The sequence below is a fragment of the Sus scrofa genome, chromosome 15, assembly GCF_054392235.1.
Source record: "Sus scrofa isolate SSC_HxYL_T2T_F1_AM1 chromosome 15, Sscrofa_HxYL_maternal_Yorkshire_Landrace_v2.0, whole genome shotgun sequence".
Taxonomy (NCBI): domain Eukaryota; kingdom Metazoa; phylum Chordata; class Mammalia; order Artiodactyla; family Suidae; genus Sus; species Sus scrofa.
The window spans coordinates 96,044,924-96,189,102 of record NC_139397.1 but is presented as its reverse complement, the minus strand read 5'-3'; the positions used below and the strand labels follow the sequence as shown (position 1 = coordinate 96,189,102).

Sequence of the window (144,179 nt, the reverse complement as noted above, 5' to 3'; positions counted from 1 at the left end):
ATAGTATGCGGAAGTTCCCAGGCTAGGGACTGAACCTGAGCCACGGAAGTAACAACACCAGCTTCTTAACCTGTTGAGCCACCAGGGAACTCCAAAAATATTTTTTCTCATAGAAAATATCTGAAGAGCTATACTTTAATCATTTAAAATACATTTATGTACCTTTAAAAATGTTGTGTTTATGGAATCAAAATCTATTAAACATCTGAACCAAACATCTGAATATTTGACAATATGTAATTTATTTATTAGGAAAAACTGAAAAAAAAAAGATGAAATTGCTTTGTTTGCTTTAAGGCGGTATTTATACTAATGCTCTCACGAATAGGGGCAAAGATCTTACTCATAATGTGACGTGGGTGCAGATTATCTCCCGTTCCCTCCACAGGTCTTCTTATTTCCCTGTTAAGCTTAAAGGAAACTCCTTTCTCAAACAACTTAAGGTTAATGAAATATTATGGTTAATTTAATATTCTGAGTAACAAAACAATTGCCACCCATATGAACCCTTAAATCCTGGATCATATATTTCAAGGAAATAATAAAATGTCTTTAACATTCAGTCAAACAGAATTGTCCTGGTTTGTGCTGCAGAAGGCACTTTCATCTTGCAGAGCTGTGGGGCCATCCATAGGAACATAAATTATTGCCCAGGACTACAAAGAATTCTGGTTATTTGGGTCTGGCAAAGTAGGAGCTTATGGTATTTGCTTCAGTTTTCCTTTGACTTCACATAAGTAGAACCTTAAGTGAAGCGGTTTTCAGAACTTTTCTTAATGGTCTTTTTACAGTACAATATATTGCTTTTTATGCTAGATATTTCACAAAATACAGTAATTTATCTCTAGTTGTTAATTTACTTGTGATTTCATGCAGTCTCTTGTTAACTAATACTATAATATTATATATACTACATATATTAAGTCAGAAATAAAATTTTTTAATCTATCAGGAAAATCAGTGTAAAATTGCATTTATAATGTACGTGACAGCATAGTGCCTCCAGTTTAAGAACTAAGTATAATTGGGGGGTCAGTGAGGGAGTATATTCTTTAAACTTTTCAAAATTTTTTTTTTGCCCCACACACATGTGGATGTTCCCTGGGCCAAGATCAGACCTGCTCCACAGCTGGGGTAACACCAGATCCTTACTTAACCTGCTGTGCCACATAGGAACTTCCTCAATTTTTGAAACTATGTATATATGTATATTACCACTTCAAAAAAAAAAAAAAAGAAAAGAAGACAATTAACATTTTATTAGGTTAGGATGCGGCGGTAACATTCTATTGTCTTAGCACAGGTAAAATGCCTTATTTTAAAAAGTGTCTTGTACAGTCAGAATTATAATTTTACTCAGTTCTCGCTCATTGCGTTGCTCTGGTACTGCTCTCTGACTTTGAACTGCCAAGTATGGCTATTTCTTTAGAAAGATTAAAGTAGTCAAAATCATTCATCTCATGAAAACATTGTGACTAAGATTAGAGAACCCTGAAAAAGTCCTTTAATGTTTTTAAAAAAACATGTATCGTGTTTTAAAAAAAGCGTTATTATATTGAGTTTAGAAAAAAGTATTTAGAGGCCGGTTTCACAGTGGTTCTTTCCAGAGAGTTGACGTTTCTACATTGGAATATGTGGAAAACAGGTGGATGGCTGCAGGGGATTTTATTTTCCCAGCTGACCCAATAAAACCACATATATCCAATTATGCTTTTTTCATGGGAAGACACAGGACATGTATGTTATGTTATTGTTTATTTAACTTAGAAGAATTTAGGACAAAAGTTCGAACCCAAAAATCTGGTGTTTCTATGGAATTATGAAGGCAAAATAATATGAAATACTTGATTTTTGTGCCAGAAGTTGAGATTTGGAAACTGATGACAGCTCATCAATTTTTTTTAATTGACCACCAGGCAACATAAGTAATGGCGGTCACATAATTCTCATCAGGTTTTGTCTCCAAATTTATGAGTGGTTTTTAATAAAAATATTTTATAGACTCCACTAATGAAATGACTTTGGAAGATAATTCCTTATCTTTCTACCAAGATTGCTTGCTTCCAAATGTTTAGGTGAATATGTATCATAGCAATAGCTCATTTTTATTGAGTGCTTACCATGTGCAAAATGGTTTACATGAGTTATCCCATTTAATCTTCACAAATCCTCATAATGTCAGCATTATTATTATTTGTACTTTTTAGTAATGAAACTGAGACTCAGAGATGCTAAGAAACTTGCCCAAGAACCTGTTCCTGAACATCAGAAGTGGAATTAATTTAGGTCTGTCTGACTCTAAAACCTGAGCTCTTTCTATTATACCATCACTCTCCAGACCTTAAGTTCTTAACCGACTACATAGTTAGGCAATATTTTGTTAAAAACACATAACTGTATTATTAAACACCTCTAAGTGCTCTGACAAATTGTCTGTAATTCACTGCATGAACTAATGGGCTGAGGGAAAGTTTTGTTCCTGTATATATTACTCATTCAGTTTTATGATCTATCATTTCTTTTATATTTTCCCAAACTGGATTCTAATCTGTACTGTGATGTTCCAGATCTTTTAAAGTGACTTACAAAATAAACTATTTTCACGTTTCTAGTTTCTTGATGATTTGGGGAGTTATCATCTTTACATCATTACACAAGATGCCCAATTTTATTCTTATATCCTTCTGTGGTAAGGAACTACATGCTAGGAAATGCTTCTGTCTCTGAGATATCATTTATTTAAAAAGAATTAAAATCTGAATTTGCTTTCACAATAAAATGATCAGTAAGGCAGAGAAAACTCTTGTGAAGAGGGAAGTAAATAAAGGTAATAAAACACCAACTAAAGTTTATGGAATTGTAATTTGCTCTATTTTACATGCCCTGGGTACTTCCCCTTATAATTTCTACTGCATTATTTTGCACTTACTCATCTGTCATTTTACACTCCTCTTTGGTCATCTCAGCTACTTTATAATTTCACTGGAATAGGACCTCATCTTCCAGTTTTTTTGTTTTTGTTTTTTAGATTATGATCCTGAAGACCGAAGTATTATGAATAAATCAGCACTTGATAAGTGACCACTAAAAGAATACTTAGTCATTTATGTGTGAAGGGAAGAATTAACTCCATTAAATAAGAAATGAGCTTTATTTATTTCAGAGTCAAAGAAACAAGATGGAATTAAATACCTTTTTACAATTCTAAAATCAGTGTACTTTAAAAAATATGTGCCTCATTAAGGGCAAGTTATCAACAGACTTAGCATTTTCATGGAAAAATCATGAGGAAGAAAAATGCTTATTAAATTTTACAATGGTGAAGTCTTAGGCCACGGGCGGTGAGTGTATCAAGACTCTCCATTGCAGGTTTTTAAAATGGAAATGAAAGAGCATAGAAATCTTACAGTCTTTGGGTACAAGAACATCTTATTCTTCCTGAGAAGGTGCTAGAGTTTTGGTTTGTGGGTGTGTTACCCCGGCTACTAGTCCTTCATTAGTCCTAGGAACATTTATTTTAGTAAGTAGTTTGTCTTTCTGTATTAAATTTCATTGTGATTATTGCCAACTACTGTAGATGCATATTAGGGGATCTAGACAAGCTGGACTAAACTTTTTTCTGGGAGAGGAAGTGAAGGTATAGAAAGAGTGAGTGATTTCTCAGAGCAATTTTCTACATAAATCTCATCTTTTCCCATCTTGGCCTGGTTTGGGGGTACAAAATAAATACCAGGTGAAGCCAGCAAAAAAATTTACCTCTATAGACCCCAGAGAAGATGCATGTGTTCTATTGGTATGTGTTTGATTTGTACTTTAGACGTAATTTTTTGTTTTGGATGATGATTGAAGTAAGGTCATCTACGAAGGGCCCAGGATATTGCTGACTCGTACAGCTGTTCCCCCCCCCGCAACCTCTTCCAAAGTACTTGCTGAATTTCCTAAAGCTGGGGCAGCAATTAGACTCATAAAAATGAAGTCCGTTAATGAAAACTAATTGAAAATTAATTCACCACGACTCCAGGGAAGAGCTTGCATTTAAAATGTTGTGTTGTTAGCGAGTGAGTCTCTAATCATCAGAGCATGGCAAAATACTTCAGAATGACACATAGGTTAATGAGGTGGTGAAGCATCAGAAGAACAAAGTCTTGTAATATTAAAATAGCCACCACGCATAAAACGGCTGTCTTGCCCCTCCCTCTGACTTCCCTGTCTGCCTCATTCCACTTTCCTGTTTCATTGTCACCAGACAGAGCAGAGCCCATGTGGTTAGCCCTTCTCCCAACAAGTCTTTCTTAGGGAAGAAATTCACCGGAATCCCCAAGTTTTGATTACTAAATATGAATTTTGCAAATGCCACTTTATCTATTCTGCACACCCGAAGGGATACACTTTTTTGTTTTTTAAAAAAATATTATGGAAAATTTCAAACCTACACAAAAAGTGAATGCTAAAATGAAAGCCCTTCATGCAGCTTCACAGGTTTTCTGTCAAGAACCTATATTCAGCCATATTTTAGTGAACTTGAAAGAGCAAATGTTTAGATTTACAGTATTTTTTTCCTCACAAAATAGATATTATGCCATAACAGGCAAGCTTTTCTACTTTTTCTCTCATTCATCTAAAAAATATTTGTTGAAGATATTGTATGTGCAAGATGAAACTAAGTGGGATGGGACATTTATTCTTTTATTTCTTCTAAAAAATCATATAGGATCCTCTTGAAGCATCTCTACATGCAGATAATTTCTAATTTTATGTTTATATTTATGGATATTTTTCTCTGTTAAGTCTCACGTCTCATTTCCATTTTACTGTGTTTTTTGGTCACTCTGAGTGGAATTGTTCTCCATGAAAACATCTTCACCTGTATTTTCATTTTGTTCTTAACACAAATTCATAGTTATGCTGATATTAAAAATATTGGTAAACTAGTATGTGAAAGAATCTGATGAATGCCTTTCCTCTCTGTAGTATTATTTTATTACTTTTGAAAATGATGAATTAAGGGAAGAATTTTGAAGGTAAATTCCTTTTCTCCATTTGGTTGTTACTAGAGTCAATTTGTATTTCCTTTATCGTCTGTCCTTTCAGGAAATCTCATCTCTCAACTTGTCCAAAATTTATTATTCAAGTATTCCAGCTTCGGCCTCAATCCAAAGAAGATAATAAATACAATCTCTTTGTTATATCTTTTAGAAAGTTTTAAAGAAAGCTATTCAAAACTATCCAACTATTCTGGAAATCTTTAGTACATTCTTTCAAAGTATGGAGTTTATACATACTTTCACAGTAGAGCAGGGCCCTCTTAAAATCCTCTTTTTTCTTCACATGTTCCTGTGTCTATGAGTTTAACACTTCGCTTCTTACAAGTCATTTCAGAACAATTCTGCTTTAGTGTCTTCTTTTTGAATTTCTTTTTTAAAAGGATATTTCCTCCCACAACACATCCTTCTGATTTTTCCAATGCAATGGTTTAGGCAAATATATATTTATAGTATGGCTGTACTGTTATAATGTTTTGAAATAGGAAATTTTAAATTGGAGAAAAGGAAATTTGACAGAGTAACAAGTTAAACAGCCTAGGAAAACCCCTAGCACTGTCCTAGGTAGTAGCCTAAGAGATTGGTGTTGGGCTCTGTGATTTCATTATTTATTTATTTCTTTGTGAAGAAAAGTTTCTTGCGTAATTCAGTTTTTAAAAGAAGGCTTGATGTAACACCAGCATCCACAACCTTATTAGTACAAGACCCAATTTCAGTGGGAAAAACGGAGACACGAAAAAGACTCTCCCAGTTATCCCAGTTTGCATATGTCTCTTTAGTTTATCTGATATATTTGGTCAGATATTTCCCTCCTTTGACTGATTTCTTCTGCATTTTACAGTTATTGGTTGAAAGGAATATTACGTAGTCTGTTTGGGGGTCCCTTTCTTGCCCTCCTGTACAAGATTACTACGCTCAGTACAGAACGACGTGATGAGTTAACAGGAGTCATGGAACAGGAAAGGAAATGGGCTGTTTAACGGAGGGATCCATTATGAGAAAGGAGCCCAAGACTGGATGCAAGAAGCAGCACATAAAGTTGTCTTCTCCTTCACAGAAATACGAGCTTACCCGCTGCACGTGTATTAAAGGAAACACATGCGCACAGCATTTCTTGAATTTCTGCACTGGTCTTTAGTTCCTGAAAGTCATGCTCATTTTCTGTGCATCAAGTTCCTTGGCAGTGACCAATGAGGGGAATTTTAGGATGTGAGCAAAGTATTTGAATGACAGTATCAAAGAAAATTTGGCTGCTTTCCTTTATTAACAACCAGTCAATTAAATATCTCTAATTTTCCTTAGATAACTTACAATGGAACTTATAGCTGAGACTTAATCTTGTAAAATTTTTTTAACTGTAAAACAATAACAACAATGAGAAAAAAAACCCTTGGTTTAATTTGAATTTGAGCATTTCAAAGCTGGCATTTGCAAATGCAGAAAAAAGAGCTTTTCATTAATCCATGATTTTGGAAACAGTTACTCTAACCCACAACCACATACAAATACAAAAATCCTAATGGGACTATTTTCTTACTAAGCCTGTAACAGTTTACATTCACCTAATGGCCTGGGGTTATGAGCAAACTACTCAATTAGAGAATTTAGGCTGGTTGCCCACATATTTTAGAGCAAATTATCCCTTCACAAATGCAGAACCCCCTATATAAAACGCCTAACCAGTATTTCCTGTAAAAAAATACTATTCCCTAAATTCCCACCTTGAACCTACTAAGAATTTCCCTTTTTGCTAGGGCAAAGATTTTATGGAAATATTTGTTTTTATATCACATACCTTACTGTTGGTCTTCCTGTGGGCTTGTGTTTTGACCTTAAAGCAGCTAAAAACTTATCAAGACACTTCTAAATAAGCTATTTCTTTTCTTAGTACTTTTGCTAAGTACTTAAGCTAAGAACCTAAAGTTGGAAGGTGTAGAGTCCTGCCAATTCTTTGATAACAGATCTTCTGCTTGGGGGGTTAAATGAATTTCATGGTTATCCTTAACACTTCTTCTTAGGCCTCTTTCATTTAAAAGGGGGTCGGTGCTTCCAATCTATAAACACCTATTAAAAGTTCTCCACCCTTTTATACTTGGCTGCTGGTCTTAATTGTCTGCAGATGGGTGGATCACTGCATTTTTATTTCAAAGGTAGAGATTTGCAAAATGTAAACTAGCCTATTAAAAGTTCTAAATCAAGACTCTCAACATCCATTAAAGGGATCCATGTGTAAACGGGGATAGACTCAATCTGAAAGTGTCTTTGCTGTAACAAACGTTTTCACCCACATCTAAGTAAAAGTGCATCCCACCACCAATGCATTGCACATGTATTCAGCACAAATAGTGCATCGCTAGAGGGGTATCTAAAAATTTCAGGCAAAACTTGGAACTAAGGAAAATATATGTTGGCAAAACATTTTTTCCTTGTATACTGGTTGATAGATAAGAGATGCCACATAACTTATCCTACATTATATGTTTTCACTGGGTTGAAAAGAAACAAAAGAATTTTTTGTATTTTGTAAGATAAAGTAACAGCAAAATAAAAAATTAATACCCTGTAGACCTATAGTATTAGCAAATGTTTCATTGCACTTAATACAAAAGCTTAAAATGTGACTCTTTGTAGTTCACCTACTAAATTATTATTTTCTGTCCTGGTAAAATTCCTTTTTAAAAACTGAACCTCAACTGGCAGTGTTGTTTGTGACTGAGAACTGAAATTCGAGCTAGTTGTTCTTGGCACTGTGGTGTTCTGGCTTATCTTGCCCTAAGGGACTGACAGTTTATCTCAGATTCTACAGTTTCTTCCATCCTTCTTTCACTAGCATTTCCCTTAGTCTTGCTTTTCATTAGCCCACCCTGATGGCCCACCACTTCTAATCTATAATATTAAACAGAAGGACAACACAATAGTGCGCTTCTTTTATCTCTGGAAATCAAACCTATCACAAAGACAGAATTCAGTCTGAGTTCTTCAGGTCTAAAATAAAATATTCCAAGTAGCACAAAATGTTGCTAGAATACCTGCTCTTAAAAGCCAGCTTAATATACTCACCTTGCAATGAAGAATGCAGTGGAATTGCTTCAGACTATTTACTTTGGCTTTGAGCCCCATAATCGGTACCCAGTAGTCAAATCAAGGTTTGAACGTCTGACAACTACATTTCCTTCATCCTTTCTCTAAATGCAGTGCACAACTTATTTAATTTTAGGGGAACGGTGTTTTCCAATTTTAATATACAGATTATAGGGACCATATTCCAGAGATGATCCAACCTTTGAAATTGCATTTTCCTTTCTTAATTTTTCTGTGTGACAAAAGAGAGGCAGAAGTCGGGTATCTAAATAGAAACAAAAAACAATTTAAATTATTCTCCTTCAGCTTGCAAAAATACGTTTACAATCTCGCAACAAAATTTTACTTTTAAAAGCCATTTTAATATTTGTTATCTTTGTCTGAGTAAAATAAGCTGATGCTTTTACATGTGGATCTTGTTATGTGAAAAGCTAAGCCTGCTATTGAACATAATCGTATGAATTACGAACTGTGACTTTATTTCTTTTATAATCTTTGTAGTTCTTGCCATTACTTTTACATGTCTATGTCTGGCATTATGTAGCTTTGAAACTATGCCAAAAATATTTATTGTCGTATATCTGGCATTCTCATACTATGTGGCTGAGTTTGGTTTCCAAGCTGGGTAAAACTTATTAGCAGATATAGTTCTTGGCATTTGTTGCAAAAAAAAAATCATATGTAATTTTAGTACCCTCCTCACCCTCTCCCATAATACAACCTTTTGCACTCTTTGAAACATGCATAGAGCTGAAATTCCAATGCTTGAACTGTCTCTTTTTCCAATTTTGAGTAATTCTTCAGTTATAAAGCACATAAAATAGAACAAAATAACAACAACAAAAGAAAATAGAAAATAAAAGAAGGAATTTAACTGCTCTGGGACATTTTGAAATATCTGTATGGATGGTCTGTGCAAAATATTTCCCTAGTATACAAATCCCAGGAAGCTGGGCAAGGGTCTGAATGATCCAGTGTAGTGATAGTGCTGATTGTGATTACATGAATTAATAATGTGCTAAAAAGCAAAATATGTATGAAAAATTCTTCTAGTAATCTTTTTGCTGCCTAACTAGTAAAATTCTTTAAGAAGTGTATTCAGTTCCTGCTCTTGTTTCTTATGTTCAGGCATAGCACAGTGCTCATGTAGTTCATTCTCAATATATTTTTCTGTACATGCATGAACTATTAGCATGATTTAAGGTGTCTTTGAAGCATTAAAGCATATTTTCTAAAAGAAGGTAAAATCATGACATACAAATATAAAGTAAACATATCAAATCTTTTATTTAATATATCAATTAATGAGGGTATCAATAGACTGTTATAAGTAATTCATAGAATCACCTACACATGGGCGATATGGAAAGCTAAAATACATTTGTAAATGATGCAAAAATGATCTATGCATAGAGCAGTAATCAACTGCATTCTATTAGATATAATTTATTTGTATTTTTATGGAAAGAATCATTTGTATTATCCATTTTCTATAATTTACAGAGTAATATATAAGAAGGCTTATACCATGTACTTTAGATGGTAAAGATGCTATTACTTGAAATTTAATATAAATTATTCTGTATTTATATACTCATTATTTTTTGGGGGGGTCAACAAAAAGTTTTTTTGAATGCCTTTTATGTGTTAGGCATTGCATTTGAGTCTGGAGATACAAGGTCATCAAAAGCAGCCCTCATAGATCTATAGTGTGGGAGACAGACATTAATCAAATAAGCACAAAATAAATGTGTAGTTGTAATGGTGAGCAAAGCCACGAGGTCTCAGAGGAGTCTGCAGGGCTCCAAGAGGGTAAAATTTGTAGAATAGTCATCTCAATATAAATTAATTTTACTTTAAGGACAATCTATGTTTCCTGATTTTTGTGTTTATCAAAGGTGATACTTTAACTTAGAAACCTATCTTTAGGAGTTCCTGTCGTGGAGCAGTGGTTGACGAATCCGACTAGGAACCATGAGGTTGTGGGTTCTGTCCCTGCCCTTGCTCAGTGGGTTAACGATCCGGCGTTGCCGTGAGCTGTGGTGTAGGTTGCATTCGCGGCTCGGATCCTGCGTTGCTGTGGCTCTGGTGTAGGCCAGCAGCTACAGCTCCGATTGGACCCCTAGCCTGGGAACCTCCATATGCCGCAGGAGCGGCCCAAAGAAATAGAAAAAAGACAAAAAAAAAAAAAAAAAAAAAAAAAAAAAAAGAAACCTATCTTTAAAAAATTTAATCTTGCTAGGTCAGTTATTCACACAAAACCTAGTAATTCTGCAACACGCAAATAAGTCTAATATTTACATACCTCAATATTATTGTAAAAAAATACTATGTAACATAAACATCTGTGTTAATTTGTTAATTAGGATCTTAGATGGTTACAATTAGTAAAGTCAAAACTAAATCAGCTACTCTTTCACCAGTTGCTCCTTCTGCACCCTTCTTTCCCACACCCCAGCCCCCACACCGTTTTTCCTATGGTGCAGCAGCCAGTACCCTTGTTCAAGACAATTATGTGCAATGTATTTGGCCCCCCAAAAAGATGTCACTCTTCAGTGCTTCAGAATCCATGACATCCTGTACCAGAAACATTCTAAGTCCCTGAGGATTATCCAGGGCTGAGGTGTCCCTGAGCAATTTTGTTGCACATTCTCTCTATTCCTTTAAAGGTATTCCCTTTATCTTCAAAGATCCAATTAGAAGATTGCTTTTATGAAGCTTGATTTGATAATATACAGTAAGACACAGATGTTTTCACTTTTTTTTACTTTTTTATTACTCAAATGAATTTATCACATCTGTAGTTGTATAATGATCATAACAATCTGATTTCACAGGATTTCCATCCCACAGCCCAAGCACACCCCCCCACCCCCCAAACTGTCTCCTCTGGAGACCATAAGTTTTTCAATGTCTGTGAGTCAGCATCTGTTCTGCAAAGAAGTTCAGTCTGTCCTTTCTTCAGATTCCACATGCCAGTGAAAGCATTTGATGTTGGTGTCTCATTGTATGGCTGACTTCACTTAGCATGATAGTTTCTAGGTCCATCCATGTTGCTAAGAATGCCAGTATTTCTTTCTTTTTAATGGCTGAGTAATATTCCATTGTGTATATGTACCACATCTTCTGGATCCACTCCTCTGTTGATGGACATTTAGGTTGTTTCCATGTCTTGGCTATTGTAAATAGTGCTGCAATGAACATCGGAGTACATGTGTCTTTGCGAGTCGTGGTTTTCTCTGGATAGATGCCCAGGAGTGGGATTGCTGGATCAAATGGTAGTTCTATGTTTAGTTTTATGAGGAATCTCCATACTGCTTTCCACAGTGGTTGCACCAATTTGCAATTCCACCAACAGTGTACTAGGGTTCCTTTTTCTCCGCACCCTCTCCAGCACTTATTGTTTGTAGACTTTTGGATGATGGCCATTCTGGCTGGTGTAAGGTGGTACCTCACAGTGGTTTTAATTTGCATTTCTGTTTTCACATTTTGAACAGGTTGTAGATATCTACATCACAAAATCTAAATTTATGTGTATGAATGTGTCCCTAGCAACAGAAATACACATTTCATTTTTTTTTCCACCCATAGTAGTGGTGGTCACTGCGAGTTAAGTCATTCATACTTGTCCAAGTACACCTTTTGATCTTACATGTACGGCCGCTAAAAATCATCCTTTACCTTGGTGTCTTAGGTTAGGTTTCCTAGAAGCAGCCCATCAAATGAGGACTCAAGTGTGAGTGATTTATTAAGAAAGTACTCCTGGGGGAAACCAAGAAGGGGATGTGAAAAGCGGGACAGGAAAGAGACTTCTGAGCAAGAATGAATCTCAGGCCAGTTCCCATGGAGAGTAGCTTCAGCCTGTGCTTGCATGGGAACTCTGAAATTTAAGTTATACCTCAGAATCATCCTGACCACAGGGGGCAAGAGGGCTTTCATATTCCTGCACCCATTAATTCCCTTTGGGTGAGATAGAGTAGGGGAAGTAAACTCTTAGGACTTTCCAGTGTCCCCAGAGCGTCTTCTGAAAAACAGCCTGGTGTTTCATATTGGAAGCAAAAACATATAAAGAGGTAAAATGGATCTTAGGATATTGGGGAAAAACAGTGATAGTGTTTGCAGCACCCTATCTACCCCCCCCCCCCGCCCCCGCCCTCATCCATTCTTCTCTTCTTCCTGGGCATATTTCCTGGTCTCCCTTGGCAGGTATTACCTTGTAACTGTGTTCTCTTCAGTGGAATGGTGTGCAAGTGATGTGTGCTACTTCTGGGTCTAGGATACCTTCATCCATACTGTCTTTCTCCTGTTTGCTGGCTGGAACTCTGGTTGAACCAACTCTAAAGATAATGACAGTGACCTAAGCTGTGATGGTGTAACATGATGGGGGGACTAGGGTTTCTGAATGGAACAGAACTGCTTGATGATCCAGAGAAGTCAGGGTGGACTATTAGGTAGGAAAGAACCTCTTTTCAAACTACTGCATTATTGTCAAGTCTCTATCATAGCAGCCTAGCTTTTTTCTAATTAATACAAGGTGCTTTATTATTATCATAACATTAGATCCATTTTAAGTGCTTATTCTTGATTTCCTCTATTAGAATATATATTAAATGAGAGCAGGAAATTTGCCTATATTTTTCTTGCTGGCCCAAGATACTAAGAACTTATTTAGTGAATAAACAAAAGTGTGGTTACCTTGTCCTACAATAATTAAAAATTTAAAAACCACACTACAATTGAAAAATTTACTATAATGCTAAATTAGGAGTGATATAGAGAAAATGGAAAGGGTTTAATGAAAAGTAATCCAAATGATTAATGAGATAAAATATTGACAGATAAAATATTGATATATTAAAAATAGATAGAAGATAAATTATGTAAGCTTAAAAAAACAAGGCTGAAGGGCACCTTGGTAACTGTCTTTATGTATTGGAAAGGTGATTATAAAGAGGTTGCTGACCAACTGTTTTCCACGTCTGCAGAGGAAAAACTAGCAGGAAAGAGCTTAAACTGACCTGACAGTAATAGTGATTAAACATTAGAAAAAGCTCCAGAGTAATATTGTAGAATCTCTGTCCCTGGTGAATTTTAAGGACAAACCATCTGTCTTAGACATTTCAGGCAGAGTCTTGCAGGAAGAGAGAGGTCTGGATTAAATGACTCCTTGAGCTGGCTCCCTTTCAATTCCAGGAGTCTGTGCTTCTACACAGGGTATCAGGGGATCTGGTGGTGACATCTTTCACTCTAGTGACCAGCCAGATTGATTAATTGGCATCTCTTATCTGTAACTTGAGGGAGCTATTTCTCAGGATGAAGATGATGGGGGTAGGTGGAAAGTAGGGAGTAGGAAGTCTGATTCCCCCCCCAATATTAAAAAATACAGTTTGTAACTACAACTCGAAGACACTAAGTAATCTCCATACTATCAATACAAACTAACTAGAAAAGTTCCAAGATTTTTGATACATTTCAGGTGCTAGGTTTTTATTTAGTAAGACAACTTCTGTAACAATGATTGAAAGATAATGATTTAATGCCAATAGTGACATGACCCAGAACACAGGGAAATATTACCATTGATATTCGTTTATAATATATTCATTTATATATTGGTGTTGCAACAGTAGGATCAATGTAAGAATGTTATTTGTGGATACTGCATTAAAATTTATACTATACTTAATAGTACTTAATAATCATGTTAGAATTTCCCTAAAGACAAGATTTTATTAGAAAAGGGATTTTCTAAGTCTTAGAAGTTCATTTTTTTGTTATTGAAACATATCTCAGCTATTGTTTTGAAGGCAAACTTTTTTTGATATATACATAGTTTTGTATTTTGGCACAGAAATGTGAAAGAAATTCAAATTGAGCATTTATATATTATGGGGATTTCCAACTTCAGTAGTAGATAGTCTTAACGAAATTTCACATGTTTCTTACAATCCAAAGATAAACTTTTGAATTCTTCCAGAAAAGGTGGAAAAACTCTGCTTTTATATTCTAAGGTGTTGTAGTGATTTATTTGTTTGTTTGTTTGTTTTAATGGTAACTGTTATAAAGTTATAACTCAGTAGGAAGTTTTTTATCATTGAAGGGGACAAAATCTAGTCAAATTTGGAAGGAAATATCGACTATTCTTTATGAAATGAGTCTTGAAAATAAATGTTGCTCTTGAACACATATAGTGATGTTCCACATTTCTAATCAGAAAAATACAAAACTATAAAGACATACCACTTTCAAAAATTGACTATCATATTGTCAAAAATTAAAAAAAAAATGTGATCATATACTCTTTTCCAGGGTGGGGAAGAAGGCATTTCTGGTAGGAATGTAATTTAGTACCACCTCTATGGAGAGTAATTCGGCAATAATTATTGAAATTATAGTTGGATATATCCTTTAACCCAGAAATTCTACTTTGAGAAATTCTTTCTTGAGATGTATATTGACATAGAAATAAATGGCATATGCAAAATGGGTATAGACTTTTTGCGTTGCCTGTGACTGTCAAAGATCAGAAACAACCTGTGTTGATGACGAGGAATGCTACATTCTTCTGACTGAATATAACACAGCCACTAAACACTTATAAGGAATTCTTAGGATGTATGCAGAATAGTGTATAGAGTGAAGTATTTTTTGTGAAAAAAAAAAAAAGAGAAAAGGAGAGAGAGAGCAAAATATACACACATAGTGACAAAATACATATGAGGAGCTAACTAAGAACTGGCAACAGGAGTTCCCGTCGTGGCGCAGTGTGGTTAACGAATCCGACTAGGAACCATGAGGTTGCGGGTTCGGTCCCTGCCCTTGCTCAGTGGGTTAACGATCTGGCGTTGCCATGAGCTGTGGTGTAGGTTGCAGACGCGGCTTGGATCCCGAGCTGCTGTGTCTCTGGCGTAGGCCAGCGGCTACAGCTCCGATTGGACCCCTAGCCTGGGAACCTCCATATGCCGCAGGAGCGGCCCCAAGAAATAGCAAAAGAAGACAAAAAAAAAAAAAAAAAAAAAAAAAAAGAGCTGGCAACAGTGGTTGCCTCCAGGGAAAGGAAGTATGAGTCCTAAGAACAGGGTGGAGGAGAAACTTTCACTGTATGTCCTTTTGTAATTTTTGAATTTTGTATCATATGTATGTATTAACTAATCAAAAATACACAAAATAATTAAAAATGAAATATTATGAATAGTATGATAATTCTTTTTTTCTGAGTTTGAGGATTTATTTACATTTAACACAAAATTATCTTTAATTTCAAAGTATAGAATTAAGGCAATTTCAAAAAATTTTAGACTCTACTTATACTTTCTATGTGGGTTATAATCATGGGTTATAATTAATATTTATGATGTGAAAACATACCACAAAATAGTTTTAAAATCTTGCCCTATGTAAAGACCATAAGCTGTCATCTTTTTCTCCTTCACTCTTACAGTATGAAGTCCCAAGCCAGGGACTCTATACTCTTTCACCTAGAAGGATAGAATGAGAAAAAATTACTTTTTTTGGTCTTTTTGCCTTTTCTAGGGCTGCACCCGTGGCATATGGAGGTTCCCAGGCTAGGGGTCTAATCAGAGCTGCAGCCACCAGCCTACGCCAGAGCCACAGCAACACCAGATCTGAGCTGCGTCTGCGACCTACACCAAGAGCTCACGACAACATTGGATCCTTAACCCACTGAGCAAGGCCAGGGATCGAACCTGCAACCTTATGGTTCCTAGTCAGATTCGTTAACCACTGCACCACAATGGGAACTCCAGAAAAAATTACTTTTAAAAAATTACTTTTTAATTATAAAAGTAATATGTGCCATGCATATTTCAAATTTGGTGGTTATTTAAAAATTGACCTTAAGCAAGTACCGGTTTAAACTTTCACCAAAAGCATGTGAGAGTACACATTACAGAGCATATCTCAAGTAGAATATTTGAAGTATTTTACTCTATTATCTCAGAGAAATCATCATAAATAAATTTGACTAAATAATTTAGGTGGAAAATAAGAGCAACTTTCTGGTATGTAGGTAGAATTCCTAAAAGAAGCTTAAGACCTATGAAGTACTCTGAAATGGGTCATTTTGCAAAAGGTTGAGAGTGAAATTTAAATAGCTCCAGTGTGGAGTTCCCGTCATGGCTCAGCAGAAATGAACCTGACTAGTATCCATGAGGATGTGGGTAGATCCCTGGCCTTGCTCAGTGGATTAAGGATCCGGCATTGCTGTGAGCTGTAGTGTAGCTCGCAGATGTGGCTTGGATCTAGTGTTGCTGTGGCTGTGGTGTAGGATGGCAGCTTACAGCTCCAATTTGACCCCTACCCTGGGAACTTCCATATGCCGCAAAGTGCAGCCCTAAAAAGACAAAATAAATAAATAGACAAATAGCTTCAGTGTAGGAAAAAATGGAGTAGATCATTCTAGAGTGAAGTAATCTCTAATAGAAATAGATTTCCAAAACAGTAAGCTATTTTTCAATAGCACAAACAACATTTCAAGGTAAAACAAAAAATAATTTGCTCATAATCATCTATTGCAGAGGGTCAAAGTTTAATGCTAGAAAAATTAATATTGGAGGTGTTGCAAGATGGTATCTATAAAAATAATATTTAAATATACTATGAATAGTTATAAAAAGAAATAATAGTCCAAATTCTCCCATCGAGTTTTTTTGTTTTTTTTCTTTTTTTAGGGCCACACCTGTGACATATGGAAGTTCCCAGGCTAGGGGTCAAATGGGAGCTGCAGCTCCTGGTCTACGCCACAGCCACAGTAACTTGGGATCTGAGCTGCATCTGCGACCTACACCATAGCTCATGGCAATGCGGGATCCTTAACCCACTGAGTGAGGCCAGGATCGAACCTACATCCTATGGATACTAACTTGCTGAGACACAACGGGGAACTCCCGTCCTATCAAATTTTTATCATCAGTCCCAATGGGAGATGTACTGAAGTCTAAGGCAAAGGAAAAATCAGTATCACTGATACTATCCTTTAAAAAAAATTTTTTAGGGGTTCCCGTTGTGGTTCAGCAGAAACAAATCAGACTAGGAACCATAAGGTTGTGGGTTCAATCCCTGGCCTCGCTCAGTGGGTTAAGGATCTGGTGTTGCCATGAGCTGTGGTGTAGGTCGCAGATGCAGCTTGGATCTGGTGTTGCTGTGGCTGGCAGCTGTAGCTCTGATTGGACCCCTAGCCTGGGAACCTCCATATGCCATGGGTGTGGCCCTAAATAAGATAAAAATTTTTTTTTTTTTAGTATTTTGTTCATTATGGATTTTTTTGCATTGATTTTTAAAAAATATTGAATTAAAATATTATTGATAATGATTATTGAGTTTTTTGATACTCCCTATACTTTGGACCTGAGGCAAATGCCTCACTCCACTTTCTTTTCATCACTTAAAAAAGAAAATAGTGTTAGAAGAAGAGAAATAAATAATTGAAAGTCTCTCTTAAGCATCATTTTCTCAATGTTCCTAGCATTTTATGGAGAGGTATTAAAATGAGAAAAAATAGAACTTATGAAATGAAATAAACTCAAAATGGCTGAAAGACTTATATATATGCAAACTCCTAGAAGAAAACATAGGCAAAACACTCTCTGACATCAACATCATGAATATTTTCTCAGGTCAGTCTCCCAAAGCAATAGAAATTAGAGCAAAAATAAACCCATGGGAGCTCATCAAACTGAAAAGCTTTTGCACAGCAAAGGAAACCCAAAAGAAAACAAAAAGACAGCTTACAGAATGGGAGAAAATAGTTTCAAATGATGCAGCTGACAAGGGCATAATCTCTAGAATATATAAACAACTTATACAGCCAAACAGCAAAAAAGCCAATCAATCAATGGAAAAATGGGCAAAAGACCTGAATAGACATTTCTCCAAAGAAGATATACAGGTGGCCAACAAACACATGAAAAAATGCTCAACATCATTGATCATAAGAGAAATGCAAATCAAAACAACTATGAGATACCACCTCACACCAGTCAGAATGGCCATCATTAATAAATCCACAAATAACAAGTGCTGGAGGGGTTGTGGAGAAAAGGGAACCCTCCTGCACTGTTGGTGGGAATGTTAACTGGTACAGCCACTATGGAGAACAGTTTGGAGATACCTTAGAAATCTATACATAGAACTTCCATACGACCCCACAATCCCACTCTTGGGCTTATATCCGGACAAAACTCTACTTAAAAGAGACACATGCACGCGCATGTTCATTGAAGCACTATTCACAATAGCCAGGACATGGAAACAACCCAAATGTCCATCCACAGATGATTGGATTCGGAAGAGGTGGTATATATACACAATGGAATACTACTCAGCCATAAAAAAGAATGACATCATGCCATCTGCAGCAACATGGATGGAACTAGAGAATCTCATCCTGAGTGAAATGAGTCAGAGAAAGACAAAGACAAACACCATATGATATCACTTATAACTAGAATCTAATATCCAGCACAAATGAACATCTCCTCAGAAAAGAAAACCATGGACTTGGAGAAAAGACTTGTGGCTGCCTGATGGGAGGGGGAGGGGATGGGAGGGATCTGGAGCTTGGGCTTATCAGACACAATTTAGAATAGATTTACAAGGAGATCATGCTGAGTAGCATTGAGAACTTTGTCTAGATACTCATGTTGCAACAGAACAAAGGGTGGGGAAAAAAATGTAATTGTAATGTATACATGTAAGGATAACTTGATCCCCTTGCTGTACAGTGGGAAGATAAAAAAAAAAAAAAAAAGGAAAAAAAAAAAAGAAAGAAAAAAGGGCCCAAAGAAATTCTTCAAAATTAAAAAAAAAAAGAATTTATGAAATGCTAGATTTTAAAAAATTCTTACAAGTCATCAAGGCATATATATTTTTTACCCGTATTTAATTTATTTATTTGCTTTTTAGGGCCGCACCTGAGGCATATGGAAGTTCCCAGGCAAGGGGTTGCATCAGAGCTACAGGTGCCAGCCTATGCCACAACCACAACAATGCGGAATCCAAGCCATGTCTTCGAACTACACCACAGCTCACATTAACGCTGGATCCTTAACCCACTTATCGAGGCCAGGGATCAAACCCGAAACCTCGTGGTTACTAGTTGGATTCATTTCTGCTGTGCCACAATGGGCATTTCTATCTGTATTTTATATATAAAGAAACTGAGGCTCAAAGAATTTAGTACTTTGCTTGTGACACACAAAGAACATGTGGCCCAGCCAGGCTTGAAACCCTCTACCTGTCTTATCAAAGCCCAAATTCTTCCGAGTACTCGAGTTCTTTCTCAGGGAATTATTGACATTTGCATTAAGCCCTGAGAGAGAAGTAGGGATTTTCCAGGAGAACAAAAAGGGATAAGATATTCCAGGCAGTAGGGGAAATTGTGGATAAAGCCTGGAAGTAATGTCCAGAGGCAGATTTACCATGAAGTTAAGGAGGCTAATGTGTCACAACTCCTTGGAAGACACTTTTAACAAAGCTTTTTGACCGGGACTCTGATAATGTATTCCCAAGATTGTATATTTTTGAAAAATTTGCCCAAATAAGATATTTTCACTCCAATCAGTGGGGATCACTATGTCTTTCCCTTCTGACTTTCCCTCCATCACACTTTCCCTTCTGTTAGGTGGCTTTGCAATTGCTTCAGCATTTTGGGGATCCAGGTTAGGGGCAGTTGACTTGGAGATACGCTGTTTTAGGTTTGTGAGATGTATTTACATAGTTTATAGCCACTCCTGGGGTTGTTGCTAGACATCTCAGGGTAAGATTAGTTCTTAGCATACTTCAGTTGCCCTTTGTGCTGACTTACTTGGCATGGTGATATGAAGGTGCAAGGCAGAGGCTACTACAAATCAGTTGTACTTGGATAGTGGGAATAGGTTGTCATGGAGCAGAAACAAGGTTTGCAATGTATGGAGCTAGAAGCTAGTCTGTGGAAAATTCTTTCAGTCATCAGATGAGTAAAATTATAAGTGGAAAACACTTATTAATAAAGTATCTTTTTGGAAGCCAAAAATTTAAACTGAAGATTTACAAAAGATTCAAAATATCAAAAACTTTCTTATTAATTTGGAATGTATGCTAAATGTGCCAAAATCTTGAAGAAAAGAAAGCATTCATTAGAGCCAAGAAAATATAGGTGATTAAAATGACAGCAGAAGACATAAAGATTATGAGAATCAAGGCACTCCCAAAGAGAAAATTAAAAAAAAAAAAAAAAAAAAGCAGGAGAAATAGAAAATAGTCAAGCAAAATACATTTTGGATAGTTAACATAGGTTGGAAAAAACTTCATGCTGATGACCTCATTGACTTTGATGAGGACTGTGGTCTTTGATTATAGCCTTTCACAAAAAGTAATAATGTTATTCAATACTTTAAAGACAACTTTTTCTTCCAAAATTGTGCTTCCAACAATATTTATATAGAATCAAACAGAATGTAAAATAAGCAAAAGAGATGTTTCTCAAAAAAGATATTTTGAAAAAACAACTTTAAATGGTCATACTGTTATGTGATTCCAGCTGTTTTTTCCCCAGGCAAAAACAAAGGTCATAAATATTGTTTGTAAATTATTTTCAACAAGACACTGGATGAGTTTTCAGACTAAATGAATATATTAAAAGCCCTCAAAATCTGTGACTATTTTATCGAGCACAAGACAGCTATTTTTTCCTTAGGCTATCCAGAAATAAGAAAACAACTAAATAACAGTCCATGTGATTTTGAAGAGCTAAAAGGAGTAGCCAAGGTTGTTGCATTTTTTTTTTTCTCTCTCTTTTTTTTTTAGGGCCGCACCTTCTAGGCATATGGAGGTACCCAGGCTAGGGGTCCAATTGGAGCTACAGCTGCCAGCCCATACCATAGCCACAGCAATGCACTATCCGAGCTGCGTCTGCGAACTACACCACAGCTCACAGCAATGCCAGATCCTTTACCCACTGAGCAAGGCCAGGGATCCAACCGCAACCTCATGGTTCCTAGTTGGATTCGTTTCTGCTGCGTCATAATGCGAACTCCGAGGTTACCGCATTTTTAAGAGACCCTTCAGAGGTCATGATGAAATAATGATCATGAATCAAGTAACAAAAATTTAATGGGAATCCTAGAAATAATTGTTAAGTTTAACTCATTTTTGCATGAGAATTTGGAAAAATGCCCCAAATGGGGGAAAAGTAACAGTTTATGAAGAATGAATAGAAATAATGGGAAAATATTTATATAATGAAAGTGTTAACAGATAAATAAACCAAAACCCAAATACTGTTCCATTTTTGTAGATTCTAGGCTGGATGTGTTTGACTCTGATTAGCTGGCCATTATTATCCTCTACTGCTATGATTGAAAAACTATGTATATTGTTAAACTTTTCCAACTGAAAACCAGCTTGTGTCTTTATTCAACGATGTGAAATAGCTTTTGGAAATGGTAATGTGTGGCTGAAAACATTCATGGAGTATTGTCCAACAACGTGGCAGCTATGAAAGGTGAAGAAAAGGGCTCCTAGCACTTTTTGAAGATATTAACAAGTGCAGGATGTACAGCATGTGCAGCTCATTCCTTTAATCTGGTAAGAGAAAAAGCTGCTTCAACAGTTGTTAATCACAGCTGTTATTGTGATTTGGCATTTTATGACAGTTATTTTCATTTACAATTGGCATTTTACGACAGTTATTTTCATTTCCGGTTCCTCTCATAAATGGAGTGTTTTACATACACATCAACTTAGATTAAAAAAAGTGTAATATAATGGTTATGTTCAAGCTTTGCAACATGGGTCAAGGACATTTTATGGACTCTAAAATACATTTTTCAAAGATTGAAAGAAAAATTCCAACACACACAAAAACCAAAAAGCTTATTAAAAAAATTGACAGCAAGCAGATAGATCATTAAAACTGCAAAATAGGAAGACACTTTGAAATGTTTCTATATTTAAGAAATTTTCATCACTTTATTTGAATTACATAAAGGGGACCATCTTTTGTCATCTTTAAATCCATTTATAAAGAACTGAGAAAAAATTCAGATTAAAAATTAATGGACTATTTGTGGCTGTGGCTGTGAAGTAGGCCAGCAGCTATAGCTCTGATTCGACCTCTAGCCTGGGAATCTCCTTGTGCTGCAGGTGTGGCCCTAAAAAGACCTAAAAAAAAAAAAAAAAAAAAAAAAAAATTAATGGACTATGAACCAAAAGTGGAAAAGGAAAGCAATTAAGTTAATAGAAATTATTCTGATATCAACAAGTATTTGTGGAGTTCCCGTCCTGGCTCAGCGGAAATGAAGCTGTCTAGGAACCATGAGTTTGCGGGTTTGATCCTTGGCCTCGCTCAGTGTGTTAAGGATCTGGTGTTGCCATGAGCTGTGGTGTAGGTTGCAGATGAGGATTGGATCTGATGTTGCTGTGACTCTGGTGTAGGCCAGCAACTGTAGCTCCAACTGGACCCCTAGCCTTGGAACCTCCATATGCCCCAGGTGTGGCCTTAAAAAAAAAAGTATTTGTAACAAAAACGACTTCAAATCATCATAAAAAGCAGGAATTCACTAGATGGAGAGATACATGTCAAATACAAGTGATGAATAGGCTCTTGGGTTGTTTGATAATGCAATTAATGAGAGGAAGGAATCATATGAACACACTAAAAGGAGTTAAAGCTGTTTCTGATTTGACACATACATGACTACTTTGAAAAAAGTAATATAAAACTCATAATATGCCATTACAACAAGGACATTAAAAATGAGTAGTAACTCTTATTGATTCAAAGAATATTCTTTTCTTTTCCTTTTTAGGACCATGCCAATGGCATACAGAAATTTTCAGACTAGGAGTCAAATCAGTCTATGCCACAGCAATGTGGGATCCAAGCCACGTCTGCAACCTACACCACAGCTCACAGAAAGGCCCGATCCTTAATCCACTGAGCAAGGCCAGGGATCAAACCGAGTCCTCGAGGATACTAGTCTGGTTTGTAATCCACTAAGCCACAACGGGAACTCTTAATTGAAAGAATATTTTTGATTTATTACTGCACAAAGAAACTTGAAAACCCTGACATCTTACTGTGCCTATCTGAAAAAACTAACAACCTTAAAGCACTTTCCCCAAACTTGACAACCATTCTTAAAATTTACATGATATTAACACAAAGTTGTTATATTTTCCTAAACTGTCAATAATGCAAAAAATTTTAATCAACCAAAAGATTGAATTATCTTTCTATTCTTTATAGAAAATGATATTACAAAGTCATTGTCACATGAAGAGGTAGTTAAAAAGTAGCAGATTGAACTCCTGATGTGGCCACAACGTGAGCCCACTAAGGCCTTCTTCTGCTGATTACAACTGAAAATGCTAGACAGCATGCAAAGAGAAACTATCTGAAGACTTTGAAAATTAAAGAAAAGCAAAAGATTGGAGAAAGGAGTCAAAACCCGACTGAAGTGAGTTGTGTGGGGGTAAGTTTCCTACTTTTTCCCTTTTTTTGGGTCATGGTCTTAAGCTCAGTGTGGGCTCCTGGCACAGCAGAGGCATCCACACTGTAGACAGCGACAACTTAGAGAAATCCCATCTGTGTGTCCAGAAGACCAGGAATGGGGATCCCTATGGGCCAAAGAGTGTGAGGGTAATATTCTCCTGTTTTACTTCCTTTTGTCTATGTTTGTGGCTTACAGAGCTCTGGCCTATAGTGGAACTGAAGCTGTGGGTTTCCTGCCTTTCTCTCCAGAGAGAAGTTGAGAAAGGGGAGCTCAGGGCCAGAGAAGGTAGGGAGAATCCCTGTTTGTTCATGTTTTTTTTAAGCCTTCCTTTTTTTTCTCTCCGCCTTGCCCCATGGGTGGCCCCAATTGTGGGAACTATGCAGCAGCATGAGCATCTAGAAATCCAAAAGGAATCCCATTTTTCTCGCCAGAGGAAAAAGGGCTCCTGTGGGCAGGACAGTGTGGGAGAAATCCCTGAGGGGAGAGACTTGGAAAAGATGACCCCCACCCCCGCCCCCAGACCCATCACTGAGTTGCACCTGTGTGGGTGAACTGTTTTAACTCACAACACTTCTGACACCAATTTTTTTTTTTTCTTACACCAACCAATTTTCCAACTCTGTGGACATCAACTGGGTGTTCACCAATCACTTCAGTTCTGACACTAATTACCAGAAATTAGCATCAGACACTACAGGTTTAAAGTGCTAGGTCCTGGAAGATGTCCGTCACTTCAGATGCCAGTCACAAGGATTGGGTCCCCAGGTTACAAATCAGGGGTTCCTAAAACCCTCCTCCCTCAGGTTCAGTGATTTGCTCAAAAACAGCTCATAGAACTAAGGAAAATAGTTTAGTTACCAGTGCTAGTTTATCATAAAGGATACAACTCAGGAACAGCCAAGAAATGGCAAAAAGACAAAACAAAAAAAAAGTACCAAAAAATCATGAAATATTTAGATGTAAATCTAACAAAAATATGCAGGATCTGTATGTCAAAAACTACAAAATAATGATGAAAGAAATCAAAGAAGTTCTGTTTTTTTTTTGGTCTTTTTGCCTTTCGAAGGCTGCTCCCATGGCATGTGGAGTTTCCCAGGCTAGGGGTCGAATTGGAGCTGTAGTTGCCGGCCTACACCACAGCCACAGCAACGCAGGATCTTAGCCACATCTGGAACCTACACCACAGCTCATGGCAACGCCGGATCCTTAACCCACTGAGCAAGGCCAGGGATCAAACCTGCAACCTCATGGTTCCTAGTCGGATTCGTTAACCACTGAGCCACGACGGGAATTCTTCAAAGAAGTTCTAAATAGATGGAGAGAAATACTCTGTTCTTGGACTGGAAGACTCAATATTGTTAATAGGCCAAATTTCCTCAAACTAATTCATATATTCAATGCAATTCCAATAAAAATCATAGAAATTTTTTCCCTAGGAATTTATAACTGTATTTAACTTCCATATAGAACTAGAATAGCCAAAACAATTTTTTAAAAGAACAAAGTTGAAGGAGTCGCACTATCTCATTTAATTACTGTAAAGTTATAGTAGTTAAGATGGTGTGGCAAATGGCAAAAATATAGAACATTGGATCAATGGAAAGAAAGGGAAGAAAGAGGAGGGCCAGAAATAGATCCACAGATACATAGTAAACTGATTCTTGACAAAATGCAAAGACAAATCAATAGAAAAATGGTAAGCTTTTGAACAGTTGCTGCTGAAACAATTTGACATTTATATGCAAAAAAACTAAGAAACTGAACTGCAACTCATACCTCACACCTTAGAGAAAATTAACTCATAATGAATCGTAGACCTAAAAGCAAAATCTTAAAGCATAAAACATGTAGATGAAAACTTAGGAAAAAGTCTTTGTGATCTTGTGTTAAATAAAGATTTCTTAGATATGACATTAAAGGCACAACCCATAAAAGAAAAAATGATAAATTATCTGCATTAAAATTAAGAATATATAGAGCTTCCTAGTGGCACAGCTGTGGTGTGAATTTCATCCCTGGCCCAAGAACTTCTGTATGCCATGGGCAAGGCCAAGAAAAAAAAGAAAGAAATTAAAAAAAAGAATTTATGCTCTTTGCCTAATGTACAGCACAGATAACTATATCCAATATCTGTGATAAACCATAATGGAAAAGAATATGAATATATTCCTTTATATATTTATAAAGGAATCACTTTGTATTAATTTTATAGAAATTAAAATAGCTTTGTAAATCATCTAGACTTCAATAAGATAAATTTAAAAAAGAATTTGTTCTTTTTTTTTTTTTTTTTTTTTGGCTTTTTAGGGCCACACCTGAGGCATATGGAGGTTCCCAGGCTAGGGGTCCAATAGGAGCTGTAGCTGCCGGCCTATGCCACAGTCACAGCAACATGGGATCCGAGCAGCATCTATGACCTACACCACAGCTCACAGCAACATTGGATCCTTAACCCACTGAGTGAGGTCAGGGATCAAACCCACAACCTCATTGTTCCTGGTCGGATTTGTTTCTGCTGCGCCACGATGGGAATTCCAATTTATGCTCTTTGAAAGACACTTAAGTGAATGAATAGACAAGGCACAGATGGGGGAAATATCTGAAAGTTGCACATATCATTTTTAATGATTAAACTAATATCTAGAATTTATAAAGAATTTTCAAACTCATTAATAAAAAGACAGATAATATAATTTAAAAATGGGCAATTTTTTGAAGAGATAATTCCCTGAGTATGACCTATTTGGGGAATAAAGAGAAAACTGTACAGCTGGTGTGTCCACAAAGGTAGCACCTAGAGATGGTTTGGGCCCTGAATACACTATCCAGGAAGTTGGTCTTTAATTTGTAAATAAGTATCGGGTCTGATTTCAGTATTGCCATAGCATGGGGCCTTTTCTAGAATCATGTACATATACAGAAAACTAGTGCTTTTGAATACGTCTTCTAAAGTGAAGTTCCTTTTACACTTTGGCTCAAAAGTATTCTTAAAGCTTTTTTTTTTTTTTGTCTTTTTGCTATTTCTCGGGCTGCTCCTGTGGCATATGGAGGTTCCCAGGCTAGGGGTCGAATAGGAGCTATAGCCGCCAGCCTAAGCCAGAGTCACAGCAACTCGGGATCCGAGCTGCATCTGCAACCTACACCACAGCTCACGGCAACGCTGGATCGTTAACCCACTGAGCAAGGCCAGGGATTGAACCCGCAACCTCATGGTTCCTAGTCGGATTCGTTAACCACTGAGCCACGACTGGAACTCCTTCTTAAAGCTTTTTAACTTGTTCACAATTCAGCTGCATACAGAACCATATGGAATTTTATTTATATATATGCTTATTACAGATGGAATGATATAGCTTGGATTAGAAGTTTGGTTTAGTGTCTACTGTTTGGGAAAACTAGTTCTTAAGATTTATAAGAAATGAGTTGTTTAGTTAGGATTTCCTGTTGCCTAATTTTAGAGGTTTCTCAAACAAATCAGTCCTACACTTTTTCTCATGTATTGGGTTCATGCCTCAAAGCAGCAAGTCTTTTCCTTTATCCTTATCTTTAGTTTTTCTTCTTTCCTCATTTCTTAGAACTTCGTCTTTAATTTTTCACATCTCTTTTTCTTTCTTCCTTCAAGCTTTTGCAGTCTTTTTCAAATCCCTGGCATTTCTCAGTTCTGTTTTTATAAGACATTTTTCTTTTATACCCACTCTTCCATTGGTGATCACTTGTAAATCACCATGACAATATTTTTTCCTGTTAGCTACTGCCTGCACATGTTTTACTAAGCTCCTCAGGGCAGAAAATTTGTCTTCCATATTTTATGCTTTGTAAAGTGCCATGTACTCTTATGACTTCTATTAACAATAAATCTAAGTATGAATTAGCTACATCTTCCTTGTTTTATGTGTAAGCTTTACATGCATACAAGAGAAGACAAGTTTCACCAGCTCCCTGATTTTGTCATGTGTATCATTATTTTTTAGGTAGCATTAGAATGCCATCTTTTGGAATTACTGGGCAGCAAGCCAATAATTTATTGTAACCTACTTATTTCACATATGTATTTTCCAGAACAAGCAAATTATTTTTTTCATTTTAAGAAGGAAATGTTTTTTCAGTAAACTAGATTGAGCTCACATGGAATTGTCTACATGTCAGGATACATTCTGCTCTAATTTTATTTTCTTTATTTAAAAAAAATTTGGCCACACAGCATATGGAAGTTCCCTAGCCAGGGATTGAATCTAAGCCATAGCTGCGACCTGCACCATAGCTGTGGCAACACCCGATCCTTAACCCACTGTGCTGGGCTGGGGATTGAACCCACGCCTCTGCAGCAACCAGAGCTACTGCAGCTGGATCCTTAACCCACTGTACCACAGCGGAAACTCCTTGTGTTTTATTTATTTATTTAAATTTTTGGCTGCCATTGCAGCCCATGGATTTCCTGGGCCAAGGATCAGATGTGATCCACAGTTGTGACCATGTTTCAGCTGTGGCAGTGCTGTATTCCTAACCCACTGTGTTGGCCAGGGATTGAACTTGACATCCCAGCATCATTGTGCCACAGTGGTAACTCTCTATTTTATTTTATTTTATTTTATTTTTTGGGTTGGAGGGCCCCACCTGCAGCACATGGAAATTCCCAGGCTGGAGTTAAATCAGAGCCGCAGCTGCCATCCCATGTCACAACCACAGCAATGTGGGATCTGAGCCATGACTTTGACCTACACCACATCTCATGGCAATGCTGGATTGTCAACCCACTGAGCAAGACCAGGGATTGAACCCACATCCTCATGGATACTAGTTGGGTTCATAACCCAGTAAGTCACAATGGGAACTCCCATGTTCTAATTTTAAATCATGCCTTTCAGACACAAATGGTCCCTGAACTTATGCATTGTATATAATCTAGGAAACTTTAATGTTAGACTTGATGAATGTCAGTATCAAAATACATGGATATTTTCAGTTATTTCATAGCAGTCTAGACTTTATTTCTTCACTTAATAAAGTGAGGAAATAAATTTTTTATTATTATTAAAGTACAGTTGATTTACAACATTTTTTCAAGTTCTTTTGTACAGCAGAGTGATCCAATCACACACATTTCCTTCGCTGTACAGTAGGATCCCATTGCCTGTCTATTCTATTGCATCCAAAACCCCCCAAAATGCCCATCAATCCCACTCCCTCCCCTTTTACCTTGGGAACTGAAAGTCTGCTCTTCTTGGCCATGATCTGTTTGTTTTTTGTTTCTTTGTTTCTTATTTTTAGATAGGATCATCTGTTCCATATTTTAGATTCCACAAATTTGTGATATCATATGGTATTTGTCTTTTTCTTTCTGACTTACTTCACTTAGTATGAGAGTCTCTAGATCCATCCATGTTGCTGTATATGGCATTAGCTTGTTTTTTTTATGGCTAGGTAATATTCTATTGTATATATGTACCACTTCTTCTTAATCTGTTCATCTGTTGATGGACATTTAGGTTGTTTCCATGTCTTGGCTATTGTGAATAGTGCTGCTATGAAAATAGGGGTGCATGTATCTTTTTCAATGAAAGTTTTGTCTGGATATATGGCCAGCAGTGGAATTGCTGGATTATATGGTAGCCTCTATATTTAGTTTCCTGAGGTACTTCCATACTGTTTTCCACAGTGGTTTTACCAATTTACATTCTCACCAACAGTGGAGGAGGGTACCTTTTTCTCCACACCCTCTTTAGCATTTGACTTGTTAATGATGGCCATCCTGACTGGTGTGAGGTGGTACCTCACTGTAGTTTTGATTTGCATTTCTCTGATAATTAGTGATATTGAGCATTTTTTCATATGCCTGTTGGCCATCCGTATGTCTTCTTCAGAGTAATGTCCATTTTGGTCTTCTGCCCATTTTTCAATTGGGTTGTTTGTTTTTTGTTGTTTCTTTTCTGTTGTTGAGTTGCATCAGTTCTTCGTATATTTTGGAGATTAGGCCCTTGTCTGCTGCATCATTTGCAAAGATTTTCTCCCATTCTCTGGGTTGTCTTTTCATTTTTTTTTTTTTTTTTTGTGGTTTCCTTTGCTGTGTAAAAGCTTTTGAGTTTGATTAGGTCCCATTGGTTTATTTGTGTCTTTATCGTCATTATTCTGGGAGGTAGATCAAACAAGATATTACTGTGATTTAAGTCAAAGAGCATTTTGCCTATGTTTTCTTGCAGGAGTTTTACAGTGTCTGGCCTTATATTTAGGTCTTTAATCAATTTTGAGTTTATTTTTGTATATGGTGTTAGTGTTCTATTTTCATTCTTTTACATGTAGCTTTCCAGTTTTCCCAGCACCATTTATTGAAGAGGCTATTTTTCTTCCACTGTATGTTCTGTCCTTCTTTGTCATAGATTAGTGGACCATAGGTACTTGGGTTTATATCTGGGCTTTCTATCCTGTTCCAATTGTCTATATTTCTGTTTTTGTGCCCCTCACTTTTTGTTTTATGGGAATGTGGGAACTACATTTAGCTCACATTTGCCTCTAGAGCATGGGATGGATGAGCCTCAAAGTGAAGTGAGCAAATTTCTGCAGCAAAAGCTCTTGGCTTTTGATGCTGTGCTTTTTCCAATTTGTTGTCCCTCTCCTCCCAAGCACTATCTGTCTATCTACAAAACCCTTCAGAGACAGCTGAGAGTAACCTCAAGTGCCATCTTCCTTAGATATAAAATTTTAGAAGACAAGAGAATGTTTTAGTGATCTTAGGGTAAAAGATCTCTTAAACAGGAAACAGATACCACTGATTATAAAGGAAAAGAGTGATATACTGAACTCAATTAAGAATTTATTTTTGTCAAAAGACATTATAGAGTGAAAAGGCAAACCAAAGAGTGGAAAAAATACTTGTAGCACATATAATCAACCAAAGACTTGTTTCCACATTATATAATCAATTAATACAAATCAATAGAAAAAGTTAACCCAAAATAAAAATGGGCAAACACCTGAACAATGAACAATGCTCATATGAAAAGATGCTGTTCTTTATTAATAATCAGGGAAATGCAAAACAGTGCCACAATAAGTGGCATTACATATCCATTAGATTGGCAAAAATTAAAATGTTAGATAATTCAAGTATTGGTGAGGATGTAGAGCAACAGGAACTTTTATTTTTTTAATTAAAAATTTTTTAAAATTAAATTTTATTGGGTTATAGCTGATTTACAATAGTGTGTTAGTTTTAGGTGTATAGCAAAGTGAATCAGTTATATGGAAATTTTGTATGTTATTGTTGATTATATAAGTCGGCACAATCCTTTTGAAAAATTTTGGCATAGTCCTATAAAGCTGAACGTAAACATACCCTATGAACCAGAAATTCTATACCAACATAAAGACTCTACAGAAATCTATGTTTATATGCTTCAGAACACACACACACACACACACACACATTCGTAACGGCGCTGTTTATAATTATCCCAAAGCTGGAAATAAACTGTAGGTCCACCAACAGTAGAATAGATAAATAAATTATGGTATATCAATGCAATATATTATCCTACAGCAATGACAAAGAATAAATTACAGCTACATCCACATGGATGAATCTTTTTTTTTTTGGGCCATGCCTGTGGCTTGCGGAAGTTCCCAGGCTGGGGATCGGACCCACGGCATAGCAGCGACCCAAGCTGAAGCTGCAGTGACAATGCTGGATCCTTAGCCCACTGTACCACAAGAGAACTTCACATGGCTGAATCTTAGAGACATAACTTTGGTTAAAAAAGTCCAAGATGTGAAAAAAAAAACCTTACTGTATGATTCCATTTACATAGAGTTTAAAAACAGGCAGAAGCCATATTGTTTAAGAGTGAGTAATTAGGCAATAAAACTCTAAGGGAAAGCAAGAAAGTGAATATGTTACTAAGTGGTTATCCTTAGGTACTTGAGGGTTATAAGGGAAGGGGTACTTTGAGGCTTTGTGGTGTTGGTAATGTTCTACTTTTTGAGCCAGTGAAGGTTACATGAGTGTTTGGGTTATAGTAGTACACTTTAAGTAGTACACTTCTGTTTAATGAGCTTTTCTGTGTGTTTGCTATATTTCCCATCACAAAAATAATTGTAATCTTTTCTGCCCATATTTTCTGATTCTTCCTCTACATCTATAGTGCCTCATAGAGAAATAGAGTTGTTACAACAAGACTACGTAGAAAACAAACAATTCGGTCTTGAAAAACAAAATGCTTACCAAGAGTAAAAAAAAGCTTTGCTGAGAGTGAAACACAGCATTTAAACCAACTTCTCTCCCAACCCTAGCCAAATTAGCTAAAAACAAACAAACCCTGAACTGGAGCCTAACACTGAAGAATACTGGGGTGGCGGGGGGGCGCAGGGAGGGAAGGATGAGGATGATGGCAGTGGTGGAAAAAGCGAGCTTCAGAGTAGGCTGAGCACCATTTCAGAGGACAGGGTGGGAGCCCTGGGCTAGGGGCCAGGAAAGCTGTTACCACAGCAGCCTGTGAAGGCTTCCTGCTGCTTACGTTTGCATAGTACAACAGGAGACACCAGCTTCCCTCTGAACTGCTGGGTAGAGAGCCTAGGACACCTCTGTCAAAGGTGGGGGGGTGAAATCTTGGGCCACTTGGTTGCTATACCTTCTCCATTTCTTCAGTCCTCCCATCCCTCCTATCCCGAGAGATTTTAGTTTGCAGGGCCCAAGAGTACCCCCCTATATATATACATATGTATATATATATATAATTTTTTTTTTTTCTTTGTAGGACCACACCTGTAGCAAAAGGAAATTCCCACACTAGGATCGAATTGGAGCTGCAGCTGCTGGCCTATGTCACAGCCACAGCAACACTAGATCCAAGCCACATTTGTTACCTAGGAGGCAGCTTGCAGCAATGTCAGATCCTTAACTCACTGAGGGAGGCCAGGGATTGAACTGGCATCTTTACAGACACTATGTCGGATTCATAACCTACTAAGCCACAATGGTAACTGCAGAGTTTATGTTTTAATAAGCACTTCGGATAATTCATGCAGATGGCCTCTGGCACTGGGGTATTGTTGCCCAGAGGAACTCCTTGATAAGAAGGTAAGAATCACCAGTGGCACTTGGTGGCAATTTTTAAATCCAAATTTCTGGGCCCCATACCAGACTTATACAATCAGAATCTTAGGGTGGAAGACTGAGAATTTTTTTTGTTTTCTTTTGGCCACGCCCATAGCATGTGGAAGTTCCCAGGCCAGGGATAGAACTTGAGCTACAGCAATGACCTGAGCTGCTGTAGTGACAACACTGTATCCTTAACTTGTTTGGCCACAAGGGAACTTCAAGAATTTGTTTTTTCAGGAGTTCCTATTATGGTGCAGCGGAAATGAATCCGACTGGTAACCATGAGGTTGCAGGTTCAATCACTGGCCTTGCTCAGTGGGTTAAGGATCTGGTGTTGCCATGAGCTGTGGTGTAGTTTGCAGACATGGCTTGGATCCAGTGTTGCTGCAGCTGTGGTGCAGGCCAGCAGCTGTAGCTCCAATTCAACTCCTAGCCTGGGAACCTCCATATGCCGCAAGTGCGGCCCTAAAAAAGAAAAAAAGCAAAAAACCCCTCAATTTGTTTTTTCAATGAAGGCCCCAGGCAATTTTAAATTCTGGGGAACTTCTCTAAAGACTTCCACTTTTTCTTTCATTTTCCGCAATATATTTAAAAACGTTTATAATAAGATATTTTCATTTTGAAAAAAATAAGTACCTTGTGGAAAAGAACCTATTACAAACTGTAAACTGCTTTTTTTGGTCCAGCCCAGACTTCTCCTTAAGTGTTGCAGACCCAGAGATCTATTTACATTTCTTCTTGAGGTCACAAAAACATGAGACTCAACATGTTCAAAATGAAATCTCCATTTTCCCCCAAACCTGACACTCTTTCAGTGTTCCCCACACTTCAGTGAGCATTGCTATTCACCCACTGGGCCTGCTAGAAATCCTGTCATTTTTGTTTGTTTGTTTGTTTGTTTGCTTTTTAGGACCACACCCACAGCAAATGGAAGTTCTCAGCCTAGGGGTTCAATTAGAGCTGCAGCTGCCAGCCTACACCACAGCCACAGGAACTCAGGATCCTAGCCATGTTTGCCCACATCCTCATGGATACTAGTCAGTTTTGTTAACTGCTGAGCCACAATGGGAACTCCTGAGGTCCTGCCACTTCTGGCTTCTTCCTCTCCTTCAATCCCCATTCATTCCACTCCACCATATCTAAATTAATTCCTAAGACCTCCCATTTTACTTCCTAAATTGTTCCATTTTCCCTTGTGCCCATCCCAGTCCACTTGAGCCACTTACCACCAACACCAACCATGACCCATAGATCCTAACTGATCCAAGGCTGGCCCTGTTCAGGTTCCTAACTGCAACTGGAATGATCTTTTCAAAACACAGATCTGATCAGGTCAAATCCCTTCCCCCAAACTTCTCTCAAGAAAAAGATGAAGGTTCTCAGTATGGCCAATCAAGTCCTGCTTAGTCTGTTCTTTAGCTAACTATTCTCTAGCCACAGTGGCCTCCTTTGAGTCTGAAGCTTGCACTCTTTCCTCCTGACAAAAGGCCTTTGCGCATGTTCCCTCTGTTTTCTCTTCTCCTTTCTTTAGATTCTCATCCTTTAGACCTCTATTCCAGTGGGACCTCCTCAAGGATGGCTCACCTTTTCTGACAAGATCAGTGAATGACCCTAATGTAAGCTCTCATAGTACCTATCTCTTGCAATTTTCATTTATCTAATGTGACTCACTTATTTGTTGGATTAGACCTTTTCAAATTCCTTTTCCCAGAATAGTTTCCTTGCTCATCTTCTTTGTTCTTTAGATTTCACTTCCTGAACCTATCCCAGAACTATTTAGGATTAATAGGGGATAACTCTACAATATTGGGACTCAGTTAAAGCATCACCTTCATTGGCTTTCCCACATCCCTTCTGGATGCTTATCATTAACATTAGCCTGTACTACAACATTTATTTACCTTATATTGCATTTTTTGTTTTCTTGCAGGTTTCTCTCAGTAGTGTCAGCTGCTTTAGGACAATTGTTTCATTTATCTCTGTATCCTTAGCATTTAACACAGGGTCTTATCCTCAATAAATATTTGGAATGACCCTTATGGTGCACATGCTTATTTCTGTTTCTAATGTCTCTTCTCACTGTATCTGACAAAGTCTTATCATTTAATATAAAGGAAGAAGTATTATAGTATTACCTTCAACAATATATTGTATAATTTTTCTACTTTTCAGTTGATTCAATTGAAAACTGACACCTTAAAAGGTTGTTGGGAGGACTAAGAGAGTTGATGATTCCATTATTTCTCCCCTTGTCAATCAAAACTTCTCATCTTCTAGATCAATTACCTAGGGAATTTTTGTCTCAGGAATAGGTTTTTTGGAATCTATTGCACCCAGCTAGCTCTTCTCTTCTCCCCTTCTATTTTTGTCCCATTTACATTAGATCTTGACAGTTCAATTAAAACTACAAAACAAATTATTAGCGAGTAGAAAATAATTCCTTATTCTCTTAGGAAGAGATCATCCTGAGGTGGGGAGATGTATTTGCATAACTGCACAGGCCTTTTTTTAAACAAACAAAACTTTGAATTGCAAAGGATGAAAAACAAAATGGTTAAATTTTCATGCCCAAATAGATAAAATGTTTTCTTCTCATTTTCTTTTAGATTTGTAAAGTGACCCAGATTACACAAGAAGAAACTTTGGTTCCCTTCCCCTCACATTTACAAGGCTGGAACTAAAGATTTTAGCAGTTAAGGAACTCCACAGTGAGTCATCTGATAGCTTCCAGTATAATAAATTATTCTTACCAAGTAGATACTATGCTCACTTTCTTTTACTTAACCTGTTTGGTGTCAAGGTTTAAACATAGCATATTAAAATGATTATACTCTTTAAAAATAATGGACACTTTAAAAATTATTTTAAAATGTGTATGTAACTAAATAGAAAAATCCCATGAAAAGTATCTGTACACAGGGGTTAAACATGACAAAAGCTTTTGCTGAAGTTTCTCTACGCCCACACAACTTAGTGCGGTTCAAGTACCATTTGTTATTTACACCTGTCATTCCCAGTTGACTAGGAAATTTAATGCTTTTTAGCCACTGTTTTAAAACTGAGGCAAATAAAACCTGGGTGGTTTATTTGCGGGCCTAGTACCAGCACCTGTGACAGGAGTGTTCTTGGCTAAGAGTTTTAAGATAGAAAAATCAGCTTATGTTGTTATCCACAGGCTTTAAATCAATATCATTGTGCCTTTGACGCTAACCACACACTGGTGAGGTAAGCATCCAGTCACAAAAGATCCTTTTTGACGTCCAGAAGTCATAAAAGCCTCAAGCACTCCTGGAGTCTAGGCTGAATTTCTCCGCTGGCATGTTTGGGAACTGGTCTCTCCCAAGCTGTGTAGTATTAACTTGCTCTTCTGGCGGCTGGACGACAGCTGATTGGTGACTCTTCGGGGCGGACTCATCTCCACCCCCAAGCCCGCTCTTCTATCTCTCGGTCTAGGACCATCAGGACTAATTTTGGGGTTTTCTTTAGCCGGTGAGACTTGGCAGAACAGGCTGTAAAAGAAAACGAAGCAGAGGAGGAGCAAGAAGTAACCCCTTTGGTAAGAGTCATAATAAATGGCAATCCACCTCTGAGATGCGACGATGAGCACCCTACTTGGCCACGGAAACCACAGGGACAACTGCCCTGGGGCCAACTGTCCGCCGCGCCCCCAACTGCCCGCCCGGTCACGATCACGTGACGGGGGAGCGGCGCGCGCTGGCCGCGGCTCCGATTGGCCGGCGGCGGGAGCGCGGGGTTTGATGGGAAGGTGTTGGCCGGGCCTCCAGCTCTGTCAGTGGTGGCTGCTGCCTGCTCTGGAGGCGAGCTCCGTGGTGGCCGCCGAAGGTGGCAGAGGTGGACGCTAGCGCCGGGCTTTGCCCGCTTCTTGTTGAAGGTAGAGGGCTCAAAATGAAGGCCGGTGGGAGAGTTCGGCAGTGGGGAGGCGCTCTGAGCTTTTTCCTGGGAAATACTCTGCTGGTCCCCACGCTTGCTTCTCCCAGGCGCCTCCGCCCCACGCGGAGTGGCCTAGGAGCTCTGTGGCGGCGGCTAGTCGAACTCCTGCCCGGCTGCTCGTTCACCCAGTCTCGCCGCCGGATCCCCTTATTGTCCCAGCACAGTGGCAAGGGTGGCCCTGGAGTGCTGGAGACCCCTTTCTGTCTCCCAATGGGGAATTGGTTCCCCAGCCTTTTCTCGGAGATTTCGGGGTTGGGTGGGGCGGTGACTGGGACGAGCTGAGCATTGACTCTTTGGCCCACTTCTGTGTTTGAGCGAAAGGTCAGAAGGTTTTACACTAAGCTATTGCTTTGAGTGGGTTCTTACCCATGTGGTCTTTTTCTGAGTTGTGCGGCGGTGCCGAGAGTTGGAAAGATCGTGAGGGACCGAAAACTGTTAGTGTCATGCTGCTCGGCCCATCCTTGTGGGCGTGGATTGTGCGCCAGCTACTTAGAGAAGCCTCTGTACCTCTGTTGTCCTTATTTGAGCGACGGTGGGCGGTGTAAGGGGTGGAGGGAAGGGCGAGGTTTCGTGTGTGTCATGGACGAGGCAGAAGGGGAAGAACAAGAATTAAAACAACAGTAGTTTTAATTCTTGAACACTGCGTATGGGATTTGAGAGAGAGCTGGGATTAGCGAACTCAGTTTTGCTGATGGTGCTCTCACTGTACTAAGTAAAATCTGAGTCACAGAATTTTCCACGTTCCGCTTTTCCCAGTAGGCTTCTGTTTTGTGGCACCTAGTGTCGATTGTTTTCTCTTTTCCCTGTGGCCTGGGTGTCACCATTGGCAAAATTGTCGTCACAAAATTCAACAGCAGTTTGTATGGATGTGAGTAAGCTTGGTTTCAGGCATATGTTCAAACTGGCAGGGAATGCTAATCTCTTGTTCTCATCGACTCTCATATTTTCATTTTAGAACGAAGTCGATTTTGAACAATTTTCTCCTTTTTTTTGGAACACATTTTTTAAAAAACGAGTGACGCTTTTGAAATTAGAATTTCAAGTTTTCTCTGTCATCTACTGGGATCAGCCCAATGCTGTTAAAAACTTAGTGTTTATATATATTATTAACTTGAAAAAAATGTAAGAAAAGGAAGAAATTATATGGCTTACTACAGGTATGATTTATTACAGAAATCTTTTAATCAAAGAGTCATTTTTTGTAGTATTTAATTCAGAATGAACATTGACTTACCATGAAGACTAGAACTTAATCATTATATAATAAAAGTGCTTTTAGAGCTGTATTTCTTTTCAGTGATTTTAGTTTTGAGTGATAAATGTGGTTTGGGATATTTCAGAATTGTCTTTCAGTTAGGATATTTGGAAGTTAGTGTTCTAGAATAGACACTTTTAATCTCAAGTTGAATAGTAAAATGCGTTGTAGTGGTGGTGTTGATGGTGACTGAATAGTTTCTACTTAAGTTTGGAACTTGATAAACATAAAAGTAAACTTCCTTTGCTGTTAAAGGCCTACGAAGTTATTTTTAATGAAGAGTCTTCAGATTATTTTGCTTTATTTTTCATACTGGAGAAAATGAGAACAATACAATTTCAGTTAAAATGCAAACTAATTTTATTTTCCAGTTTTAAAATTATGAAATAGGTCCTTTATAAGAAGTTAGAAATGTGTTCCATATGAGAAGTATTGCTGTACTACATGTGTTTTCTGGCAATAGTAATAATAATGACTATAATTTATTATGCACTTATTTGTTGGGCACTGTGCCAAGTGATAATGTAATTTCTTGTAATTCATAGAACAATTCTGTGAAGTGTACATATTTTCACCACTTTACAGACGCTGAAACTGAGGCTTAGAGAGTTTAGTTTACTGAAGATCACATAGCTAGTATGTGGTTGAGTCATATTTTGATTCCAGGCCTTTTTTATTCCACTATTTCGAAATGACTTGAAGTAAGCTGAAGATTTAAGAATAACATGTCCGAGATTCTGACACCTAAACCTGAATGTGAATAGCAGTTAGTAGAAAACATACAGATAATATGGTGAGCTTTATTACTTATTGAAAAACACGTTAGATGCATCCAGCTCCAAAGGTCATGTGAAGTCCCACTGTAATACCAGAGTGGAATCACTTGAGATTGAACCATCTGTCCACTCAAGGGCAAGCAAGTTGATTTATGCTTCAGAAAGAAATGCTAGTTATTTGATTCCCATGTATTTTCCATGTTTTGAAAGGAAGCAGAAATGGACTAGAAAACAGCAACAGCCACAACAGTAAAAACAATTTGTATCAAGAAATTAGTATGTCACCGGCTGTTGTAAATACTTTAGAATGCATTATGTCACTTAAAATTTTCAACATTTAAGAGGGCTGTTAACTATCACTCTTTTGCATATGAAGATAATAAATAACTGAGAGATTAGGTACCTTATTTACCCAAGGTTTCATAGTAATGGGCCGTAGGAATTGGAGTTAAGATGTTTGAGTGGCGAAGTGTTTGAAAATAGAAGAGGTATGAAATCAAAGGAATAGAGAAAATAATGAATTTATTTAATTTTGTTAGGCTTTCATATTTGTTGGAAAGTACTACGTTTACATGTGCATTATAGTAAGTCAAGCTTCTTTAACAAACGCTGGAATCTATAGAAAAATTTCTGGAACAATGAGGGTTGATTGGCTCTTTGATTATGAATATGGCATTGACTATTACCATGGTTGTTGTTCTAGAGGGCAAATTTAGAAGCACAATTCCCTCCTTCAGGGATCTTAAAGAGCAAGGCATAGTTTGTTTCATTAACAGCAAAACAATTCTCCAAGCAAATAATCAATGTCAAAGTTGCTATTAATTACAATATATGTATACATTTCCTATTATATGTATTTTAAAAGTGATATGCAGTAAACAAGTAGAGGCAGTGCTTGCAGACTTCTAGTACCAGTTCTGCCCTTAGTTGGAGCTGCATGGTTTTAGCACGTCATTTAGCTTTTCTTCCATGCAGATTTAAGCATTCAGATTTAATCAGATGAAGGCTTTGGGCTACATACTAACCCTTTCTCAGTAACTGTTTACCAGCTATTTGAGAATGTCTGAGGTTCTTTTATATATTTTATATATAAATATTCCAATCTAATCTATAGAAAGACTTTATTTCTGCTTTGAGTTATTAGAAATAGCTTGCTGCTTTTTTTGCCTTTTTAATTGAGTGTGGTTGATTTACAGTATCATAAAGTTTCAGGTGTACAACATAGTGACTTACAGTTTTTAAAAATTATACCCCATTTAGAGTTGTAAAATATTGGCTATATTTTCTGTGCTATACAATATATCCTTGTAACTTATTTTTTCTTTTTAATACGTAGTAGTTTGTACCTCTTTATCCTCCTACCCCTATCTTGTTGCTTTTTACAAAATCAAAACCTAAAATATATCTGGCTCCACTACTTAGTATCTTTGGGAACTTAGTGAAATTCTTCACTTCCATAGCCTCAGTTTTTTCATTTGTAAAATGGAATGATAGTAGTATCTAAATGATAAAATTCATGTAAAGCATTTGTTTTAGGGCCTCCTAGATTAAGTACTCACCAAGGTTCTAAATCATATTATTGTTGTCATTACTTTCAAATATTAAAAATCCTGATTTGTGATGGCTACAGACTTAACTGGGGGACAAATAACTGTTTCAAACCAAAATGTGTAGGTCAGTTGTATATAAAACACTGTGCTGTACACCATACATGTACGGTGTAATATATACTTTGAAAATACACAAGTTAAGGGGCTCGTCTGAATCTTCCCTCCTTAACCACCTTTCTTGGTGATTTTTAGCATCTTAAAGTTTTAAGATCTATTTAATGTCCTAACTCAGAAATTTATACTTTTGTTCACTAAAGTTTCTGGATTTCCTACAACCACATATTAGAAATTTGAATACTGGAGTTCCCGTCGTGGCGCAGTGGTTAACGAATCCGACTAGGAACCATGAGGTTGTGGGTTCGGTCCCTGCCCTTGCTCAGTGGGTTAACGATCCGGCGTTGCCGTGAGCTGTGGTGTAGGTTGCAGACGTGGCTCGGATCCCGCGTTGCTGTGGCTCTGGTGTAGGCCGGTGGCTACAGCTCCGATTGGACCCCTAGCCTGGGAACCTCCATATGCCGCGGGAGCGGCCCAAGAAATAGCAACAACAACAACAACAACAAAAAAGAGAAAAAAAAAAAAAAAAAGAAATTTGAATACTGAGTTATTACTGAAGGATTGAGTTACTATTGAAGGATTAATATTCATATTTAGATTGCAACTTGAATGTCGCTTATAACATTCTTTATATTTATAAACTTCAAAAAAATTCAGGACTGATTATAGGTATTTTTGTCCCTAAAAATCACTTTGTAAGTGCATTTCATTATTGAGCTTTTCGTTACTTCTTTAACCAGGAAAGTCCACGGTTGGCATGCCTTATGCTAATTCCAACCTATAAATAGTGTTGGAGAGTGAATGTACTTACTTGACATTGGCATTATTTTGTGATTAGACTTACGGGTTAAAAAAATTAAGATTTACAGCTTAACTTTTTGTGGGTTGAAATGAAGCAGTTTTATACATTGATACAGTTATAACTGTAACCTAGTAAACGTAGGTAAGTTTGAAAATATACTTTCATTATTTCAACTTAAAAGAATAAAAATTTATGTAATTATTTACTGGTAAATTGATTTAGGGTATAATATTGCTGATGCATTTTTATACATCCATTTTTATTTTTATTTTTATTTTTTTGCTTTTTAGGGCCACACCCACAGCATATGGAGATTCCCAGGCTAGGGGTCTAATTGGAGCTATGGCTGCCAGCCTACACCACAGTCACAGCAACACCAGATCTGAGCCACATCTGTGAACTACACCACGGCCCATGGCAACGCCGGATCCTTAACCCACTGAGCGAGGCCAAGGATCAAACCCACAACCTCATGGTTCCTAGATGGACTCGTTTCTACTTCACCACAACAGGAACTCCTATACATACATTTTTAAACATAAATTGTGATATTTAATTCATTTGAGTTATAGAAAAACAACTAAAAGAAGGGGATATGATTGCTGACATGACATTTAACTAACTTGAGAGACTTACACATTTTCAGAGAGAAGTGTTTATTTGGGTGTCGAAAGGTAGTGAACAGACCAGAAGTCTGAAGATAGAGTGGCTTTGGGTAGTGTTTCTTCTGAGCTATTTGGCAAATCACTAAACTTTTTTCCACTTAGTTTTCTTATCTGTAAAATGGTAATAGTGAAGGCTATCTTGTGTAAAGTGGTAGCATTATTAACAGAAAATAAAATTATGGCCCACAGACATTAAAGGATAAGCCTCGCAGGTAGCTTTAATAACCCTTATTTTCTTACTCATAATCCAGTTGACTTTCTATTCTTATTTGTAAGGTGATGTTATTCTAAACATTGTGGAGTACCCCAAATTCCAAATAACTCATTTATTTGGGAGACTGCTAAATGATAGAAATGGCTATATTTAAGAACTTTTCTTATAACAGCAACATAGGGAACATACTTTAATGGACAGAAAATTGCAAAGTGGTAGGAATATACACTTTTAAAATGCCTTTTCAGTTAAAAAGCCTTTCCAGCTTTGTTTTCACTTTTAAATATTTCCTGGCTTAGAAGGAAGGATTTTTAAAAGGTGGACTGTTTATCAAGACTGTCTGAATTAAAATTCCACATAAGTGGAGTCCAAAAAAATAATATTTTGTAATATTTGGGGAAAGTATTGCAATATCTAACTTTTATGGTAGGTGTGCTGTGTGTTTCACTTAAAGTTTAAAAATACTTGCTTTATTTCTAGCTGTGAATTCGTTTGGACAATTGATGATATTTATCATTGTGCCCAGTTTCTACAAATAAAAAATGGGTGGATTATTTTCTCGTTGGAGGGTAAGTTACTTTTTTTTTCAGCCAGTTCTTAGTCTAATATAAAAGCGTCACATAGAGAGTTCACTGGTGGTCTAGTGGTTAGGACTTGGTACTTTGAATGCTCCGGCCTTGGTTCAGTCCCTGATGTGGGAAATGAGATCCTGAATCAAACTACTGCACACAGTGCTCCCCCACCCTGCAAAGTGTCATACAAAGCTATTTGTAAAGCTTTCCTTTGTGGTGTAGACTTGAGTAATAGTTTAATATTATCCCCAACTCTGTTTAATTTTAATTTTTTTCTTTCTTCTTTTATAAAGTTTTTTATTTGGACTTTAATGGTTCTACTAGCTATATAGGTGTCTGATGTCTCTGTTTAACAGAATTATTTCACTTTGACTTATGAATTATTTTTATTTCTCTATTTATACATTCATGTACAAATGGTTATCTTTCCTTGTTTTCTTTTTTTGGTCTCACCTGTGGCATAAGTTCCCAGGCCAGGGATCAAACCTGCACCATAGCAGTGGCCTGAGCCCCAGCAATGACAACTCTGGATCCTTAACCTGCTGAGCCACCAGAGAACTCCTTGTTTTCTTTTCATACTGCCTAAATTTCAATTGTATTTGAAAGATAGTTTAAATTAAGTATTCTATATAGTACTTATGTGTTTTTTAAAAAATTTATTGGAATATAATTGGCTTGCAAAGTAATGTTAATTTCAGATGTACAGCAAAGTAAATCAGTTATACATATAGAAATACCCATTCCTTTTCAGATTCTTTTCTCATATAGGTTATCACACAGTACTGAGTAAATTTCCCTGTGCTATACAAATACTTATGTTTTTAGAGGCTATATCTTTTTTCTTAAAGCTTGTCACAAATATTTGCTGAAGTCACACTAGATATACTTTTAAGAATTAATAGGTTAAACAAAATTAAAAATGTGGTTTGATTTTATTGGCTAAGTCTTTAGAGGAAGCAGCTTAAATTTAGAGCTATAAAATGTAAAATGTATTTGTAAATGCTCTTCTCCAGTGTAAGAGGAGGTAATATAGTCTGTGACAAATAATTTGCTTTACTTTTTGACTCCTTTTTTTGCCGTAATAATGGAGTCTAGCAATACTTGGTATATAGTTTAGTTTTTGGACTATTTGTCTATTCATCCTTTGTCTTTCTTGTTAGGTTGAACCATATGAAATTACAGATCTTCAACAGTTTGGACTATATAAACAGCAGTTTCATGAGGTTCAGCCTAATATTAACAACTCCTGTGGGAGCTAAAAATAATTGATAATTATTTACCCTCTTAGATTGTTGAGTATATAATTGGTAATTATTTTTTAAGTATTGTATGAGCCATTTTGGCTGATTTTTCTTCTAGGTTATATCAAAAATATCTTTGACATGGAGTCCCCATTGTGGCATAGCAGAAATGAATACGACTAGGAACCGTGAGGTTGCAGGTTCAATCCCTGGCCTCACTCAGTGGGTGAAGGATCTGGTGTTGCCATGAGCTGTGGTGTAAGTTGCAGACATAGCTTGAATCTGGTGCTGCCGTGACTGTGGTGTAGGCTGGCAGCTGTATATCTGATTGGACCCCTAGCCTGGGAATCTCCATATGCTGTAGATCTGGCCCTAAAAAGCAAAAACAAACAAACAAAACAAAAAAACAAAAAACAAAACAAAAAACAAACAAATAAAACAAAAAGCTTTGACAAACAAGCTGTGCTCTAATGAAGTAGTCTTAGATACCCTTTAAAAATCTGATGTTCAGAAAAGTACTTTAGGAATTTAGAATGAAGGTAGCCTATTGATTTTTGACCCCCAGAGTCTTAAGTGAACTTTTAGCAATAATTAATCATACCATCTTTAGTTTTGAAATTTTTAATATGTGAATTCTATTGAATAATCATATCTAAGAAAATTTTCCTTGGAGGAAAATTTGTTTCTCTCAGAGAAGTATATGTTCTATTGGGGTTAAGGATGGAAAATTGAACTATCAGTTGAAAGTACTTCTAGGACTAAAAATAAATAGGAACACCTTATTTCATATTTCTTTAATCTTATGTAATTCTGTTATAATTATTATTTAAATCTATCATTTGTAAATAGGATTACATATTATTGATAACATTGAAAAAACTTAATTTTGTTTTAAAATATTCTTTTATAATTATATAAGTCAAAGTGTTTCCAGTTTTGCAATAACAAGTTTTAATGCTGTTTCTTATTTCTATTTCTATAACAGACAAAACCTTCAACTGTAGAAGTTCTGGAAAATATAGATAAGGTATGTTCTTTGGCTCTGGGGTGTTTTCAATTAATTTTAGGTGTTATGTAAATATTATTTTAGTATATATTATTTTGGAGACCAGATCTAATATGGGAATTTAGAAGTGATATAGTAAGCCTGAGAACTTTAATATTAGGTGATCTCAAAAAAAAAAAAAAAATCCAGAGTCTATCAGTGACTTTAGAAGTCTGGGTCAAGTAATAGTGACTGTTAGAATGAAATCAGATCTCCAACAGTGTATAAATCAATGTTACAGATAGAATAAAGTAGACTATAAAATAGTCTACAGGCGGAAGTATCAAGACGGTGGAGGAGTAAGACGCTCACCTTCTCCCACAAACACAAAATAGTCTGCAACTATTTGTATCAGTTTGCAAACTTCACAGCTTATTATACTTTTGTCATTATAAAAATTGGTTATTCCTTGATGAATAGATTGGAAGAATCTAGTATGGTCACTGTTTCAATTTTTATTAATTCTTTTTATAGCTAGATTTTTTTTAAGGCCTTATGCAGGGAGAATTATTACTTGTTTCCTTTAACAAATACTATCTATTGATGCCAATTGCATACCTCTGATCTTTGCTAACTTGATAGGTTAAAAAAGAATCTTAATTTTGCATTTAAAAAAAGATTTGTCAAATCACAACTGGCATTTTTCATATATTATTAACTTCATTTTTAGTTTTTTTTATATTGTTTTAAAATACTACGGTGTTATAAATTCATTGAATTTTAAGAGTTCTTTCTCTTTAACCTTTCTATTACATTAAAAATTTTTAACATTTGAATTTCTTTATGAATTCGAGATTTAATAATATAAAATAACTTTCTCCTAACAGGAAATTCAAGCATTGGAAGAATTTAGGGAAAAAAATCAGAGATTACAAAAATTATGGGTTGGAAGATTAATTCTCTACTCCTCAATTCTCTATCTGTTTACGTGTTTAATTGTATACTTATGGTATCTCCCCGATGAACTTACAGCAAGACTTGCCATGACACTCCCATTTTTTGCTTTCCCGTTGATGTAAGTAAAATGTTCTTTTTGTTGACCTTTCCTCTTTCTGACCAGATAGTTTTAATATAGTCAGTTTCTGTTATGAAACAGTAATGTTGTAGATGGAATAAATTTGCCCTTTTTTTGCAGTTTAAAAACTATTTCTTTAAGAAAGTGGAATAATATTTTTAAATCTTTACTTACAATCCAACATACTTGAAGAATATGACCCACTGGACATTGGTAATAATGACTCTATGTGGTAATCTTTTGTGATTTTCTAATAGAGGATCATGCTTCCTGAAGAGCATTGGGTATGGAATGGGAATTGAGATTGTGGGTAATGGCAAATGAAGGATGGCTTGTAAAACAAAAAGAACAACTGCCCCAATGATTCTGAGTGTATTCCATTCATCTGACCCTTCCCCTCTTCTTAGTAACTGCTTTAAAGCAATTGACCCTTACTATAGAAATATTTTATAATACAGCACTTTACAGGAGGTGTGTCATGATTGAGAATTTTGTGAGACAGTTGAATGAAAAATTTGTTCATTCAATCAAATTTTTATAGGTACAGTTGTGTATCATGATGTGTAGTACACAAAAATACAAAACCTTTGATGGTAGATCTTAGACTGTTTACATAAATTAGGTATGATTAATATTTATGAGAGAGAAATGCCAAATACTTTGGGATCATTAAACAGAGTCCCCAACACTGTCTGGAGTGGAGGTGGGGTCAGGGAAGGGCCTTTGTAATCTCTTTCTGCCACAAATTTAGTGACTTAAAGCAACACCCATTTATTATAACACAATTGTGTACGTCAGTAGTCCAGTTGGTTTGACATTCTTTGCTTAGGGTCTTGCAGGCCTAAACCAAAGTTATCAGTTGAGGGGAGAATCTGCTTCCAGGCTCAAACACAGTGTTGACTGACTTCTTTCTACTGCACCTCTCTGACGTCCTTTTCTGCCCTTGGCTAGGAGAAACCTCTGCTCTTAAGGGGTTAACTAATTCATTAGACCTACCAGGGTAATCCAGGTTCATCTCCCTATTTTAAAGTCAACTAAGTAATACATAATTATATCTGCAAAATACCTTCATAGCAGTACCTAGATTACTATTTGATTGTACAACCAGAGGATGGAAATCTTGGAAAGAGAGAGGAGGATATCTTTAGAATTCTGCCTACTACAGTCTCCCTGAGATAGTGGGATTGAGACATGAGGGATGAGTATGTGTAGCAAGGGTGGTGCGACATGGTACGTAGTGTTTTAGGCAGAAGGAACAGCATATTTGAAGGCCCTAAGGGAGGATAGAGCATAGTAGCTTTAAAGAATTGAAAGGCCAAAAACTAGATTATAGAGGAAAGACTGGATAGTTTGGCAAAGGATATTTTTTTGTGGGCTTTATAGTCCATGATAAGAATTCTAGGTTTTAATCTGAGAGTAATGGGAAGCCATTGGAGATTTTTAAGGAGGAGTATGACGTGATCATACTGTTACCTTGAAAATACCACTGAGGCTACTGCATGGAGAATAAATTAGAAGGGAGTAGGAATGGATCTGGAGTAGCAAGTTAGAAGATTATTGTAGTTATCTAGAGGAGGAATGATTAATAGTGATTTCACTATCAATCAAGTGGTGATTTCACCATTTGAGTGGTGGTAGCAGTGTTGAAGAGAAGCCGATGGGTGGAATGAAGTGGATGGGTTGAAGTGATTTAGGAGGTAGAATTGAGGTAATATGGAAAGGTTCTTAGTCATTGGTTGGATGTTGGGTAAAGGGGAAGAATTGCATCAAGGATAAAATTCAAATTCATGGCTTGGGAAATTTGATTGATGGTAGGTAGTATCATTCATCTAAATAGGGAACAATGTGAGGAGGGGTAGGTTGGTGACCCACTAAGGTATTTTGGTGACAAAATAGCTGTGTTCTATCCAGATAGAGCTGCCAAATGGGATGATTAAGTATTAGTGTGGAGCTCAGGAGAGAAATTTGAGTGGGAAATATAAATTTAGGATTTGGCAACTTATCAATATTAGTCAAGTCATCATCTCTTCATTCAGTAAATGTTGGGCACCTTTAATGTATTAGGTGTTGGGCCAACCCTTAGTGATTAAGAAAGTAGTGACAAGATCTCTGTCCTAATGGAGCTTACATTCCATTGGGGTTGCACAGACAAAAACTGAGAGACAAATGAACATAGTTAATTTAGAGAGAAGTGCAATGAAGAAAATAAACAGTGATGTGATAACGAGTTATAGGCTACTTTTGGATGGTCCTGGAAGGCCTCTTTTGAGGAGGTGGTATTTGGGCTGAGAACTAAAGTATGAGAAAGAACCAGTATGGGAATAATTGGAATATATGGAAAATTATTTATACATATACAGTATATAGTAGCACATACATCCATAGAGAGATGTAGGAAAGGATTATCCTCAAAATATTAATGGTAATTTTCTCTAGGTGGTAGAATTTTAAATAGTTATATTTTTCTACATATTTTGGTATTGTTCATTTTTTTTTTTTTTTTTTTACATCAGGGTGTTCTTCAAATAAAAAAAAAATTCCAAGATCTTTCCATGAAGAAAGAACGGAAAATGCAAAGGCTGTGAAGTAGGAGAGCGCATGACTTATTCAAATAGGGGGTCAAATAGGTATTTCTAGAAAGTATGATGGAGAGGAAGAGTGATATAAGGTGAGCTTGCACAATCAGGCAGGATCTGGGTCCTGGAGAGGAGACTGAATTTCATTTTGGGTGAAATGGGAAGCTTGTAAAGGTTTTAGTGGAAAAATGACATGATGAGATCTAAGTTAAGATCATATGTGCTATCTTGTGGAGATGGAGTAAGTGGAGGATAGGAATAGAAACAGGGAAGTCAGCTTGGAGGCTGTTACAGAAGTTTAATCTAAAATTGAAGATGGATTGGACTGCCCAGTGGGAGTAGAGATGAAGAGATGATTTGGAAATATTTTTTAGGTGAAACTGTGGCAGTTTGATGGGAGGAAATGGAAGATAAGAGAAAAAAGGAACCAGTATATTTAGGTTTTTTTGGCTTGACATTGGTAGGGCGGGATCTTTTTCTTTGGGACTACTATAGTAAACAGTTTTTGCTTAGTCTTTAGTGCAGGGTGTATTTTCAGACTGGAACTCCTGGAGCTGATACAATTTTAACTTTGTATGTAGATAAAAGAGCCAAAAACTTAGTGCATGCATATTACAAAATAATCGTCTCTGCCATTTAAAATTTTTTCGTCCTCTTTTGAAATCTTTTGGAATGCTTCTTATCCCAGGTGTAGTCACAGATTTCATAAGCCCCTTTCCCTTGTTTCCTTTTTTTTTTTTTAAATGAAAAGAAGGGAGAAAAATTAGAATAAGTGTGATTCAGTTGATTGAAGTGTCTTTAAAAACTTAAAAAACTTTGACATCCATTTCCATGTAAAATTGATTTTCTGATTATAAAAGATTTGTATCTAGTTGCAAATGAATGTCTGATAGGGAACTCTACGGAGCTAATAATTCTAATACCTATTCACAAGTTATGATCAGCTAATAAGACTAAGAAGACTTTTTGTGTGTGCTTGAAAATAAATCATATACTAATTGTTTTTAAAAGTAAAACTTCATTTCTTTAAAAATGTATGTTATTTCTTCAGTATGGTCTCTCTACTGTTTTGAGTATGAAGCTTTGCTATTCTTACTATGTCCTGCCTTTTCTGCCTCTCTTGCATCTAGTGTTTCTTGGCTTGTTAAGCATCAGAGCCATTTCTCACTTTGTCTCATTCACGTCTGTGACCTGGTTCTCAACTGCTGCAGCTTCTATTTCAGTGAGCTCTTCACTTTTGGAAACATAAGTCAGTTATCCAACAAAGAATAGAATTGTCCTTCTGATTGATGACAATCAAAAGTGACCACTGTTTCTGCATTCCAAGTTTCCCAAATGCTTTTACTGGCAGAGAGGTCATGGATTCAGGACTGAGCATATATTGTCTAATCATAACTATTCTAAAAAATTTTTTTTTTTTGTCTTTTTTTTGCTATTTCTTTGGGCCGCTCTCGTGGCGTATGGGGTTCCCAGGCTAGGGGTCGAATCGGAGCTGTAGCCACTGGCCTACGCCAGAGCCACAGCAACCCGGGATCTGAGCCGCGTCTGCAACCTACACCACAGCTCATGTCAACGCCAGATCCTTAACCCACTGAGCAAGGGCAGGGACCGAACCCGCAACCTCATGGTTCCTAGTCGGATTCGTTAACCACTGCACCACGACGGGAACTCCTCTGTCTCTATTCTTAACTAACTCTACAAGCATCTTACAAACTTTTAGTCCTAGGTACCTTATTCTAACAAATTATAATTATCTGGAAATTCCATTCTCTATCAGGTCATTTCAGAGACCAATTAGCATAAAATGTTGACATTCCCAGAGGATTTAGCCATATTTTCTTTGCTTTTCTCTGTGTGTGTGTGTGTGTGTGTGTGTTTTCCTCTTAAAATGAGATTATTGAGGGAAAATTTAAGCGAAAGAACTGAGGAAGGTAGTCTTGACCCATTTCTCATGTTTTCGAGTTTTTCTGTTTTTGGTCTTTTTTTTAGGGCCGCACCTGTGGCATATGGAGGTTCCCAGGCCAGGGATCCAGTAGGAGTTGTAGCGGCCGGCCTACACCACAGCCACAGCAACACAGGATCTGAGCCATGTCTGTGACCTGCACCACAGCTCATGGCAGCGCCAGATCCTTAACCCACTGAGCAAGGCCAGGGGTCGAACTTGCGTCCTCATTGATGCTAATTGTGTTTGTTAACTGCTGAGCCATGACAGGAACTCCTGTTTTCTTATTTTTTCTACTTAAATTGAAAGCCATTTGAGTTTGGAGCTTTAATCTTATACAATTTTTATGCCTCCTTCCCACTTTTCCTCCTTTCAACCAGTTTGTAATAGATATTTCCTCCATCCAGCTAGACAGCTGACAAAAGTAATTTGTAACCTTTTGAGGAAAGTTAGCCAGTTGTTTCAGACACCTTAATAATACAAAGTATCTCTTATCAGCTGTAGTTGGCTCTGAAAGGAGAACATCTTAATACTTACTCAAGAAGAATATATTTACTCTTAATTTTTGTAGAAAAGAAAATCAGGGAGTTCCCACCGTGGTGCAGTGGAAACAAATCCGACCAAGAACCGTGAAGTTGTGGGTTCGATTCCTGGCCTTGCTCAGTGGGTTAAGGATCTGGCGCTGCCATGAGCTGTGGTGCAGGTCACAGACATGGCTCAGATCCTGTGTTGCTGTGGCTGTGGTGTAGGCCGACAGCTATAGCTCCAATTTAACCCCTAGCCTGGGAACCTCCACATGCTGCGGGTACAGCCCTAAAAACAAAAACAAAAACAAAAACGAATCATACTGCAAGCCTCCCTTTTATAATATTGATAGATTTTTACTTGATGTAATTTTTACTTAAAGAATTATGTAGTAAGACGTAAGAGACAGATCCAATTCTTGGATGGGAAGACTGAGTATTTTGATTAGATTGGTTCTCCCTAAGTTAATCTGAAAATGTGTGAGCACAGTAAAAATACCAATAATACTTTAAAAATCTTGGCACACTTATTTCATAATTTTTAATGGAAAAATAAGCACTTAAGTATAGTCTTGAAAATTCTAGAAAGGAACAGAATGAGAAGCAGAGGTCTGCCAGGCATCAAATGCATTATAAAACTTCATTAATTAAAAGTTTGGTAGAATGTCTGATTAGAGATGCAGACCAAAGAAGGAAACATGAGCATCTAGAAAAAAATCTTCAAAGGAATTTTTATTTTCATTTTATTTTATGGCTACACCTGCAGCATATGAAAGTTCTTGGGTTAGGGGTTGAATCCGAGCCAGAGCTGTGGCCTATGCCAACACTGGGGTAATGCTGGATCCTTTAACTCACTGAGCCAGGCCTGGGATTGAACCTTCACCTCCACAGTGACCTAAGCAACTGCAGTGGGATTCTTAATCCACTGTGCCATGGTGGGAACTCCATATATGTTTGTTTTTTTTTTTTATAATTTTTTTTATTTTTCCACTGTACAGCAAGGGGGTCAGGTTATCCTTACATGTATACATTACAATTACATTTTTCCCCCACCCTTTCTTCTGTTGCAACATGAGTATCTAGGCAAAGTTCTCAATGCTATTCAGCAGGATCTCCTTGTAAATCTATTCTAAATTGTGTCTGATAAGCCCAAGCTCCAGATCCCTCCCACCCCCTCCCCCTCCCATCAGGCAGCCACAAGTCTTTTCTCCAAGTCTATGATTTTCTTTTCTGAGGAGATGTTCATTTGTGCTGGATATTAGATTCTAGTTATAAGTGATATCATATGGTATTTGTCTTTCTCTGACTCATTTCACTCAGTATGAGAGTCTCTAGTTCCATCCATGTTGCTGCAAATGGCATGATGTCATTCTTTTTTATGGCTGAGTAGTATTCCATTGTATATATATACCACATCTTCCGAATCCAATCATCTGTCGATGGACATTTGGGTTGTTTCCATGTCCTGGCTATTGTGCATAGTGCTTCAATGAACATGCGGGTGCACCTGTCTCTTTTAAGTAGAGTTTTGTCCGGATAGATGCCCAAGAGTGGGATTGCGGGGTCATGTGGAAGTTCTTTGTATAGATTGCTAAGGTATCTCCAAACTGTTCTCCACAGTGGCTGTACCAGTTAACATTCCCACCAACAGTGCAGGAGGGTTCCCTTTTCTCCACAGCCCCTCCAGCACTTGTTCATATATGTTTTTTAATATATGATAAAGGTAGCATTTCACATCGTTGGGGGAAAATGGTGTTGAGTTATATCTCTTCCCCTGCCCCCAAATAATAAAATAGAATAAAAAAATAATGCTTTTTACTTATGCCAAAATAAGTCATTATTATTTGTCTCAATGTGAAGGTAATTCTTGCTAAAGCCTTTGATGGTTAAATAAACTGGCAAAATAGTCAACATTGTTATAAATATTGAGACTTGTGTTTTTTCATTTTTAGCTTTATGTATTGCTAAGTTTCATCTTAAAAACATTTCAGTAAACTGGATAGGACTTGTGTGGTTGGAAAGAAAGCACTTAAATTTTACAGAAAGGATGAAATAGGTGAAAATTTCTTTTATATGATGGTTGAAAAATCATCAGAGGTTTATGGATATATATATAATAAATTAGATATAAAAATATATATTAATATATATTTATACACTTTTAGTAAAGTGTATAAAGTACATATTTATACACTTTAGTAAAAGTATGGAAATATATATTATATACATAAATATATGTAATATATATGTTATAAATATATATATAAAAATTAGATTTGTATTAATTGAATTTTAAGTATTCTGCTATATTTTAGCTTTGAGCATTTTAAATTTTAGTACACTGTGGCTCCGTGGGTTAAGAACCTGACACAGTCTCTCTGAGGATACAGATTTGATCCCTGGCCTTGCTCAGTAGGTTAAAGATCCAGTGTTGCCCTGAGCTGCAGCTTAGGTCTCAGGTGTGGCTCAGATCTGGTATTGCTGTGCCTGTGGTACAGGCCTGCAGCTATAGCTCCGACTTGACCCCTAGCCTGGGAAGTTCCATATGCTGCAGGTGAGGCCCTAAAAAGGAAATTTTTTTTTTGTACACTAAAACAATGAATGTTAAGGATTTTAAATGTTTATTGAATCTAAAGTGTGATTCTGTTATATTGAGGCTCCATAGTCCTATTAGAACTCCTTTATTCTTTTATAGTGTGAGTCACTGGATGATATTTTACAGAAGTTCATGCTATACTTATGTTTCAAATAACATCAGTTTCACTCAGAAAAGAAATGGAATGATTTCATGAATGTGAATTAAGAAAGGGTTTTTGATATGTCTTAGAACCAATTGTATATATGAACTTACTGCTTTTCTATACTAATTTTGTATTCAACAATAATTATCTTATTGTTTTTAACAAGTTTTTTGGTTGATTCTTTGAGAGTTTTCAACTGTATATTATTTGTAAATAGCAATTAATTTTCTACCTCCTTTCAGATTTTTTTTTTCCCTCTTGGCTAATTGTATTGGCTAATAACACTTTCAGGACAGTGTTTAGTTTCAGAGAAAATAGTGAACATTCTTGACTTGTTCCTTGAGAATGCTTCTAATGTTTCCACATTGGTCATTATCCTGACTTTTGAATTGAGACAGATATATTTTATGTTAAAGAAATTTCTAGCTATTTATATTTTATTTAGTTTTCCTTTAAATCAAGAAAGATTCTTAAATTTTGTTAAATGCTGTTCCATCATCTATGGAGATAGCCATATGATTGCATCTTATATCTCTTGATATGATAGATTATATTAAATATTTAAATCTTAAATTCTAGGAATATTTCTACTTTCATAGTTGTAATCATTTTATTAAAACATCAGAAAACTTTTCTTTCTTTTTTAATGCTCTGGAACAGTTTAAATAGTACTGGCATAATATCTATCCTTTACAGGTTTAGTAGTATTTCATTTGAAATCTTTGGAGCTTGGTGTTTCTTTATGGAAGGTAGCTCTTACCAACTTTTAAAATTCAATAGTAGTTAATTTTATAGGCTTTCTGTCTGTTCCAAGGTGAGTTTTGTTAAAAATTATATGTCTCTCCATTCTACAATTTTAAGATGTATTTGCATAGAATTGTAATAGTAGTAGTCATCAGTCATCGCTGTCTCTTAGGGATTTTCTTCCTCCCCTCCTCCCTTCCTCCTGGTGATCTAGGAGTTATTTCCAGGTGGCAAATGTGTCTTTGTTTTTTTGGCTTGGTTACTACTTCTAGGTTTATAGTATTGCTTTAGGAGAATGTTGTTTAATAGTATTTCTACTTTGCTTTTATTGAGACTTTTTTGGTGGTATGCTGTTTGGTCACTTGCTGTATTTCATGAATACTCGAAGATATATTCCACCCCCCCCAGTCACACAGAGTATAGTATTATTAATGAAAGCTACCTTACTATATTATATAGGTCTTCTGCATCCTAATAACAATATATTTCTACTTCTCCCTATATTCTCTTTAGTTTTGCTTTATGAATGTTGATGCTTTTCTATTTTATGAATAGATATTCCTGTTATTTCTTCATTGTCAGCACATCTCTTAAAAATACCTTTATTCTGAAATAATTATAGATTCACAGGAAAAAAGATACAGATTTATTGGAAAAAACAGATGTGCGGACAAGTCCTATGTACCCTTCACCTAACCTTCCCCAGTGGTAACATCTTGCATGATTATAATTAAATATCACAATGGGAAACTGACATTGGTTTAATTCACAGAGCCTATTGAGATTTTACTAGTTTTACATACTCTCATTTTTTAATGTATGTGTTTTATGCAATCTTATCATATGTGTACCTTCATGTAATTACCTCACAGTTCAGATCAAAAACTGTTCATACATAGAGTTCCTTTTTGCTGTCCCTTTGTAGTCATACCAACCTTCCTCCACCTGCCCTATTCCTACCCCCCTCACCCACTAATCTATATTCCATCTCCATAATTTTATTTCAAGAATGTTATAAATTGGAATCACATAGTGTGTAACCTTTTGAAATTAGCTTTTTATTTTTATTTTATTTTTGCTTTTTAGAGAGGCACCTTCAGCATATGGAAGTTCCCAGCCTAGGGGTCGAATTGGAGCTGCAGCTGTTGGCCTACATGATAGCAATTCCAGATCCATGCCGCATCTGCAAGCTAAGGAACTGCAGCAATGCTGGATCTTTAACCCACTGAGCAAGGTCAGGGATTGAACCTGAATCGTCATGGATACTAGTCAGGTTCTTAACCTGCTGAGCCACGATGGGCACTCCCTGAAATTAGGTTTTTACACTCAGCATATTCTTGAGAGCCATTCAATATGTTAAGTGTATTACTAGTTCCTTTTTACTGTTGAGTAGTATTCTATGGCATTAATGTCATGGCTTGTTTAGCCATATGCTTGTTGAAGGACAGTTGGATGGTTCCAGTATGGGACTCTAACAAATGAGGCTGCTATTTGTGTTCAAGTTTTTGTCTGAACATAAGTTTTCATTTCTCTGGGGTATACGCCCAAGAGAGTAATTTCTTAGGTGCATGTAAGTACATGTTTACTTTTATAAGAAACTGTTAAACATTTTTTCAGAGTAGAAGTACCATTTTATATTTTTACTAGTTATGTTTGAATGATATAGTTTCTCTGCATCCTTGCCAGTGCTTGGTATTATCACTATTTTCTCATTTACCGTTCCGATGGTTGTGTAGAGAGGTAGCTCATTGTGGTTTTAATTTGCATTTCCCTGATTGCTGTGATGTTGAACATCTTTTCATGTGTTTGCTATATGTATCTTCTCTTCAGTGAAATGTCTTTTCATGTCTGCTGTCTAATTTTCTAATTGGGTTATTTGTCTTTTTGTTATTAAGTTTTGAGAGCTCTTTATACATTGTAGATACAAGTTCTTTGTTGAATATGTGGTTTGCAGCTATTTTTTCCCAGTCTTTAGTTTGTCTTTTCATCCTTATAATAGTTCTTTTTTTTTTTTCAGAACCAAATTTATTATTTAAAACCTTTCCTTTTGTGGGTATTCTTTTGTGGCACAGTGGATTAAGGATCCAGTGTTTTCACTGCAGTGGTCAGGTCACTGCTGTGGCGCAGGTTTGATTCCTGGCCTAGGAACTTCTGCAAACCAAAATTTTTCTTTTCTTTTTTTTTGTCTTTTTGCCATTTCTTGGGCCACTCCTGCGGCATATGGAGGTTCCTGGGCTAGGGGTCGAATCGGAGCTGCAGCTGCCAGCCTACGCCAGAACCACAGCAACTCGGGATCTGAGCCGCGTCTGCGACCTACACCACAGCTCACGGCAACGCCGGAACCTTGACCCACTGAGCAAGGGCAGGGACTGAACCCTCAACCTCATGGTTCCTAGTCGGATTCGTTAACCACTGCGCCACGACGGGAACTCCCCAAATTTTTCTTTTTCCTTTTGTACATTGTGCTTTTGTTGTTAAGAACTGACCCCTCTGTAGCTATAGATCCTGACAGTTTTCTTCTTTTTTCTTTGCTTTTTTTCTTCTAACACTTTACATTTAGGTTCATAATCTGTTTTGAGCTAATTTTTAATGTAAGGTCTGAGGTTTACATTGAAATTCTTTGTTCCTTCCTCCTTTCCTCCCTTCACCTGTGGATGCCCAGTTGCTCTAGCACTATTTGTTGGAAAGTAACTGAATTCTTTTTAATGCTATTAAAATGACCTTCTTTTTCCAGTTGAAAGCCTTTTTGGGGGGGAGGAATCTTGAATTCAATCTTGTGACATATTAAGATTACAACCCTTATTTTGTTCGTATTTGCCTTGTATATTTTTTGCCCATTGCTTTATTTTCAACCTTCAAAAACACCTAATTTTATTTTATTTTTTTGTCTTTTGTCTTTGTTAGGGCTGCACCTGCGGCATATGAAAGTTCCCAGGCTAGGGGTTGAATTGGAGCCATAGCCACTGGCCTTCGCCACAGTAACAACAATGCCAGAACTGAGCCACGTCTTCAGCCTACACCACAGCTCATGGCAACGTCAGATCCTTAACACACTGAGTGAGGCCAGGGATTGAACCTGCATCCTCATGGATGCTAGTCAGATTTGTTTCCACTGAGCCATGACGGGAATTCCTAAAAACACTTAATTTTAGATGTCAGTTTACATTATAGCATTGGTTTTTGTTTCATGATCCAGTCTGAAAGTCTTTATCTTTTGCTGTGGTGAGTTTGGCTTATTTACATTTATTGAGATGAAAGACATTGGTTTATGTTTTGAACTGTAATTTTGTATTTTGCTTTTGCTTTTATAACTTAAGAAAAACTCTAGCTATGCAGTATGCTTACTTTACTTTGGCCTGGTTTTTTGAAAGAGGTTTATGTGAGAGTATTGAGGCATGTCTTCCTAAATTTAGGCTATCGAGGCTTTTCCTTATGATCCAAGATTTAGTGTGTTAGTTTGTTTAGCCTTTATCTTTCTCCATAGACTAGTGTTAGGCAGCTGTGTATTTTTTTTTATAATATAAAAGTTTTCTCCCCTGCTGCCATAGGAATAGAAGAGTCTTTGTAAATAGGGCATACCTGAGTGATTTCTTTTTAGGTCCTGCCTTTTCTGTTTTATTGTTGGAACCAAACTGAGGAGTTTCTACCTGTAGCTTGTATTTCTTATTCTCACTGTAATAAACATGAGTTTAGGCTTTACACTTCAAGAAGTTTATCTTCCTACCTTTTAGTGAGATAAGTAGTTTTCCTACTCTGCTTTTACTCTTTTGAACTCCTGTGTGATCTCCATTGCTTTTGAGAGTCCTTCTATGTATTTCAAGGGTTGGGTTTTAGCTTATCTTAATTTTATCAGAAAAGGAATTTGTGTTTTTGTTTTTGTCTCCTTTCTATTTGGATGATTTCTCAGAAGAGAAGAGAGAAGTGGATATTATGACGTTATTCTCAAAGTGGAAGTCAATAATATCCACAAAACACATTGCTATAGTCTCATAAATTATAATTATTAGGAGAGCAAAATCTTTGTTGGAATAACTAGAATATATATTCCTGAAATACTTTAATTTTTTCCCTAAATTTTATTTTAAAGAATTCTTTAAAATAATTTCATTTAATTTAGCCTTAAATAATAACTAACTCTGTTATATTCTACCTTTTCAAATGTAAAGACTTGACATTTGGACATGTGTATTATTTGATAGCTCATTTTCTTCACCAGTAGTTCTGATAAAAACCAAAAGAAGAATTTGTTGTCTTCAAAGTGAGATTAGTGAGTTTTATTTTGAAGTAAGGGAGTATATTTCCATTCTTTTAGTTTTTACACTTTGGAAATTACCCATACTTTCTTAAAAGTATCTATCTTATGAGAAAATTTGCTGACTTTGCACAGAATTTTAGTCATTATTTCTGCAATTCCTTCTCTTGTGTCCTCTGCTTTCTTTCCCTATACTTTTTTCCTATATCATTGCTCTTAACTTGCCACTTTTTCATTGGGTTTGCAATGGGTAAATATTATTATGGGACTTTTCTACTGTTATATGATCCTTGAGAGTTATGAGCAGTATGTTTAATCTCTCTCATCTCCTTTCCCTTGATAAGGACAATGCTCAGTGTCTCTTTTTAGTGTCCAAATACCATGTGGGAACCTAGTGCTATTAATTTTGGTGTTTACATATCACAAAAATAAATTATCACAATATAAAAAACAGGTATTGGAGTTCCCGTCGTGGCACAGTGGTTAATGAATCTGACTAGGAACCATGAGGTTGCAGGTTTGATCCCTGGCCTTGCTCAGTGGGTTAAGGATCCAGCGTTGCCGTGAGCTGTGGTGTAGGTCACAGACATGGCTCAGATCCTGCATTGCTGTGGCTTTGGTGTAGGTCGTCGGCTACAGCTCCAATTGACTCCTAGCCTGGGAACCTCCACATGCCGCAGGAGTGGCCCAAGAAATGGCAAAAAGAAAAGACAAACAAACAAACAAACAAAAACCAGGTATTAGTTATCTATTGGTGTGCAGCAAATTGCCCCAGGATTTAGTAGCTTAAAACAACAAATGTTTATTATCTCTCACAGTTCTTGAGGGGCAGGAATATGGCAGCAGCTTTGTTGAATGGTTCTGCCCTAGGGTGTTTTTTCTTTTCTTTCTTTTTTTTTTTTTTTTTGCCTTTTCTAAGGCGGTTCCTGCGGCATATGGAGGTTCCCAGGCTAGGGGTCTAATCGGAGCTGTAGCTGCCAGCCTACGCCAGAGCCACAGCAACGAGGGATCCAAACCGCGTCTGCGACCTACACCACAGCTCACGGCAATGCCAGATCCTTAACCCACTGAGCAAAGCCAGGGATTGAACCCGCAACCTCATGGTTCCTAGTCAGATTCATTAACCACTGGGCCATGATGGGAACTCCAGGGTCTTTTTTCATATAGAAATTGCAGTGAAGCCACTGGCTGGGGTTACAGTTATCTCAAGACTTTAAGTCTGGAGAATTTACTTCTAAGCTCATACATGTAGTTGTCAGCAGGCCTCAACTCCTCGCTGGCTGTTTGTCAGAGACCTCTGTCCCTCACCAAATGGGCTTTTCTATAGTTACCTGAATGTCCTCATGTCATAGTGGCTGGCTTCTCTCAGGGCAAGTAATCCAAGAGAGAGAAAGATAGCAAGCACAAGAGGCCTGAGATGGAAGTTCAGTCTTTTATAACCTAATCTTGAAGTGACATCCTATTATTACTTCTATCATATGGACCAACACTGGTGAGAGAGGGCTACACAAAGCTGTAAATATCAGGAGATAGGGTTCATTGGTGATGACCTCCCAAGGATAAGGATGATTTCAGAGTGAAGAACTAATTTTCATTCTTATTATCTGAATTTATATTTAGATCAATGTTTTTTTTTAATGAAGGGCTAGATAACATTCGTATACTTATTTGCCATGTTCTATGGAGAAAGAAATTTTGCTTTAATTATATTGAATTTAAGAGATGACCTGGATCATTCTTTGGTTTTCTTTCTTTTTCTTTTTTTGTCTTTTCAGGCCACACCCATGGCACATGGACGTTCCCAGGCTAGGGGTCAAATCCGAGGTGTAGTTGCTGGCCTACACCATAGCCACAGCAACGCCAGATCTGAGCTGTGTCTGCAACCTACACTACAGCTCATGGCAACGCCGGATCCTTAACCCACTGAGCAAGGCCAGGGATCGAACCTGCATCCTCATGGAAGCTAGTCGTATTCATTTACCACTGAGCCACAACAGGAACTTCTGATTTTCTTTTAATTCTTTTTATATTATTTGATGTCTTATTAATGCAAGGCCTAGAGAGTTATCCTGATAAAATCTTTGAAAGGAGAGGTTTAGCTAAATTTACTTAATCAATTATTTATTTGAAGATAAGATTTTAGTTTTTCTTCAGATAGTTTATCTTATTTAGTAGAGAAGATCCCTCTAATATTTAATAACAGGTACTGGATTAAATGCTCTGGATTATACGAATAATCGTGTTTTCCCCTAGCACATGCAAATAGATAAATTTTTGGAGTTGATGCCTATCTGGTAAGAAGGAATTTTATAATTTGTTTTTAATCTTTTGGGGGATTCATAGACCTCTTTGAGAATGATGAGGGCAGTGGGCTCCCCACTTGGCTCTTTCCAGTGCCTATGATGAAATGTACTTATGCACATAAAGGCAATTTTTCAATTCAGGGGGACCCTCAGGAGATCCATAGATTTTAGATTGAAAACTCCTCCTTTGAAAGCACAGATTCTGGTGGCTTCTGAAAAAAAGGAGTGCTTTTTGATTTTCAGAAAATCCGCTGTGGTACAAAGGAATGGGTAGTGTTTCTTCAGCACTGGCACGTAGGTTTGATCCCCGGCCAGACACAGTGGGTTAAGGATGCAGCTGTGGTGTAAGTCACAACAGCGGCTTGAATCTGATCTCTGGACCAGAAATTCCATATGCCATGGGGAGGCCAAAAAATAAAAAATAAAATAAAAAAAGAAGGGAAACAAGGTACCTAACTCTAATTGGAAATGTATGTATATTTGTTTTCATCTTATGTGGCTTCTATTTCATGTATCCTAATTCTGATTTTTGTTTCTGAATTTTGCTTCCTCTGTAGCATCTGGAGCATAAGAACAGTGCTTATTTTCTTCTTTTCCAAGAGAACAGAAAGAAATAGTAAGTTTAATTTCTAAGTTTTTATAAATACATTAAAAAAACCCATCTTTTGGTACATTGGTTTGTAATTGAATGATAGGTTATAAAGTGGTATATTGAAATGACAGTATGGTAAATGTTGAAGAGTTGTTTATTGTAAAGCATAAGAAAGGTTATGAATGATTAGTCTGGTTCTGTTTTTCATGTGTTATTTCCGTCTTGTCCATTTATAATTTTTTACACTAAACAATTCATTTCTTTAAATGAAGATAAATTATATTTATTAAATTATCTTCATGGAAATTGCATTATAATGGAGTAAAATATAGTTAAACATCTTTTGATTTATTCTATTAATTGCATCATCCTCTTCAGTCTCACAGCCCCTAGGCTGTTGTTTTTATTGAAATATGTAAATTATGAGAAAAACTCCTACTGGTTTTGTTCTGTATATGTACAGATTTTAAAGATACTCAGGTCTTAAAACTATGAGTTATAATTAACCAAAGATATGCACATTTCATTTTAAATGAACTTTACATGTGACTTTTTTCTTGTTTTAACTTTTTATTATAGAATATTTCAGACATCTGTAAAAGTAGATTGACAAGTATAATGAACTCATATTGCCTATCACATGGCCTAAACAGTCACCAGCTTGTCATCAATCTTACTTCATTTTTCCTCCACCCACTTCTCTATCTCTTATTTTGAAGTGTATCCCAGCTATATCTATCCAAAACATGCTTAAAATATATGTATATAAACATAATACATTATACCTCAAAATGAATTCTTAAAATTATACAATATTAAATATAAAAATAGGAGTTCCTGTTATGGCTCAGCAGAAACAAAACTGATTAGTATCCATGAGGACACAGTTCAATCTCTGGCCTCACTCGGCGTGTTAAGGATCTGGTGTTGCCATGAGCTGTGGTGTAGGTCGCAGATGTGGCTTGGATTTGGCATTGCTGGGGGTGTGGCATAGGCCAGCGGCTACAGCTCCTCTTCAATCCCTAGCCTGGGAACCTTCATATGCCTCAGGTGCGGCCCTAAAAAAGGATAAATAAATATAAAAATAATAAATTTCCAATTATCTTACAAATGTCATTTGCTTTAAAAAATATTTTGTTTGACTCAGGATCCAAGTAAGATTCACATAGATATATGACTTCCAGATTGCCTTTCTCACTTAGGACTTTTCTTTGACCCAGTAAGGTTCTGCAGTCCAGTCCATTGGCCATCCCTTGTAGATACTCATCACTCCTTTGGCCTGCTTTCCTATCCTACTTGTCTGGGAAACTGTGCCTTGTTCAAATACAGTTATATGCTTAATCCATGACTGCATCAGGAAAGCTAAATTTTTTTTTGTCTTTTGTCTTTTTTTGTTGTTGTTGCTATTTCTTGGGCCGCTTCCGCGGCATATGGAGGTTCCCAGGCTAGGGGTCGAATTGGAGCTGTAGCCACCGGCCTACGCCAGAGCCACAGCAACGCAGGATCCGAGCCGCGTCTGCAACCTACACCACAGCTCACGGCAACGCCGGATCGTTAACCCACTGAGCAAGGGCAGGGATCGAACCCGCAACCTCATGGTTCCTAGTCGGATTCGTTAACCACTGCGCCACGACGGGAACTCCGGGAAAGCTAAATTTTTTAGAGGAAATTCATATAACATGATGACTAGACTCACTTTAAATCAATGATTGCAAATATCAAATGTACATTCAACACTGCTATATAATCCTATTTTATAGTTACCTAGTAAATTCAACTTTTTCCTTTATGAGAGCATTATTTGACATTCTCCTGAAATCACTAATACCTGCTGCTGTACCAAAACCCCAAAACCAAACCAAAATAAAACCAACCAACCAAATAAAAATTTGGAAGCCACAGATAAAGGAAACTTCATAAAATCTATCTGGCCCTTCTCACCTGGTAGTCTCACTCTATGAAGAAAAGAGATGTAAAACAGATGAGAGCTATCTTTTTTTTTTTTTGACATTTCTTGCGCCGCTCCCACGGCATATGGAGGTTCCCAGGCTAGGGGTCGAATCGGAGCTGTAGCCACCAGCCTAAGCCAGAGCCACAGCAACGCAGGATCCGAGCCGCGTCTGCAACCTACACCACAGCTCACGGCAACGCTGGATTGTTAACCCACTGAGCAAGGGCAGGGATTGAACCCGCAACCTCATGGTTCCTAGTCAGATTCGTTAACCACTGCGCCACGACGGGAACTCCTCTTTACTGCCTAATACATAAAGTTAACTCCATCTGTTACTCAGTATGTTGTCATCTATCATGGTAATTTGGACGACTGACCTGATCCTATTTATGGGCAAGCCTTCCGTTGATACTCTGGATTCTGGATACTCTGGCCATCTCATGAATTTTGCTCTTGTTATTATCCCTACCTGCATCTCTTCTGCATTATCTGTTTGTATTGCATTGTTTATACTGGCATATAATCCTGCCTCAGTACACTCATCTGGGGGAAAAACCCTATCCTGACTCCATATTCTCTTTAATTTACAATGCATTTCTCTCTCCCCTTCAAAGTTCTCTCATCTTTACCTCCAAAATTATCTTGATTATAACCATTTATAACTTTCTTTACTACTACTACAATTCTAATTCTAATCATCATCTCTTTCTTGCACTACTGTAGTGGCTTCCTAACTAGTCTGTTTTTATTGTACATATCAGGTATTGTATCTTTTCTATTTAAATTCCTCTAGTGGCATACTCATGTAAAAACAAGAAAAAATTGGACTTTGGCTGTTTCATGTTTAGGGCACAGTGGAGTATGGATTATTATGCAATGATGTCATAAATATACTAAAAGAATACAAATACACATTGACATTTTCATGCTAAGTACTCATCATGATATTCTCAATGCACAGAAAAGCAACAGTTGAAAAATTAGAACATTTAAAATGGATTTCTCATAGCAGAATTTCTTTATAAAATAAGAAGTGAAAATGAAGCTTTAAAGTTTCTGAGTGGCTTATTTGCGAAGCAAAGAAAGCCATTTAGCAATGATTAATAAATTGTGTAATTGCCACAGCTGAAGAAAAGTGCTTAGACAAAATATTTGCTTGGCAAGGAGCCTTTTTGGCAAGAATAATTGCTTGAAGAATTAAGAACATAAGCAACAGAGTTAATTTAAAAACAAGTCATGAGAGGCGGAGCAAGATGGCAGAGGAGTAAGAGGTCAAGCTCACCTTCTTCCACAAACACATCAAAAAAATACATCTACATGTAGAACGACTTGCACAGAACAGTGAATGCTGGCAGAAGAACTTAAACCTCCAAAAAGGGCCGAAACTCTTGACATAACTGGGTGGAACAAAAGAAAAAAAGAGAGAGAAAAGGAATCAGGATGAAACTAGCATTCCCGAGAGGGAGCTGTGAAGGTGAAAAGGAACCCACATCGTGGGAAGCCACCCAACTGACGGAAAGATCAGCTGCGTCGGTGGGACCTCAAAGTCACTGAGAAAAGTGCAGCAGCTGGACTGAGAACAGCAAAAGAGTGAGAGCCTCATAGATCATCTGAAGCACCGGCCTGGGCACCACAGGCTGAGACGCTCGGGCAGGGGCTGGGCTCTGAGCGCTGAGACTCAGGCTCTGGAGGTCAGTCCTGGGGAGAGGACTGGGGCTGGCTGTGTGGGGACAGCCTAAGGGGCTAAGGAGCAGTGTGCCATGGGTGGGGGAATGGTATGCCATGGGCTGGGGAGTGGAACACCACAGCAGAGGGAACACCAGAGAAGGTCCAGATCCGCAGGAGAGGCAGGGTGCCATTGTTGGAGAGGGCAAGGGGAGGAGGGGTGGACCACCATAGGAAACTCCCTGCACCAGAGCATGCGCATGCCCGTGGGCTTAGAGGGTGGGGCAGCTCTGGCGCAGGCTATGGGGTGGCGAGAAGCCTCTTGCTCGTTTAGGGGAGACTGGGCACTTCTTGTGCAGGCTACTGGTGGCCAGGCACCTCTTGTGTGGGCTAAGAGCATCAGGGGGCTAAGTGTGATGTGATGTCTTTTGCACGATCTACAGGTGGCAGGGACAGACTGCGGTGGTCATCTCAGAGGCCAGAGGGAGGCGTGGCTTGCCACCACTGGGGTCCTGTGAGTGGGCTCCCCCTGTAACCCCAGTCACCTCAGGGGTTGGCAAAAAAGAATAAAAGGGGGCATTGCAACCAAGCAGCATAAGCTGTTGCTCTCACTCCCCTGGGAACACACCCGCCCTGCAACTGCCACTGCCAAATGCTCTGGGCAGCGCACAGACACTTGGTCACTGTCCTTTCCTAAGACTCTACAACTAGGAGCATCTGGTACAGCACCTCCTGCTTGGGCTAAGTGGGACAGGGTGCTTCTTGCATGGTCTGCAGGAAGTGGGGGCAAACCGCCACAGTTATCCCTGATTTCAGAGGTGGGTGTGGTCCACTGCCGTTGGAGATACTGGAACAAAAATCACTTGCAGCCCCATTCACTTCAAGGGCACCACAGAGGAGGGCATTATGACCGAACACCACCTGTTGGTGCTCTCGCACCCCTGGGACTACACTCGCCCTGCTGCTGCCACTGCCAAATGTTCCAGGCAGTACCCACACACCTGATCTCTGTCACTTCCCAGGATCTGCAACTAGGAGCAACCTGTACAGCACCTCCTATGTGAGCTAAGTGAGACAGGTTGCTTCATGCATGGTCTACACATGGTGGGGGCAAACTACTGCAGTTATCGCTGACTCTAGAGACGGTCATGGCCTGCTCCCAATAGGGGTCCCTGAACAGGCACCACTTGCAGTTCCAACACCTCAGAGGAGGGCATTGCAATAGAACACAAGTTGTTGTTGCTCTCACTCTCCTGGGAACTCATGCACCCTGCTGCTGCTACTGCCAAATGATCTGGTCACCTTGAAGATCTGCCTGGAGGTTTTACCATTTCCCAGGGCCCTGCAACTACAAGTAGCCTGTGCCACCTTCCTGCAGATCCTTGCTTCTGTTGAGAGCCCAACAACCAGGCATTGACTGCTGGCCCTGCCTATTGCCCCCTTCACTCTGAAACGAGCATCCTGGGAATAACAGCCTGCTCACACTTAAGAAAGAGACAGCAAATATTCAAACTCCCACACCACAAATAAATAAATAGTAACCCCCCCAAAAAATACAAAGGGGTATTCTTGCATAGAAGTAGCCTTACAAGACTACAGTTTGGCTTCCCTAAATTCACAGAAAAAGAAAAACACAAGATAAAGAAGCTCAGAAACCATTCCCAGTTAAAGGAACAGGAGAATTCACCTAAAGCAGTCAACAATGAAACAGACCTCTGCAGTCTGACAGACATTTAGTTCAAAAGGGAGACAGTACAAATACTGAAGGAATTAAGAGGGTATGAACAATAATGCAGATTCCTTTAGAAAGGAACTAGAAAATATAAGGAGGAGCCAAGAAAAACTAGAAAATTCATTTTTGCAGAGATACAAACTGAGCTAAAGGCAATAAAGAGTAGAATGAATAATGCAGAGGAATGAACTAGTGATGTGGAAGATAAAATAATGGAAATCACCCAATCAGAACAGCAGACAGAAAACCAAATGAAAAAACGTGAAAGCAATGTAAGAGACCTGTGGGATAATATAGAGCAGGCCAATCTGCGTATAATAGGAATTCCAGAACAAGAAGAAAAAGAAAAGGGGATTGAAAATATATTTGAAGAAATTATGGCTGAAAAATTTCCAAATCTAAAGGATACTGATATCAAGATACAGAAAGCACAGAGGGCCCCAAACAAGTTGAACCCAAACAGGCCCACACCAAGATATATTATAATAAAAATGGCAAAAGTTGAATGTAAAGAGAGGCTTCTAAAGGCAGCAAGAGAAAAGCAAAGCACTAATGATAAGGGAACCTCCATAAGGCTATCAGCTGATTTCTCTACAGAAACGCTACAGGCCGGAAGGGAGTGCCAAGATATATTTAAAGTGCTGAAAGGAAAAAAATTTGCAACCTAGAATACCTATCCAGCAAGAATATCATTTGAAATAGAAGGGGGAATAAAGAATTTCTCCAGCAAACAAACAAAAGCTAAAAGAGTACAGCAATACTAAACCCATTCTAAAAGAAATACTGAAAGAGCTTCTCTAAATTAAAAAAAAAAAAAAAAACAGAAAAAAAGAATTAGGATGGAGGAAACCATAATTGGAAAGCAGTCACTTAAATAAGCCAACATACAGATCTAAACATGAAGATGTTAAAAAAAATACATCAAAATCATACAGTGTGGGGAAGGAAAGTAAGAAAATATAGATTCTTTTTTAATTTTAATGATGTGTTTGAGCCTATATGACTATCAGGCAAAAGCAAGCAGATATAGGAAGGGGTTAACATATTTAAAAAACAGGGCAACCACAAATCAAAACCAAACATTACATTCACCAAAACTGAAAAGTTCTCAAGCATAAAATAAATGGAAACCATCCAACCAAAAAAAGAAAAAAGAAAAGTAGAAAAGGGAAACATAGAATCAACTGGAAAACAAGGTTTAAAATAGCTATAAATACATACCTATCAATAATCATCTTAAATGTCAATGGACTGAATGCTCCAATCAAAATACACAGAGTGGCAGATTGGATAAAAAAGCAAAAAAGCTTCAAACTGCTGTCTATAAGAAACTCACCTTAGAGCAAAGGACACATAAATTGAAAGTGGGGGGATGGGAAAAGGTATTTCATGCCAATGGAAAAGACAGGAAAGTAGGACTTGCAATCCTCATCTCAGACAAAATAGACTCTAAAACAAAGGCCATAAAGAAAGACAAAGAAGGACACTATGTAATGGTTAAAGGATCCACTCAAGAAGATGATATTACAATCGTCAATATATATGCCCCTGATATAGGAGCACCCAGATACCTCCAACAAATGCTAACAGACATAAAAGGAGAAGTTGATGGGAATACAATCATAGAAATTGATGGGAGTACACTCATATCAATGGACAGATCCTCTATACAGAAAATAAGGCAACAGAGATCCTAAAGGACACAATAGAAAAGTTAGACTTAATATGACATTTTCAAGACATTACATCCAAAAAACTCAGAATATATATTCTTCTCAAGTGCACATGGAACATTCTCAAGAATTGATCACATACTGGGGCATAAAGCTAACCTCAGCAAATTTAAGTATATGGAAATTATTTCAAGTATCTTCTCTGACCACAATGGCATGAAACGAGAAATCAACCACAGGAAAAGAAATGAGAAAAAACTAACTACATGGAGACTAAACAACATGCTAGTAAAAAACCAATGGGTCAATGAGGAAATCAAGAAGGAAATTAAAAAATAACTCAAGACAAATGATAATGAAGACACAACCAGTCGAAAGCAGTGCTCAGAGGGAAATTCATTTCCTCAAAAAGGAAGAAAAACCTCAAATTGACAACTTAACCCACTACCTAAATTAATTAGAAAAGAAGAACAAACAAAACCTAAGGTCAGCAGAAGGAAGGAACTCATAAAGATCGAAGAGGACATCAGTAAAATAGAGATTAAAAAAACAATAGAAAAAATCAATAAAACCAAGAGCTGGTTCTTTGAAAAGGTAAACAAAATTGACAAACCTCTGGCTAGACTCACCAAGAAGAAGAGAGAAAAAAACCAAATAAAATAAATGAAAAAGAAGTCACAACTGATACTGTAGGAATACAAAAAACCATGAGAGAATACTGTGAACAATTGTATGCCAACAAATTTGACAGCCTAGAAGAAATGGACAACTTCCTAGAGACTTACAGCCTGCCAAAACTGAATCAAAAAGAAACAGATCAACTGAACAGACCAATCACTAGAAATGAGTATGTCATAAAAACACTCCCTACAAATAAAAGTCCAGGACCAGATGGCTTCACAGATGAATTCAACCAAACATACAAAGAGGAACTTATACCCATCCTCCTTAAACTTTTTCAAAAGGTTGAAGAAGGAACACTCCCAAAGACATTCTATGACACCACCATCACCCTAATTCCAAAACCAGACAAAGATACCACCAAAAAACACTATAGGCCAATATCTTTGATGAATATTTGGTGAATATAGGTGAAAAAATTCTCAACAAAATCTTAGGAAACCGAATCCAACAACATATAAAAAAGATCATACACCACGACCAGGTGGGATTCATCCCAGGTTAACAAGTATGGTTCAACATATGCAAATCAATCAACGTCATACACTACATTAACAGAAGAAAAGTCAAAAACCACATGATCATCTGAATAGACGTAGAGAAAGCATTTGACAAAGTATAACATCTATTAATGATCAAATGTCTTACCAAAGTGTGTATAGAAGGAACATAACCTTAACATAATCAAAGCCATTTATGACAAACCTACAGCAAATATAATACTTAATGGAGAAAAGCTGAAAGCTTTCCCACTAAAATCTGGAACAAGACAATTATGCCCACTCTCACCACTGTTATTCAACATAGTACTGGAAGTCCTAGCCACAGCAATCAGACAAACAAAAGAAATAAAAGGCATCCAAATAGGAAGAGAAGAGGTAAAACTGTCACTGTATACAGATGACATGATACTATATACAGAAAACCCTAAGGACTCAACCCAAAAACTGCTCTAACTGATCAACAAATTTGGCAAAGGAGCAGGATACAAGATCAACGTTCAGAAATTGGTCACATTTCTGTATACTAACAATGAAGTATTAGAAAATGAATACAAAAATACAATACCTTTTAAAATTGCACCCCAAAAAATCAAATACCTGGGAATATACCTGACCAAGGAGGTAAAGGCCTTATATGCTGAGAACTATAAAACATAATCAAGGAAATTAAAGAAGATACAAAGAAATGGAAAGATATTCCATGCTTCTGGGTTGGAAAAATTAACATTGTAAAAATGGCCATAGTACCCAAAGCAATCTATAGATTCAATGCAATCTCTATCAAATTACTCGTGACATTTGTCATAGAACTAGAACAAACAATCCAAACATTTATATGGAACCACAAAAGACCCAGAATTGCCAAAGCAATTCTGAGGAACAAAAACCAAGCAGGAGGCATAACTCTCAGACTTCAGACAATATTACAAAGCCACAGTTATCAAGACAGTGTGGTACTGGTACCAAAACAGACAAACAGACCAATGGAACAGAATAGAAAACACAGAAATAAAACCAGACACCTATGGTAATTAATCTTTGACAAAGGAGGTAAGAACATAAAATGGGAAAAAGACAGTCTTTTCAGCAAGTATTGCTGGGAAACCTGGACAGCTGCATGCAAAGCAATGAAACTAGAACACACCCTCACACCATGCATAAAAATAAACTCAAAATGGCTGAAAGACTTAAATATACGACGGGACACCATCAAACTCCTGGAAGAGAACATAGGCAAAACATTCTCTGACATCAACCTTATGAATATTTTCTCAGGTCAGTCTCCCAAAGCAACAGAAATAAAAGCAAAAATAAACCAATGGGACCTAATCAAACTGACAAGCTTTTGCACAGCAAAGGAAACCAAAAAGAAAACAAAAAGACAACTTACAGAATGGGAGAAAATACTTTCAAATGATGCAACTGGCAAGGGCTTAATCTCTAAAATATGCAAACAACTCATAACTCAACAGCAAAAAAGCCAACAACCCAATTGAAAAATGGGCAAAAGATCTGAATAAACATTTCTTCAAGGAAGATACACAGATGGCCAAGAAGCACATGAAAAAATGCTCAACATCACTGATTATTGGAGAAATGCAAATCAAAACTACCATGAGATACCCCCTCCCACCAGTCAGAATGGCCATCATTAATAAGTCCACAAATAACAAATGCTGGAGGGGGTGTGGAGAAAAGGGAACCCTCCTGCACTGTTGGTGGAATATAAGCTGGTACAACCACTATGGAGATCAGTATGAAGATACTTTAGAGATCTATACATAGAACTACCATGTGACCCAGCAATCCCACTCTTGGGCATATATCCGGACAAAACTTTCCTTAAAAAAGACACATGCACCCTTATGTTCATTGCAGCACTATTCACAATAGCCAGGACATGGAAACAACCCAAATGTCCATCAACAGATGATTGGATTCGGAAGAGGTGGTATATATATACACAATGGAATACTACTCAGTCATAAAAAAGAACAAAATAATGCCATTTGCAGTAACATGGATGGAACTAGAGACTCTCATCCTGAGTGAAGTAAGTCAGAAAGAGAAAGACAAATGCCATGTGATATCACTTACACCTGGAATCTAATATATGGCACAAATGAACCTTTCCACAGAAAAGAAACTCATGGACTTGGAGAATAGACTTGTGGTTGCCAAGGCGGGGGGGAGGGAGTGGGGTGGATTGGGAATTTGGGCTTAATAGATGCAAACTATTGCCTTTGGAATGGATTAGCAATGAGATCCTGCTGTGTAACCCTGAGAACTATGTCTAGTCACTTATGACGGAACATGATAATGTGAGGAAATAGAATGTATACATGTATGTGCAACTGGGTCACTATGCTGTACAGTAGATAAAAAAATTGTATTGGGGAAATAACAAAAAAATAAAATCAGGAGTTCCCATCGTGGCGCAGTGATTAACAAATCCTACTAGGAACCATGAGGTTGTGTGTTCGATCCCTGGCCTTGCTTAGTGGTTTGAGGATCCGGCTTGCTGTGAGCTGTGGTGTAGGTCGCAGACGCAGCTCAGATCCTGCATTGCTGTGTGGTATAGGCCGACCGCTATAGCTCCAATTAGACCCCTAGCCTGGGAACCTCCATATGCCATGGGAGCGACTCTAGAAAAGGCAAAAAGACAAAGAAAAAAAAGACAAAACACTGTATAATTCTACTTATATGGGGTACTCAGTGTAGTCAAACTCATAGAGACAGAAAAATCAAAGTCAACTGAAAAAAATTAAAAAGACTCAGAAAAAAAAATCATGATTTCAGGTGATTGTCATTGGTTCTTGATGAGTTGCCAGATATTACTGATACATTCCAATTATAGTTTATTTAAGGGGTCAATACTGAACTTGAAGTGACTGAAGAATTACCCTCTGTGAACAGTTTTGTAGAACACTCTGAGAGAATATTTTTAAAGAAATTGAATAAACACTAATTCAGTAAAACCTGAAGTGGAATCTGCTAAGATGTATTTATAGCTATTGGTGGTAAAAATATGTGTGAAGCAGGAAAAGGCTTAGTTGGATTGATTTACAAAGCTCATGAAATTGTTAGGTGTTTACATTCTGTGGTTATCCACTGTTATTCAACAGCAGGTACTTGCAGAACATATTTGAACCTATCATGTGTTATTGAACTAGTAGTGTCAATGGGGAACTTCATTTGCTCTCATGAACTTAATCATCATCAGTTATGTGAACTTTTATCAGAAATATAAGCTGAGTATCTTGACCCACACAGCAATTGGATGGAGTAGTGGTAGCAGTGTAATTTATTGATGTTTTGAGCTCAGGGGCCAGATTGAAATATTTCTGAATGAGAAGAACCAACTTCAATCACTGTGATTGAACTGGCTTTGAAAATTAAATGTTTTTGCTGCAGACTTGATGTAATGAATTCAACCTAAGATCACAAGACAAAACAGTCCTTATATGTAAAACCAATACTGCTGTAAAGTGATTTAGAAAACAAATAGCATTGTGATGACAAAAAGTAACTCTTTTTTTTGGCTGTGCTGGCAGCACCCAGAAGTTCCTAGGCCAGGGATTGAACCAGCGCCACAGAAGTGACCCCGAGCCACTGCAGTGACAGCACTGGATCCTTAAGCCGCTGCACCCCACGGGAACTTTAAAAAGTAATGTTAAAAAAATGCTCTGAAAAGTTAGGAAGCAAGATCTTCATTCCCACACAGATTTGCCGCAGATACATTATCTGAGCACAAACTACAGTTCCAGCAGTATTTTTTAGACCTCATGCAAGTAAAAAGGGAATTTCCATATTTCAAAATTCATTTAACTGGAGGTGATTAATTTGCAATGACATGACAAAAGGCAGATATTAAGAGAAGAATCCAAAGATTTTTATACATACCTTTTACACAATGAATATGCTCAGTTAAAATCATGTATTGTATATTGATTTCAATATTCAGCAGCACCTATCTGTGGGAAAAAAACATTTTCAAAAATATAATGTGTGAAATCTTATTACAGATGAATTACCAGGTTAACATTTTGCAAACAATTTTGATGATAGGGAACACTATTTGAATCTCAAGTGAAATGTCATCCCTCACCCCAAGGAAGATCATTCCATTCTTTTAATTGGTAGACCTATATTACAAAAAATTGAACTCAATTAATAGTGTATTTGAATTTTATCAATAAAGTTTTATGGAAATTTGTTGACTCTTTTGCTTTAAAAGTACAGACTCAATTTTTGTCTTTTGGCCCATAAAGCCTAAAATATTTACTGTTTGGCTCTTTTACAGAAAAAGTTTGCTGATCTCTGCACTAAAGGATAGCTATTTGGCTTGGTCTTATCCAACTTCTCTTTAAAAATGTCTGCAGACTTTTTTCTTTCTTTCAGTAATAAGTCTGAAATTACAGACGTTAAGTTACAGACTAAATACATTTTAGAAAAAATGTAGTTAAATCTTCTTTTTATAAGTTTGTATATTTTTGGATTTTTACATAAATAATATGCTTTGAATTGGGTATTCAGATGTTTGCTACTCCAGAGCTTTAATGAAGAGATAATAATTTTATTTATAAAATTTAATTAAATATTAATTTAATTAAATATTTAATTAAATATTAATTTAATTAATATTAATAGGACTTAATTATTTAAGTCCTATTTGGTAAAATGTTTAAATCAAGCTGTGAGTCTTTCTTCTTTCCACCTGGAATAGTATTCCTATTTATAATAGTTAAATATTTCTAAAGAAAAATTAGAAACCTAAAATAAATTTGTAAAGCAGATATGGGCATTCATAAATCTTAGCCTTTGAAGTGATTCTTCATGTCCCACCAGTGCAGCCTAACAAAGCAGGCAAATCTTGGAAAAGTTTGAAAAGTAGTTAGTATTCTTTTCCCTTCCAAGTCTCTCCTCAGGTATAATATAATAGATTTTCAAAGGTTTCCTTTATTAGTGGTCAATATCTTGGAAGTTGGATAACTTAATAAAATACTTCTTTCCTTATAAACAAAGTACAACATTTTTATTACCAATGTATAAAAAGATTTGGTTTTAATTTTATAAATTAATGTGGGTGGGATGTTGAAAGGAAGGAGAAAGAATAAAACTACTTCTGAAAACATTTAAAAATATATCTTTTTAAATTTGGAAAGCTATTTTAATCTATTTAGAGTCCATTTTTTCCTCTACTGAGCTTGTAATATATAGGCAAATATATGAAATATATATTCGTAAAGATTTAGATAACTTTTGTCTGTACTCATCAGTGAGAAATCCTAAAATGAGGATGTTTTCTTGGCCCTGCTTAATTAACGTCCATCATTCAACATTTTTTTTTCTTGTATCTAAGTATTTTAATATCTGATTTATTTTGGTTTAAATCTTGTTTTCTAGATGAAGCATTGGATGATTTAAAATCCCAGAAGAAAAAAATAGTAAGTTAATTTTTATTTAAAGTTAATTTATATAAAACTAATAAATTAAGAACTGAATAATGTTTATATGTTCTAAGTAATGACTCTTCAAGGAACAAGTGTGTTTTTAGATAGCAATTTAATGGTTAAGTTAAATTATGAATATTTTTGCTAGTTAATAATGATTGACAAGAAGATGGACTTTTGAGATTCTGAGAGTACATCAGCTATAAGCTAAGAAGTAAGTAAATGAATAATTATATTGGAGGACTACCTGAGTCCGAGGGGTAAGAAGGTGGTTATCCAGATTGATTATTAGGACCAGAAAAGGACCAAACATCATGTGTCAGTTCTTAGATTTTCTTGACATGATAAAGCTAGGAGAGAGGGAATCAAAATTGGTTGTAAAAGACAAATTTAACATGAAAAAAAAAAAAAAGACCAAAGAAAGGGAGAGAGGAGAGAGAGAATATTTTTTCTTTGGTTTCTTCCATTTTCTGTCAGCAATTCTGATCACATGGGCATCTATTGTAGGGCCAGTTAAGTGCATCCTTCAGATGTGTTGGAGAACGAAAGGCCAAAACTAAGAGAGGGAAAAGGGCTCTAGATATTTAGAAGTTGATATGTAATAATTTTTAATAAGTAAGTTAAGTTTGACTTTAATTTACTTATACTTTTTTCATATAATTATTTTTGAAGTATAAAAATGATAATCGATGGTAGTATCATGTTATATGGAAACTTATTTAATGAAATTCAGTCAGATGCAAAATCAATTCAATGTATTTTAGTTTAACCTGTAATAAGTAACAATTATGTCAGGAACTAATAAAAATTATTAAGGTTGAGATTAATGTTAGAAGTCGTTCTGTGAATTGGTAAGAAAAGGCATTGGGGAGTTCCCGTCGTGGCGCAGTGGTTAACGAATCCGACTAGGAACCATGAGGTTGCGGGTTTGGTCCCTGCCCTTGCTCAGTGGGTTAACGATCCGGCGTTGCCGTGAGCTGTGGTGTAGGTTGCAGACGCGGCTCGGATCCCGCGTTGCTGTGGCTCTGGCGTAGGCCGGTAGCTGCAGCTCCGATTGGACCCCTAGCCTGGGAACCTCCATATGCCGCAGGAGCGGCCCAAGAAATAGCAAAAAAAAAGACAAAAAAAAAAAAAAAAAAAAAAAAAGAAAGAAAAGGCATTGGTCTTGAGGGATTTACGTACCTTAAAAAATAAAGAAACTTTTTTTTTTTTTCATTTTTAAAGGTTTTATTGTAGTTGATTTACAATGATGTGATAAGAAACTTTAATTCTGAAAGGATTCCTTGTATTTTTTGTTTGATGCCTTGGCAAAATTGCATTGACATTTTTTGATGGTCCTAAATAGAAGTATTCCCAATATATCTTGCTTTATTTCTGGAATTCTGCAAATTATGGTACAGCCAGAAATTCAAAATGAGGAAATATTGATAGTTCTCAGTAATACACAGATTGTGATATGATTGGTTTGGTTTGCTGATGTGATAAAAAGGAGAGCTGATAGTATTGATCAGAGCCAAGTCCTACTTGTACCAAAATAAAGAAATATAGATTAAAATAGACAAGGAGGAAAACAAAAGAAAAAAGGGGAAAAAAAGAAGAATAAAAATTTCTAAATAAGATGCTGATTCAATGTCCGTGGCATCATGTGACCAGAGAGCAGAATCTTAGAGAACATATGATTGGGGGGAAACTTTCAGAGAGAACTTGGAATATTCTGTGAGAGGGCACACTAAGCTATTTACTTCTTTAATAGCCCTTGAGGGAATCACAGCATAAAAGATGCTCCATCTAGGTCTGACAGTTGGGAAATTCAATTCAAGGTCCAATAGTTTTGTATATCTAATGGTTCATGAGGCATCAATATTACAGAATAGTTCAGTATGGCATTTCTCTTGCAGTAAGATTAAAGAAAAACAAATTGGCTGCTCTAACTCATTTTATTATTTAGAGAACACAATATTCATTGACTTGTTGATTATAGTACTGTTGCTGTTGGGAACTAGTCCCTGGCCTTTATTGCCCAACTCCTTAACAGAGCTGCTTTGTTTGAGAAACTTTACACTTTATTTAGAACAATAGGTGTTAAGGGTGAATTTGAAGGAGCACAGTGCTAGCTAATGATTGTACTGGTGAAAAAAAAAAAAAGACATTAATTTTTGAGCAAAAGCAAAATGTCATCAAAACTGATCTTGTTCATAAATGTTGAAATTTAACTCTATTATAGCTTCAAAAATGCTGGCAGGAAAAATAACTATTAGTTTAAAATCATCCAACTCCTAACCTTTCTTTTTTACTAAAAAATGAATATAAATTGTATTTACTACTTTATGTTTTATTAAAGGTGGTTTTCTCAGGGATGCTTTTCTTTCTTTTTTTAATGTCCCCATCTGTGGCATATGGAAGTTCCTGGGCTAGGGACTGAATCTCAGCCGCAGCTGTGCTGCAGCTATGGCAACATCGGATCCTTTAACCCACTGTTCTGGGTCAGGGATCGAACCCGCACTTCTGCAGCAACCCAAGCCACTGTGGTCAGATTCTTAATCCACTGTGCCACAGTGGTAACTCCAAGGATGCATTTCTTTAATCTGGATGGATTTATAATGTAATTTTTAATTTGTGAAAATGGAATTTATAACAATAAATATGAATTATAAATTGATTAAAAGGTTAAATTACTTAGGAAAATGAGTAACAACATTTTAAATCTAAGCACTTAATATAACTATTTACTTGTTAAAATAAAACTAGGAATTAATCTTTACCTAAAAAACCTCTCAAGTTTTTGTACATTTTGCCTCTCACATGTTTTGCGGTCCTTAAAAAAAAAACTTTTAATTTAAAAAATATCACTGTTCAATGGCCTAGTGGGTAAGGATCTGGTGTGGTCATTGCCGTGGTGCTGGTTCAATTCCTGGCCCAGGAACTTCTGCATGCATGGGCGTGGCCAAAAATCACTATTCAAGAGATAATTTACAAAAAAACCACTATTCAAAATCAAAATTCCTCAAAACATAAATCAAAATGACCTCTTTAAGTGGCTTCATGAAAATACTATACTTTTTCAGATAAGTACAGGTATTTCTATGTGATAATTCCTTTCTGGCATTTCTCAGGAAATTTATGTTTTTTCCAAGTCCTGAGAAAAATTTGTTGAGAAATTGGGAGCATGGGAACAAGTGTTATAATTTTCTGAGAGTTAAAGCTTAACAGTCACTGCAGATGTTACTGGTTCAAAGGAATCCACTAATGTCAGTTGAAAGCAAGAGCAGGAAATGCTGACATGCTGGGCTAGAGGTTAATGTGGACATTTTAGGGAACAGGACAGAAGCACATAGAAAAGAAGTGGCACATCCTAATTAGTCAGTCATTCTTGCTTTTGTGGCTATGCTATGAGTATGTTTTTATGGGCCCTGTGTTAATGGTGAGTTATTCTTACAAATAAATACTAGTTAAGTTTATATACATAGTATATACTATACAAAATCCTTGTGATAGTCCATGAAATAAATTTTGGAGGCAAGAAAATCCTTAATTTGGCAATATTAGCATGTGATTCTGTGTTAACCTCACTATAAGTTTCAAATGTTATATTTTCATATTACCTAATTAGTTTGCTGGCATTTTCCAGTGTTTGGATATTCACTATAGGCTGTCAATCTTTGTAAATACTTTAACAGAAGAAATATAGAGAGGGATGTTACTGTTATTGTGAAATACTCCTGTATGAAATCATAAAGTAATTTAGACTCTGAATTAGTAAAAACAATATTGATTTCAATAGCAAAACCAAAACTTGGGTAAGAAGACTATTTTCATCATTGTAAAAATATGAGTTTAAATGATGCCACATGAACCCTAGTGCTGTGAATTGAAGATGCTTTTGGGCATACTCTTAATAGTTTGACCAAAGTCAGTGCAAAATGAAAGAAAATTTTCTACATCTGGAATATTTGTTATGAAGCAAGGATCAAGAATGTTGGATAGGGCAGTTAATAGCACTTTGCATGTTTTAAAACTTTATTTCAAGAATTTTAATTTAAATATAGAATTATCTTTTCAAAATAAAAAAATTGACATTTATTTTGTGTTAGTGTTCCCTTCATTTAGTGTCCTTTCAATGAAATTCTCAATCAAGTAGAAATAATTTTTGTATGTTCTTAAAATATATAATCTCACCAAAATGATGTTGATTCATAATAAATAAGCAACAACATGTTGAGTATACTCTTTTTTAAATTAAAAAAACTCTGAAGCTTTTAGTATAACCATATCACAGAAAAACAATTTACTCCTTGTTATAGCATTCATTTTTTAAAATGTATAAAGTATTGTGAAGAATACAGAGTAACTTATAAGTTAGGGAATTCTAAGAATTCAGTTTCTCATTCCTGAATCCTGATATTGATATGTTGGATATTTGAAAACACTGCTTGTTTCAGACCCATTCTGAATAATTGAGGTATCATTGAAGGTTATGTGTTTCTGTATTAGGTACTATTGTAGATTCTCCTACATTATTTAAATTGCACAGCAATGGTATGAGAAAGTATTAGTGTTTCTGCTCTACAAAAGGAGAAACTGAGGCTGACAAACTTGCTCAGTCTTTCTACAGCTAATTAAGAGTAGAGATGTGATATTCTTCCCACTGATCAGATGTCTATTTATAAAACAGATTATTCACTTAAAGTATTGTGGGATAAATGTATTAATTAAGCTGTTATGTGGGAAAAAAAGCAAGTGCAAAAGAAAAAGAGAATGGATTTGTGTATTTTGCTTTTTACAATGATTTTATTTAAGATAGTTTACATGCACATAGACATAAACACGAATACTTGCTGAATGATTTACTAGAAATGGCATTTGTTTGGTAAAGTCGCATTTTGGTTTTGAGTTTTGTGTATTGTTTTAAAGATCACAGTTGTATTGGAATTCTTGTCATGGTTCAGCAGAAGTAAATCCGACTGGCATCCATGAGAATGCAGGTTCAATCCCTGGCCTTGCTCAGTGGATTAAGGATGCAGCATTGTCTTAAGCTGTGGTGTAGGTCGCAGATGTGGCTCGGATTCTGCATTACTGTGGCTATGGTGTAGGTCAGCAGCTACAGCTCTGATTAGATCCCTAGCCTGGGAACCTCCATATGCAGTGGTTGCAGCCCTAAAAAGATGGAAAAAAAAAAAATCACAGTTGTATCTGATCTTCTTTTTAAGCCTAGCAGTGGTCTCACTTTAGAATTGTGCTGTCCAAATCAGTAGCCCCTAGCCCCATGTAGCTTTTTAAATTTACATTATGTGGAGTGGAATAAAAGTAGCTACAATTCAGTTCCTCAGTTGCACAAGCAATATTTTAAGTCATCACATATGGCATTGTAGCTACTGTATTGTGCAGATATAAATCACTTCCATCATTACATAAAATTCTATTGTTAAAACACTGTTCTAGGAGTTCCCGTCGTGGCGCAGTGGTTAACGAATCCGACTAGGAACCACGAGGTTGCGGGTTTGGTCCCTGCCCTTGCTCAGTGGGTTAACGATCCGGCGTTGCCGTGAGCTGTGGTGTAGGTTGCAGACGCGGCTCGGATCCCGCATTGCTGTGGCTCTGCGTAGGCCGGTGGCTACAGCTCCGATTGGACCCCTAGCCTGGGAACCTCCATATGCCGCGGGAGTGGCCCAAGAAATAGCAACAACAACAACAACAACAACAAAAGACAAAAGACAAAAAAAACCAAAAAACAAAACACTGTTCTAGACAATCAAAAATTTGTAGAAATCAAGGATTTAGTTCTTTGCTATTTTATGTAGATTATGTTGATTTGGGGATACGACCTATCTTACCCACTCTCTATCCCCATCCCCAGTTTTTCACCAACTCTAAAGTGATGTTACATTTTCTTTACATCAGAAAATTGCACTTGTTTTGAGACTCTATCATTATTTCGAAATAATTAGAAAAATGCTTTAGTTTCACTTAATGAGAAATCTATTAACTACTATTGTAGCAGCATATTTTAAACTATTTAAACTTGTTAAATGTGCTCTGCTTTGCATTCTAAAACAAATATTCTTTGGAATAAACATGGCATTTAATGAATCTAAGTGGCTGTCGGTGGTCACTGAAAAGATCCTTTTCCAAGTTTTGCAAAAGCATTTTCTATACATCAGCTGTTTATTCATAACTATGACTGTCTTGTACTAAAGTTAAACTTTTTCTGATATTGGGCTATAACTGCTAAAATGATACTTTACTAGTGTTTACTTTTTAAATTAAACCCATATATTAAGCCATAAAGTGACTTGAGTGCATTGTAAACAAAATGCTGTAATAATGAAGTGCTTTATTTACAGTCCCTAATATGAGCATAGAATTCAGTAAAATTTTTTCTTCTTATTATGTACAGTTTTTTCCCTCTAAAGTTGTTTGAATCTAAGTTAAAAAAGGGGAGCTTCAGCTTTTAAAGTCATTTGAGCAAACTCCATGAGAGAGCATGGCTGTTCTCCCAGTTAGTGGGTTTTCACTGCATTTCTCAGCAAGCTAATTGCTCCTGCTAATAAATAATCTAAAATCGATGCTGACAGCAGTTAATTGGCACAGAGATTTTATTTTGTAAAGCTCTTGGCTAACGACCTTCTTTAAATTAATAGCATTAAGTGCTATGAGGAAATAAATCTGAGGAATTGCCTGTCATTTGCTTGTCATGTCTAATAACTTCCAATAATGATGGCTGATAGATTTTTGCACATTCCATTATTGAAGTTGGTGCATGTAATTATTCTCCTCATTATACATAAACAATTAGCAATATTTGGTATTTCCTTGCAGTAAAGCTGTTAAATGCAAGTAACATATTAGCAGTTAGAAGCTATTTTAAAATCTGGATTTTAATTATTTGAATATAGGAAGTCTTTCATGCTACCTGTATATAATATGTGCTATTTATTTTAAGCCTTGTGCTTGAATACTTTTTGAATAGGACTTATAATGTATGTGTGTTTTAACATGTAACAATTTATGGAACTTTGTATTTGCAGCTTGAAGAAGTCATGGAAAAAGAAACTTATAAAACGGCTAAATTAATTCTTGAAAGGTTTGATCCAGATTCAAAGAAAGCAAAGGTAAGGCTGTGATATCACTACTGTTTTATTATAAATTGCATATTGTTGTAGGTCACTGTAATAACATTATTGTATTTGACAGGAGTTTGAGCCGCCATCTGCTGGAGTAGCTGTAACTCCAAGGCCTGGACAAGGTAAATAACTTTGTAGAAACTGCTGCTGCTGTTGGAAAGATCCATATTTACCCAAGTGAGTTCAAAGGTGTGATAGAGGTGTGTAAAAACTTATGTAGACTGCTTTTATGCTAATTTCTATTTGGTAATTTGGGATATGACTTGAAGTAGATGGCAATATATTTCATTTTGATTTTATAGGAATATGTTGATAAGTAAAGATGTTATCCATTGAGGTTAAATATATAATTAGTTTTAATCTTTTGAAGTTAAGTGATTTCACCAGTATTTTGTAAGGCTTTTTTTTTTTTTTTTTTTTTTCCCTATTGAAGTAAGAATCTGCTGGAATATTCACTATTATGAAAATTCTTAAATTTTTATGATTTTTGAAGTAATGAAGATTTTTGTCAGATTTGAGTTTCTTCTAAAATAGCACCTTTAATTAGGAAGAGAAGAAAATAATTGAGAAATGAGAAAAAAAATTGAATTACTGCTATATAATAACATTGTCTTTCTTTTTGAGATTATATCGCTAGATTACTAGTGAAACCATTACTATGATATCATTAAATAGTACATTATTTAAAAAATATTATTTTAAGTAGTTACATAAAGCATTCCCAAGACTGGCATGTGAGAAGATATTTTTGAGTTTGCATTGGCTTCCCTCTTTGTTCGCTTCTCTGGAATATAATAATATACAGGCATACCTCAAAGATATTGCAGGTTTGGTTCCAGACCAGCCCAATGAAGTGAATTTAGCAATAAAGTGAGTCACAGGAGTTTTTTGGTTTCTCAGTGTGTATAAAAGTTATATTTACACTATACTGTGGTCTATTAAGTGTGCAATAGCACTGTGTCTCAAAAAACAATGTACGTACCTTGATTAAAAATAGTTTATTGCTAAAAAATGCTAACCATCATCTGACAATGCTGGGTTGCCATAAACTTTCAATTTGTAAAAATTCATTTTGTAAAAAACCTCAGTAATTCTGAAGCACAAGAAAATGAAGCACAATAAAACGAGGTATGCCTGTAGTTTGTAAGGCTTTTGTTGCAATATACAATGTACTTTAAAAAATGTAACTTCTAGTCTTATAAATAAACAGAATTGGAGCCTGGTTTATAAAGTTAGGGTGACATTTAGACCTTTGAGAAGTCAGTCCTTTTGTAAATATCCACAAAGATTGTGGGTACTAAATAAGCCATAATAGTTTTAGGTTTTCTAATTGGTGGAGCTATGTGGGAAGAATCCCACCCCCTCCTATCTTTCATAAATAGGATTCCAGTTTACAGAAATATTAGCCTCCTCTTTTGATAAATGTAGAAGTTTATCAAAAGTTATATAAAAGTTTAAATATGTTAAAACAAATTAGGCATAGATACTTGCAGTGAAACATCTACTTTCATAATCAGTTTAAATTTTTTTACAATTTGTACTTCTTTCCAATAATTGTAAACAAATTTTTGGCCTGTAGGCCAGGTTAATATAATTTCTACAGCATTTTGTATAACTGGTATTAACTTTTCAAAAATACTTTTAAAATAACCTTAGTGAATATATGTCTAAAATGTGATATTTCGCAGAAAGCTGTTGCTGTTACTTTTTTTTCTTTTTGTCTTTTTAGGGTGGCACCCACAGCATAAGGAAATTCCCAGGCTAGGGGGCGAATTGGAACTGTAGATGCCGGCTTACAGGCTTACACCACAGCCGCAGCAGTGCAGGTTCCTTAACCCACTTCCTGATCAAGGCCAGGGATGGAGCCTGAGTCCTCATGGATACTAGTCAAGTTTGTTACTGCTGAGTCATGATGGGAAGTCCTGTTGCTGTTACTTTTTTAAAAATTTGTTTTCTCATTAAAAAAGAATAGATGGGAGTTCCCGTCGTGGCGCAGCGGTTAACGAATCCGACTAGGAACCATGAGGTTGCGGGTTCGGTCCCTGCCCTTGCTCAGTGGGTTGACGATCCGGCGTTGCCGTGAGCTGTGGTGTAGGTTGCAGACGCGGCTCGGATCCCGCTTTGCTGTGGTTCTGGCGTAGGCCGGTGGCTACAGCTCCGATTCAACCCCTAGCCTGGGAACCTCCATATGCCGCGGGAGCGGCCCAAGAAATAGCAACAACAACAACAATAATGCCGAGGGAGCGGCCCAAGAAATAGCAACAACAATAACAACAACAACAAAAGACAAAAAAAAAAAAAAAAAAAAAAAGAATAGATGTGTGATTCCCTTTATTGACATTCTTAAGCATTTATTAATATTTAGGCAGTAAATACCTTTAAGAATCTAAACTTATTTTTCCTTAGAAACTTGAGACCCCAATTTTTTCTTCCTGATGTCATAATTATAGAAAAACCATTGCTGGTTTCTCTGGTTTGGCTTCCTGCAGCACTACTTTTAGATATTCTTCTGGAGAGAATTAACATTAGCTCTAATATAAAGGAATCATGCACTGAAAAGAATGTATTAAGTAACTCTTATGTGTAAACATCAGGAGGAATAAAGCCATGAATGTAATGTGGTTTTTGACCTTACAAAGCTTGTAACATATTTAAAAACTTTTTTTTTTTTTCCTTCTGGGGTATACTATTCTAGTATTCCTACCTTTTCTAGGTCTGTAGTTATTAATTGCTCTTTGGAATTTTTTCCCTATTTAGAAAGATCATAAACTATATCTCAACTTTATTTTACTCTTGAGAATTATAATTTCGTTTTCTTGTTTAATTTGATCTTGTTACTGTCATTTTTATAGGTGACTTCATTGTATACTTCATTTAAATTTTGTTTCTGTGAGTTTACTATCAAGTCTTTATTTTTAGCTTTGAACCATTGTTAGTTCCTTCCTTCCACTTCTCCTTCCTTCCCTACTCTTTCACTTCTTCTCTTCCTCCCCCTTTCCTTTCTTTTACCTATTTAAGAACTTAAATAATAGAAAATGGAAAAAAGTATTAAAGGATGTATGTATGTACATATTTGGCACATGAGTAGATCTGCTCTCCAAAATGAATCTTTTTTTTTTTTTTTTCCTAAGTTCTTTTCCTTCATTCCATTCTCTCTCTCTGGATTCCTAATCTGAGAAGAATCTATTTCCTGTGACTATTCTCATGTCACTTTATTCTTTCATCTTTTTTAAAAAGAATATATTTTATTCAAATTGAATCTTAATTATGATGCTCTCATTTTACCTGCTCTCTTATATGATTGCTGAACCAGAATTTTGATTAATGTGCAGTAGATAGCTTTCTTTTATTTTTTTGAGGTATTATATGTAATGATATATGATTACAAAATTTAATTTGATTAGGTTTAGCACTAAAAGGAATATATTTGCTGAATATAATACTAACCTGGCCGCCAGCCTCCTCTCTCTCTCCCTTTTATCTCTTATGTTTTTCTTTATTTATTAAAAATTTTATTGAGGTATAATTGACATACAGTATTGGTTTCAGGTGAACAACATAGTGATTCAACATTTATATACATTACAAAATGATCTCCACGTTAGGCATAGTAACCATCTGTCACCATGTAAAGGTATATTCCCTATGCTATACAGTATATTATATCCCCATAACTTATCTATTGTATGACTGAAAGTTTGTACTTTTAAATCCCTTTCACCTGATTCTTCCATTCCCCAACTCTCCTTACCTCTGGCAACTACCAGTTTGTTTTCTGTAACTGTGAGTCTTTTTCTATTTTGTTTTGTTCGTTCCTTTGTTTTGGTGTTTAGATTCCACATAAAAGTGAAATATTTGGTTTTTGTCTTTCTTTGTCTGACTTATTTCACTTGGCAAAATACCCTCTAGGCCCATCCCTGTTGTTGTTGTATATGGCAAGATTTTATTCTGTTTTATGGCTGAGTAATATTCCATTGTGTGTATGTATATATATATATATATATATATATATATACCACATCTTTATCCATTCCTTTATGGATGGACACTTAGGTTGCTTCCATATCTTGGCTATTGTGAATAATACTGCAGTGAACATAGGGTTGCATATATCTTTTCAAATTAGTATTTTTGTTTTCTTCAGGTAAAAACCCAGGAATGAATTGCTGGCTCTTCTAGTTGTTCTGTTTTTATTGTTTGAGCAAACGCTATACTGTTTTCCACAGTGACTGCACCCAATTGCATTCCCACCAACAATGTATGAGGGTTTCCTTTTGCCCTGGCCAGCACTTGCTATTTGTTGTCTTCTTGGTAATAGCCATTCTGATAGGTTCAAGGTGATAGCTCATTGTGATTTTGATTTGCATTTCCCTGATAATTAGTGATTTTGAGTATTTTTTCATGAGTCTGTTGGTCATTTGCATGTCAACTTTGGAAAAATGTTCAGGCTTTCTGCCCGTTTTTTTTTTTTTTTTTTTTTTTTATATTGAGTTGTGTAAGTTCTTTGTATATTTTAGCTATTAACCCCTTATTGGATATTTCATTCACAAATATCTTTTCCCATTCAATAGGTTGTGTTTTTGTTTTGTTGTTGGCTTCCTTTGTTGTGGTTTTGTTCTGCTTCTTTCAAATTTTTCATTTGATTAGACCTATTTGTTTATTCTTTCTTTTTTTTTTCTTGCCCGAGGAGAGAGATCCAGAAAGACATTGCTAAGACCAATGTCAAGACTTTATTGGCTATGTTTTCTTCTAGGGGTTTTATAATTTTAGGTTTTACATTTAAATCTTTAATCCATTTTGAGGTTATTTTTGTATATGTGTAGGAAAGTGGTCTAGTTTGTTTATTTTGTATGTAACTGTCCAATTTCCCCAACACAATTAATTGAAGAAACTGTTTTCTCCACTGCATATTCTTGCCTCCTTTGTCATCAGTTACTTGATTGTAAGGATAGGCGTACTTCTGGGCTCTCTATTCTGTTTCATTGATCTATATGACTGGTTTTGTGCCAGTATCATACTGTTTTGATATGATAGCTTTGTAGCATAGTTTGAAATCACAGAGGGTGATAACTCTGGCTTTGTTCTTCTTTCTCAAGATTGTTTTTGCTATTTGGGTTCTTTTATGGTTCCATACAAATTTTAGGATTGTTTTAGTTCTGTGAAAAATGCTATTGGTATTTTGATAGGGATTGCATTGAATTTGTAGTATGGAGATTTTAACAGTATTAATTTTTCCAATCCATGGACATAGTATATCTTTCCATTTATTTGTGTTGTTATCAATTTCTTTCATCAATGTATTGCAGTTTTCAGCGTACAGGTGTCTCACTTCCTTGGCATTGTTTTTGATGCAATTATAAATGGGATTTTTTTCCTAGCTCATGTTTTTGATGCAATTATAAATGGGATTTTTTTGAATTTCTATAGCTTTTATTCAGTATCTATCATGTGCCTACAAGGTGCAAGGCATGATTCTAGGTACTAGGGACATCTCTCAGAAACTCTGGAAGACAGGCAATAAACTTGAGAATAAGGAAGTTACGATAATAATATTAGATGCTAAAGATGGAGCAGTGAACAAAACAGAAATAAAATCCTTATCTTTGCAAACTTCCATTACAGTACCTTATATTTAAGTTTGTTCAATTATGCTGGCTTGTTATTGGTAGCATATAACTTAGATTTCCTTCTAGAGTTTCTGCTTTAATCAGCAGACTGGGTGCCTTAATTCAAAGATTTAGAAGTTAGTTGGCAACTTAAAAAATTATCTTTTTTCATTCTCTCTTAGGCATTAATAGATTTTTCCCATAGTAGCAGTGCAAATAACAGTGAACTTTCTGTGTGTTTGCTGTCTATTGATGACTTAGTCACAATTTATTTATTTATTTATTTTTGGTCTTTTTGCTATTTCTTGGGCCGCTCCCGCGGCATATGGAGGTTCCCAGGCTAGGGGTTGAATCGGAGCTGCAGCCACCAGCCTACGCCAGAGCCACAGCAACGCAGGATCCCAGCCGCGTCTGCAACCTACACCACAGCTCACGGCAACGCCGGATCGTTAACCCACTGAGCAAGGGCAGGGACCAAACCCGCAACCTCATGGTTCCTAGTCGGATTCGTTAACCACTGCGCCACGACGGGAACTCCTAGTCACAATTTAAGACTTAGCTATACTTAATATATTAGAATTATAATTTTGAAATTTACAGAGTTCCTGCTGTGGTGCAGTGGGTTAATGATCAAGCTTGTCTCTGTGGAGGCACTGGTTTGATCCCTGGCCCAGCACAGTAGGTTAAGGATCTGGCATTGCTGCAGCTGTGGTATAGGTTGCAGCTCTAGCTCAGAGTCCATCCCTGGCTTAGGAACTTCCAAATGATGTGCGGGTGGCTGAAAAAGAATAAAAAATGTTTATTTTGTAATATCTTCTGAATTCTTTATTTATAATTTGGTAATTTCCGTTTTCTTTTTTATTTTTACATTTTTTAAAATGTAGTTGATTTACAATGTTGTGCCAATAGCTGCTGTATGGCAAAGTGATGCAGTTATATGACTTTTCTTGTATTATCTTTCTTTTATCTTCCATCATGGACTATCCCAAGAGATTGGATATAGTTCCCTGTGCTGAACATTAGTACCTCATTGCTTATCCATTGTAAATGTAATGTTTGCATCCACTAATGCCAAGCTCCCAGCCCATCCCTCTCACTCCTTCCTTCCCCTTAGAAACCACAAGTTTGTTCTCTGTATCTATGAATCTGTTTCTATTTTGTGGATAGGTTCGTTTGTGCCATATTTTAGATTCCACATGTGCAATATCATATGGTATTTGTTTTTTCTTTCTGTCATACTTCACTTAGTATGATAATCTTTAGTTGTATCCATGTTGCTTCAAATGGCATTGTTTTGTTCTTTTTTATGGCTGAGTAATATTCCATTATATATATGCACCATATCTTCTTAATCCATACAATCTGTTGATGGACATTTAAGTTGTTTCTACATCTTAGCTATTGTGAATAGTGCTGTGGTGAACATAGAGGTGCATGTATCTTTTAGAATTAATAGTTTTGTCCAGATATATGTCCAGGAGTAGGAGTGTTGGATCATATGGTAGTTCTATATTTAGTTTTCTGAGGTATCTCCATATGTTTTACATAGTGGATGTACCAGTTTACATTCCCACCAACAGTGTAGGAGGATTCCCTTTTCTCCATACCCTCTCCAGCATTTGTTATTTGTAGACTTATTACTGGTGGTCATTCTGGCTGGTGTGAAGTGGTACCTCATTGTAGTTTTGATTTGTATTTCTCTAATAATCACTGATGTTGAGCATTTTTTCATGTACCTACTGGCCATCTGTATGTCTTCTTTGGAGAAATGTCTGTTTAGGTCTTCTGCCCATCTTTTAATTGGGTTCTTGTTGTTGTTATTGAGTTGTGTGAGTTGTTTGTATATTTTAGAGATAAGCCCTTGCTAGTTGCATCATTTGCAACCATTTTCTCCCATTGTGTTGTTTGTCCTTTTTTTTTTTTTTTATGGTTTCTTTTGCTGTGCAAAAGCTTGTGAGTTTGATTAGGTCCCAATAAATGGGATTATTTTCTTAATTTCTTTCTGTTAGCTCAGTACTGTATAGGAACAAATACTAATTAATATTAACAAATGCTAATTAACATTAGCAAACGTTAATACTGTAATACTGATTTTGTATCTTTCAACTTTACCAAGTTTATTAATTAGTTCTAAAAGATTTTTAGTGATATTTTTAGACTTTCCTATATGTAATATTACATTATCTGAAAATAGTAACATTTTTGCTTCTTCCTGTTTGAATGCCTTTTATTTCTTTTTCTTGTCTAATTGCTGTGATTAAGACTTCCAATACTACTTGAATAAATGTGGCAAGATTGGGCATTTTTATCTTATTCCTGATCTTAGAGGAAAAGCTTTCAACTTTCTCTGTTGAGTCTGCTGTTAGCTGTGCGTTTGTTATCTGTGGCCTATTTTATGTTGCAGTATGTTCCCACTGTACTCACTTTATTGAGAGCTTTTTCTTTTTTTACTCATATGTGGATATTGGGTTTTGTTTAATGCTTTTTTGTGTTTGTTGAGATGCTTATGATTTTTATCTTTTGTTAATGTGTTGTATCACATTAATTGATTTGTGGACATTGAACCATCCTTGTATCCTTGGGGATAAATCCCACTTGATCATGGTTTATGATCCTTTTAATATATTGTTCAGTTTGGTTTACTATGGTTTGAGGATTTATTCATCTATATTAGTGTCCTGTAATTTTCTTTTTTAATAGTGTCTTTGTCTGGTCTTGGTATCAAGATAATAGTGACCTTATGGAATGAATTTGGGAGTGATCCTTTTTTTTTTTTATAATGACTTTTATTTTTTACAATATAGCTGGTTTACAGTGTTCTGTCAATTTTCTACTGTACAGCAAGGTGACCCAGTTATACATACATGTATACATTCTTTTTTCTCAAATTATCATGCTCCATCATAAATGACTAGATACAGTTCCCAGTGCTATACAGCAGGATCTCATTGCTTACACATCCCAAAGGCAATAGTTTGCATCTAGTAACCCCAGACTCCCAGTCTATCCCACTCCTTCCCCCTTGGCAACCACAAGTCTGTTCTCCAGGTCCATCAATTTCTTGTCTGTGGAAAGGTTCATTTTTGCTATATGTTAGATTCCAGATATAAGTGATATCATATGATATTTGTCTTTATCTTTCTGACTTACTTCACTTAGTATGAGAGTCTCTAGTTCCATCCATATTGCTGTAAACGGCATTGTTTTGTTCTTTTTTATGGCTGAGTAGTATTCTATTTTGTGTATATACCACATCTTCTTAATCCAGTCATCTGTCAATGGACATTTAGGTTGTTTCCATGTCTTGGCTATTGTGAATAGTTCTGCAATGAACATGCAGGTGCATGTGTCTTTTTTAAGGAAAGTTTTGTCTGGATATATGCCCAAGAGTGGGATTGCTGGGTCATATGGTAGTTCTAAATTTAGTTTTCTAAGGTACCTCCATACTGTTTCCATATTGGTTGTATCAATTTACATTCCCACCAACAGTGTAGGAAGGTTACCTTTTCTTCACACCCTCTCCAGCATTTGTTATTTGTGGATTGGGAGTGATCCTTATTCAGTATTTTTGGAATAGTTTGAAGAGGATAGGCATTAACTCTTCTTTAAATGTTTGGTACATTCATCTGGAGTTTTGTTTTTTGTTTTGTTTTGTTTTTTATGTGTGTGTGTCTTGGTTGCTTTGTTCTTTTTACAAATTATAGATATGTATAGCTGAGAACTCGGGATTTCTAGCCAATAACCACAGAGTTAACACCATCTTACAAATTAAAAAAAGAAAATGCCAGAGACATCTTTAAATGCCTTTTCACACCAACAGCAAAGTGCACAGGGTGAGGAGACCCTTTTTTTTTTTTTTTTTAATGTTTGGAAATACGTACAACTTTGATACAGGTTCTGGGTGCTCCAAACACCCATGGACATTTCATGTAAACCACTGACAATTTCTAGAGACTTTGATATGATCATGATCCAATTGGGTATTTAAATCTAATGAGGGCAAGAGACACAGCTCAGGTAAGAGGTGTGTCCACCATGGCACTCCCTACTCTAAGGTATTCACAAGGAGACAGAGCAAACAGTTTTTTTATTCATCCTCCTCCTCCTCCTCCTCATCCTCTTCGTTGTCTTCATCATCCTGTTCCATATTTTTTTCTGGGCAACTTTGGCAGGCCCCTTGATGCCTTGAACTTCTGTTTAGACTTATAGTCTGCCACATCCTTCTCATACTTCTCCTTCACCTTCACCACTTTGTTGATGTGCAGCTGCTTCTTGCTGTCACTTAAGTTATTCCACATCTCACCCAGCTTCTTGGCCATGTCTCTGATGGAGATGCCAGGATTGGTATGTTTAATCTTGGGGCGGAATTCTGAGCAGAACAGGAAAAATCCAGACGAGAGCCTCTTGGGGGCATAAGGGTTCTTCTTCCTGTCTCCCTTGGCTGGTCCATAATCCTTCTTTTCCCAATCATAGTGCACCTTATCTGCCTTCACCATTTCATCAAATTTAGACTGCTCCTTCCCAGACATGGTCTTCCACCTCTCAGAGCACTTCTTGGAAAATTCAGCAAAGTTGACAGGGATCTCAGGGTTTTTCTTCTTATGTTCCTCCCTGCATGTCTGCACAAAGAAGACATAAGCCGACATCTTGCCTTTTGGTTTCTTGGGATCATCTTATCTATCTTGACTGTATTGTTTGCTAGTCTGGGCAGCACAGGCATGATGCGCAGCTCAGCTGGTATTTTTTTTTATTATTAAAAAATGTATTAAAATATAGTTGATTTACAGTGTTCCTTCAATTTCTACTATACAGCAAAGTGACGCAGTCATACATATATGTACATTCTTCCCTCTTTTTTTTAAAAATACATAGTTCCCTGTGCTCTACAGTAGGACCCCATTGCTTATCCATCCCACATGTAACAGTATGCATCTATCAACCCCAGACTCCCAGTCCATCCCACTCCCTTCCCCGTGGCAGCCACAAGTCTGCTCTCCATGTCTATGATCTGTCTCTCATTTGTAGATAGGTAATTTGTCCGTATTTGCTATTTCTTTATAATTTAGTCTTGGAAGATTGTACATTTCTATGAATTTAACCGTGTCTTATAGGTTCTGCATTTTATTGGCTTATGATTGTTCATAGTAATCTATGATCCTTTGTATTTCTGTGGTCTTGCTTGTAACTTCTTTTATTCCTGATTTTATTTATTTGGGTTCTCTCTTTTTTTTTCTTGTTGAGTCCGGCTAAAAGTTTATCATCTTATGTTTTCAAAGAACCAGCTTTTAGTTACATTGATTTTCTTTCTATTGCTTTTTTTTTTTTTTTCAGTCTCTTTCATTTGCTTTTGGATCTGTTGAGTGGGAGTTTAATCCAGGTGGTAGGCATTTAATTATTTAACTTGGAGCTTAGAAAGAAGGTTGAGGTTATAGATACAAACTAGGAGTCATTGGGAAGTATAGGTGATATTTATTGAAACCATGGAATTGAATGAAATTGCCCAAGGAGAGACAATACAGTAAGAGGACCTGTGGCAGAACACCAGGGAACATTAACATTTAAGGGTAGATAGATAAAGAGGAGCCTAGGAAAAGGCAGAAGAAGTGGTCAGAGTTAAAAGCAGAACTAAACTGACATCTAGAAAGTTGAAATGTAAGTAGGGATGATATCCACTATCATACTCTGCAAAGGGTCAAGTAACCAGAAGACAAATGAAGCCATTGAATCTGACAGGCTATATAACAGACTGAGGGCATCATTGTCATACAAACTTGGTCTGAATTCTGGCTCCATCTCTTAACTTTACTGTGAGAATTTTGGCACGTTACTTGGCTTCTGAGCTTTGGTTTCTTCTTCTGGAAACTGAGAATAGGAGTTATCTCAAAAAGTTGGTCTAAATATTAGGTGAAATTAGTAACCTCATTTAAAATGTGTAGAGCAGTTCCTAGAAGATAGTAGGGATTTCGTAAAGAATAGCTATAATAATTATAATAGTAATGGTGATGTTATAATTTGGTAACCAAAGCAATAGTACTTTCAGTGGTGGGTGATACTCTGGTAGCTAAGGAGGACCAGAAATCAGATTGTGTTGGACTGAGGAGTAAAATGTTAGGGAATTTTTTCTTTCTTTCTTTTTGTTCCTAAAAAACTTTGCCTTAGGGAAGAAAGGGGTTATGGCATCACTTTTGTTAATAAAAAGTCGCTGACCTATTGAGAAAATGATTTCGGTAGAGAAGTCAGGCAGAAGTAGAATTTTTTTAAAAAATTCTTTTTGGGGCTGTACCTTTGGCATTTGGAAGTTCCCAGGCTAGGAGTCAAATCAGAGCTGCAGCTCTTGGCCTATACCACAAGCACAGCAACACGGGATCTGAGCCACATCTGCGAACTACAGTGCAGCTTGCTGCAACTCCAGATCCTTAACCCAATGAGTGAGTCCAGGGATTGAATCCGCATCCTCATGGATACTGGTCAGGTTCTTAACTTGCTGAGCCACAACGGGAACTCCTTGAAGGTGCTTGGTATGAGTAGGATGTGAAGAAGATGATATAGTGAATGTAGACTTTAGAAAATTTTCAAAGTGAAAGGAAGAGATAGCAGATATATGATCTTTATTATTTTGATTATTTAAGGGAATCAGTTAAATATAAACAAGAGACCTGAATTTATATGAATTCAAAAATAGAAACTCTCCTGAAGGTATATCTCTATGTTCTATCTAACCACATCTCATAATCACATAAAGAACTAAATTCACCGTAAATTTGAGAGTGTCCACATCTGCATATGTGAGTTATTCATAGGCTTAAAGATTTTTTTCCATGAATTACTAAAATCCTAGTTATTGAAATTTTTTCTTATGAGGCTTAGAGTTCAGAATGCCTTTACCTAGTGTTAGGGGAACTATGAGAATTGTCTTTGTAATTCTGCCAACACTAAAGAAATTTGAAACCCAAATTGGATGAAAGACTTTGCAGCTCACAAGAGGAACTGGTGGTATCAGCTAGGATGTAAATTCAGGCCTCCTAACTGCTGTATGGTGATCTTCCTGCTACAGCTTAATACCAAAACAAAGGCAAAACCAGTATATAAATAAGCAGTATTTAAAAATCTGATAAATTAAGAGATAATTATTGGTATTACAGAACATTCATCTCGAGTTAATAGCAAGCTAGAGTAATAGATTTAAGTTTTTACATAAATTGTCAATATGCATTTTTAAACAAGTTCACAAATAACTTCAGGAAAACATTTAATTTGTAATTTAATATCTATTTTATTTTAATAATTACTTTAGAAATTCTAGGTAGTTTAGTGTTAAATTTACTGTAATCTCTGGACCCTTTAGATGTATACTACTTCTTAGTTGATGGTTATTAAGTATTTTTCTTGTGCTCTCGATAAATTCTTTGTGTTGATTATCTCATTTATTCTTTACAACAACCGTAAGAAGTAAATGTTCTCATTATGAGGAAGCTGAACTGAGAGACAGTCGGTGTCCACTTGGAAAAGGCTTCATGCACATCTGAGAGACAGGGTGAAACTAAAATTGAAATGAGGACAGTTTGATTACAGAGTCTGTGCTTTCAACAACTATCCTATTTTATCATTATTTTCAATTTTATTTTCTTCCTTTTATTATGAAATAGTAGCTTTTATTCCATTTTGATTCTCTTTGCTTAATTTTGAATTTAAAACTATGGACGTGTTCTCATTCTTGGTGAGTGTGATTTTTATTGAATTATTGATCAATCATTGATAAGGATGTTAAACATCCTCTCATCAGAAATTGTTTTTATGGAGCATTCCTTATATTTTACCAGACTGATGTGGGTTGCTTGGTAAATCTTGTTGGAAGATCATATTTTGTGTTTAAATGTAGAAAATTTTCAGTATAACCAATATGACTACTTTATTGAGTACTAGAAACTTTTTAAGAGAATTATAACACAAAGCATTTGTAAATGGCATGTAGCTAAAAGTAGGTAAGTCTTAGATATTTTATTTTTGTCTTTTTAGGTTTGCACACGTGGCAGATGGAAGTTCCCAGGCTAGGGATCTAATAACAGCTGGAACTGCAGGCCTACATCACAGACACAGCGACTTGGGATCCAAGCCATGTCTGTGACCTACACCACAGTTCATGGCAATGCTGGATCCTTAACCCACTGAGTGAGGCTGGAGATCAAATCCGTGGATTGAATCGGTGTCCTCATGGTTACCAGTTGGGTTTGTTATTGCTGAGCCACCTCAGGAACTCCCATAAACCTTACACATATATTTTTTTTTCCTTTTTTTTTGTTTTTAGGGCCGCACCCATGGCATATGGAAGTTCCCAGGCTAGGGGATGAATCAGAGCTACAGCTGCTGGCCTACACCATAGCCATAGCAATGCCGGATCCGAGCTGCATCTGCAACCTACACCATAGCTTGTGGCAACACTGGATCCCCAACCCACTGAACAAGACCAGGGATCAAACCTGCGTCCTCATGGACACCAGTCGGGTTTGTCATTGCTAGGCCATGACGGGAACTTCTTAGATATTTTAAATTGAGACTACCAGAACATTTCATAACACTTTACCAGATACGGATTTGGTATTGTATTATTGCTAGCTATTTTCAACCATTGTCATTGTAAACTCTTTGTTACCTGCATTTCCTATGGAAACATTGAAACTGTGTTTCTTCCCTTTTCTGACTTTTCTGTATCATTGTCCCCTTTTATCTACCTAATTTTAGATTTAGAAATTATTAACCCCAAATATCTTTTATGGCATGCTAGACATGGTGTCTTTTGTTAAATAATTAGTTATAGACCATTCCTATCAGCACATAAGTGATGTTAAGAGTGCTTTTATTCCTTTTCACAAGGGTAAGAGTACACTCAGAGGAAGCAGTCTCAAGTCTTTGTTCAAGAAGTGAAAGGATATTAGTGACTTTTAACATAGTCTAATGTTAAGCTTTTGTTTATCTGGAAGATAAATGTCATTTTTTTGAGTTATATTTCACCTGAAAATCTGCTAAAGAAATGATTTACAATATTTGATGCCTTTTAAAAAATTGATTTAAATGACCAAATATTCTTATGATTTCCTTGATCTCAGTACCTTTTGCAGCATTTAAAGGCTTTCCTAATGTATAACCATCTTTTAACATGTTCTTTGTGCATTAAAGATAATTAAGTGACCAGCTAATTTGCAGGAGATATTAGGATACAATTAGTGTAGGTAAAATCTGACATTTTCTATGAACTGTAAGTAGCCAAATATAGGGGCAGTTCCATTTATATACTGATGACATGCTTTTAATTTATTATTGCAGTGGCTGGGTTGGTGACTAAATTAAGAAGCAATGGAGGAGTTCCTGTTGTGGTGCAATGGAAACGAATCCGATTAGGAACCATGAGGTTTCGGGTTCGATCCCTGGCCTTGCTCAGTGGGTTAAGGATCTGGCATTGCCGTGAGCTGTGATGTAGGTTGCAGACGTGGCTCGGATCTGGCATTGCTATGGCTGTGGCGTAGGCCAGCAGCAACAGCTCCTATTGGACCCCTAGCCTGGGAACCTCCATATGCCACAAGTGTGGCCCTAAAAAGACAAAAAAAAAAAAAAAAAAAAAAGAAGCAATGGAAAATTAATTGGTCCAAATAATGGTGATTTGAAAATACTTAGTTGTATGAAAACACTGTCATCTGAAATATATATTCAATAAATACGAGCTATCAATTTACAGACACTATCTTATTTGTCACAACAATTCTGAGTTAGGATATTATTATCCTAATTTTATAGATAAGGAGACAGAGGCTTAGCAAAGTTAACCCATCTGAGGTCGTGTAGCTATAGCCAGGATTCTAACCAGACTTCTTTGACTGACTACAGGGCCCAGTTTCTTAACTAGTAAACTGAAATCTGATGTTCAAGCTGCACTCTTGACTGCAATGAACTTTTCATGAAAATCTTTAACTGTAAAATAGGGTCTAAATCTAAAGTATTTTGCTTCTGGAAGTATGCATTTTTTTACCAATTGTGTCAGTTAAAATTTAACTTCTTTAGTTTTAGCGTATACTTTCAGTATTTGTAATAATTTAAGGTGATATGTAGAATTAAAAAACTAGAAATGCTTCTTTATTTAAAATCTTACCATTGACATTCAAGTAAGTTATTGGTATAATGTGATATAATTGAATTTTATGTGATTGGGGGGGGGTGTCATGAAACTTTCTGTAAAGGACCAGATAGTAAATATAGTAAATGGCTTTGAGAGCCATATGGTCTCTGTTGTAACTACTCAACTCTTCTAAAGCAGCCAGAGACAATATGTAAACAAGAGCATTATTGTGTTTCAATAAAACTACAAAAAGAGGTGGCAGCCTAGAGGTTGCCAACCCCTGTGGCAGAAAATCTTGTCATTTTTGCAACTTAATTTATGATAATGCATTGTTTATGTAAAGTGGAAGCTTTTCTTTATTAAATGTATTGGCAAAAAAAGTTTATCCCAAAAGATAGCAATAGTATAAAGGAGAATGGGAATGGTACCTAATAGTAAAGAATACTTTTTCAAGGAGTTCCCATCGTGGCTCTGTGGAAAGGAATCTGACTAGTATCCATGAGGGTGCAGGTTCAATCCCTTGCCTTGCTTAGCGAGCTAAGGATCTGGTGTTTCCATGAGCTGTGGTGTAGGTCACAGACAAGGCTCGGATCTGGAGTTGCTGTGGCTGTGTGTAGGCTGGCAGCAATTTGACCCCCAGCCTGGGAACCTCCATATGCCATGGGTGGGGCCCCAAAAAAAACAAAAATACAAAAAACTTTTTCAGCATTTCTATGATTGCTTAGATTACTTACCTCATAAGTTATTCTATAATTCCAGAATATACTTACTCCCTCATTTCTTAGCATTATCATTTTTTTATCTTGAAAAAACAATTCTGCAGTTTTCACGGGATTTTTCACTAATTCTAATACTATTTTTCAAAATAAATTCAAATAAAATACCCAGTTATGCATCATATAGCTTTATAATAATCCTCACCAGGTTATGATAATATCTTTCAGTTGTTACTTGAATATTTATCAGAATTAGTGAAAACTCCAAGGCTTGTTGTGTAAATGTATATATGCAGTTGAATTGTAGGTTCAGAAATGTAATACTCTATTTATACTGTTTTCAATGTCACATTTTATAAATTTCTTATTACAAACAGTTTTGAGCCTATAGATGCTTTCTAGTGCTACAAAACTTTATTAAATGCAAATTGTTTGTGTTATTAGCTTATGGTGATGTATTGGATATTGAACCTATATATATACACACACACACACACACACACATACATACTTTTTATTCTTATTCTCAGAGATTCGTCAGCGAACTGCAGCTCAAAGAAACCTTTCTCCAACAACAGCGGACTCTAGCCAGGGCCCTCCTCCACAAGTTCCAGTATCTCCTGGACTACCAAAGGACACTTCAGCCCCTGGTGGACCCCCAGAAAGAGCTGTTACTCCAGCCCTATCGTCAAATGTGTTACCAAGACGTCTTGGATCCCCTGCTACTTCAGTGCCTGGAATGGGTAAACAGAGCACTTAATGTTATTTACAGTTTATATTGTTTTCTCTGGTTACCAATAAAACAGGCCATTTTCAGACAGTATGGAAATGGCATTTCATTTGGAAATAGCAGAGCAGTTATCTGATTAAGCAGGAGTTCCATATTCAATTAGCCATAACTCTTTACAGCTGGCACCTTGTGATACTGAAGCCTATTTCTTGAGCTCATTTAACTGTTATGGCTTCTTTGTTTAAATGGCAATAAAACTTTGTAGTATTCTGTAGTCAACAGTATAGCACATCTTTTTATATTCAGCTTTAGAATGGCTCCAGATTTATATAAAATGAGGATAGAAGAGAACACTTTTATAATATATTCATGCTTTTTGCTAAGCCCTTCGTATATATTTTTAAATATGACAGTTACTTAACCTGTTTCAGGAAGAATATTCATGTGCCGTGGTATACAGTTTTACTAATATTAATGCGGGCTTGGTAGATTTCTCTTTTTTTAAGCCCTAGAACCTTAGTATTTTCCAACAGATACTTTAACCTATTGAATTAAAATCCTACCTTTATTACTATTTCGTTTCTTTGGATTCTCTTTTTTTTCAGTGTGGTAGATCTCTAGGGGAAGATCCCATTTTTGGAGTATTATAGATTATATTACTTGGTAGCTTTCTTTTGGAGTGTGATCGATTTATGGAAGTCACTACTTCATACTTCAGTAGATCACATTATCTTATGTAGATTTCCATATTTTATGTAGATTCTTGACTATGATAGTTAATTATTTATCTTATTTTAGGATATTTAATTTTAATTTAGATTACTTTGATATTTCATTACAAATTACTCACATAATTTATAATGATTTTGAAGCTAGTCAGTAGTTGATATCAGGTATTCAGGACACTTATGTAATAAAATCAGTAAGCAATCTAAATGTTACTAATACAGTATTTTTTTCCCTGCTTTTTCTTTAAAAAAAACAAGGTAAGGAGTTCCCTTGTGATGTAGCAGGTTAAGGATCTTGTGTTGTCACTGCAGCAACTTGGGTTGCTGCTATGGTATGGGTTCGATCCCTGGCCCTGAAACTTCCACATGCTGTGGGTGTGGCCAAAAAAAAAAGGCTGGGTAAGATTTTAGAAAATTATTAAATTTTAAATATGTTAAGAGATAGCTACAAATGAAATGAATACAAATAATAACTTTCAATTATTTTTTATTGAAAAAATACTTTTAAACTTGATGTAATGGTTATCCTCAAGGCAGCTGTGTATTTTTGTGAAATTGAATAGATTAAATTGATGAAATGTTATTCATCTTTCAGTTGTTATCTGGTTGATTTGAGATGCTCATGATTTGTTAGCTTTTTAGTTATTTAACGAAAAGAACATTTTCATGAGACTGTATGAATTATCTACATTTGTATATTTAACTAGTTTTAAAGAAATGAAAGTTTAGTAACTTATATAAAGTAATAAAAACTATATTATAGCCCATGTAAGAATAGGGTTATAGCAGGAACAATGGCCTACCATTTCATGTTCATGTAAATATTACATATTTTACTAAAATTTTAATTAGTTTCTATGTAAAAGGCTCTATTTAAGGTTGTACATTGCCAAAAATATGAATATGAGTTAAATGATTTCTTATAGAGGCGATTAATAATTCATTTTTTCATTATGCCCTATTTGTGGAAGACAATCAATTTAATGTGTATTACCACAGGGCTCCCATATGTTTGGAAATTAATAACCAGCAGGTACTTGATAATTTGCCAAGCTGTGTAAAAATGACCAGTATTCCTACAATGATTGCTCTTGGTGTTTGTATTAATTACTGTTGTACCTAACAGCATGGATACTAAGATGTGTTATTTTAAAAGTTACTAGCATGCAAAGGTGATAGGATATTTTTATGAAATCTGTTGTTTTATGTATCCAGATTCTTTTATGGGCATTTTCATTTTATTTCTATTTATTTATTTATTTATTTTTGGTCTTTTTGTCTTTTTAGGGCCGTACCCGTGGCATATGGAGGTTCCCAGGCTAGGGGTCGAATAGAAGCTGTTGCTGGCCTACGCCACAGCCACAGCAGTGCCAGATCCGAGCCGCGTCTTCGACCTACACCACAGCTCATGGCAACACCGGATCCTTAACCCACTGTGCAAGGCCAGGGACTGAACCCGTAACCTCATGGTTCCTAGTTGGATTCATTTCTGCTGTGCCACGACGAGAACTCCCCGCCATTTCCATTTTATACGTTTAGAAGTAAAATACTCCAGCAAAAGTTAAGTAGGCTTAAATGCTTTCAAGGTCTATTTGATAATGAGGGATGACACTTAATGTCTGCATTCACGTTTATTTTTTGATGATAATGATTGAATGTTATTAGTACAAATATACCAATATCTGATGAAATCTGAAAAATATACTTGATTTACTTAATTTGTAATACTGAGAACTTATTCTAGAACCAAAATGTCATCATTTGCTAGCTGTAATTCTACATCTTTTACCCTTTTTAAGAGAGTAACAGCTTTCAGATTTATGATTATTTACAAAGCACATCTCTTTCTTATCTTTAAAAAATATTGCTTCCCTAAAGCTGTTTTTGAATGCTTTAAAAGTTTTTGTTTTTGTCACAGTCATTTTGAAAACCTTTTATCCTTGTATTGCAGGGCTTTTTCCAAGACCTCATTTTATTTCAAAGTCTTCTACAAGGTCTCTACGTAAACCTCCATTGCTGCCTAGCTCACTCTTATCTAGCTTTGTTTTACAAGGGCAAACATCATATTTTATTCTCTCATTTTCTTCTCAATGCCATTTCTGTGTTGTCTTTCAGTTCAGAGAACCTCCTGCAAATAGTCTCTTGGAGTTTTCAGAGATTGTGTTCTAATTCATAAAGTTTGAATGTGTAACACTTTAATTTTTGTCACTATTTTTATATGATATAATCATTAGCTAAATTCCATGTTATTCCTCCACTCCCCACTCTTCATTCATCTGCTCTGATACTGCCTAACTTATTACATGAGCATAATATATGCTCTGCTTATTCAGATCTTCTCTAGTTTCTCTCACTGGTGTTTTACAGTGTTCATCATATAGGTCTTTTATCTTTTTTGGTTAAATGTACATCTAATTATGTCATATTTCTGATCCTATTGTAGGTGATATTTTACTAACTTTCCAGTTGGTCCTTGCTAATATATATATATATATATAGAAAGGTTGATTTTTGAATATTGATCTCATGTCCTGTAATATTGCTAAACTCACTTGTTAGTTATAGCTTTTTTATAGATTCCATAGTATTTTCTACACAGGCTATCACATTATCTGTGAATAAAGAGAATTCTACTTCTTCCTTTAAAATCTGGATTCTTTTCATGTTTTTTTCTTGCCTTATTACACTAGCTAGAACCTATTTAGCAGTGTTAAATAGAGGGGCTAAGAGCAGACATCCTTGCTTTATTGCTGATCTTAGGAGGGAAGCATTTTACTTTTTCACCAGGCTGATGTAAGCTATAGAGGTTTTGTTTTTGTTTTTGTTTTTTTTTGGGTACCCTTTATCAGATGGAGAAGTGCCCTTCTATTCCTAGTTAGCTGAAGGCTTTTTTTTTTCTTAAATCAGTAGTAGATGATGGATTTTTTCAAATGCTTTTTCTGTATCTATTGAGAAGCTCATGTAGGGCTTTAGTTTTTTTTTTTTTTTAACATTTGTTCATGTGGTGAAATATATAATTGATATTCTAACATTGATTTTTAGATGTTAAACCACCTTACTTTCCTGAGTAAATCTCACTTGGTTGTGACATTTTATTTTTTATATATGTTGTTGGGTTCAGTTTGCTGAAATTTGGTTAGGAATATTTATATAAATTTTCCTTAGGGATATTGGTTTGTGCTTTTGTTTTTATTTTTTTCTTATAATGTTTTGTATCGTTTTGGTATCAGAGTAATGCTGGCCTCAGTATGAGAAAGTATTTTCTCATCTTCAGTTTTACAGACAAGTTTGTGTAGAATTGATATTATTTCTTTCTTAAATGTTATAGATTGAATTTACTGGGCCTGGTGTTTTCTTTGTGGCAGTGGTTTCTTTTAAATAAAAATTCAATTTTTTAAAAGGAAAAACTACAGATTAATATCGCTCATGAATATAGATGCGAAAATTCTTAACAAAATTTTAGCAAATTTGCATAGTTACCTATTTCTTGTTTAGTGAGTTGTAGTAGTTTGGTAGTCTTTCAAGGAATTTGTCTGTTTCATCTAACTTACAGAATTTATTGGCACAAAGTTATTCATAACATACCCTTATTATTCAGTTAATATCTTTACTATCTGGATTTATGCCATTTCTCTTATTCTTAATGTTAGTATTTTGTATCTTCCTTTTTTTCCCCTGATTAATCTGTTGGGAGGTTTATCATTTTTTACTGATCTTTTCAAAGAACCAGCTTTTCTCTATTTTTTTTTTTTTTGGTGTTTTCTCTTTCATTAATTCCCTCTCTGATCTTTTTTAATTTCTTTTATTCTGTTTACCTTGGATTTCATTTGCTCTTTCCTTTGAGGTTCTTAAGGTGAGAGCTGAATTTATGGATTTTAGACCTATCCTCTTTGTAGTTCTAACGTTATAGGTGGTTAATGGTATAAAATTTCTTCTAAGTATTGCTTTAACTACATATCATAAATTTGATATGTTATTTTAAAAAATTTTCATTCACTTCCTAATTTTTTGGAGTTTTCTTTAAACTTTGGATTATTTAGATGTATATTATTTAGTCTCCAAATATTTGGGTAGGTTCCTGATGTCTTTTTGTTGCTGATTTCTAATTTAATTCTGTTGTCAGAAAACATACTTTGTATTATTGGAATATTCATAAATGTATTGAGACTTGTTTTATGTCTCAAACATCATTTGTCTTGGTATATGTTTTATGTTCACTTGGAAAGAATATATATCTATTCCTGTTGGGTAGAATGGCTATAAATGTCAATTAGGTCAAGTTGGTAGTAGATGGTGTTGTGTATCATTAATGATTTTCTGTCTGTTTATTCTGTCAATTATTGAGAGAATGTTATTGAAATCTCCAATCTATAATTGTGTATTTGTTTCTTTTTGTAGTTCTATTAGTTTTTGCTTCATTTGTCTTGAAGCTCTGTAATGATACACATGTATGTTTAGGATTATTATGTCTTTGTGATAACTTGACTCCTTGTCATTATGATAGTACTCTTTTTATTCTTTGCTCCAGAATCTACTCGTGATTGCTATTAATACAGGTGCTCCAGACTTCTTTTGATTGGTGTTAGTATATTTATATATTTTCCCCTGTCATTTACTTTTAACCTGTTTGTGTCTTTATATTTTAAAATGGGTTTTTTGGTAAGCAGCATCTATTGGGTCTTGTTTTTTTATCTGTTATGACAATCCTTGCCTTATAGTGAGGATGTTCAGGCCACATATATTTAATGTAGCAATTGCTATGTTTAGGTTTGAGTTTAAATTTTTTACTGTTTTTTTTTTCTTTTTCTGTTTGTTGCATCTTTTGCCTTTCTCCTGCTTTCTTGTGTGTTGAATATCTTTTATAATTCTGTTTTGTCTTTTTTGTTGCCTTTTTAGCTTTATTGCTTTTTGTTATTTTTGCAGTTACTTTGGGGTTTGCGGTGTATATCTTTAATTTGTCACAGTTCATTGCAAGTGATATGATATCAGTTTATGTATAATTTAAGAATCAAACCATAATATACTTACATATGTCTCCTCCCGGCCTTTGTGCTATATTTGTCATACATTTTACTTATACATGTGTTATAAAGCCCATAAGGAATTACAGATAAGCCCTGCTTTTTGAAAGTTCACTTTCCACCACTTTGCTTTTAAGAAAGACCTATGTTAATACCTGTTTGCCCTAACTGAAAGAAATTGGAAGAGGGTTTTCGCTTTTGCAAAAAAGGGTGAAAAGCGAAAATAGCATTCAGCATTTGTTTTGCAGCAAGTCGTTAATAGAGGCAGCGCACATCCTGAGCAGCAAGAATGGCACCACCAAGCTCCTTCCCTGGGAACTACACTCAGCATCTCAGCGTCAAGCCGCCATAGCTTTGAACTTTGTCTGTGGGCATCTGTGCTTTATCTCAATTTATTTTGTGCATCCATTAGCAAGATGTGTGCTAAGGTAATTGCTTCTTCAGTTTATGCCATTTTGGCTTACAAAAGCTTTCATAGATACTTTTTGATAGCAAAGGAAACTTGTATTACTTTTTCTTTAAACCATCTATTATTTTTAAAGCAATTTAAATAATAGGTTTTATGTATTTACCCATATGGTAACCATTTCAGGTACTCCTCTTTCTTTTGTGTAGATCCAGCTTTCTGTCTGATATAATGTTCCTTCTGCCTAAAAGACTTAACATTTCTTGTGGCACATTTCTGCTAGTGTTGAATTCTCTCACTTTTGTATGTCATTGAAAAAAATCTTCATTTTGCCATCATTTTAAAAAGATATTTTCATTAATACACAATTCTAATTTTATAGTTTTTCTTTCAGAACTTTAAAGATACTGTTTCACTGTCTTCTGGCTTGCTTATTTTCTGATGAGAAATCTGTTATTCTTGTCTGTTTCTTTCTACGTAATGTATCTTTTTCTGATTGATTTTCAGATTTTTTTTTCATCACTGGTTTTAAGCAATTTGATTATGCTGTGCCTTGGTGCAAAATTATGTTTTTTGTGCCTAGGATTTGTTGGGTCTGTGGGTTTAGTTTTCATTAGATTTGGAAAATTTTTGTGCACTATTTCTTCAAATATATTTTTCTTTCCCTCTCTCTCCTCTTCTGAAATTCAGTTATATGTATACTAGGCTGCATGAGGTTGTTCCACAGCTCACTGATGATTTGTTCATTTAAAATCTTTTTAGTTTTTGTGTTTCATTTTTTATGGTTTCTATTGCTGTCTTCAAGTTTACTAATATTTTTTTTCTGTGGTGTCCAAACTGCTATTCATTTCACCTGTGGATTTTTTTAATCCAAGGCATTGTACATTTCATCTGTAGAAGTTCACTTTGGGTCTTTAAAATTTTTTCCTTGCTCTATTTAACGTGTTGAATCTTTCCTCTGGATTCTTGAGCATATGGAATATAGTAGTAATAAATGCTTTAGTGTATTTGTCTATTAATGCTATCATTTCTGTCATTTCTAGGTCACTTTTGATTGATTTCTCATTATGGGTTGTGTTTTCCTGCTAATATGCTTGTCTAATAATGTCTTATCTAATGCCAGACATTGTAAATTTTACCGTATTGGGTACTGGATATTTTTATATTCTTAAACAAAGCTTCTCTGAATACTTAACCCAATGACCTGTGGGTTATGAAAGTTTTCACCCTGGCTAGTGGGAACATGTGATATTTTGGGCTCCATGTGAGCACAAATACCTTTAGTATTTGGGGGCAGTTCTTTCTCTGTCCTTAGGTAGTTTCCTCACATGCATCCTCTGCAGATCTTTTGTGTTCTTGCTCCATGCATTTTCTCGCTTCTCGTACTATTTCCAGTGAACTCAACCTGCGTTGGCCTACCCAGAGTTCCTGCTTTATCTCCTCAACTCAGGGAGTCTAATGTATTTCACCTGGATTTAACCTGCCTGAGCTGCTACCTAGAAACTCTCTAGGCAGTAAGCTGGGGCCATTGAAGGGCTCATTTTATTTACTTTTTGTCTCTCAGGGATCTTATCTTAATCCTACACTGCCTGATATCTAGTGTCTTTAAAATGATTGCATCATATATTTTACAGAGTATTTTAGCTGTTTTAGGTGGAAAGGTTAAATCTGATCCTGGTTACTCTCTTATGGTCCAAAGTGAGAGTCCCCTGGTTTATTATTACATAAGCTTTTAAGAGACTAGGCATTTAAAAAGTTAATTTATACAGAACTCAACATAGTTTTATTCCTTAATAGATTACGTTGCTGGTTCTAATATAGCACATATGTAAATATATTTTTTTGTAGTGCGGTATTTTTTAATGAAAAATTGAATACAGAGATTAATAATAATATTTTTGTTTTGTTGAAAATCATTTAAAAGTTCTGACGAGCAGAGGTAGTTCTTGGTAGCTGAATTAAAGTTTAAATGTGTTTTATACATAGGAAGTTTATATTTATTTATTTACTAGGTCTTCATCCTCCTGGTCCACCTTTAGCAAGACCCATTCTGCCCCGAGAACGAGGTGCTCTGGATAGAATTGTTGAATATTTAGTTGGTGATGGTCCACAGAACAGGTGATGTTTATTTACTAGATAAATGAAAATGAAGAAAAGTTTATTGGGGTGTGTGTGTGTGAGTGCACACGTGTGCGTGCATGCATGCATACACTAAATGCTCTAAAATTTTGTAGCTCTTGTTTCCTGATTTTAGACCATATGGAGTATTTTTGTAGCCCTGTAAAGAGTACATATGCAATTATTTTTCAGTAGTAGTTTGGATGAAGTATTTAGATAAAATATTTTAAAATAGATTATATATAACAAAAAATATGTAACTCTGTTATGTTATAACCCTACTGTAAGATTATTTTTAGAGAAATCTAATAATTTCATTGAATCTTTTAAAGTTGAACAGGCAAATAGTGAAAAATTAATAGATTGTAAGAAACAGCGTTTTATAGTGTACTGGGCTTAATAATGGTGATAATTTTAATAACAGTGTGGACAGTTTCATATATTTGGTACTTAAAGTTCCAAATGCATTTCCAGTTATCTTACTTGATCTTTATAATAACTCTAGGAAGACAGGTATGATGTGAGCAGAGCAATTCTCATAGTATGTAGGCTTTTAAATAATTCGTAGGATACTAGAGTAGATATTTGACAAAGTTATTGGTTAATATCATTTTAATAAAGGGATTATAATTTAATGTTAATGTAAAAATTGTTTGTTATTCAAAACAGAATTATTTGATAGGGTCAAGTATTTGTTAAGTATGTACACAGAGAAAAGAGAGGGTTATATAAACAGAAAATAAGGAAGATGTTTAAGTGTAACTGTGATAGATATAAGAATCATGATATACAGAAATTAATTTTTAGACTGGACTAAAAATTAAATTCATTTCTTTACTACAAGACTTCTCAGAGGTTTCAGTAATATTCGTTGTGAATCTCTAAGAGGTTTCATCTTTTCCAGTATATCTGACCACAGATTTGAGGTCTGTCAACTTCAGGGATATATATATAGGAAACATTGATGTTTAAGTGTTCTGTTATCAAATATATTTCTGCTTAATTAGTAAGAATATTTTCATTTGACTGTTGCTTATTTTTAATTTGATGTATAAAGGATATTTTAAAATAGGTGAAATGTTGGCTGTTGTCATGTTTGAAGAGTATTTATTGTTTATTAAGTAACATCTAATCTATTATGACACATTTAGCTATGTTAAAGTATAAATTAGCTGGATGGCTAAAGTAGCCTTTCCCATGGGCTTTGTCTGCATTTATAACTAAAATGTTCATTTTTCCTTTTGGTGTAGGTATGCCCTGATATGTCAACAGTGTTTTTCTCACAATGGCATGGCTTTGAAAGAAGAATTTGAATATATTGGTAAGAATTATTGAGGTTAGATTTAAATATTTTGCTCTTAAGTGTTTCATTCTGTGCCAGCTCCCATGTAATGTCATTTTATTTTATGTACTGTACATATTGTTCAGGCATATTTTAGAACTCAGGACAAAGCAGGAAAGACAACCTAGGTTTTTTTCTTCAGACAATATACAGCCTCTAGGCCAGTTGTTCTCAAACTCATTCTGTATCAGGATCACCTGAGGAGCTTTTAGAAATTATGGTGCCCACATCCCACCTACAAATAATCTGCTTTAATTGATCTGGGTTGGGGCCCAGGCATCAGCCCATTTTTTTTAAGGCTCCTCAGAATGTTTTCATGTTCAGTTACTATTTAAAAATATTGTATCTGGAGTTGAATTTCTATAATGCATTTAGATCATTATTAATATTGTTTTTGCTATTAGTTAACCTATGTGACTTACCATCTTTTCTTCTTTAAAAATGATATTATAATTCTAATAATAATTAGAAAGTATGCTTTAAAGTAAACTTTGATGAGAACATCTGCCATAATATTATTAAAACCACATGTAATGTCACAAGGGATAAAGAACTTTTGAAGAGTTCTTTGGCTATTTGTAAAAGTAATCTTGAGAGTTACCTGATTGGTCCTTAAAATTTCTTTGGTTTCTGGTTTTATTTATTTATTTTTTAATTCCCGACAGCTTTTCGTTGTGCCTACTGTTTTTTCTTGAATCCTGCAAGAAAAACTAGACCTCAGGCTCCAAGACTTCCAGAGTTTAGTTTTGAGAAGAGGCAGGCACTGGAAGCCTCAAGTACAGTTGGTTCCTTGCCCTCGGGAAGTGTGATTTCATCAGAGAATCAGATCAGTGAAGGTATGAATATTTTGTCTCTTAATAATTATTTTGTCTCTTAATAATGTTTGCTCTTTAGCAATAAAAGCATAATACTTTTAGACAAGAATGGGTCAGATTTTTCAGCATGCATATATCAGCTGTTGCTCTGATACTGTGGCCTTCTATGCAACTAGTATGATGTGTTTCAGTTTTAAAATGCAGGTTATATTGTGTTAAGCAGCATCTAGAAACAGCTAGGTAAATAATGTTTATGGAGGTGCCTCTTTTAATCACTACTGGGAGATTTAACTAGTAATGTTTTCATGGGATTGTTCTTTAATTTAGGTGAAGCAGATTATGAGAATTATGAAACTACTCATAAGGATAAATTTCTTATAGGATTTGTAATTCATGTTGATAAAAAATAGGTTTGTGCCTACCATTTGAATGAACAGAAGTTACTTGAGGGCAGGAAACTTTGGAATTGGAAAGTCATCCTTACATGCTTTGGATGACTGTTGATAGGACTGGTGTTCCTTTAAAACAATATATCGAGGTCTACAGGATTAACACTGCTGATGAATGTCTTTGTTATAAAACAGCCTTATTTTAGAGAAACAATTTATTAGCAGGTTTCATTGGGTTTTAGAACTTATTTATCAATTCTGTTTTAGGAATTCTTGAAGTTTCATGGAAAAAAATGGAAAAGATGAGATGGAAGGTCTATTAATTGCCAGCTACTTCTTGCCATTAATATTGGGTGAGGAGCTGTTAGCAGCTCTGAATTATGAAGATTGCTAAAATTATGACCCAGGCCCTGACATTTTGGTGCTTCACCTGTTATAGAAAAAAGAATCCGTATGGGAAGTTCACACAATTTATTTAGCAGTCAGTATTTATCCTTTTAACTTCTAGGAATTTGCATTTACATGTATTTGATTTCTTTATAAAATCACTGAGTAGTGGAAAAATTGCTTTAACTGAGAGTTTGAGAGTATTATGAGACAGTGACTTTTCACATATCAGCAATTTAGTAAAAGATTTGAGTTTTTTTTTTCTTTCTTTTTCTTATTAAACTTTGAAGAGTAACCTAAAATATGTGTGTTTACTTGGGCTTGGCTTTGGCTTACTAACAAATATCAAAATGAATTTGGATACAGATAGCCATGACAAGAGGCCTGTATACTTCCAACACTGAATCAATGTAATCGTCTTCTCCAAGTCTGCAACATCGACTCCAAACACAACATCAGTTTTTTTCTTTTGCTTAAGTCATGCTCTGAGCTGCATGCTGTCACATGCAAATCATCTGCCTTGCCATTGCAGCCTCTTGGAACTGAAAATTAAAGAATGCCATACTGAAGATGCCTAGAGGAAAAATTGAAGTCCTCTCCATGAATAACCTTGCTTATGAAAGCTAAAGTAAATATTTGAAAGCCAATAGTTGGGACAAAAAAAAAAAAGAAAAATCGGTCAATAAAATAGAAATCTTGATAATGAGTCCCATGCTTTATATCTTCTGCTAAGGTCAAGATGCACAGTTAGCAAACAACATCCAGCTATACCTTTCCTTCTCATCTAATCTAGGAGGAGCAATACCCCAGATGTCTCATTTTCTGTCAGATATCTCCGGAATGAAGTCTAACTGGCTCAAACTCAACCCTAATAAGGTAATGTTAGTAGGTGAAGACAAACTTGAAGCAGGGTGTGATAACTCCGAAGTGCTAGAAACTGAAGCAACAATTCCATTTGGTTAAGATAGTCTCTAAAGTAGTAACTTCATTCTTTTTGGATTCATCAGAATGGCCATTATGAGCACCTTTTACTTCTTTGGTGTTCTAGAAGACTGAAAATTTTTTCCAAGACTCCTGTCTCAACACCATAATGTACATACAAATATCATCTCCAAGCTGGATTCCGTTGGTAAATAACTGGAAGTATTTCTGATGAACAGATGAAGTTGCATTTATTGGAATGCTGGTGGTGTATCTTTACGATTAAATTGAACTATGAAGTAAGAGCATACCATCTCAATCAGCTCCCCTCTCTGCTGACAGCCAGTGTGATTAAGGGCTTAGATTGTTGATTTCTACATTTTTGGTGTAGAAATTTGAGATCTGAAAGAAAAACTGTCTTGTTTTAATTTTTATATATTTTTTAAAGTACTGAAATAGCTCCTTGATGGCAACAGAAACTGCAGTGATTATGTTATTGAATTTACAGATGGAACCAAAGGTAATTTTCTTCCATCTGAATTTTTTTCAACAAATATTCCATAACTATTTGTATGAATCTAGAATTAATAGAAGAAACCTTTTTTTTTTTTTCAATTTATGATGCAAGACTTTGAAATTAAGTTTTGATTCTACTACTGGAAGATTGTATGTTTATGATGAGGCACAAGGCTTTTGAAATTTTTGGACTACTTTTTAAGGCAACATATGAACTCTTGTAAAGTTTTCATCGAAGAAAGAGACCTAGAAGAAATTCCTTCTATTAATTGCTCATTTGAATTCCTAGACTTTTTCTAGAACTGTGTGTCCAGGCGCTTTGGTAATAGAGTATTGGAGAGAACAAGAAATTAGTATTGTCAAGGGATTGTCATTTTATCTAAGAGCATTCTAGATATGGTATGCCAAACTAATGAACTGCTTTTTGGTTCCTTTGTTTCTTTTATTGTGAAATGAATAGTACAGTATATTTGAGTCTCTGCTAAGCCATGTTGAAGTGGGTTATCAGTTTTTTTTTTTTTAAAGTGCTTTCCTAAATAACTGATAACTAGCATTCTTTTTGTTAGGTATGGTAATAATTAGAGTTTGAGGTTTCTACACTGTTGGTATTCCAGTATAGTGATTTGGAATAGTGATTTGAAGTTAACAAGTTTGAAAAATCTTACCGTTTTCATTGTTCAATATTATTTTGCTAATCAAAAATAACAAGTAAAATTTACATAGGTGAAATTTATCTTGATAATCTGATTCTTGCTTTTCCCTTCCTTTCTTTAAGCAATATACACTGTTACCATTAGGTTATGCTGAACTTAGGAAAATTCTATTTTTAGTATTGTTTATTATGATGCTTTAGGGAGTTGAACTATTTGATAATGTAAATATATTGACTTCTGTGTATTTATCAGATCCAAAAAGCTGATACCTTTATTTATTTTTGATTATGTATAGCTTGCTCAAGATGTAAATTCACCTGTAGTATGTTTTTGCATGTTCTTTTTAGACATAGAGATCTTTCAGCCTTTTGATTCTCTTTTCAAAAACTTTCACTTAGTGGTTTTACATTATTGCTTAAAAATGACATTCTTCCCCATCTAATGGATTTCTTCACCAGTGGTAAATAATTAAACAATATTCTCTGTGTTTAAAATGAGCTATTTTCTCATAGGTGGTTATCATTTATTTGAATTTTGTTCATTGCACCATTGAGTTGAGTTTTGGGATAAAATACATGTCTTTGTTCCTTAAATATAAGTTGGCCATTTTTCTTAAGGCAGAAAAATCTTGCAAAAACTGTTTAAAATCTGTGAGTTCAAAGACAAACTGTCCATTTTAATTTAACAGATTTTCTTTTGTTAAGTTATATAGTCTACACATATGGTAGGTACTGATGTGTTAGCAAGGCAAAAATTTTTTCTAAGTTATTATAAAAAGGGATAGAAAGTAAGAATCTAAGTGAATTCACTAAAATATGAGGGGTTTTTGAAGGCATAATCTAAATAGAATTCTGTATTTTGCTGTGGAGCAAATACATAATTGTATTTCTTTCGGAGATACATGAAATTGTTTGCTAGACTATTCTTTAATTTTCTTAGAAAATTATTCTTTGAAGAGGTAGAATATAAAAACCTAAAGGTAAGGTGTGGTTTTTGCATGTGTGTGGTTTATAGGTGAGGCCAGTGGTATTCGTTACACAGTTACACTCAGTTTTATGAGTTTGAGCTGCCTAGCTGAATTGAAGCTTTGCCCAAACAACAGGAAGCCAATTGTTAGAATTCTGTGGAAAACACTTTCCCTCAAGAATATTGGAGTGGGAGTGGGGGCAGGGGCAGGAGAAGGGAAAGGAACAAGTTCCATGGGTGGTTTTTGTTTTATCACATTCTGATATATTGTTTTCTTGGCATTACAAATGTCAAAGATGATTTAAAATTTTCATACAGATGGAATTAGGTCATTCTGGTAAATTTGTGTCAGTTTTAGTCTTAAACTGGTGCTGCACAGGGGAGTGTAAGTAGGCCTATTTAATTAGTGTGAACACAAAGGCTAGTTTCTCTTTCAGTATTTTATGCCCAAATATTGACATCTTTTGTAATGTATTTTATACTACCAAGCTAATTTAAACAACTTCACAGAAAAAATTTTCTGTCTTTATTAGAATAGGCAAATGATACCCATAAAGTAAGGACTTTTGGAATATATTTAATAATCCTAGAAAGCTCTGTGGTTTAGTTATTAAACTAATATACAATTCTCTGTTAATCTTGCACACCTAGTTCACGTATGGTTTGTTGAGATGACCTCTCACAAAATGGCACTGGCATCCAAACGTTGCATGTCTGTGTCATTTAGACTGGCTGATGTTTGCATTATAGGCATCATGACACATACTAGTTTTTTAGTAGTGTTACTGCTACTAAAATTACTGTTCTACAAATTAACCCAGGGGAAGAAAATCGTCATTAGTAGGATTTTTGATTGTTTTCAAACCCTACTCATCATTTTATCAGTTTTTAGTCTTCTGTATATTCTCTGAAATACAATACAGTATTGATGAGCAAATTTTGTATATAATGCTATTTTCTAATTATGACAGCTTATGGTATTTCTTAGAGTTCTCCTATATAGACATTTTTAAAAACTAAGTATTATAGTTCTTCTCTTTGTATTAACTGCTTATTTAAGACCCCAGAATTTTATTTTATTTTATTTTATTTTATTTTCCCACTGTACAGCAAGGGGATCAAGTTATCCTTACATGTATACATTACATTTTTTTTCCCCCACCCTTTCTTCTGTTGCAACATGAATATCTAGACATAGTTCTCAATGCTACTCAGCAGGATCTCCTTGTAAATCTATTCTAAGTTGTGTCTGATAAGCCCAAGCTCCTGATCCCTCCCACTCCCTCCCCCTCCCATCAGGCAGCCACAAGTCTCTTCTCCAAGTCCATGGTTTTCTTTTCTGAGGAGATGTTCATTTGTGCTGGATATTAGATTCCAGTTATAAGTGATATCATATGGTATTTGTCTTTGTCTTTCTGGCTCATTTCACTCAGGATGAGATTCTCTAGTTCCATCCATGTTGCTGCAGATGGCATGATGTCATTCTTTTTTATGGCTGAGTAGTATTCCATTGTGTATATATACCACCTCTTCCGAATCCAATCATCTGTGGATGGACATTTGGGTTGTTTCCATGTCCTGGCTATTGTGCATAGTGCTGCAATGAACATGCGTGTGCATGTGTCTCTTTTAAGTAGAGTTTTGTCCGGATATAAGCCCAAGAGTGGGATTGTGGGGTCGTATGGAAGTTCTATGTATAGATTTCTAAGGTATCTCCAAACTGTTCTCCATAGTGGCTGTACCAGTTAACATTCCCACCAACAGTGCAGGAGGGTTCCCTTTTCTCCACAACCCCTCCAGCACTTGTTATTTGTAGATTTATTAATGATGGCCATTCTGACTGGTGTGAGGCGGTATCTCATGGTAGTTTTGATTTGCATTTCTCTTATGATCAACGATGTTGAGCATTTTCTCATGTGTTTGCTGGCCATCTGTAAAGACCCCAGAATTTTTAAATTAAATTGCATTTGACTAGGGATGTGTCTATTTCTGAAAATAGTTATATCACAAAGCTTTAATATGATACATCATGAACTTTGATACCTGTCCTGTTTAAATTCAGTACTGAGGAAATCTGTCAGATAGAATATGACAAACTCTGTGTGCCTATGCTCACTTAACATGTTTATTGATGAGTTGAGTCCTGGATCCTAAGCTTTGTTTTTTCATTTCTTGTGACTTTATTGGAAAGCTCACTAAATTATAACCAGTTGTAAAATTCTTGGCAAGTAAGTGTTGCTCTATGGCCAGAGACTTGTGAAAAACCATGACTCTTAAGATTCTGCCCTGGATAAATTCTCTGAAGGTAGAATTACAAATGGTTGGTGACTCCTGCAGTTTTCCACTGAAGAACTTGCTTGCCCTTGTAGCAGAAATGATCTGTACATGTCCTTAGAGTTTTATTTCACTTTCTGCTTTTCCTTTGAGCACTGGAACATTCAAATAACACAACTCAAATGACCTACTGCTTTTCTACTTTGGATTTTTGTAAGATTCCAAGTGGTGCAGCAGTGCCATTTTAAGTTCCTTTAAAGATAAAAATAGCATTTTTGTGACATGTGAACATTCCTCACTACTTTTTTGCGAGCATGTGAAATTTTCATACAGTAGAACCTCATTATCTTGGATATCCCTAAACTATGCAATTTTGGCCTCTTGTTCTGTATATATAAAAAAGAGAAAGACATTGTAATTCTGTAAACTACAGTGTTAAATATATATTTAAAGAGATAATTATTTTTCAAGTTTTGGCATAGAGTGTACGAGATATAGATAATTTGTATTAATTATAACTGCTTTGGCAAAACCATGAATTTGTAAGACCACCATGTCAACATGTGTGTATATAGCACATAATTTCTTTGCAAAACTGTTAATTAATTTTATTCTGCAAAATTCTGGCCTGTACTATATAAAGAACTAAACCAGAACTTTTTAGTAATATAGACTTTTCCTCCAGATTTTTTGGATCAATAACATTTGTAGTATGTTGAAGGGATCTTCTGGGAGGGTATGCAAGTCTGCTTATTTGTTTATCTGATGTGGTTTAACCATATTTTCTCCTAATAATAATATTAGTTGCTGTTTTTTGCAAAAACAAAACACAGAAACACCTGAGTTAGGTTTTTCTTTGATTTGGAAATTGGGTGGCCCAAAGCCGAAGCTCTCTGCTCCTGTCATTCCTTTCCCTCTCCTGTTCTTTAAACTTTAAAGAATTAAAATTATTATTATTATTAAATTGTTATTAAGATATTTGAATTTAATGGAACACAAAAAAGAGTTTAAAGGGAATAAATTTTCAAGACCCTAACTTGGCTTTTGCTATGGAGGAAGGGGCAAAAGACCCTTTCCTTTTTCTGACTCAGAAGTTTAAAGCCTGAGGCCTTGTCTAGTAGAGGGATGAGGGAAGGCCTGCCTTGCCTTTGGAAAAGGTGGATCTAGACCTCCCTTGGATAATAGAGATGTAAATCAGTGTGGGAGATCACACAACCTAGACCTACTCGTTCACACCCAACAACAAGGTACACATTCGCACATTGGTCATAGGGTAGCCTGGGTGCAGGGGAGACTAGTTCCTTCAGGAAACATAATCTGGGAGTCAGTGCATTTGCTTTGTTTGCTAAGCTTTTGTCTTATAGCAGATAATTCTGTTGGGACTTTGATATATTTGGACATTCGACTTTCAAATCCATCTTTAGGAAAGTTCCTAAATATTATGAAAGTTTGTGTATTTCATGAAATATTGGGGTCTTCCGGTATATTTATGGGTTTGTTTCCCCTAAGGTTTTTTTTTTTTCTTTTTCCTTCATTAATACCAATTCAAATATGGTAGGATGAGGGAGTTGAGTACATACTTTTAAAGATTTTAAGGATAATATTAGACCATTCTACTGGTTCTTAGTCCATGTATGCATATGCTTATCTTATTTAGTAGTTTCAACATTTGGGTATTCCTAAAGTCTTAACTCTTATCTTTTCAGAATCTTTTGAAGAACAAGGTGTTCTAGATACCTGTACAGAGCAAACAGATGACAAAACACTAGATACAGAGCAGACAAACCAAGTGATTGAACAAGCATCTGGCACAGAGGAACCAGAGGAGAAGCCAGAAGAGACCGAGAATGAGGAAACCTCAATGAATGAATCCAAATCACCAATATCGAGAGCTGATGCTATTCCTAATCCTGAACTAAGTGGAGAATCATTGACAATGTAGTAAATGCTTCCACGTGCCTTCAACTGATATTTGTAGTCTTGTTGATGCCAGTTATTGCTTTTTTAGGTGGTGCTTTCTTCCCCCCACCCAAAGACATGCTTGATATCATTTGAATTCAGATTGCCTATTTCAGTATGTCAAAGTTACGTCTACTGGGTATTTAAATTAAAAGTAAGTGATATCAGTACAGTAAAACCCTTTTTAATGTGCAAAACTCCACACTGTGTAGACAGCTTTTAGGTATTTATTCCCATTCTAAAAGTAAAAAATATGATAGAGGTTTTGTTTTCTATTTGTGACCTGTAAATACTATCCATTTTGACATAGGAAGAACTTTGGTTAGGAATAAGTTCTAATAGTGTTTGTTTTAAGGAATGATACACAATTAAGATTTTTAATACTTCATCATTAAAGTGGATGGAATTTTAACTCTTAAAATATTTGCCAGGGAGTGAAATGTTTATTTAGGCATTTATATTAAGAGGTGTGAAAGTTATTGCAGTAACAATATAGGCATTGGTTTTCTCAGTAAGAATGCAGTTGAACTGTCAAGTGCAGTGTTACTTTTGGATGTGTCTTATTTTGCACCTGGGCCAGAGGTACCTGATGTATATAATTAGCTTATGTTTACATATTAACATATAGGAAATATCTTTGCATTTGACTGCACTTGAATTTTGAACATTATTTATATTTGTAAAATAATGATGATATTATAAGTGAATTTTGTGCTCTTGTGTGTATTTTGCTAAGGAAAATAAAGATGATCTGGTAGCAGTTTCTTTTGTTAAATATCTAGACTTCTTCAGACAGTATCTTGAGGATGACTTGGCTACCCGAAAAGTCTAAGGAGGAAGAGCTCACAATTCAACAAATCAGCAGATTCTGCTGAGTGCAAATTATGATCTTTGTATTCAGACTTATTGCCTTTCAAAATCAGAGAAATAGTGACATTTAGAGGTTCTAATCAGAGATTAGATTTTTCTGATTCGGGAAGCGCTTAGGCCATTTGTAGTTTTTAATTTTGAGAGACATAGTTTTGTGAGAATAGGCAGTTATTTACTGGTAGTTCATTTGATTTAATATGTGTGTTAAGCATCAACTGGGAAATTTTTTTTGACCCAGAGTGATAATTCTTGGACTTTAAGTACAATGTTATTATCTTTTCTACCTTCCTTTTATCTATTATTAAAAAAAATTGAAATCAAGTTGTTACGCCAAAAGGAAGAATGTATAGGCATGGTGTATATGGCAAGTATTTCTAAGTTGTACAGTTCATTAAAAATTTGATAAAATATTTTTTATTATTTAAAATTCATCTTTATGATCTAATATTATATCTGATAGGTATTTTTAAGGAACCCAATGTCTTAATAGTCTCAGGCATCATGGTATAATGAGTGACCAGAGTTTTCAAGAGTATAGGACTAGGCTTAAATTCCAGCTCTGCAGTCTTGGGCAAGTTGCCTGACTTCTCTGAGATTATTTTTTTCTTCTGTAAAATGGAAGAATAATACCTACTTTGGGGGATATTGGCACAATTAAAAATGATTTGTGTAGTGTGCCTAGCTCACTGTCTGATAATTAATAGATATTAATTATCTATTAAATGGTAGCATTTTATACTATTGATGTCCTTGTGAAATATGAAAGGACTATAAATTCTTCCTCTTGCAGATAAGAAAATGAAAAAACAATATGAACATATAAATCAGCTGTTCAGAATCAAGCCAAAGTTTTCTGCATCAACTTTTCTTTATCATATACATGTATATAAATGCATAGGTTAAGGAAATAGGAACCTGAAACTGTGGAATACTACAGAATATAACCTATTTTATGTTTTGATGAACGCTATCACATTTTTTTTGGTGCATTATTTGCCCATTACATTTTAGTAACACCTTTGCTGAGTCTTCTTGTTATAAAACATTCAAATTCTGATGTACGTTATTGAAAAATGAGGAGTAACTCAGAAATAAAGCTTAATGATATAATCAAGCAGATATGAGAAATATTTTTGAAAGAAATTAGAAGATTAAAAGGGGGATTAGTGAAATTAATGCAACTGGTAACATGCTGTAATCATATAGTACCCTTTAAAATAGAAAGTCTATTCTGATATTTTAATAAACAGCTAATGGTTGAAAGAATGGCAAAATGTCCTATTTCTGATTATTAAGACATTAGTGTAAATGAGGAAAAGCAAACTATTAAGTGCTGTTAGCTAGAGTGATCTTAACTTCCTTACTTACTAATGCTCAACAGGTCATCATCTAAACTTTTTCACCGTACCCTCAGCATAATCTACAAACATGGTCTGGCTTTTTCTCCATCCCTCTTCCAACATTATGTTGTAGCCTCTGGGCTACAATTATCTGATGAACCTAAACCCTTTCCCACTTTAGGTCTCAGGTTAAATCTTCTTTGGTCAGAGAGATGCCCTCCCAAGCTCTGTACCTAAAACCAGCCTCTGCCTTTTTCTCTTGTCACTTTATCTTTATTATCATAATGTGTAAGTACTTCATCTGTTTACTAGTTTACTGTATTTCTTCACAAGGTAAAGTCTGTGTGTGCAAGCCTCTTGTCTTACCTACTTCTGTATCTCCAGGGCCTTACATGCCTAACACATTTATTGTGTAAATGAATGACTTTGTTGCTAAATCCAGTAGGAAAACTCTCATTCTTAATTTGCTTGGCAGTGTTGACATTATTGAGTACTCCCTTGAAACACTTTTTTTTTTTTTTTTTCTTTTGGCTTTAGAGTTCTCATGCTATTGTTTTCTTATTCCTCTGGCGCTTTCAGTGTCCTTTGCAGGCTTCCCTTCCCCTGCCCATCCTTTAAATGTTGCTGTTTCATAGTTTCTACCTTGTCAGCATTTCTTAGCTCTATGTATTCTCCCTCTAGAGGCTCTCATCAACCCTCATGGATTTAATTAACATCTGTCTTTCTGATTCTCAGATCTCCAGCCTTGATCTCTTTCCTTCACTTTAGGGCAATATATTCACCTGCCTGCTGGAACGTCTCTCCCAATCAATTTATTAAAAAATGGACACAGTTCTCTTCTTCAAAACTTACAAACTTTCTGTGTTTCTCATGTCTTCTAGTAGTGCCATTATTCAAGCCCAAAACTAGTCTGTCCACTCATCCCTTTTCCTGTATCTTAACTATCACTTTCAGTCTTCTAAACGTTTTTCAGTTAAATTCTTGTTTCTGTATCCATTAATATTACTTAATGATAACAAACATTTGCTTTCTTGCTGTGTGCCAGGCAATGTGCCAACTGTTGTATGAGTATTATTTTATTTGTTTTTTGGCAACAACCCTGTGAGGATTTTTTTTTTCTTTATAGAGGAGAAAACAGGTGTAGAGAGTAAGCAACTTGGTAAGTGGAAAATCTGGGATTGAATGCAGGCAAATGACTTCAGAAGGCTTGCGTCTTCTTGCTGTTGTATTGCCTTTTAATTCAAGCCTCCTTCATCTCAAAATTGCCTCTTAACTGGTTTTCTTGTCTCCAGCCTTGTCCATGGCTATTCTGTGCACTGTAGCCTGAGTTTTCACAAACAAATCGTGTCATGCATTGCTTAAACCCTTTAATGATTCCTAATTGCTGTTGGAACGAGGTCCAAACATACCCTGTGGCCTACAAACATAACCCTTATAATTTTGCTTCTAGTTATTTCTGGCATTTCTTACCACAACTACTGCCTCCATTCCTCTCCTTGTCCCCTCACACTCTCAATGTAGCCATCCTCTTGTCTTCTGTGGTTTGCATATGCAATGTTTTTCCTAATACCCCAGCCTCCTGATGTTCTTCCTCTGCCTGGGATATCTTCCCACTCAATACACGTGGGGACACTCAGTAAATAGTTGCTGAATTTAATTGAAATAGTTCCACTTGGAACCCAAGTTTAGAAATTTTGCTAATCATTATTATTAAACCATGCCTTTTATTCTTGAAATTGGACTTTCTTATTATATACATTAGACAGTCACTTTTGTTGGCAAACCTAATTGAATCAGGAGAGCTATAGCTCTGTGAACAGGGAAGAGATTCTAATTATATAATGATTTTCACTAAATATTGTATATTGAATGTTGGAGAAACTAAATGACTTATGTGAAGTCATATGGATAGCTAGCACCTGAGCTAAGCCAGAACTCAGATCTTAGATCGTAATGTAGAATGCTTTATATCAAATCACCAATTTTATACTGCCAGTCAATACTAGTATTAGAATTTTAAGATGTTTTAAAATATGTAACATGTTTACTTCTATTTCCAGCTGACAATGACTACTTTGTCTTAAAACTTTTTTCTTATTTTTTTTCCTTATAATATTGCTTCCCAATATTACTCTGCAATGTTACCTATTAGATTGCGTGCAAATCAGTGGAAGGGTTGACCTAAGTGAGAATAATTTATGGAACTATGGTAGATATTTTGAAATAATTATGGAGAACAGAGCTGCTTTATAAAATTGAAAGAAAATAATGTAAGCTAGTATATAGTATATTTTCAATTCATTGTAAAAATTATAGAAGATATTTAGGTAGAGTTAACGAACTCCCAAAGAGCTACTGAGAATAATAAAAGTACTTATATAAAGATGGACCAAGATAGGAGTTCCCGTCATGGCTCAGCGGAGACGAATCTGACTAGTATCCATGAGGACGCAGGTTTGATCCCTGGCCTTGTTCAGTGGGTTAAGGATCTGGCGTTGCCATGAGCTGTGGTGTAGGTAGCAGACGCGACTTGGATCTGGCTTTGCTGAGGCTGTGGCCAGCAGCTACAGCTTAGATTCGACCCCTAGCCTGGGAACTTCCATATGCTGTGGATATGGCCCTAAAAAGACAAAAAAAAGGTGGGTCAAGATAGAGATGGTTGTGGATTGATCTGCTAAATCTTGCAGTTTGTAATTTGACTTGTTTCAAAATTATTAAAGACCTAAATAGATTAACTCTAGCAAGTTAGTAAGTAAAATGTGGAGATAAAACAAAAATTTTTGTTGTTGCTTCAAGCAATCTTAGTACAAAAGCAGTTTTAATACTAGCGTCTTGTCTTTAAACAGTTCATTGGTAGCGCTTCAATTTCTGCCTCTTAAAGCTTGTTGAGATAATCACACAGCAAGTGGTCAGAGGTGAAGAGGAACAGCTGCTAAAAACAGGAACCCCAGTCAGTCCCTCTTCATGGTCCTTTGGTTAGTTGCCTTTATTATACACAAAAAAAGATGGGGAGTTCCCACTGTGGTGCAGTGGAAATAATCCGACTAGGAACCATGAGGTTTTGGGTTCGATCCCTGGCCTAGCTCAGTGGTTAAGGATCCCGCGTTGCTGTGGCTGTGGTGTAGGCCGGCCGATTCAGCCCCTGGCCTGGGACTTCTATACGTGGCAGGTACGGCCCTGAAAAGACAAAAAAAAAAAAAAAGAGATGGAAGTAAATGAGACTGATTAATAAGTATTCTGGTGAACTCCTTTAACGTACGAGCAAGTGTTTGATTTATGTCCACAGATTCAGGCTCTGAGTTTAGATAAATATATATAAAAGAAAAGTACATTTATTAGAATATAATCGTAAGAATAAAATTAAAATGAGTATGGGATTATAACCTTATTAAATAGTACCTATAAGCTATTTCTTTGTCTCAGCCTAGTTTCTTTCCTCTTCAGCAACTACATTTTCTATTTTAATGCTATTTTAAAATGCCTTTTATTGGATAGTAGATGTCCTCCCAATTACCTTTGTCAGTTTGCCTTTGTATGAAACTTAGATTCTATTTAATTTCCCATTATTTTTCCTCCAAAGGTCCTATTATGTGTTAATTTATATTTCTCATAGACTTTAGGAGAAGAAAACACTATCCACTTATATAGTTCTATATTAATTTTTTTTTGGCTTTCCCATTGTGGTTCAGCAGTAATGAACGTGACTAGTATCCATGAGGATGTGGGTTCGATCCCTAGCCTTGCTCAGTGGGTTAAGGACCCAGTGTTGCCGTGAGCTGTGGTGTAGGTAGCAGATGTGGCTTGGGTCTGGCGTTGCTGTGGCTGTGGCGTGGGCCAGCAGCTTACAGCTCTGATTCAACCCCTAGCCTGGGAACTTCCATATGCCATGGGTGCGGCCCTAAAAAGCCAAAAAAAAAAAAAAAAAAGAAGTTTTTAAAACTTAGATTTTTCTGTTTTAGGCATCTTTTTTTCTTTTTTTAAAAAAATATTTATGCCTTCCTTTTTTTCTTTGGCAGCAAAATGGATAGAATCTGGAAGAACTCTGAGAAGATTAAAAAAAGTTCTCAAAAACTCCCTCATAAATTAGTTTTTTAAGTTTTTATTCCAGGGTTATAGGAGAATAGGCCAGATTTTCAACTGCCAAAGACTTTTACCAGATCTCTGGCACTTGATTTAGGAAAACTGGGAAAAATCATTTATTTTTGTGAAAATAAGTATTTCTATCTTAGTCTGATTTTGAAGGATGAAGAAAGTGAGGAATTAAATGAACATTTTTTGAATATCTACTCTTGGTCAGGCACTATGCTCTGGGTACTTTCATATACATTCTCTTTACAGTCTCAGAAAGCCATGTGAGGGGATGGAGTCTGGTCAAGCAGGGATTAAATTACTTCCCCAAGGTCAATTAGTTTATGAGTATTGTAAATGGAATTGGAACCTGGGATCTTTAAGTCCTGTCCTTTTCACTACTACTTGTGAGCCCTCTTCTTTGCTAGCTGAAAGAAATAGACTCAGGCTCTTGACTAAGTTTTCTCATATTTTTGTGATAACTCGTGTTACTTCTTCAGGGCAGTCTTCTCCTAGCTGAACACTTGGCAGACTCACATACAGTCCCCTTGAAACTCTTTTATAGTGTTATCTTTTGCACCATACCATGAACTCCTTGAAGGTGGGGCTGTGTCTGATTTTGCTTATTATTGTATTCCCGGCATGTGTGTCTGGCCTGTAGAAGACACAATTATCTGTTGAATGGTAGTATGTGTGCATGTATACACACACACAGTGGGAAATACTGCTGTAGTCTTAGTGCAGTTCGTATAGTGTGAATAAATTTGCAAACCTCAAATTTTTTGAATTACTGAGTAGGGAAAGGGCCAGAAAGCTCTTTTGTTAAGACTTAGGCAATTCCAATAGACTCTTTTGTCTATTTTTTTTTTTCAATCCATTGTCTACATTGCTATTGGAGCTTTCTAAAGCACAAATTTAAAAAATTATTCTAAGGCTCATTTGTGTATGGTCAACTCCATAGGTGGCTTGTAAGCATGTGCTTCAGAATCTAAATCTAATTTCTGGCTTTGTCTCTCACTATTCACCCTCACACTCTCACCACAGGTGTTTCGGGTATTTCATTCTTCTGAGAGACTCCCCCCAGTGATCTTCTATGATGCTGTTCTTGTCAACTCTCATTTCTTAAGAACCAGCTCTGTCATCTTCTCTGTGCCGCCTTCCTGAGCAGTTATTTGCTTTTTGTTCCTTTGTACTTTACATGCTACGTGTAGCTTGTAGTCTCCTGACCTCTTGTTATTACCTGCCTCCCTCATTTGTAAGTACTGAAGATAAGCCATGTTTCTCAGTTTTTATTTTCTCATTCTTTTTTTTTTTTGTCTTTTTGCCATTTCTTGGACCGCTCCCGCAGCATATGGAGGTTCCCAGGCTAGGGGTCTAATTGGAGCTGTAGCTGCCAGCCTACGCCAGAGCCACAGCAACGCGGGATCCGAGCCACGTCTGCGATCTACACCACAGCTCATGGCAATGCCAGATCCTTAACCCACTGAGCAAGGGCAGGGATCGAACCCGCAACCCCATGGTTCCTAGTTGGATTCGTTAACCACTGCGCCATGATGGGAACTCCTATTTTCTCATTCTTGCTCTCCTCAAACAAAACAGCACACATTAAAACAAAACTAAAACTTGGTATGGTGTCTTCTATATGGACATTTAGAGAGTGGATTCCATAAGTAATAGAGCTAACTTGGTCAGCACCAGCAGTGGATGTGCTACTTCAACCTGAAACTCCTGCAAATAAAGTAATTAGGGCTAGCAAGTGAAAAGGACTATCTCAAGATACGAGAATATGGAAACGGTGAGCACATTGGAGAGGGTTCATTTGTGTTTGAATTCTTAGTGCATGATATAGATGCTCAGTAACTATGACTGAACTGACCTGGAGATGGCCTAAGAGCTGGTGTGCTGAGGGGGACAGCAGAGCTCTTCCCTGATTCACTTGAGTCCATTATTTGGGTATGACTTCCAAACTATGTATAATTTGAGCTGCTTTAGCAAACTCCCATTCCTGAAGATCCCTACCCGCCCTCTGCCCCTGAGCCCATATTTACTTACCTAATGGAATGGAGTTTTAAAAATATTCTTGTTTTCATGTTTATTTTTATCTCATTTCTGACCATTTCATGTGCAACTGACATTAAGTTAGGAATTTTCTGGATTAAGTTGCTCCTTTTTGGACATTGTCTCTGGTGGAGCCTGGATACACACAGGCACACACACACTATATTTTACATATATATATATATATATATATGTATGTATATATACACACACACAGCAATTCAGACGTTAAAGTTGTGTACTTGCTTCAAAAAAATCATTAAAGGCAAAGTATACTGTACATGGCAAGTATAATTAAAACTTGCACTAGTGTGGTATATTTTATGGATTATATTCAACCATTTTTTTGTAAAAATGAAAATAGCTACTTTTGTCTTATTGTCTATAGCAAGAATTCTAAAGGCTTTTCTGTCTGCCAAGAGTTGACATATTTTATTATAGCTGTATGCTTAAAAAAACCCTTTTTTCCTGGAAACAAACAGGAATCAAATTTTGGAATGAATTTGTATTCTCTCTCTCTCTCTCTCTCTTTTTTTTTTTTTTTTTTTTTGCTTTTCAGGGCTGCACCTGCGGCTTATGAAGGTTCCCAGGCTAGGGGTCGAATTAGAGCTGCAGCTGCTGGCCTATATCACAGCTCACAGCAATGCCAGATCCTTAACCCACTGAGCACGGCCAGGGATTGAACCAGTAACCTCATGGTTTCTAGTCGGGTTCATTTACACTGTGCCACGATGGGAAATCCCTCATTTTGCATTCTCAACTATGAGTATTCACACAGCCAAAGAATATATGAATTTTAAGAACAGGATGTTGTGAATTTTATAAAACAATCTAACTTGAGAATTGGCCAAAATAAAATTGATATGTTTGAAGCATGTTTTGGGTGGATGTTGTGCATTTTTTTTCAGTACAATTCTCTTTTGTTTTTTTTAAAGACCTGGATTCTTCTTGCATGTTTGTTTGAGTTTTCTTCTCTTCAATAAGGCAATCTCCTTTAGTCTGGCTTCATGAAATGAAATGCTATTTTGTTTAAAGACAGCCAGTCATTACTGAAGAGTGGGGATTTTTAGTTCCTGCTGCCCTCCGCCCCACTACCCTGCCACACCTCCTCCTCTCCCCCAGCCAGCAAAGGGGAGAACAGCAGCTGTTCGGGTTTTAGTAGATTCTGAGAAGACCAATTTATCCACCCAGTAAACAATTGTGAGCAATAGTTTGAAGCAAGCGTGAATGTTCAACACTCCTTTTAGGTCAGGATGGCACAAGACTACTAAATGGTGAGTCTACGTAGTAGTGCTGTGTATTTGGAGTAGCAAGAGGAAAGGGGGTGCAGATAATTTGTCTTCCAATGAAGAAGCGGAATTCGGGGCTGCACTAAGTAACGAGAGGTATGGTGGCCGACGCGTCTACTTTTAACAGTGCCTCCAATAGACGTGTAAACAATTCAATTTGTGCATTATTGTCTCTAAAGAGTGATTTTATGCCCTTATTTCTGCATTATTGTCCACAAGGTACTGCCCTTTGTCAGAGGGCCTGTTTTATCTAATTTTTTAGGCCTTTGTCTTCATTAGTACAGCAATTTTAGCTTGTGATCGTTGTACTAGACCTCATTGATAAGCTAAGACAGTGCGAGATTCATAGTGCTAACATCTAACCTCGCCAGTGGCTTCTTGACCCTTCTGCTTCCGAAACATGGGTTCATTTTTTTTTTTTTTAACCTAAGGAAGAACTCCATCTATTTCTCACACACATTGTGGGCAGTTTAAAGGTTGGTCAGAATCAAATATTGTGCTTTCAAATTTGATAATGTATGAGTACAGAAGGATGACCTTTGATACATGGTCATACATCAACATGACATGAGCAGTAAATGCAGCAATTACCTTCACTACATTGAAACGGTGCTTTAGTTTTCATCTTCAGAGCAGTTATTGCAAAAACCACAAAAAAATGCCCTTAAGTTCTTATCCACATTTGTAAAATTATGTATCTTTAGAAAGAGTCCTAATTTATGCGCTTATTTTCAACATGTTTAGCTTTTACAAGATGTAGTAGTTCACTATTAAAAGACCTTGACATGGTAATATTAGGCAGGTTGTTACAAAGCTACTTTGTGTTTTATAAATAGGTTATTCTTCAAAAGGATTAAATGCTGTTTCTGTATAAGCGTTGTACATTTGTGGTTTAAAATATATTGAAATCTGGGCCCAGCAGTCATCTAAAGGAGTATTTAGTGATGACAAGAATCTTTATGTTGTGACCACACACAGCTGCACATAGCTTCTAAGATCGCCTATGGGATTGTTGCCCCAGTGCGTTAATTTATACATTTCATGAGTTCCGTATGTGCCAGGCACTGGTGATATAAAATGAATGAAACATGAACCCTACTCTCAGGGAGTTCATAGTCTAGTCGATGGTTAGTCTAATAGGTCAGTTCTATCTTAAGAAGTCCCAAGATGAAAAAGTAGTTAAGTCGACTTAGTAAGTGCTGCATGAAATGTACACTGGATTTAAAGTCAGGAGACCAGGTTTTCATTTTGACTCGACCACTTTTCAGCGGTATGACCTTGTGGGGAAATTATGTAACCTCTCTGAACTTTGGTTTCCTTGACTATAGAGAAATGATAGATAATGCACAGAGCTGCTGTAAGTAGAGATAGTCTAGGCCATGCCAGGACTAGAAATTTCCTTTTCTTACTTCACATCCTCCTTTTATCTACCTCTACCCCTCTCAGCCATTGCACTCTTTCTCTGTTAAATTCCTCTTCTTCTTTTATGTAGGCTGTTAACAGAGATTCAAGGAATCCAAACGCCTCTGGAAATTTTTGCAGAATTTTATGCGTGTGCATGCACTTTTTTTTTTTTTTTTTTTTTTTTTTAGGGAGAGAATACATAGCTCTCATCTAATTTTCAAAGGGGACCATGAATCAATAGAGCAGGAATGCGGTAGCTCTCTTCTGGGAGAACAGCCATCAAAGATATTACTTAACATTACTATAATGTTTAAATTAATGATGTAAAAAATCAGTTGAATCTCAAGTACCTTTTCTTTGGGCATTAATGAGTCCATCAAACTATCCCCATGGCCGGAAGCTATATGCCAGGTGCAAAGTAGCAATGCCACAGCAGTGGCAACCTTAGTATAAAAATGGAACTACAGTTCAGAGTGTGGGTCTTGCATGTTTTTAGATTGCTGATAGCTTTATCAGTGATGACTTTTAGACATGAGAATCGCTAAACCTTGTCAGATTAGTGAAATAATTGTTATTATTTTGAAAATAAGATAGAGGTACTATAAGAAATCACAAGGTATCTTACTGGATTTTGATGTTATAAATATTAAAGGTTCACCCCCACACCGCAATTCCTTCTTGTTCCTCACCCACCCCAGGAACATCCTACTCATGCAGTAATGTCACAAAATTAGTTTTTTTCACCAACACTTGTCTATTTCTCATTTTTTGTTTGTTTGTTTTCTTTTTCTTTTTTAGGTCTGCACCTGTGGCATGTGGAAGTTCCCAGGCTAGGGGTCAAATCGGATTGGCAGCTGCCAGCCCATGCCACAGCCACAGCAACGCCAGATCCGAGTTGCATCTGTGACATACGTCTCAGCTTATAGCAATGCCAGATCTTTAACCCACTGAGCAAGACCAGGGGTCAAACCCGAATCCTTATGGAGCCAATGAGCTACAATAGGAACTCCCTCTCTTGGTTTTTAATATAAGAAATCTAAAGTACAATGAAAAGAGAAAAAATGTAAAAGCTATTTCACTGCATTTTATTACTGTAATGCATTAACTGCTTCTCTTCCCTAGGTTCTTTTCTAGTCTTTAGTCCTTTTAGCTTATGTGCTTTATAAATTGATACCTACACAGTTATGTGGTTTTTTTTTTTTTTTAAATTTCTTTTTTTTAGGGACGTTCCTGTGGTATATGGAGGTTCCCAGGCTAGGGGTCAAATTGGAGCTGTAGCCTCCGGCCTACACCACACCCACAGGAACACAGGATCTGAGCAGCATTTTCGACCTACACCACAGCTCACGGCCACAGTTGTATTCTTAAACCAAACTCTGTCTGAGCAAGGTGCTCTGCCTCCTGTAGCTTCTCTCACAAGAACTGCTGTTGTCAAAAATCATGAGTCTATTACTGACCATTCTGTAGCACCTGAAGCCATGGGCATCTGGTCCCTGGGGAAAGGTTTGAACCCTTAACTCTTTACAGACCATGAAGCAGCTGTCAAGTAGTAATGAGCTTTTTGCCCTTACACACAGGCAAATGCAGGCCGAGGGCTTGAATGCCTGGTGTCATTTCATCCCCTAATATTTCCTCTTCCATTTCTCTTTCAGAACATACCTTGAGTTTGTACATTTGCTTTGTAGATCTAAGATCTGTTGCATTGTAAAATGAGGTCCATCACAGAATTATTTATGATAATGAAAAAATGGGTGAGGAAAATGTCCCGGAGGAGTTCCTGTTGTGACTCAGCGGTTAAGGAACCTGACTAGCATCCATGAGGACGCGGGTTCGATGCGTGGACTTGTTCTGTGGGTGGAGGATCTGGCATTGTGAGCTTCGGTGTAGGTTGCAGACTCAGCTTGGATCCTGTGTCGCTGTGGCTGTGGTGTAGGCCGGCGGCTACAGCTCCAATTCGACCCTTAGCCTGGGAACCTCCATATGCTATGGGTGTGGCCCTAAAAAGACAAAAGACAAAAAAAAAAAAAAAAAAAAAGTCCAGGAATGGGCTAGTGTTTATATAATGCATTTGAATATTTTTGGAGTATTTTTAATAACGTGAGAGAATACTCAAGTTTTAACATTAAGAGAAAAGTGATATGAGTTTACATGGTATATACAGTGTGGTCACATATACAAGGATATGGACATATGTCATATGTATACATGAGAGGGGGTTTATAAAAATATAACAAATTTTAACTAATCATATTTGAGTTGTAGAGTATGTGTTACTTTTTTTCACCTTTTCTTCCTGTACTTTCCAAATGGAGTATTAAGACTGTGTATTACTTTGAGCAAGTCTAATTTTTAAAGTAAAAAATTAAAAGTCTAGAATAACAGCCTACAACAAGTCACTGTGTTACAGCAAGATTTCTAAATTCAAGTTAATAGTCCAGTTATTCCTAAATTCGGAACATTTTCATGTGTGCAAAGTCTTGGGAAAGAGTTCAGCTTCGAAAAGCAGAAAAAAATGAGTATCTGGGCAGTAAAAATGTTGGGACCTCTGCTACTTTGGAATAAAGAATAGAAATGATTGCTTTATGAAAAATAATGGACTTAAAAATTAGGAAAGAATCTGAGAAACTCCGATTTTTTTTTTTCTTCTAACAGCTAAAATAAATTACTCTCAGCTGGTGGAGTGGTAGGCGAGCCCTGTTCATTTACATTTTTTTCTCAACCTTCCTTTATATGCACATATATAGGCATACACAGCTCATTAGTTCCTTTAATCAAGAGGAATGAATCAAAGGTTTTGTATTCTAAGTACTTGCTTTGTTTCATTCAATGGCACTATAATCTGATCTTCCCTTACTGTATTTCTTTGGAAATCTCATAAGTTGTTGAGACTGCTTCTTATGGATGGTCAAATAATTTCCTAAATGTGGGTTCTGATAAACATTTAGAAATAATCACAGTACAGTATGCAGCACTCATCTTAGTGTGTATTGCTCTGGAATTGCTTTGTGATTATCAAATATAGCAAAATCTGACTCAAGCTTCCCAAATTGAGAGCTTGTGGCAATATGTGAGATAGAATGAATTTCATGATTTAGAAGATTAGATAGGTAAATTTGTAATATATTTAAGATTTTTTGAAGTATTTACTTTATGGGTAATTATTTTAAATGTCTGTTTATGTACAGTGCTCTACCTGGAGCCCTGTCTCATGAGTTGGTTTCCTAGTGGGGATACATAATTGACTGAATGCTTAATGTATACCCAACTTACTGTGAGACTTCTTATATTCACAGTCATTTGATCTTTAGAAGGATTCACTGAAATAGAAATTTACTTATCTCCATTCTACAGATAAGAAAACCAAAGCTTTAGAAATTCAGTAATGCATCTAAGGTCACACAGCTGGTAAGTGTCAAAGGCAGGATTTGAACCTAGGCTGGTCCCTAAATATTTCACTATGTCACCACCTCCAGTCTTATCTATATACTTTATTTAATTTTGCTTTTTTTTTTGGGGGGGCGCTCTCGTGGCATATTGGAGATTCCCAGGCTAGGGATTGAATTGAAACTAGCCAACAGCCTACACCACAGCCCCAGCAATGTGGGATCTGAGCCACATCTGCCACCTATACCATAGCTCAGGGCAATGCTGGATCCCTAACCCACTGAGTGAGGCCAGGGATCAAACCTCTGTCCTCATGGGTACTAGTCAGATTTGCTTCCAATGAACCACAATGGGAACTCGCCATATATACTTTAAAGTGATTAAAATAGTCTGTAAAAATATTCCATAGTAATATTCCGAAGGGTATCTTGAAGTGAGATAATCACTTCTTGGGTTGCCTGGATTTTGCGAAATGGTATTGAAGATATTAATATTATTCTGGAAGCTAAAAAAGAATATAGTTCTGCTTGCTGGTTCCTCCTCCACTTAGTAAGGAGCAGAGCACATTCTTTCTGCTGTCACTGTTGGCTGTGCTATCATACAGGGTTGAGTTGATTTGTGACAATAGCAGAAACGATGACTATATAAGTTGCTCTGTACATAAGTTACCTTTCTATTCTTGGTACTAAGTGAATTTCTAAAACCAATATCTAAATTCTTTGATTCTCTGCTATTTAAAAATTGTCTTTCCAATGAGATTTTTACTGAAAACACTGAAAAATATATCTAATATGCCTTGAGTATCAAAATGTTTTTCTGAGCACATGTCAAATGCTACTTTGGTTATACAAGGGATGCAAATTTCTTCCTGGTTTGCACGTTGTCTCTTGTGTACCTTCGGCTCTGCACTTAGAACTGTGCTTGGCAAACAGTATGTTCTCCATGCATGTTTGTTGAATTGGAATCATTTCTTAGCAGGACACTGTGCTCCTGATAGAGATGGTTGTCTTCTCTGAAATTTAAAATATTTGAATGGAATAAAGAAACTTTAATTTTGGATGTCTCTGTGGCTCTAGGTCTTCACCTGAAGCCAGGGAGGGAAGAGTATGTTGCTGCCGTCCACAGGTGCCTTTCTCCACTTCACCTTTATTTAGAGGCACTGGCCCCATGAAGGACCTCACACTGGTCAGCTGCCTTCTCTGGCCCCTTTCCCCTTCCTTCCTCTCCCACCTTTCCTCTCCCATCATCCTGTGCTCACCCAGCACCTGCATCTCCAGTACTTGGCAGCTCTTTTGATTGAATTTGGGATGGGTATCGACCTTCCCCCCTAGTCTTTTATGGCTTTTCCATGTACTTTACATGACTCTTGCTTCGTATATGTAATTCATGCATTGTGATGGTTCATTCACAAAAAACACACATTCTACAAACTCCTACTAATACATTTTTCTGTCAAATATTACTGCCAGATGTTTCATAAGGCAGGTCAGGAAGGAGTTCAGGGCTGAGAGACTCAGGCCCTCCCAGGAGAATGATGAGGAAGTGGGCTGTCCTATTGCTCCCCGTCACTTCAGCAGCCCCCACCTCTGCTGATGCCTCCTGGAGTGGTCTGAGGCCACCTCCATCAGTCTTCACAAGATACGACTTCTTTCCCAACAGCTGAGGGCACTCTAGTTTTCATGCTGTGCTCCACAGATTGCCTAGACGCCACAAGGTCACCCCTCAAACATTCGACTCACTTTTAATGTGGATGTATAGTAACTTTAAGGAATGTGCACCCAGTGTAGTTTATAACAAACTTTAACACGGGAGGCCACTAATTGTGCTCTCACTGATGGATTGATTTCATAATACATAAATGTTATGAACTAGAAATTATAAAATACATTTAAAATATAGATAAAATTCATTTGTAACCTAGATATTGGCTGTCTCTGCGGGCAGCCTCTAATCTCATTCCGTGCTGTCCAGACACGAGCTCTGTTCTTTCAGATATCAGCCCCTCTTATCTCTCTTCTGGGTCATTCTAAGAGACATGCATCCACTATCCTCACAATCCTTGCCCAGCAGCAAAGTAAGCCTGTTCATAGGGTGTGATGACATCTCTACTAAAAACCTTCCCATAGTTCCCTCTCATTTTTTTGTTCTTGTTTCTTTTGTTTGGTTTGGTTTTCCATATTGATATAATTGATACCTAACATCGTGTAAGTTTAAGATGTACAGCATATTGATTTGATATGATTATAAATTATAAAATGATTACCACCATAGTATTTGCTCCATCCTATTACACTGTTACCATTTCTTTTTGTGGAAAGTTAAGATCCACTCTCTTAGCCATGTTCTGGTATATGATACAGTATTATTACAATATAATATTATTACAACCACCATGCTATGCATTAGATCCCCAAATTTTTAATCTTATAACTGGAATTTTATAACCTTTGACCAATATCTCCCCATTTCTCCCACCATCCCCAATCCCTCTGTTTCTCTGAGTTTGTCTTTTTAAGATTCTACATGTAAGTGATATCTTACAGTATTTGTCTTTCTCTGACTTATTTCACTTGGCACATTGCCCTCGGGGTCCATTCATGCTGTTGTAAAGGGCAGGATTTCTTCTTTTTTATGGCTGAATAATATTCTGTTGTGCATATCACATCTTCCTTATCTGTTTATCTGTGGACAGACATTTAGGTCCATAGTTTTAGGTCCGTAATTCCCCATATTACTTAGCATAAAAGCCCAAGACATTGCAACAGCCTATAAAGTCCTGCATTGTCTACCCTCACCCCCTGCTTGGTGGTCCTGTTCTTATTATACCATCTCTTTGGCCTCACTAGCCTTCTTGGCATTCCTCCAACATGCCAGCCATGCTCTTGCCTCAGAGCCTTTTCTCTTAATGGTCCCTCTGCCTTAAGCATTTTTGCTTAGCTGGACCCCCTCCTCCCTAAGTCTTTACTCAACTTGCCTTCTCTAATCTGACAACACTCTCTTTAAAATATCCCTCCTTTTCTTTCTCCCCCCGTTTTAAAATTGTCTGCAACTTCTCTGTTGTCACTAACATTCACTAGCAACGTTATCACCATCTAACACAGCATATTCTTTGCATCTTTGTTTACTGTACCTCTTCCCCCAGGAGAAAGTAATCCATACTCCTAGACATTTCTGAGTGTTCTGCTCCCTGCTGTACTCCCAGAACATAGCAGCCGGTAGGCTATCAATAAATACTTGAGTTTCCTAGAAATAATCCAAGAGGCCCAGAACATTATTAAGCAGGCTAGATTCTCATAAGACTTTTGCAGGGGAGATGGTTAAGTCGGTTTGTGTCCAAAGAGAGATTCCCCTTTCAATTACCCCTTTCCTGAGATTAGAGACCAAACTGTTTTGACTTCAGAGAGCGGCTTTCCCAGTGCCTTGGCTACCACTGTAAACAGATCCTTTTTATCTAGGTTAGTACAATGTTTAATCAAGCAGGTTAAGTAATAATGTTTATGAGGATCTGTGAATGAGATGTGCCATCTTGCAAAAGTCAACTGGGTTTTGGAAGAAAAAAGATTTCAGAAATTCTTCTTAATATTACCTCAAATGCAGTGATCTAGATAGGCCTAAATAAGTAACTATAAATTTTCTTCCTATTTTTCCTAACCTCCAACCACCAACTACCACTCCCCTCACCTCCCGACTCCTTGCCCTCTCATTAATGAAGTAGAACTAAACTTATTGTCCAATGGGTGGATTAGCCAAGCCATTTGCTTTTCCTCATGTCCTTTCTATTTCTAGACTTTTGGACATTTCTCTGTTTGTTATTGTTCCTCACCTGAAATGACAATATGAAAAGAATTAAGGTAGTTAGTATTGTCACTTTTGGTAAAATGTTGGGTGGGGAACAATTATTGGCTAAAAGGAAATTTGAAAGGTCTGTATGGATTGTCCCTCCATGTATTTTGTTAGCACATATAATTTACAACAAAACTAATGCATTAAACATGATAATCTTTACTACCTGGTTTGCATTATTAGCTCACCATGTATTTCCTTAACACACATGAGCAAGAGCAATATACATGTAACAACAAATGAGCTTGCTTTATAAGCCACTTTGCAAAGCTAGCGAGTGGCTATTTTTGAGGCTGATCTACTGGTATATGTAAATGTAAACCCCTCTGTATACTATGGTGACATCTTTAAGTAATTGAAAGCTCAGCATGAAAGTTGTGTCCAGCCTTAAGACCATGCTCAGTTAAAAGGTTAATCCTTTTAATAGTTAAATAGGCTGCCCTCTCAGACATATCCCAGAGAAGAAAATGTATCATATAAGGTATAATCTCATTGGGTATGCAAAGTAAATAACCTCATTAAGATTGGAATGTGAAGGAGATACAGTACTATTCAAATAGGGCAAAAGGGGGCCAATAGGGTAAAACAAAAGGCAGTTATGGAAAATCAACCACTGCTTTTATTTTACGTTTCATATTTTGTGCTGAATAAAGCAGGTTAAAAGGGTGCGCTGCTTAGCATCAAGAAGAACCTAAAAGAAAGAGGCCTGTATAAATTCTTTTGGTGAAAAGCAACAGAATAGAGCATAGCCTGTTGGCCGTGCATTAATTGAGCAATCTCAATTAATTTCCACTCATTTCGTTGAGTGGAAATGTTGACTTCCATGCGTGACTTCGAAGGGCTATAAAAGAAGAGATCCTTCCTGGATCTAAAACCCTGATAGACCGTAGGCACTTGTTTCCCCAGAGCATGGGTACCCCTGATGGATGACTCGATTAACCGTCGTCTTGTTTGACTTCATTCTCTTGTTATATTAGAATTTCTAAATCTTTACCTCTCTATGAAAAATTCCCTTTCTACAGAAGGTACTGGGCAGTGGTCTCCCACTAGCTAGTATCTTATATTTGTTGTCATCTATCTATCCTTAAAACAATTAAATTGCTCCGGAGCCTCCAGGACTGAACATTCCTAAAATGGAAGGCTATTTGGTTCAAGCTTCTGCCTTTAGCTTGTTAAAAGAGTATTTATTACATATAGGACACTTAGATGTTTTCTGTTTTCTCAAACAATACCATGTCAACACTTGGGCAACACCTTTTCTAGGAGAGTCTGTAGTTTGTTTCTATAACAGGAATTAGCTCTTACATGACTGGTAATGAGGAGAATGAGGCCAATATAACTCAGGAATCATATTGGTCAAACATGATTTTCCTAGATCATTAATGCCTTACATCACCAAACAGCAGCAGCTGAAGGCAGCAAGCCAGAAGAATATAGAATATGAAACCTACAGCCAAACTAAGTTAAGGAGAAGAGCAACCTGTGAACGCTTTGGCCATGTGTTTTGTCTTACTCTTTATGTTATTTTATGGCCGCACCTGCTGGCATATAGAAGTTCCCAGGCCGGGGATTGAATTGGAGCACAGCTACATCACGGCTGGATCCTTTAACCCACTGCGCTAAGCTGGGGATCGAACTGGCCCCTCCACATCGACCTGTGTGCTTTTTCTTAGAAGTGCTTTGCATGTGATCCTTTCTGATCTTTGGGTATTTTGCTCTTGTCTCCTCAAATCAGTAGTCTCTCTCTTTAATTTTATCCCTTCTATCAGTTGTCTTTACTCTCTCTCTTTTTCTTTATTGTGGTAAAATATACATCTTTTAAAAAAAAGATAAAAATTACTGTTTACAGTAGTCTTTTATTTATAAAAGGGACCTACCTCGACTTAAAAAAACTGTGAAAATATTTTTATTAGGTTTATTACTCATGGTGTTGGTGTTTTCATTACAAAGTTGCTCACGTTTTGAGCAACTTTGACTTTTTCCTATAAATCCTGTGATTTTGCAGAATGCACGTATCTTTGAAACACATATCTCTTGTAGCAGAAGAGCCTGTATTTCTTAATATATGTTGTGTGGCTATTATAACTGATCATGCTCAGGGCTTGTTCTAGGAAGCTGAACTAAGGTTGGAGCAGGATAATCTATAAAGAAAGTAACAGGAAGAAGTTCCAAGATCAGCCAGGAGACCTGCTGAAGTTTTTGCAGTTTCCTTAATGTCAAAATTCTGCAGTCTCACAACCTATCAGTCTTGTTGTTATTCCTCAGGCCTCTCCTACTTCCAATGAATGAGAATATAGAAAATGCTGCCAAGCTTACAGTGGTGACTTCTCTGAACTTTGCAACCAGTAAAAATAATTTTTTTGTGTCAAGAATATAGTTTGCTCAGCACCCAATGAAGCCCCTTCTAAACCCTTTTCAATTACCTAAGAGTTCTGTATTTTCAGGGGGGATTTTTATTTTCTGCTCTCTCCTCTCCCCCCACCCAGCCCTCGGGATCCTTGCTCTGACCTGGGGTGTTTCTGCTCATTGCTAACTGGGCAGATCCCATGGATGTGACCTCATGGGTGCTATTTCAATTCCATAAGCATATGCTGAACACCTTCTCTGCGGAGGGACCTTTGCTAAATGAGCTCCTGTTAAGCCTCCCAGATCAGAAAGGGGTGTTTTTATCAGAGACCTTCTAGGGGCAACGCCTTAACCCAAGACAGTAAGCAGGTAGAACAGGGACTCAAGCCTTCCTTCAGGGTCTCTTAAGGCTCTTCAGGGAGCAACCCTGATGTTTTCCTGGATGACCTATCCGCTACAGTGTCTGCAAACAAGCTAGGAGCTGCGAGAAGAGAGGTGGGAGGTGGACGGGCATCCTCACCGCAGATTTTATAACTTGTTTCATCCATGACATTAGCTTAATGACATGTATGTGATGAGTGTGTATGTGTTCAATTACTCCATGAAAGACCATGAAAACTTCAGTGTCTCAACAATTAATTTCTCTGTGTCACACAGCCACAGAGCTGGCCTGGAATAGTGAAGGTCCCATGAAATTGAATTGATCTTCGAATAATTTCTTAAATGATAGGACAGTAGAAACTTAAGAGTATGTTAATGCTAATGGGAATTCTTCAGCTAAGGCTGTGAGATCACTTGCGAAGGGCACTAGGCATGCTACAAAAAAGCCATTATGCTCATCTTTTCATAGATGCATGATTTGTTTTATTCTTAAAACATTTGAGGTTTAAGGTTTTTACACAACGCTCTATGAATAGAAGTGTAATGAAGTTGAAAACCAAAATAGTTCTGGCCACAGTGCATAGAAAAAGAAAAAAGAAACTCTAGCTGAATGCTGCCTATTTGAATCCCTTTTTCTAAAAATCCAATTTAATTTTTTATTACTTGTCTCATTAACCCCGAGATTTAGAAAATCGAATGCTTCCCCAGTAAAATAAGAGCAAAAATGCAAAATATTTTTAAAGGGCTTAGTTTTTTCTATTGATCTTCTCTTGAACATTTTAAAATTAAAATGTTCTTACATTATAAAACTATTTTGCAATACGTGTGTGATTTAGCCCAAAGTTTGAATTTACCTGTCTTAAATGTATACTGAGCTTTTATTTATGCTTTGAAAATATAGTAGATAAAAAGCATAAGTGTTTCTGATATTATGTTTTGTCATCCCCAGCGAAGAAGATTGAAATCTTGAGAAACAATTTTCTGAAGAAATGAAATCGTATGCCCTCCTGAACCCTTGGGGGAAAATAGCCTCCCTGTTTGCTCAGAATATGAAACAGTAAAACAGTGCAAGTAAAACAGACAGCCATGCCATGCATGTCACATTTCTATTTGTATTGTTTGAAATGATGTTTTAAAAAGATTTTCTGGGGTTTTATTTATTTATTTAAGAAATAACTGGTACAAATAATATTTGCACAATCTTGCTGATGTAAGAATTTCCAAATCAGATGTACTTATTTTCTGGGAAGTGTGACTGATTGCTTTGTAACCCTTGTGTTCTATAACTTCACGGGGAATATGTAAAAAAGATTTGGGAAGTGCTCAATGGTGGTAACATTTCTGAAAATATGAAGAAAATCCGCCAACATTCTTGTCTCCTGGACTCAGAGGCCTCATAGGGTAAGCAGAAGAATATATTATAGAGGAAGAAAACGTTCTAAAAGGCAGGACATGAAAAAAAAAAGTAACTGCTATGTTTTTCAAAGAGAAAATGATCACAGTTAGAGGGAAGAATTTAGTGTGAAGAATTGTCCCTTCTCATCCCTCGAGGTAATAAGTGACCCCTTGGGCTAGATGAGAGTCCAGATAAATCAATGTTGTTGACATTGGAATGGAAGATTCTATAAAACCAAAGTAATTTTTTTATTCAAAACAAGGAGTTCCCATTGTGGCTCAGTGGGTTAAGGACCTGACTGGTATCCATGAGGATGTGGGTTTGATCCTCAGACTTTCTCAGTTGGTTAAGGATCTGGCATTGCTCTGGCAGAGCCAAACCACTCCGACTGTGATGTAGGCCAGCAGCTGAAGCTCCTATCTGATCCCTGGCCTGGGAACTTCCATATGCCACAGAGGTGGCCCTAAGACAAAGACAAAAACAAAAACAACCAAGTTGACATAATACATCCAAACACTTTGCATGGCACATCTCTTGTCAGACCTTGGACTTAGGAGAGGTTCTCCTTCTCTTTATTTATGAATCTGATTAGATAAATCATAAAAATAAGATTTAAAAATTTTCCTTTGTGGTTAAACTATGTTACACAATTATAACAGGACATAACTGAGCCAAATCACCTGTCAGAGGCAGTTTGTCAATAACTAAAGAAAAACTCTATCTTCATATTTATACTCAAATGTTATTTCTGATGCCAAGTAGCTTTCTAAGCTGGATCAACAGCTTAATCAACAACCTTGGCTCCAAGTGTTTCGGCTCATTCCAAAACTCTAGACTTGCCTCTAATGATAAATATTTGGTACCATTAAGATTATTTAAAACTTAGGTGGTAAGCTGTGAAGGCCATCCCCCAAATGGAGTTCCAGTGCTGCTTTAAGACGTGGCAGCCTCACAGACCAGGTGTGTGGTCCTAGGTTGATGGCTTTAAATGAAAAAACACATTTGGGCTTTAGGCTCTGGCATATTTATTTAAGAGTTGTTTCACTGTGGAGTCATAACATGTATGCCATTTGATTTAGAAATGCACCTCTTCCAGACTCTTCAAGAATCAGGAAAGTGTTGGGAGTTGCCAGGGTTTAAAGCACATAAGATCAGCTGGCCCTCAAAAAGCAAAAGAGGGATGGTCTCGATAACTCTGGATGAAGCCAAACCGCTTGGCACCATCAAATGGGCTTCTGTGGCCAATCGCTACCTTTAGGAACATGTCCCCTGGCCAAACTCTTTCCATGATGCGTATGATATTTTATATAGAGATACATTGGCTCTTGCTTGTAGATTGTTTGTAAAGGTTTTTTGAGTACTTTTACGTAAATTAATTCTTGATGCTTGTGTTAGTTTCTTTTGGATTACAAGGGGCAGAACTCCAGCTAGCTTAAGGAAGAGGGGAATGTTTTGGAAGGCTCCAGGTTTATTTCATGTGACCTCAACTCAAGTGGGGGAGATATGTGGCCAGACCTTAGAGACAGTAGGATCTAGGCATTCAAATGCCCTCAAAACTCCTGCACTCTTCAACTCCCAGCTGTGTTTCTTTCTGCCTGTTGGTTTTGCCCTCAACCACCATAGAGCAATGTCCTGTAGACCAATGTGGTTGTGTCTTGAGATGAATGTTCCGAGTGCCCAATGCCTGTTTGAGATTGACTGCCTTCTAGGGGCCTTTTAGGGCTGGAAAATACAGCCGTTCTCCAGATTATAGAATTGTTAAGAGCAAATCTCCCACATTCCCTTGACCTCACCACATAGACTATCTGTGGTGAAACTGCAGTTAAGGATGTGGGCTCTGGAACTGGACACACTGAGTTGAAATCCCCCCTTCTGGCGACAGGACCTTGGGCAAGTTACTCAATGCCCTGTATCTTAATTTCCTCATCTAAATGGAGACAGTACCTTCATCAGAGAGATAGCAAAGGACTCAGTGAGGTTTTAATACCTGTTCCTGGCAGGTAGTTGAGTGTAATGAGTTAGCTATTACTAGTATTATCTTCTAGTGACATAATTAGAAAAAGAGGCTGCAGGAGAAACATCTGTGTATCTTTGCATAGGCTGCTCTTTCTGCTGGGACGGCCCTTTCTCTACTCTCTTGGCCTGAGCCAGAGCTCCAGCATCTCTCCTCTTGTTGCTCAAAGCATCCTAAGGGCAGAAAACGCACACACACTGTTGTTAGGCTGCTGCTGCTGCTCCCCCTGTATCCTGTGAGAACTGAGAGTGTGGACTGTGTGTGTTTCATTTGCTGATTTTAGACTTTGGCAGATGAGAAAAAATCAGCTTGGGGTGGGATGACTAAAAAAAGGCACATTTTCAATGTTCTCTTGTCGATGTTGCCTCTGCCATTCTACCTGGCATTTCTTCCTTCAATTCTGGTCTTTTTGAAATCCTACCAACCCTTCAAGTCGCAGTTCGAATGCTGTATTTGTGGTAAGGCATCCCCTGAGCAGCCAGCCAGGTCTCTGCAATCTCTAAACTCGCTTTCCTTCCCAGTCACATAGGCTGGTTTACCTAAAAATAAATGGGGCAGAGAGGTTTTGTTCTTAAAGTTGCATAAAGAAACTACATATTCACATAAGCGTACCTCTTTGCTTAGGGGTAGACTATGTGTAATTAACCTTGGCTTCAAAAATATCAGCTTAATGTATTTCTAAGCACAGCTTATAGCCAGGAGAGAAGTCTTTTATTTCCTAAATTCTCACACTTAATTTTAAAACTTGTCATCATATTCTTGGTCAAAAATTGAGCCTATTAAAGTATTTATTCTATTATAAGATAAATTGGGAATTCTGATTCCTGATTTTTTTTTTAATTTTTTTTTTTTTTGTCTTTTTGCTATTTCTTTGGGCCACTCCCGCGGCATATGGAGGTTCCCAGGCTAGGGGTCGAATCGGAGCTGCAGCCACTGGCCTACGCCACAGCCACAGCAACGCGGGATCCGAGCCGCATCTGCAACTTACACCACAGCTCACAGCAACGCCGGATTGTTAACCCACTGAGCAAGGGCAGGGACCGAACCCGCAACCTCATGGTTCCTAGTCGGATTCGTTAACCACTGCGCCACGACAGGAACTCCTGATTCCTGATTTTTAATTTAACTGAACTCATTAAGCATAGAGAAGCCAAATAATCGTCAAAAGCCAAAATAAAGTTTGCAAACAGGAAGAAGACATGTGTGGGATTTACGCTATTTCCTAGTAGGCATTGATGATAAGGTTAAAATGTACTGAACAGTTTGTGGAAAAAGACCAGCTGCCTGTTTTGGAGCAGTGATTACAGGTGAGAGTAACCCATAGCCTGGGTGCCCTTCATTGTGTTGACTATGGATAGAAGGCTTCACAATCTCAAGTTGTATCAAAGTGCTTGTTTCTCTTCACTTTTTATGGTTCAGGTGGTCATTTTTTTTGCAACAGGAGGTGCCATGATAGATGGAGATGGGAACAACTCGGAATTGTTCCTGGTTCCAGCTAGAGTCCCTTGTCCGTAAACACAGAGGACAAGCTGTGTTAGTGAGGAGCAGGGGCATGAGATCTGGGGTGCCTGTCTGGGAGCCACAATGTCCTTTCTGTTTCATTGTTGGCAAATCTTTATTTCTCCACCCCACAAAGAGTAAATATTCACCCCATGGGATATTTTATCTAGGTACTCATTAGTATTACAAAAGGATGTGCTCTTAATACTTCAGTGGTTACATCAAAACTGTTTGGAAAAGAAGGTGGGGGGAGATTTTCCCTCAGAACTG

The 144,179-nt window shown here is 36.4% G+C and overlaps 1 protein-coding gene and 1 pseudogene across 11 annotated transcripts; one reads left to right on the top strand and one right to left on the bottom strand.

Annotated features, from left to right (window-relative positions):
• Window positions 1–36,468: 36,468 nt before the first annotated feature.
• On the top strand, window positions 36,469–120,152 carry LNPK (lunapark, ER junction formation factor). 11 transcript variants are annotated; one of them, XR_014828799.1, is made up of 15 exons: window positions 36,469–36,600; window positions 42,516–42,604; window positions 44,834–44,875; window positions 45,721–45,908; window positions 61,548–61,606; window positions 75,194–75,234; window positions 82,266–82,349; window positions 82,432–82,483; window positions 99,322–99,534; window positions 105,519–105,698; window positions 107,689–107,794; window positions 109,045–109,115; window positions 109,802–109,972; window positions 111,521–111,603; window positions 117,764–120,152. XR_014828799.1 is itself a non-coding variant. In XM_084998139.1 (15 exons), the coding sequence occupies exons 5-15, from the start codon at window positions 48,551–48,553 to the stop codon at window positions 117,788–117,790; spliced, it is 933 nt and encodes a 310-aa protein (XP_084854265.1). In that variant the 5' UTR covers window positions 36,469–36,600; window positions 42,516–42,604; window positions 44,834–44,875; window positions 45,721–45,908; window positions 48,422–48,550; the 3' UTR covers window positions 117,791–120,152.
• On the bottom strand, window positions 91,837–92,628 carry LOC110257196 (high mobility group protein B3 pseudogene; annotated as a pseudogene).
• Window positions 120,153–144,179: the final 24,027 nt, after the last annotated feature.

Excerpts from the sequence above, each read along its gene's own strand:
- LNPK (XM_005671972.4), top strand. The coding sequence starts at position 42,578 with ATGGGTGGATTATTTTCTCGTTGGAGG. Across the intron at positions 75,235-82,265 it reads AATCCCAGAAGAAAAAAATA|CTTGAAGAAGTCATGGAAAA; the intron begins GTAAGTTAATTT and ends TTGTATTTGCAG. Across the intron at positions 82,350-82,431 it reads CAGATTCAAAGAAAGCAAAG|GAGTTTGAGCCGCCATCTGC; the intron begins GTAAGGCTGTGA and ends TGTATTTGACAG.